General features: G+C 44.6%; 2 long non-coding RNA genes and 1 pseudogene across 2 annotated transcripts, besides 5 other annotated features; 1 reads left to right on the top strand and 2 right to left on the bottom strand.

The window, feature by feature from the left end:
* Positions 1 to 37,039: 37,039 nt before the first annotated feature.
* Positions 37,040 to 75,773, bottom strand: LOC101928782 (uncharacterized). The gene is made up of 6 exons (NR_110836.1): positions 75,422 to 75,773; positions 59,598 to 59,754; positions 57,387 to 57,588; positions 56,496 to 56,603; positions 53,684 to 53,870; positions 37,040 to 37,262 (listed from the first exon to the last, which is right to left on the bottom strand). It is a non-coding gene; the product is annotated as an uncharacterized LOC101928782 (long non-coding RNA).
* Positions 40,430 to 40,489: a silencer, noted in NCBI's record as "silent region_18667". NCBI's record gives its function as "represses an Ori minimal core promoter by ATAC-STARR-seq in GM12878 lymphoblastoid cells {active_cell/tissue: GM12878}" and the evidence as "EXISTENCE:reporter gene assay evidence [ECO:0000049][PMID:35858748]".
* Positions 65,527 to 65,576: an enhancer, noted in NCBI's record as "active region_26678". NCBI's record gives its function as "activates an Ori minimal core promoter by ATAC-STARR-seq in GM12878 lymphoblastoid cells {active_cell/tissue: GM12878}" and the evidence as "EXISTENCE:reporter gene assay evidence [ECO:0000049][PMID:35858748]".
* Positions 88,098 to 88,887: an enhancer, noted in NCBI's record as "NANOG-H3K27ac-H3K4me1 hESC enhancer chr7:131581865-131582654 (GRCh37/hg19 assembly coordinates)". NCBI's record gives its function as "activates a minimal SCP1, AML or CMV promoter by ChIP-STARR-seq in naive H9 embryonic stem cells {active_cell/tissue: H9 hESC(naive)}" and the evidence as "EXISTENCE:reporter gene assay evidence [ECO:0000049][PMID:30033119]".
* Positions 88,888 to 89,677: an enhancer, noted in NCBI's record as "OCT4-NANOG-H3K27ac-H3K4me1 hESC enhancer chr7:131581075-131581864 (GRCh37/hg19 assembly coordinates)". NCBI's record gives its function as "activates a minimal SCP1, AML or CMV promoter by ChIP-STARR-seq in naive H9 embryonic stem cells {active_cell/tissue: H9 hESC(naive)}" and the evidence as "EXISTENCE:reporter gene assay evidence [ECO:0000049][PMID:30033119]".
* Positions 89,678 to 90,467: an enhancer, noted in NCBI's record as "OCT4-NANOG-H3K27ac hESC enhancer chr7:131580285-131581074 (GRCh37/hg19 assembly coordinates)". NCBI's record gives its function as "activates a minimal SCP1, AML or CMV promoter by ChIP-STARR-seq in naive H9 embryonic stem cells {active_cell/tissue: H9 hESC(naive)}" and the evidence as "EXISTENCE:reporter gene assay evidence [ECO:0000049][PMID:30033119]".
* On the top strand, positions 92,483 to 93,581 carry CAPZA1P4 (CAPZA1 pseudogene 4; annotated as a pseudogene).
* A 9,479-nt stretch (positions 93,582 to 103,060) lies between these two features.
* LOC107986849 (uncharacterized) lies at positions 103,061 to 140,933 on the bottom strand. The gene is made up of 3 exons (XR_001745363.2): positions 140,715 to 140,933; positions 110,543 to 110,692; positions 103,061 to 107,835 (listed from the first exon to the last, which is right to left on the bottom strand). It is a non-coding gene; the product is annotated as an uncharacterized LOC107986849 (long non-coding RNA).
* Positions 140,934 to 144,179: the final 3,246 nt, after the last annotated feature.

Here is a 144,179-nt window from a genome sequence, read left to right as displayed (position 1 = left end):
GGGAGCTTGGATTGGAGGGGTAGCAGTGGAGACAGGAAGAAGTGGATAGATTGGGAAGATATTTAGAAATCAAATCAATATGAATTTCCGATGGATTAAATATACATAGGGAAGAAAAAGGAAGTTTCAAGGATAACTCTTAGACTTCTGATTTTAAAAACTGAATGGATTGCGGTGCCACTCACTGAAACAGGGCAAACTGAAAAAGAAAAACAAAAAATTAGACATGAACCAGGAAGAGGGTCCCAGGGGGGCATCATGCGTTTTGGTCTTATACATTCTGCGTTTGAGGTGACTTTGAGAAATCAAGTAGAAATATAGTAGGATTCAGAACAGCAGTGATATAGTGCACTGGGGTCAAGCACCTACAAGAGAGGTATAAGCTGAAGATATGATTTCAGGATCCATTGATATATATATCAGCATGTTTTTTTCTTTTTAATTTTTGCGGCAACTCATTGGTTTGTCATGAAACCCATTTTACACATCCTGACCAGCCTTTTCTAAAAAAGTAGAAGAAAAGAACAGATATGAGTATTACTTACTTTTGATTTGGTTTTCTATATATGTATGCATGTATTGGGTCCCCATGTAAAAATCTATTCTTACCATAGGTTCATATTGTTTAATAAAAACAACATGAATGCTACTGATGGAGTTGAAGACCAAAGCTGTGGGTGTGGATGGTTACCCGAGGTGAGTGGTTAGATTAAGATGAGAGGAGAACCCAGGACTAAACCCCAAGGAACCCCAAAAACTACTTACTGAACAAAGCAGGATGAGCCTGCAAGGGAGAGTGAAGAAGAGACTCTTCCTGAGGAAACCAGGAGCATGCCATGTCCCTGCACCAGGGGCAGAGACTGTTCTATAGGGCAGCAGTCCCCAAACTTTTTGGCACCAGGGACCAGTTTTGTGGAAGACAACATCAGGCATTAGATTCTCATAAGGAGCATGCAACCTAGATTTCTCTCATGTGCAGTTCACAATAGGGTTCTTGCTCCTATGAGAATCTAATGTCACTGCTGATCTGTCAGGAGGCAGAGCTCAGGAGGTAATGCTGGCTCCCTCCACCACTCACCTCCTGCTGTGCGGCCCTGTTCCTAACAGGCCACAGAGTGGTAACATTCCATGGCCCAGGGGTTGTGGACCACTGCTACAGGGAAGCAGTGATGATTAGCAACAGCAGCTACAAGGTCAAGTAAGATAAAAACTGAAAAATGCCTACTGGATCCTTAGATACCTTAGAAAAAGCCATTTTGGTGGAGTTGTGAGGATGGAAGCCATAATAGCATGGGCTGAGGGTTCGGAAGCAGGGAAACTGAAGCAAAGAGCACAGACAACCTCCTTATAGTAACCTGGTGGAAAAGGAGGAGAGAGAGAGCAGTATGGTGGTAGCCGTGATTGCTACCATCTTGGTGGGGCCAAGATTGCTGCCTGGTGTTTTATTTTGTTGTGTGTGTTCTACTAGCTTAAGCTGTAAACACTTGGCAATGTTTAATACTCATATGAGGGGTGGAGCCAAGATGGCCAAACAGGAACAGCTCCAGTCTACAGCTCCCAGCATGAGCGATGCAGAAGATGGGTGATTTCTGCATTTCCAACTGAGGTACCAGGTTCATCTCACTGGGGAGTGTCGGACAGTCGGTGCAGGACAGTGGGTGCAGTGCACCAAGCGTGAGCCGAAGCAGGGTGAGGCATCGCCTCACCCGGGAAGCACAAGGGGTCAGGGAATTCCCTTTCCTAGTCAAAGAAAGGGTGACAGACGGCACCTGGAAAATCGGGTCACTCCCACCCTAATACTGTGCTTTTCCAACAGTCTCAGCAAATGGCACACCAGGAGATTATAACCCGCACATGGCTCAGAGGGTCCTATGCCCACCAAGCCTTGCTCATTGCTAGCACAGCAGTCTGAGATCAAACTGCAAGGCAGCAGCGAGGCTGGGGGAGGTGTGCCCACCATTGCCAAGGCTTGACTAGGTAAACAAAGTGGCTGGGAAGCTTGAACTGACTGGAGCCCACCACAGCTCAAGGAGGCCTGCCTGCCTCTGTAGACTCCACCTCTACGGGCAGGACATAGCCAAACAGAAGGCAGCAGAAAACTCTGCAGACTTAAATGTCCCTGTCTGACAGCTTTGAAGAGAGTAGTGGTTCTCCCAGCATGTAGCTGGAGATCTGAGAATGGACAGACTGCCTCCCCAAGTGGATCCCTGACCCCCAAGTAGCCTAACTGGGAGGCACCCCCCCAGTAGAGGCAGACTGACACCTCACATGGCCGGGTACTCCTCTGAGACAAAACTTCCAGAGGAACGATCAGGCAGCAACATTTGCTGTTCACCAATATTGGCTCTTCTTCAGCCTCTGCTGCTGATACCCAGGCAAACAGGGTCTGGAGTGGACCTCCAGCAAACTCCAACAGACCTGCAGCTGAGGGTCCTGAATGTTAGAAGGAAAACTAACAAACAGAAAGGACATCCACACCAAAAACCCATCTGTTCGTCACCATCATCAAAGACCAAAGGTAGATAAAACCACAAAGATGGGGAAAAAAACAGAGCAGAAAACCTGGAAACTCTAAAAATCAGAGCACCTCTCCTCCTCCAAAGGAATGCAGCTCTTCACCAGCAACGGAACAAAGCTGGACGGAGAATGACTTTGGTGAGTTGAAAGAAGAACTCTGCAGATGATCAAACTATTCGAAGCTAAAGGAGGAAGTTCAAACCCATGGCAAAGAAGTTAAAAACCTCGAAAAAAATTAGACAAATGGCTAACTAGAACAACCAATGCAGAGAAGTCCTTAAAGGACCTGATGGAGCTGAAAACCACGGCACGAGAACTACGTGATGAATGCACAAGCCTCAGTAGTCAATTCGATCAACTGGAAGAAAGGGTATCAGTGATGGAAGATCAAATGAATGAAATGAAACGAGAAGTTTACAGAGAAAAGAATAAAAAGAAACAAACAAAGCCTCCAAGAAATATGGGACTATGTGAAAAGACCAAATCTATGTCTGATTGGTGTACCTGAAAGTGATGGGGAGAATGGAACCAAGTTGGAAAACACCCTGCAGGATATTATCCAGGAGAACTTCCCCAATCTAGCAAGGCAGGCCAACATTCAGATTCAGGAAATACAGAGAATGCCACAAAGATACTCCTCAAGAAGAGCAACTCCAAGACACATAAATGTCAGATTCACCAAAGTTGAAATGAAGGAAAAAATGTTGAGGGCAGCCAGAGAGAAAGGTCGGGTTACCCACAAAGGGAAGCCCATCAGACTAACAGCTGATCTCTTGGCAGAAACTCTACAAGCCAGAAGAGAGCGGGGGCCACTATTCAACATTCTTAAAGAAAAGAATTTTCAACCCAGAATTTCATATCCAGCCAAACTAAGCTTCATAAGTGAAGGAGAAATAAAATACTTTACAGACAAGCAAATGCTGAGAGATATTGCCACCACCAGGCCTGCCCTAAGAGAGCTCCTGAAGGAAGCACTAAACATGGAAAGGAACAACCAGTACCAGCCACTGCAAAAACATGCCAAATTGTAAAGACCATCAAGGCTAGGAAGAAACTGCATCAACTAATGAGCAAAATAACTAGCTAACATCATAATGACAGGATCAAATTTACACATAACAATATTAACCTTAAATGTAAATGGGCTAAATGCTCCCATTAAAAGACACAGACTGGCAAATTGGATAAAGAGTCAAGACCCATCAGTGTGCTGTATTCAGGAAACCCATCTCACGTGCAGAGACACACATAGGCTCAAAATTAAGGGATAGAGGAAGATCTACCAAGCAAATAGAAAACAATAAAAGGCAGGGGTTGCAATCCTAGTCTCTGATGAAACAGACTTTAAGCCAACAAAGATCAAAAGAGACAAAGAAAGCCATTACATAATGGTAAAGGGATCAATTCAACAAGAAGAGCTAACTATCCTAAATACATATGCATCCAATACAGGAGCACCCAGATTCATAAAGCAAGTCCTTAGAGATCTACAAAGAGACTTAGAATCCCACACAATAATAATGGGAGACTTTAATACCCCACTGTCAACATTAGACAGATCAACGAGACAGAAAGTTAACAAGGATATCCAGGAACTGAACTCAGCTCTGCACCAAGCAGACCTAATAGACATCTACAGAACTCTCCACCACAAATCAACAGAATATACATTCTTTTCAGCACCCCACCACACTTACTCCAAAATTGACCACACTGTTGGAAGTAAAGCACTCCTCAGCAAATGTAAAAGAACAGAAATTATAACAAACTTTCTCTCAGACCACAGTGCAATCAAACTAGAACTCAAGATAAAGAAACTCACTCAAAACCACTCAACTACATGGAAACTGAACAACCTGCTCCTGAATGACAACTGGGTACATAACAAAATGAAGGCAGGAATAAAGATGTTCTTTGAAACCAACAAGAACAAAGACACAACATACCAGAATCTCTGGGACACATTCAAAGCAGTGTGTAGAGGGAAATTTATAGCACTAAATGCCCACAAGAGAAAGCAGGAAAGATCTAAAATTGACACCCTAACATCACAATTAAAAGAACTAGAGAAGCAAGAGTAAACACATTCAAAAGCTAGCAGAAGGCAAGAAATAACTAAGATCAGAGCAGAACTGAAGGAAATAAAGACACAAAAAAACCCTTCAAAAAATCAATGAATCCAGGAGCTGGTTTTTTTGAAAAGATCAGCAAAATTGATAGACCACTAGCAAGACTAATAAAGAAGAAAAGAGAGAAGAATCAAATAGACACAATAAAAAATGATAAAGGGGATATCACCACCAATCCCACAGAAATACAAACTACTATCAGAGAATACTATAAACACCTCTACACAAATAAACTAGAAAATCTAGAAGAAATGGATAAATTCCTCAACACATACACCCTCCCAAGACTAAACCAGGAAGAAGCTGAATCTCTGAATAGACCAATAACAGGCTCTGAAATTGAGGCAATAATTAATAGCTTACCAACCAAAAAAAGTCCAGGACCAGATGGATTCACAGCCGAATTCTACCAGAGGTACAAGGAGGAGCTGGTACCATTCCTTCTGAAACTATTCCAATCAATAGAAAAAGAGGGAATCCTCCCTAACTCATTTTATGAGGCCAGCATTATCCTGATACCAAAGCCTGGCAGAGACACAACAAAAAAGATAATTTTAGACCAATATCCCTGATGAACTTCGATGCAAAAATCCTCAATAAAATACTGGCAAACTGAATCCAGCAGCACATCAAAAAGCTTATCCACCATGATCAAGTGGGCTTCATTCCTGGGATGTAAGGCTGGTTCAACATATATAAATCAATAAACATAATCCAGCATATAAACAGAACCAAAGACAAAAACAACATGGTTATCTCAATAGATGCAGAAAAGGCCTTTGACAAAATTCAACAGCGCTTCATGTTAAAAACTCTCAATAAATTAGGTATTGATGGGAAGTATCTCAAAATAATAAGAGCTATTTATGACAAACCCACAGCCAATATCCTACTGAATGGGCAAAAACTGGAAGCATTCCCTTTGAAAACTGGCACAAGACAGGGATGCCCTCTCTCACCACTCCTATTCAACAGTGTTGGAAGTTCTGGCCAGGGCAATCAGGCAGGAGAAGGAAATAAAGGGTATTCAATTAGGAAAAGAGGAAGTCAAACTGTCCCTGTTTGCAGATGACATGATTGTATATCTAGAAAACCGCATCGTCTCATCTCAAAATCTCCTTAAGCTGATAGGCAACTTCAACAAAGTCTCAGGATACAAAATCAATGTATAAAAATCACAAGCATTCTTATACACCAATAACAGACAGAGAGCCAAATCATGAGTGAATTCCCATTCACAATTGCTTCAAAGAGAATAAAATACCTAGGAATCCAACTTACAAGGGATGTGAAGGACCTCTTCAAGGAGAACTACAAACCACTGCTCAATGAAATAAAAGAGGACACAAACAAATGGAAGAACATTCCATGCTCATGGGTAGGAAGAATCAGTATCGTGAAAATGGCCACACTGCCCAAGGTAATTCATAGATTCAATGCCATCCCCATCAAGCTACCAATGACTTTCTTCACAGAATTGGAAAAAACTACTTTAAAGTTCATATGGAACCAAAAAAGAGCCTGCATCACCAAGTCAATCCTAAGCCAAAAGAACAAAGCTGGAGGCATCATGCTACCTGACTTCAAACTATACTATAAGGCTACAGTAACCAAAACAGTATGGTACTGGTACCAAAACAGACATATAGACCAATGGAACAGAACACAGCCCTCGGAAATAATGCTGCATATCTATAACTATCTGATCTTTGACAAACTTGACAAAAACAAGCAATGGGGAAAGGATTCCCTATTTAATAAATGGTGCTGGGAAAACTGGCTAGCCATATGTAGAAAGCTGAAACTGGATCCCTTCCTTACACCTCATACAAAAATTAATTCAAGATGGATTAAAGACTTACATGTTAGACCTAAAACCATAAAAACCCTAGAAGAAAACCTAGGCAATACCATTCAGGACATGGCATGGGCAAGGACTTCATGTCTAAAACACCAAAAACAATGGCAACAAAAGCCAAAATTGACAAATGGGATCTAATTAAACTAAAGAGCTTCTGCACAGCAAAAGAAACTACCATCAGAGTGAACAGGCTACCTACAGAATGGGAGAAAATTTTTGCAGTCTACTCATTTGACCAAGGGCTAATATCCAGAATGTACAATGAACTCAAATGTATAAGAAAAAAACAAACAACCCCATCAAAAAGTGGGAGAAGGATATGAACAGACATTTCTCAAAAGAAGACATTTATGCAGCCAAAAGACACATGAAAAAATTGCTCATCATCACTGGCTATCAGAGAAATGCAAATCAAAACCACAATGAGATACCATCTCACACCAGTTAGAATGGCAATCATTAAAAAGTCAGGAAACAACAGATGCTGGAGAGGATGTGGAGAAATAGGAACACTTTTACACTGTTGGTGGGACTGTAAACTAGTTCAACCATTGTAGAAGTCAGTGTGGCGATTCCTCAGGGATCTAGAACTAGAAATACCATGTGACCCAGCCATCCCATTACTGGGTATGTACCCAAAGGATTATAAGTCATGCTGCTATAGAGACACATGCACACGTATGTTTATTGTGGCACTATTCACAATAGCAAAGACTTGGAACCAACCTAAATGCCCAACAATGATAGACTGCATTAAGAAAATGTGGCACATATACACCATGGAATACTATGCAGCCATAAAAAATGAGGAGCTCATGTCCTTTTTAGGGACATGGATGAAGCTGGAAACCATCATTCTCAGTAAACTATCGCAAGAACAAAAAACCAAACACTGCATGTTCTCACTCATAGGTGGGACTTGAACACTGAGAACACATGGACACAGGAAGGGGAACGTCACACACTGGGGACTGTTGTGGGGGGGGGGGAAGGGGGAGGGATAACATTAGGAGATATACCTAATGTTAAATGACGAGTTAATGGGTGCAGCACACCAACATGGCACATATATACATATGTAACAAACCTGCACGTGGTGCACATGTACCCTAAAACTTAAAGTATAATATAAATAAATAAATAAATAAATAAATAAATAAATAAATAAATAATAAAAGCTAATTGCAGAAAGAAAAAAAAATACTCATATGAATGACCTGATTGAGACAAAATGTATTAAATGTGCAGGAAAAAGAAGGAATATTTCATAGTCACAGTTCCTGAGAAAAGAGGGGAAAATGGGCAGGCAGGTTTTGGAGCACAGATGGGCTGCATGACCTTAGCTGGGTCAGCATAGATATAAAGATAAGACATGGAGCAAGTTCCTTTTTGGTAGCTCCAGTTTTACATGTGAATGAAGATTCTAGACCAATGCCATCCGACAGAACCTTATGCAACGATGGTGATGTTCTCTATCTGTGCCATCCAATATAGTAGCCACTACCCACATGTGGCTATTGACACTTGAAATGTGGCTAATGGAATAAGAAACTGAATTTTTAATTTTCTCTAAATGACTATGAATATAAATAGGCACATGTGGCTGGGGGCTGCTACATTGGACAGCACAGGCTCAAGACCAAATGCAGAGGTAGTGGCAGGGCACAATTGGAGGAGAATAGAAAGAGCTTGAAGTGGTCATCCCAGAAAGTGAAGTGAGACACATGGGAGGACCTCAGGGGAAATTTGAGCCTCCTTTAAACATTGTTGATGAATTTATGGTGATGTCAATCCATGCTGTGGAGTAACTTTCTCCAGCAGCATTCATTTGCTGTGTTGCTAGTACAGAGAAAAGGACAAAAGAGTTCATGCAGGTTTTCCTTTTTCAATTGAGATAATGAAAGGACAGAAGGTCAAGGGAACTTAGGAAATGGGTTAGAAAGTTTCAGAAAGCATGGGCTTTGAACCAAAACCACATAAAGCAACAGTTGAAATAGAGGATGTTTGATTGGAAGAGTAAGCAGTCAAGGACCCAGATCAAGATGAAGGGTTACAGGAGAAGCAGTTTAGGAATAAGTAGAGGCCAGGCGCAGTGGCTCACATCTGTAATCCCAGCACTTTAGGAGGCTGAGGCAGGTGGATCACGAGGTCAAGAGTTCAAGACCAACCTGAACAACATGCTGAAACCCCGTCTGTACTAAAAATACAAAAATTAGCCAGCCATGGTGGTGCGTGCCTGTAATCCAAGCTATTCAGGAGGCTGAGGCAGGAGAATGGCTTGAACCTGGGAGGTGGAGGTTGCAGTGAGCTGAGATAGCACCATTGCACTCCAATCTGGGCAACAGAGCAAGACTCCATTTCAAAAAAAAAAAAAAAAAGCAGGAAAGGGAAGATGAGACATCATAGGGTGTTTATTCACTCATCAAATATTCACTGAGCACTGAACAAGTATCAGACTCTATTTTGAGTACTAGAAATGTAGCAGTGCACAAAGAGGTTAGAAATCTGTCTTCACAGAGCCTAAATTCTTGTTGGAGCAAGATGGACAAAATAAAATATACATTGCATCTGTGATTAGTGCTAAAGAGGAAAAATTCAAAAGGCAGGTGAGCTAGAAACTTTCAGTGGTTCAAATTTTTTGACTGGGTAGCTAGGGAATGCATCACTGAGATCTTTGAGTAAAGATCTAAAGGAAGTGTGCCAGTTATGATTTGATGGCCTCTTACCTGCCAATCCACTCCTTATTACCAGCTCTGCAACAGTGGGGATGAGCCCTTTTAGCACTGCTCCTTTGCAGTTAACACAATATTAAGCTTTGTCACTGGAATGGTGGGGGTGGACACAGTAGAAGGAAGGCACCTCTGTTCCTAGTTCTGGTGTGTTCATTTAGTCAACGTGTAGCGGGGGTGTTTTGTTTTTCTGTAGCTCCCTTGTGGCACCAGCATGTGCGCCTTCCCAAAGGTAGCTTCCTTTAACATCCATTCAGGTAACTTCACCATGGAAATATGATGGTGGGACACCTCCTGTGAATGGCTTTCTCAGGCCAGCCTCCCCCAGTTGGCTTTGCAGCAGAGTGCCAAAGGCTTGGTAATTCTTGCCTGGCTTCACAGTACCCCTGTGGACAGATTATCACTGAGTTCTGAGGGGAAGTACCTCTATGTGGATGGTTTTCCCTAGAGCTCCAGATGGTGATTTCAGTGATTCCTGCCAGCCTTTTACTTCAATCAGTTTATCTGACATGCAGCGAGCCATAGATACTCTGAGGTCTGATCTCAGTCCTAGCAGTGGTGGCTGCTCCCTATGTCTGCTATTCTTCTAGAGTTCTCTTTACCACTTAATTATTTACTTACTTTACCCATCTCTTCCTTACTGTAGCAATCCCTGATCACTCTAATCCCATTAATATTTACACTTAATTGTCTGTGTTTACATTATTATATGACCTGTCTCCTGATTGGACCCTGACCAATACAAGATGGAGGGGGTGGACCATGTGGTTATCTGAGGAAAGAGTGTTCCAGGCAGAGGGAACCGAAATGCAAAGCCTGTAAGACAGTAGAATTCATGGCCAAAGTGGATGGAGCAGAGTGAACAAGGGAGAGAATGAGAGCAGGTGAAGTCAAAGAAGTAAAAGAGAGCCATTGAAGTAAATCTGACTTTTTTGGAGGTAAAAAACTTCAGAAGTTTTGGAGCAGAGAAAAGGCTGACCTTACATTTTAGCAGGATCACTCTTGGTGCTGTGTTAAGAATATGCTGGTTGGGGGACAAATGTAGAAGCAGAGAGACTAGTCAGGAAGCTACTGCGAGAACTCAAGTGAAGCAGAACAGTGATTTGCTCTAGGATGGGAGCAGCAGTAGTGGTGAGAAGTAGCTGGATCCTAGCTCAACTTTGAAGGTAGAATCACTATAACTTTTTTGACAACTTGAATGCTTGGATATGCATTTTAAAAGGAATCAAGGTTAACTCTATGGTGTTGAGTCTGGGGAACTGAAAGAAAGGAGTTTACCTTTAGCTGAGATGGAAAATCTATGGGAGGAGTATGTTTGGGGGAAAATCCCTAGCTCTGTTCTGACTTGGTAGGTTGGAGGTACCTTTTAGAACCGTTAAAAGGCTGTAAGGTAAGGATTTCTAAAGACAGTCAGGGCTGAAGATAAAAAATGTTGAGCCATCAGCATATGTATGATGCCTTAGTCCTTTCCTGCTGGCATAAGAAAATATCACAGACTTGGTAATCTATAAAGAACATAAAAATACTTCTCACAGTTCTGGAGGATGGAAGGTCAAAAATCAAGGTGCTGACAGGTTTGGTGTCTGATGAGGGCCCAGTCTCTGCTCCCAAGATGGTGCCTTGAATGGTGTGTCTTCACACAGCAGAAGGTGGAAGGGCAATAGAGGGGCCTAGCTAGTTCCCTTGAGGTCTTTTATAAGAGTGGTAATCCCATTCATGAGGGCTCTGCCTCTTAATACTATCACATTGGGTCTTAGCTCCCAAAATATGAATTTTGGAGGGACACATACATTCCAACCATAGCAGATGGTGTTTAAAGCCAATAGGATTAAATGAGATTACCCTGAGAGTGAGTAAGGTCGTAAAGAGAAAAGCCCTGAGCATGAGGCCCTGGGACATTCCAAGGTTTAGAGGACAGGAAGATGGGAGAAGCCAGTAAAAGAGACTGACAGACCAGTGAGGAAGAAAGAGAACCAGAAGAAACACGTGTCCTAGAAGCCAAGATAAAACAAAATACTTCAGGGAGGGGGGAGTTAAGAACCAAATTAAATACATCTGGTAGGTCTGGTTAGAGGACAACTGAGGATAACCATTGGAAGGGTAACCTGGACATCATCAGTGACCTTGGAAATATTAGTTTCCACAGACTGGAAAAGGCTCGAGAGAGGGCTCGGGAGAGAATGGGAGGAGAAATACTGGGACCAGTGAGTATAGACAAGTTTTCTAGGAGTTTTGCTATAAAGAGAAGGAAATAAACAGAGTGGTAGCTGGAGAGGAGAATGGGGCCAAGAGTAGATTAGGGTTTTTTTTCAAATGGAAGAAATAGCAACATGTATGAATGCTGTCAGCATGGTAAGCATAATGCAGAAATAAAATTAATAGAGGAAATAAAAATCATTAATCCAGGAGACTGTGGTGAAAACCACTGTAACAGAACCCTTGAGTAGGAGAGAAGGGATGGGGTCAAGGCCTCCGTGGAAGGGTTGGTCTAAGGCTGAACCAGGACCTGCTCATCTGTAGTGGCCAGGAAGAAGACAGGGCTGTGGGTAGATTAGGTCAGGGTGCTGGTTGGAGCTTTTGAACATTCTTTGCAGACTGTGCTAATTTTCTCAATAAAACAAGAAGAAAACTCATCAGCAGAGAGTAGGGGTGGGATGTTGGAAGACTGAGAAGAGGGGAGGAAGCACAGAATGCATGTGAGAGGAGGGGAACAAGTGGGCCAGGGATGTGCAGGGAATTGCTGGGCAGTATTAGGGCTCCACAGAAGCTTGGCAATCAAATCTTTAAAATGACTTTGAACAATAGGGGTTTTGAAGGTGGGGCAGATTTAAGTGATGCTGATGTCCAGCCTATGTTTCTGGGAATGAGTAGTTGAAGTGGAATGAGGACAACATTTGACACTATGACTCCTTACTGGTTAATCTCCACGGCAGGGACCATGACTCTCTTTTACCATTGAGTACAGAGCCTGCCACAAAGTAGGTGCTAAATAAGCATTTGCTAAAATACAAATATTTCATAAATTACAGAGTATTTAATACACGACATTAAGCCCTCTCCCACTTCTCACATCTTCCTGTCATTGATCTTCTCCCCAACCCTTAAGGTTACTTGCGAGTTCAACTTCACACTGAAAATGCATCTGCATTTATGGATGATAACAGTAGTTTCTCAGCAAAGAAACCCAAAGACCTATATTATGTGTAAAGTTAGGAAAGGGGCTATTCATTCTGGTCCCATCTTTGACAATAATACAAAACTCTTTTCTATAGGTCTTTTATTTATCAAAGCATGTTCACAATGATTCTCTCCTCTCATCTTGAGAATCATCCTGAGAGACAGTATCATCCCTATCTCACAGACGAGGAAAGTGAATCCATGATGTTCCTGGGTCACGGGGCCAGTTAGGAATTCAAACAGTAATGCCTGACCCACACCCCAAGCTGCACAGGCCGTTGACCTTGGAAGGTCACATGATTTTGCTGCTTCTTATGACCTCATTGGCTTTTTAAATGTCTGCTCGCGCTCTCTCTCTCTGGTATTGACCCCCTACAATCCCTTTTATACTCCTTTCCAGCTTCCTTCCAGTGATACATCTCAGGCCTGGGTATAAGGTTTAAAAAATGTCCCTATCACTCCAGATCTCAGGAACGGAGTTGATGTGTACATGTAACAAGTCAGCAGCTCAAAACTCAGCCAGTCATGACTCAAAATTCTTCAAAAGAAGCCAAGCTTCTCAGAGTGCACGCCCTGGGGCACCTGGCCCCAACTCTCGCCTCCTATCCCAGCGTGTGGATATTTACCAACATCCATTCCTTCCCTGAGATCAGATCCTAAATATTTCTTACCATTTTCAGAGTGATCACTAAGATGTGGGGACACCACTGTAGGCACCACACATATTATTGCTTTTATTCTTTTACAGTGAAAACACTCTAAAAACAGTATTTTTACCCATATTTTACACAGGAGGAAATTGATGCCTGGGGAGGTTAGAACTTGCTCAAGGTTACTCAGCAAGTAACTGATGGGGCTGAGACTGGGACCCAGGTCTGAAGACAAAGTCTGTGCTTTAACTGCTATTATACCATCTCTCAATCCTTGCTGAAGAACACAACAGGAGTGACTTCTAGATCAAAACACTCAGATTTCAATGAGCATTTCCTGTCCTCAGTAAAATTACGGCAGTTATTCAGTTTCCTCTAAAGCCACATCTCAACCCAAACTTGACAGGGGAAAAGATCAACATAGGAAGGGCAGGTCACAGGGGCAGGGGATAAGCGATTGAAATGTTAATGTGCCTGCCACACAGGTGGGAGTGGAGAAGACAGGTGGAGGCAGGGAAAGCAGGAGCCAGGTACTGTGGTCCAGGACCACCATGAGGAAGGCAGAAAACAGGAGTTGGAATACCTGAAAGGGAAGGGACACTCCCAGTCTCTTCTTCCAATGAGCTCCCATCCACTTTCTTTCTCCAAATAGGCTGCATAGTATTTGCTACCCAGTGCAGTAATTTATCTACTGCCTACCGGCCCCGCTAGGCCCTAGCTCACAACCATTCCAATGAGGCATTCCACTTCCTCTAAGTGTTCTTGCTATGCCTAATGGCTACCTGGATCATTCTTCTCAGACTAGGCTACCATTTAAAATTGAACTGACAAAGAGCAGGACACCCATAGAATAGATGAAGGAGAGGGAAGTTTGCTTGGCAGGACTGTGAAGAACCCCAGTGGGGTACCATCCAGGTAATTTTAGGCTCTCTCAGGGACCCAGGCAAGGAAGAAAAGGACTATTAAAATCAAATTTCGCTTACTTTCCCCAATATACATTTCTATGAAAAGAAAAACAAACAAACTTGCACCATCTTTTAAGCAAACACATGCATTTAATTCCTTTTCCTTTAAACTTAAACCACATGACCTCAAATTACATTTTGTTTTCCACAACAGTTTTTATCTTTGAAAATTTCTACAATGTGCGTATTCCATTTACAATGTGGGGTGGGGGAGAATTCCATTTTCACTTGTTTTTAAGGGACAAGCTAGAAGTAAGATGGCCAAGAAGGTAATGAAATGGTCTGTAGGCAGTAAGAAAGACAACCTCCTGCAGAAATGCCTCCCCCAGGTTGGAATTCCACTCACTGGTGAGTCCAGAAGTCATAAGAGCAGATGCTGCAGTAGCAGTTTGGATCATTAGTGTGAATGTGCTGGGGGACTGTGCTATGCTCAGAGGTTCCAGGAAAGATATTGGGCTGGTTCTGGGAGCTGGGAAGAGCAATTTCACTCATCTCAAGCTACTTAGCAAGGAGAGAATTAACCCACACAGGGAGTCAGCATGTGATTGAGTGAATTAATCCTTCCCTGGCACTCAAAGCCTCTTTAAGAAGTTGCTTTTCCTTTGAAGAAGAGTGGTGGATTTCCAGACATCACAAGGGAAACTTGCTGTATTTAAAGAACATATATGTTCCTGAAAAGTTGTTTTTGTAAATTAAATTTTCATATACCAAATCCTACTTTTCCAGACTTTTTTATTATCAAATCAAGAAATCATCTTCAGAGAATACAGTCAATCCACTCTTGGGAATAGAGCACAAGTGACATGCAGCACACTTATTATAACATTATGCTTTATAAAAAAAAAAGATAAAACTCTCAAAATAAGTCACAAAATATAAGTAGCCAGAAATATCTGCTTCCTTGGCTAAACAGCTTTGTGGTCCAAAGGAAACCCAATGATACCTGAAAAAAGAGACTGAAACGTCCCTAGAAGAGTTGTCTAAAAACCCAGTGTGTTTGGATATTAAGATATTGTCTCTCAGCTTCACACCTACGCTTTTATTCTCTTCTCAGATCTCTGGAAACCAACTTTGTACTTTGCCAACTGGATCTCTGTTAGCCCAGGAATAGGAAGTGCTGGAGAGAGGCTGGGCGGCTAGAGGAGAAAGTATGACTTGATCCTTCCTGTGCACTTCCTGTTCCTGTCAGTGTCACCCCCAGCCAGGGTTCTCCATTCTGCAAGGGGCAGTTCGTTCTAGTTTCCACTTGTTTCCATGCTCATAGAACTCGCCTCATCATGACCCTTGCAATGGTAGATTACAGCAAGCATGTACCAGCTCAACAGAATTTCAGGAATTTTATGAGCTAATTTTAAGCACAGTTATAATTTATAATTAATTATATATACTTATTTTATTGTTCTGTTAGGGTTGCTGCAACAAAGTACCACAGATTAGGTGATTTAAACAACAGAAATGTATTGTCTCACAGTTCTAAAGGCTAGAAGTCTAAGATCAACTCCTCGGCAGGCTTGGTTACTCCTGAGGCTGTGAGACAGAATCTGTTCCATGACTCTCCCCTTGCTTCTGGTGGCTTCTTGGAAATCTTTGGCATTCCTTGGCTGTAGAAGCACCACCCTGAGCTATGCCTTGTGTCCCAATGACATTTTCCCTGTGTGCTTTAGTGTGTCTGTCTCCAAATTTCTCCTTTTCATAAAGACACCAGTTGTATTGCAGTAGGCTCCTAATGACCACATTGTAACTTGATCACCTTTATAGTGAAGACGCTGTCTCCAAATCAGCTCATATTCTGAGGTACTGGGGGTGAGGACTCCAACACACCTTTTGGGGGAACACAATTTAACCTATAACACTTACAATTAAACAAATTCTATTTAAAAAAAATTATAGAGGGGGGAACAGACAACGTTTGCTAGTGACTAGAGGAGTGGGAGGGTGTGGCTGTAAAGAAGCATGAGGAAGTTCCTTTGTGGTGATGGGACAGGTTTCCATCTATATAAGCATGAGGAAGGTCCTTTGTGGTGATGGGACAGGTTTCCATCTATATTGTTGTTGCGGTTCTACAAATGTGATGTCATAGAATTATACACGAAGACAGAAAGACATGAGTACATCCAAAAACTGGTCAATTCCAAGTCTGTAATCAAAGTATTTGGATTGTGCCAACCTATTTTCTAGTTTTGGTCTTGTACAGATGTCACTATTGGGGGAAGCTGGATGATGGGTACAGGGGTACTGTTTTTGTGACTCCTTCTAAGCTTATGATTATTTCAAAATACAAAATATTTTTAAAAACCAACAAAGATAGTAAATACCCAAAACTCATTACTTCATATTTTACATTTTACTATCAAATGTGCTCCTGTCAACCCGGCTGTGCAGGTCGCCTCTTCTGAGCTTCTACCTCTTTTCTCTGTTCCTCAGCCTTGGGAATGGCAGCTGTTTCCTGCAGTTATATCTCCATGCCACCTCAGTGTTTCCTCTTTGTTTCTTCAGTTCTCCTATACCAACTTAAATAAATCCTTATATTAAATTATTTGTGAACTATGTTTGCTTTCCTGACCAGTCCCTGACTAATAAGTCAACACAAATGTTCTCCAAATCATCCACATGGCTTACATATTTTTAAATGTTTCTTACAACTAGAAAAGGCCCAGACCTCCATGCCTCTTCTGATTATCACAGGATTTTATTTTGGAAAATTGATATTCCCCCAAGAAGGGATGTCAGGAAGCAAAGCTTCTGTTGGCCCTGAAGTAGCACAGGCAATAGCCAGCTATAGAGCCCAGATCTGTGATTGTGATTATAAAGCAATCTCAGCAACTTTTTTTTTTTTTTTGAGACAGGGTCTCATTATCACCTAGGCTGGAGTCAGTGGTGTGATCAGAGCTCACTGCAGCCTTGGCTTCCTGGGCCCAAGTGATCCTCTCACCTCAGCTTCCCTTGTAGCTGGACCATAGGGGCATACTACCACAGCCCAGCTATTTTAAAAATTTTTTTCTTTTTTTTTTTTTTTAAAAAGAGATGAGGTCTCCCTCTGTTGCCTAGGCTGGTCTTGAACTCCTGGGCTCAAACGATCCACCTTCAGCCTCCCAAAGTTCTGGGATTACAGGAGTGAGCCACCAATGTTTATTTATTTATTTATTTTTTTGAGACAGTCTCTTACTCTGTGGCCCAGGCTGGAGTGCAGTGGTGCAGTCTCAGTTCACTGTAACCTCTGTCTCCTAGGTTCAAGCAATTCCCATGCCTCAGCCTCCCAAAGTGCTGGGATTATAGGCATGAGCCACTGTGCTTGGCCCACTTTTTAAAAATGATTTCTCTGATTATAAAGGTAATCCATGCTCATATATTACAAAGAGTATAAATAAATGGACACATAATCCCAGCATCCAGAGAGATATTTCTGTTGATATTGATGTATTTTTCCCATAAGTCTTGTGATATAATTTATATTTGTCCATATGTGTATTCTTTTAAATACGTCAAATGAAAATGGATTGACAGATACTGCTACATTTTGAAGATATTTATCAATCACTGTTTTTCTCCCAGTTTGAATTGTTTGAATTCCCCGTTTGAACTATTTCAATCCACTGATTAATATAGACTTCAGATACTGATAGAAATATCAGCCTTAATGCTTGCAGGAAAAGCTTTGTGAACATGGCTGGGATCTGTGGCCAAATAAGCTTTCTCATTGTCATCCCATTTCTACTTCAGTCCTGAGAATGGGGTTCTGAAAGCAGACACTTTACCAGCCAGCTGCAAGTGAGATGATTGATGTATCCTTTCATTTCCCAGAGGAGAGGCAGAGCAGAAGGCAGGCCTGGATCCACCTGTGAGTTCAGGCATGGAGGCAGGAGCACAGCACTTCCCACCTGTGTCATAGACCTCTCTCCAGCAGACAGACCTGTTCACTGGGGACCAGCCAGTACACACTTAAACTCCCCCAAAAAGAGGGATGAGGAGCAGCAAGAGTCCAATCCCAATATCTCACCAGCCAAGAACATTATTCCCTCTCTTTTGCAGAGAAGTGGGTGAGACAAAATGAAAAGAAAAGCTGAATGGGTTTGTGTGCCAAAGTTCTCCTCTTAGAAACACAAGACCTAAGGAATAGGAAAGTCCCTCATAGATGCTGTTTGCATCTTGTTCTTTTTAAGTAATGCTGTATTGTAGCATCTATCAGTCATCAAAATATCCTTAAAACATGATTTTGTACTTTTCTTAAAACAATACACAGTCTTTGTAGAAATTTGAGAAAGAAGGCAAGCTACAAGAAAATGAGAAGCATAGTAATCCTGCCATCCAAAAATAACCAGTGCTACATTTTGGCATCAATCCTCTCTAATGTTTGTTCTATGTATATGTACACATTTGTCCCAACTGAATTACATAGCACATATTGTTTTGTAACATGTTTTTCATTTGATGTTTCTAAAACATCTTTATATATTTTTCCCACTTGTCTAGTGCTGTGTAACAAACTACATCAAAACTTCATGGTTTAAGACAATAATTTATTTTGTTTATGATTCTGTGGATTGGAGCCCAGCCACATTCAATGAGATGGAGAAATGGATTCCAGCCCTTGAAGGCAAGCAGCAGGGTCACGCTACAGAAGAGCATGTGGAATGGAAGAGATTTCACAGCCTTCTTTGGAGAATACAGTATGCTACTTACGTTATTAAAGAGTCTTCATAACTGCAGTGGCTGAATAGTATTCTAATTAAAAATGTGTCATCATTGATTTAATGAATTTCAGTTTGTGGAAACTTTAGAAACAATATTACAAACACCTTTATGATGAATATTCCTCTACAAAAAACTTTATCTGTACCTCTGAAAATTTTTATTAGGTTAATTATTAAAAGCAGAATTACTAGGTGATACAGTTAAAACTGCCTCATATAAATGGCCAAATTAATTTCCAGAGAAACCCTTATTTAGATCCAGTTCACTTAAAAGTGTTTTACTCTTTGAAAGAAAAATATTCCCATCAATACTCTTTAAAAATACTGTTGACAATTGTCATCCATTATTTTTACAGATAGTTTTTAAATGTGAATGAAATTTCCACTGAAATTTGTATTGGAGTTTAATTAAACCCATAAATGAGCCTGGGATGAAGTGGCCTGTCTAAACTATTTGGTCTTGTGGTCCAGATGTCTTCTACCCTGATCTTCTTTTATACTCATTGGGAGAAATTTATAATATTCATGATTGAATTATTTTTTAGCATTTTATACTTTGTAATTGCTTAAGGAGGAGCTCTTTCCCCTGCTATACGCTTGAACTGATTAACAATGTGTAATTGGGTAAGCAATTGTTTTATATATCTATACATGTTCGGCCAGCTTTCTAAATTCTTATTAATTCTAATAGTTTTGAATTGATTCTGTTAGGCTTTCTGGGTAGACAATCATATTAACAGCAAATAGTGAGACTTCTGACCTCCTTTCCAGTAGCCCTTATTTCTGTTCCCTATCTTTTTGCATTGGCTAGAATATTCAAGACAATATTAATAGTGAGAATAGGCATTTTATCTTATTCCTGATTTTAATGAAAATATATTTAAAGGTGTTTCCCCATTAAATAATGATATATTATTGTTTAAAATATTCTTTACCATTTAAAGAAATCCTCTAGTTTCAGTTTCATACATTTATTTAGAATTGGTACCTAATTTTTTCTGAAATGACTTTTAGCCATCCACCGAGATCATTTGGATTTTCACTTTAGATTTACCGATATATTTCATAATATTAAATGATTCTTACATCCCTGAAATAACCCAATAAAATCATCATGAATTGACCTTCTCATACACTGTTAAAATTTTTAGCATTTTATATAGAAATTTTGTGTTTTTATACATAGTGAGAATGGTTTGTAATTTTCTATTTTACGTCTTCTTCCTCAAGGTCTGTTACAGAATTTTTGGAGGTTCTTACCCCACCATTTCAGAAGAAGTTTCTTCATCTTTACCCCCAATTTGTTTGATTGAGACCTGTATCTTTATCTTAAAAAGCTGAAGAGATAATTTAAGGCTTCTCATAGCGCTGTCTTTTCAGAGAGTAATTTGCATTTGCCTCAGTCAGGAGGGAGAGAAACTGTCAATCCCAGATCACTATAATCCAATAGTGGTGAGGTGATTTAAAGCCAACGTGCAATCCTTTCAAGGGACAGGCTACCTGGTTCACCTTTACTCCAGTGATGTGTCCATTCACAGCCTTTACCCAAATCATGGAGTTTTATCAGGGGCCCCATCCCTGAGAGGCTCCTGGTCCCCCTAAGTCTGCTGAAAGTCCTGCTCAGCATCTTAGTACCTCTGCTGCATCTTCTGGCATTGGAAGGCGCTCTTAGGAGAAAACTGGCCAAAAGATCCAAGCTTTCCCCGATGGGTTTCCCTCTTCTCACGGAGCTTGGCCCAGTAATTCTTGATTGACTTCTATTTTCTCTAATACTTTCAAATATGCTTTTAAAATATATTATTTTGTCTCGCTTTTCTGTTCATCCTCAGCTGGAGAATGGGTTTGAACTGCCAAGCCAGTGACTACCGGAAAGAGCGCCAGGTCAGCCATCACATCTGCAGGAAGCAGGAAGCAAGAGATGATGGGAGGGGGATGTACCTCCCAGCTGAGTCGCACACATTTGCTGAACCTTCTTGGATGGTCCACACAACACTCCTGCTTGTACCTCATTGGCCAGAATTAGTCCCAGGGTCACTCCTGGCTTCGAGGAAGGCTAAAGACTTTTAGCACAACATATTGCCACCCTAAATAAAATCTGGATTTTATTACCAAGAAAAAAAAGAGAAGAGCAGCTATTGAGTAAGCAGCAGAGTATCTGCCACATTCCTCGTCCATAAAATAGAAATAATATTAATACCTAACTTATGGAATTGATGCGAGTATTCAAGGATATAATGCAGGTAAATGTCTTAGCACAGTGCCAGAGTGGACATTTGATCAATGTTAGCAATAACAATATTTATTGCTATATAGTAATTTGACTGTAATAGACTATTCTATGACAAACAGGAAAAAGAAACAATCTTTTTAACTTCCTTTCTCTAGTTTCACATAGTTACCTGAAGCCCCGTATAAATTCACTCAGATAAACTTAGGAATGAAATTTCTACTATTATTGTTTTGTTTCAAATGGAGTATTTGCTTAGTATAGAATAGCTGTTTATAAATCTAGCAATTAATAGGTATTAAAACCATGTAATTACACTCTGGATTTTCTTGCACTGTCCACATTTTTACACAGCTTCATTCACTTCAATCTAACAAATGTATAAATAAATGTGATTTACTTTTTATGTCTAAGATCCACATCCTATTAAACAATGCAACCCACACTTCAGCACAAATCCTCTTGTCAGATAAAGCTTGATTTTTAGTTGGAAATATATAGGTATTCGGCATTCTTATAATAGCTTCTGTATGATATTTGGAGATGTTCTGAGAGTTCTTTGCCCTTATTTTTACCTCTTACCACAACCACACCCACAGTGTTATACATATGGGTATGGATAAATTAGAAGGAGTCACAGAACTTTTCATTCAAGCAGCCACAACAAAACAATAAACACTATGGTATCCACCTTCCTCCAGGGATCGGATATGAGTGAGGTAGTAAGTGTACGTGTGTGTGCGTGTGAATGTGCATGTGCGCGCATGCATGGATGTATATTGGAACCCCAGCATGGCAATAATGTCACTGCTGGTGATTATCGGAAGAAAAATTACCAGAGTGACACAAATTACTAATTACTTTATTATGCAGTGAGAAGAATAAGAAGCTGAAAGTTGTTTCAGCAAATTCTATTTTTAAGCAAATAATTATTGGGTTTCCAATGCTCTAAATTAAGTAATTCTCCTCAAAACTTTCCTTAAGTCTCACTCTTTGAACTCCAGCGGCTGGCAAAGAATTGCAGCTGGCTTTGGGATGGGCTTTGGATTTCATTTGTAATTATTTCTTTCAACCATGCTATCCTCAAAATGAGATCTCTTCAGCAGTGTTTTTCTTCCCCCAGTAATTAGGATTTGTTATACTAAGTCATTCGCAGTTTTCCCCCCTCATTTTACAAAAGGTGGTATTGAGTAATATAAAGATTAAAAAAAAAAAAAGAACTTGGGGCTAGGCACAGTGACTCATGCCTGCAATCTCAGAACTTTGAGAGGCTGAGGCAGAAGGATCACTTGAAGTCAGGAGTTCAAGACCAGCCTGAGCAACACAGTGAGACCTTGTCTCTACCAAAGTAAAAATAGAAATAAATAAGCCTGGCATGGAGGTACACACCTACAGGAGGATCACTTGAGCCTCAGGAGGTCGAGGCTGCAGTGAGCTGTGATCATACCACTGAACCCTAGCCTGGGCAACAGAGCAGGCCCCTGTCAAAAAATAATAATAACTTGGAACCAAGTCTAAGACCAGGTTATGCCACCTCACTGGCTTTGTGACCTTGGATATTATATTAATCTGGGTTCTCCAAAGAATAGGATATAAATATATTCTACTTCTTTGGAGAACCCAGAATATATATGTAGTATAAGGAATGGACTCTGCAGTTATGGAGGCTGAGAAGTCCCAAGATCTACAGTTTGTAAGCTGAGACCCAGAAGAGCTAATGGTATAGTTCCAGTCTGAATTCAAAGGCCCAAGAACCAAGAAAGTCAATGGTCTTAAGTTCCAGTCCAAGTCCTAGTCCAAAGACAGGGAAGGACTGATGTCCCAGCTCAAATAAGTCAGGTAGAGAGTGAATTTTCTCTTAGCATTTTGTTCTACTGTGGCCTTCAAATATGTATATGAGGGCCACCCACATTGGGAAGGACAATCAGCTTTACTCAGTCTATAAACTTAAATGTTACTCTCATCTAGAAACATCCTTACAGACACACCCCAAGTAATGTTTAACCAAATATCTGGTCACTGTATAGCCCAATCAAGTTGACACCTAAAATTAACCATCATAGGTATCCCATAACCTTCACCTGTGCTGAAGAAGTGAGGTAAGTATACGTTAGCACCTTTGAAACTAAGAAGTACTGGACACACTTATTACGTATTGTTAAGATGGCCAAAAATGGCAACAAATAGCTAGCTACATAAGAATTATAATGGCTCCTATTTTTAGGACATTTTGAGGATTTATAATATGCTTGGTACTGACCTAAGGGCTTTATGTACATTAATTTATTCAACCCTCACAATAACCCTTTGAGGTAAGGATTAGAGTTTCTCTAATTTACCCATCAGCTACAGGAAGGTTAAATAACTTGACCAAGATCACAGAATTAGCAGGTGGCAGACCCCAGTTTCAAACCCAGATGTTTTGGATCTAGAGTCCATGCTCTAACAGCCACATACCATCACCTGCCTGAGGCTAGTGGGAATGACAACCAGCCCGAAGGTCTGAACACATCTGCTCACTTCTCTGGCCCTTTGCTTTTCAGCCATGGCGTCAGGTATCCCTTTAAAGCATCCTAAAGATGTCCTAATGCAGAGACGGTTAGAAACATGGCCAATTTTAACGAGAGGGTACTCAAGATGGAGAGAAAAGGCAGAGAGGTCTGGGTATGAAAAACCCATTGGGGTGTGGGTAGAAATGGTTAGAACTAGGCTAGTGAATCATTGCCCATCAATATCCACCATCAACCCATGCCCCCCAAGGTGGGGATATCACTCAGGGTAATTAACTTCTAATTCTTAGATTATTTTATCTGGTCACCAGCAGAACCTGAGAGGATGGAGATATAGGGTTGGTGAGATTACCTAAGGGGAAGTAGGGAGAGAGGGAGGTCTGAGTGGAGGGACGGATGCTCAGTGGCCCAGGCAGGGGTACCCTGAGGGCAGGTTTACTGGTCAGTGGGCAGCATGAGAGCTCTGGTCTGAAGGCCTATGTGAGATGAGCTCAGAGGTGGTGGTGGGCAGAGCAAGGGAACTCAAGACAGCCATTGTCCACTGCAAGATCTTGTCTCTGCCACATCCAATAAGCATGATGTTCATAATTCCATTAACAAAAGTTGTTAGATTGTGCAGAGGCTGGCTCCTGTGCATAGGAGGCGTTGTGGGAGGCTGAGGAGGGGACAAGGACAGAGCGCAGGCAGGGCCAGGGTCTATAAATGACCTTGGCAAATCAGGTGCCTCACTGAACTACCATTGACCCATCTATAAACTAGAGAGAATAATCCCAGCCTGGCTCATCTCACATGGTAGTCGCGAGAAACAACCGAGACAATGTACTTTGTAAATAGCATCTGGGAGAGCCAGTGAAGACACAGCTCCAGGTGCCTGGACTCCGGGGCATCGCATTTCTGGCTTGCCAAACCTCAACTATACTCACAACTTTTCAACTTGAAACCAGAATAGAGGGGCAACCAAGCAAGCAAAGCATGATGTGCATGCAAAATCGCCTTGTATGATCTCAAAGTCGTGGGAGCCAAAACCACGTAATGAAGCCTCTGCAAACTCTGGAAATTTGATCTCATTCAAGGACGGTGTTCAATAGAAGAGGTGTTCCTGGGCCCCAGGCAGTTCAAAACCTTGGCTCGATTGGCAAATATTTCAGCAGGAGGTTAGCAAAATTGATGCCAACTTAAATGAGCCTCCTCTGTGGCCCTGCAGACGTCCATGTTTGCACTGCAATATTTTCCGTTACTATGTAAAGAAGAGAGTGTCCCAGCACATCATCAGTGCAGGCTTTCATAGTAAGTGCCTGACAGGGGTGGGCAACACATAGAAAGCAGTGCTCAGAGGCAGTGGTAACACAGCCGAAGCTGGTAACACTGGGAGACTTGGGGAAGCATTTCCAGGCTAGAGACTGCATTTCTGCAGCCTCGTGAGGACCCTCAGCCAGCAAAGCAGCAACACTGCAAAGTGCATGAGCACAGGCAGACCTGGTTCAAATCCCACAGTGCCAGGATTTGTGTAAACTTGGGACAGTGAACTTGAGCCACTGTTGCCTCACTTACGTGAAATGAGTGAAATAAGCCTACTCCTAACCCTGATTCCCACTTTCCTCTGGGCTGGATAACGGACAGATATCTGAATGATGTGATGATCGAGCAGATGATGGGTGTATGCAGCCTAGTCTACAGGACATGTTCAGTCATTCCTGGTGCATTTGCCTGCCCCACTCAGACCACTGAATTATATTAGAAGTGATTTCTGACAAGTAACTGATGGTCTGATTTTTAACAAGGTAAAGACTGGGAGGCTTTAATGCTGGCTACTCTGGAGAGCCTCAACCACAGGGAAGAGCTGCTAAATGTGTGTGCTGGTAGCCAGTGACCGAGCCCAGGTGGTCCTGAGCATCTTACTCTGTGCCTTCGACTCTTTCCCTTGATCTGAGGAACAAGCCTGAAGGAGAAATAGAGGAGGACCAGGAGGTTAAGGAGTCAGTGGGCTCCAGCTCCCGAGGCCTGGAAACACTAGAGATTGGTGTTAAACATTAGGGGACAGAGGTCTCAAGAGAATCTTCAGCAATCTCTCTGCCCCCAGGGGCCCACAGTGTGCAGAAGGTGCCAAGTGGTGGGAGTGGACAAGCTCTGGCAGGCCAGGGGACATCAATAGAAGGAACTCCATCTCACAGCCCATCATAGACCACTCCCTGTGTCTCATAGCTCCTTTGCCTACCATGGCACAGTGCTTGATGTTTACGAGTGAGCCCCATGGAAAAAAGGGTAAATCAGTGGGAGTGAGAAGATGGGGGTGGAGGTGGGGGCAGAGGACTAGAGCTTATGCACATAACGAAATAATTCATTTAAATGGCATAGCATCGATGAAAGAAGTCATTAGGTAGCTGTGTGTATGTATATTGTGTCTGTCCTCAGTTGCAGAGGTCTTTGCGGGCAGGAGTCTTGCCTCATTCCTGTCTGCAGTCCCACAGGGACTGGAACATAATAAGTATCAAAATCAATATTTTGAAAGAATAAGTGAATGAACAAATGAAAGAAGTTCCTAGAGTCCACGTATGGGCTGTGTCCAAACGACTAGCCCCTTGAAAAAAGTCCGAGACAGAGCAAATGTGGAGAAAAGCAACAGGGAGGCCACTCCTTTGGCCTTCTGGTTATTCTGCCTGACTCCAGGCTCTCTCCTCCTGGTCTTTTCTGCCCACCACTTTCCAGGACTCATATGTCTGCAACACTGCTTGATCCTGAATCTCCCTGCCTGAGCACTTTCTATGGCTCCCTGTTGCTCTCAGCATCAAAATCCTCTCACGTCTTTTAAGCCTTTGCATTCTCCCCCAACAAGCCTCTCCTTGCTGTTCACCGGCCACTCATTCCAGCCAGCTACTCCCACTGGCCACCATCACTCCTGCTCCTCCCTCCTTGTTTCCTGACCAAACCCAAACAGTCTCCAGGGATCAAGATCCATCTAACAGCTGCAGCTGTTAAGGATCTGTTTTGAAACCTCCGGGCTTCCAGTTGGGGCCATGCCATTTAGCAGCCTCAGATTGCAGGTCCTTATTCCGTGGGTTAATCCTGTCTCACCAATGAGACTATTAATTCCAAGAGGAGAGGGAAGCATGTCTACTCTGACCCCACTACCCAGCTTGCAACTGGCTGATAAATCAATTATTACAATAAATTATTGTAATTATAATTGTATATTAATTGTATAATTGTACATTGTATTTATAGTACATTAATTGTATAATTGTATATATAATTGTAATAATTATAAATTGTATAATTGTAATAAATGATTATAATTGTAATAAATTATTGTAATATAATTTATTAAAGTCAATTTTAAAAGTCCTTCTGGGCTTCAGGCACAGGGATGGGGAAGGCTGGGTAACAAACAGATATCTGAATGATGTGATGATTGAGTGGGATGATGGGTGTGCCCTGTCCTGAGGAGGGAGACAAGGACCCCGTCAGCCAATAGTGATGCAGAGTGGTCAGTGCTCAGGTAGAGGTGGATGCCAGGGAGACACCCAGCTCACTCCACAAAGCTTGCAAAGCCTGGTCTTCCCAAGGAGGTGATGGCCGAGGGAACCCCTCTCTCCCTTTCTCTCTGACCCAAATCAAATCAAAACTCACCTTTCTCCATCCCACCGGGTTCATGATTCTCATCTCCCCTGATATATTTGGCCAGTTTACTTACATCTCTGGGCCTCTATAACCTCATTTGTAAAATAATTTTAACAAACCTAACCCTGATCCTAATCCAGTCTCTAACCCTAACCTTAATGGGATGATGAACTGCTAGCAGGACTATGGGATGATTAAGCTGGATAAAGCATGTCCTACATCCTGGACATAAGAAGTGTCCATCATTATTGGTTCCTTTGCCCTTCCCTGCTCTGACCACAGACCTTAAGTTTGGGGACCCAGGCTTATCTTGGAGCTCAGTGTTATTGTTAGTTGAATTTGTCCTGAGAGCAGTTAGCAGTTTCTCAGCTAAACAGATACTTAAATATATGGAGGTCTACGTCTAATTTACCTGATGAGAAAACTCTTCAGCGGACTATAATGCCTAAGAATCTCCAGAAAGGAAATAAAGTTTAATGTACACCTGCAGAAGTGTCAGGGACTTGATGTAAATATGTCTAATCCTCCTAAGAATCAAAGTGGTTATTGCCCCTATTTAACAGATAAGAAAACTGCAGTTTCTAGAGGTCAAGTGTCTCATTCAAGACCTCACAACAAGTCAGTGGAAGAGCTGGGGTTTCAATTTTTCTCCGACTGCAGGAAAACTCCAGTGGAGTCACTCTTCCAGCCAGGATCATTTAGGAGTAAGGGGAGGGCCGTGGACTGATGATGACCTTTTAGTGACTCTTAGGTCATATTCAGGGAGGCATCAATTCTGTCATTTCACTCTTTGCTTGTAAGACTTTAGGTAAATTACCTTTCTTCTCTGTGGACCTCAGGCTGGTCTGTTTTTTAAAGTCTTAAGTTTTTATGGCTAAGATAGACCTAGATGGGAAGGAGTTTGAGGCAAGGAGTGGCAATTTCAGATAAATGATCTCCCTATCAGCACCAAACTTATAGGATTCTCCATGGATTCCCCTAATTTGAATACAAATCACATTTCTCACTTCCAGAACCGGTTTCCCTAAAGCCATCATCCAAATCAAGCCCTGAGCCGTACTTCCTGCCTTTGCAATCCATGCCTTCATGAATCATCAGTGCTCCCTGAGTTCTTCTGCTCATTAACTGGTCAGGCCCCACTGCCTCCCCACCTCAAGGACCATCAACAACATTGGGAAGGAATCGAAAAAAAGAGCAGTGTGGCATGTTAGAGCTGGGAGGCACTCAGGGACCACCTACAGTCCCCTCCTTTTACAGGTGAGGAGACAGGCCTTGGAGGAGCTAACAGACTCCCCACAGCTCCACAAATACCAGCTGCGAAGCCGCCCACACACGTGCTCCTAGGCTCTTACTGTCTGACGGTGGATCACGACTCCATGGAAATTAGATGGATCAGCAGGCAGTGGCAATTGAATGTAGTGGGCTACAGGCGTGGGGGCTGTCAGGAAAAGCAGTGCTCAGAGTGATCGAAAAAGGCTTCCTGAAATAAATGTGTTGTGAAGCCCGCATTGAAGAATGTAAAGAACATGGAGAACTTTGAAGACTTTGAAGCAGAAATACGTCTCAGAAATTGTGGCACAGATCATTGTTTGTGGCTAGTTGTCTATGCCAATATATGATCTCCCTTTTTTCCTCAAAAATAGATTTCCTGATTTTTCCCCACTGGGTACATGAATACCCAGAGTAAGAACTATATTTCCCAGCCTCCTTTGCAGCCAAATATGGCTAAATGACTGAGTTTTGGCCAATGAGATTTAAGATGAAAGTGCTGTGTGCAACTCCCGGGAAGTTTCTGTAAAGAAATAAGCATGCCCTTCTCCCTTCCTTTCTTTTTTTCTGCTGGAATGCAGATGTGATGGCTGGACCCTGAGCAGACATCCTGGGCCATGAGGCAGCATGTTAAGGCTGGCAGAGCTGCAACATAGCATGTTCTTGTCAAAACAACACTAGTTTTGGATGGCCTACTACCAACTTCTTTACATTAGAGATATGAACTTCTGACTTGTTTAAGTCACTTATAGCTGTCTTTTTCCCCCAAACTGAACCTAATTCTAGCTAATTCAGAGGTAGAAAATAAATTCAGAACCCCTAAGAAAATCCAGAAACCTGAAAGAGAAGCTGGTCTTGCAGGGAGTTGAAGTGAATGGAGAAGAATCACTGATTTCTGGTGGATCTAGTGGATGTTTTAAGAGACTTAGTTGCATTAGTCTGTTTTCACACTGCTGATAAAGATATACCCATGACTGGTCAATTTACAAAAGAAAACGGTGTATTGGACTTACAGTTCCACATGGCTGGGGACGCCTCACAGTTATGGCAGAAGGCAAGGAAGAACAAGCCACCTCCTACGTGGATGGCAGCAGGCAAAAAGAGCCTGTGTAGAGACGCTCCCATTTTTAAACCCATCAGATCTCGTGAGACCCATTTACTATCACGAGAACAGCACTGAAAAGACCTGCCCCCATGATTCAATCGTCTCCCACCAGGTCCCTCCCACAACACGTGGGAGTTATAAGAGCTACAAGATGAGATTTGGGTGGGGAGACAAAGCCAAACCATATCACTAGTGGTTCTCAAATTTGAGTGTGCATCAGCATCACCTGGAGAGTCTTTTCAAACACAGACTGCTGGGCCCCAACCCCAGAGTTACTGATTCCATTAGCTTGGGGTGGGCCCTGAAAATGTGCATTTGTAATGAGTTAGTAGGATGCTGATGCTGCTGGTTCAGGGGACCAAACTTGGAGAACCATTGTTCTAGGCTATTCAAAGACACTTACCCCAACTCAGTTTTCTTGTGTGAGTCTCAGCTTTGTGGCTCTAACAAGGAGATATGATTTTCAGCTGCTTTCAAAGATCAGTGAATGTGGGGAGGCAGGAAGGGTCTGAACAACAGCTTGGGCAAGCTGAGCATCCAGCAAAGAGAAGATTTGTGATGCAAATGATTTACTGGTGTTCAGCTGGGAGCAGAAGGGATTTCAATATGGTGAGCCAAATCGAATTCATTACCTGACAATTAGCTCTAAATTAATGCAAGGCTGTGCCGTCTGAATGTGCTGTAAGGGAGAAGGTCCCTGACAGCTTGAGATGGGCAGGATCTGAGACATCAGTCTTGGCTGGATTCAGAGGGCTTTTTCCCAGCTTGCCTGTGTACTCTGAGCTCAGAGAATGGCCAACACTCCACTCAGATGCCCTTTCCAATTGCACTCCCTCTAGGTTTAATCCTCATTAACCCAGCCTTACCCCATCCAGGATGGACTTGGTCTCCTCTGCCCTGGCACCTCCAGGTTTGTTTCTCAAGAGACTGCCTTTGCTTGCACACGGGCTGGCTGCTAATTCTCTTACAGTGAGATGCTGTAGGATGAAACTCATTATGTTTTATAGGAGCAAACTGTTAGCATTGTGTGAGTATATCTGACCTCCTCAAGTGGAAGTTGTAAATCCCCGGAGGATAGAAATTATTTTCCTTCTTTGTTTAGTTAATTATCTCCCCTACTTTTTCCCTCCCCTCCCTTTCCCCTCCTTTCCTCTATCACTTTCCCACAGGGCTCCTGATGCAGTGCACACAGGAGTATGACTGTAATGAATGATGACCTGCAGCTTGAGCATCCTTGGGACTTCATTTATTTATTCATTAAACATTATGTGCCAGGATACAGGTCATGATGGCCTCTGACCACATAACATTCATAGGCTAGTCTAAGAGACAGGCAACTGAGGAGTTAAAAATCAGACCCTAGGGTCCTAGGGCATGTATATGGAGTAGGGGCACAGGGCACTTTGCAGAGAATCCTCTAAGCATTCTAGCTGGCCATGTGGACCCTCTTTCTCCTTCCCAGGACAAGCCTCAGCCCTACCAACTGCCTACAGCTCCCACCCTCTGCTGAGGGTGCAAAGATGTCGCTGTCGGGTTGGCTCTGAAACATCAAGATAAGGAAGGCAAAGAAATGATGGGGAACAGGAGGACCACAGGGGCTAGATCTGCCCCTTCTCTCTCAAACATCCCACAGCCCAAATACCTGTCAAAGCCCCTTCCAGTGGGAATCTTTCCTTCCCCAATACCACCTTCTAGCAAGTTCAATAACCTCATATTTACATCCTTGATAAAACTCTTTTAAAGTCTGTTGACAGTTTCCTTTGGTTCAGACAAATGGCCCCCAGTTTTTTCTCTTCTCATTTTACAGTGCTGAACTGTCACTCAGAGGGAAGATAGCCAAGTCCATTTCCACCTATTGGTCAGATTCTCTCTCAAAAATAATTAACTTAGATCATTTGTGGAATGAATCTGCATTTTAAAAAATTAAGAGATACCAAATGACATTTGCATAGTGCTTTACAAAATGCTGTAACTTTTATATTTTATTTGGTTTCCCTGATCATTCTTGGAATTCCCCCCAGTTCTACAGAAGAACAGTAAATGTCATGAATCAAGACCTGAGCTCTGGCCTTTGGCTCCCCAGTCCAGTGCTCTTCCCAGCAGACCCTCCCTCTTTACTACGTGCAGCAGATAATGTCCACATGACACAGGCTCAAAAAATGTATGTGTGTGCATGTGTGTTTGCATGTCAGCCTCAACCTTCCCCCCACCTCCACCACCAATGTCATCACACCTGCCATTCCTGGGTCAGAGTTGCTAAGGAGAATAAAAATGTTATGCTCAGGGGTTTGTCTGTATCAGCCAGGGTTCCCCAGAGAAACAGAACCAGCAGGAGTGTGTGTGTGTGTGTGTGTGTGTGTGTGTGTGTGTGTGTAAAAATATTTACTTTTCATTTGTTTTGAGAAATTGGTCTATGTGATTTTAGAGTTGGCAAGTATGAAATCTGCAGGGCAGGCTGGAAACTCAGGCAGGAATTCATGCTGCAGTCTTGAGGGAGAATTTCTTCTTTCCTGGAAAAACTTTAGTTTTTGCTCTTAAAGCCTTCAATCAATTGGATCAGGCCCCGCCACATGATAGAGGGCAATCTCCATCAGTTGAAGTGAGCTGACAGTAGATGCTAACCCCATCTATGAAACACCATGGTTAGTGTCTAACATTGCAGCCTTACCAAGCTGACACATACAAATGACCATCCCATCGTGTCCAGTTGCTGGCTAGAAGGCATGATGCAGAAGAGTTTGGGGGAGACAGAAGTATCCCTTCCAACCAGAAACCCAGAGATAGGATGCCAGGAAAGGGAGCATTCCCCACATGAGACTCTGGGGAAGGGTGACTACTTCGGTCCCATCCTGCCAGGAATTTGAGAGGTGCAATCCCACCAGAGAGGGAGTCTGAATAAAACTCCTCTCCCCAGAGCACAGGCCCTGCACCCTCCCACGGCTGCTTCTGTGGCGTGGGTTCCGACCAGCTCTGCTCAAAGACTCCTGTGCTAGGAAGAAGGTGGGGTCATATCATGGCATCAAGATTCAAACACTATCAGGAGCCAGGGATGGGATACGTGAAGGGCTGGGAGCTGTGGCCAGAGGCAAACTGGACAGGGACACTTTGTCCACAAGCACCTGACAGTCATCTTTGAAATCACAGCAGGAACAATGTGCCTGAGAGAGCTGGGGGTCACCAGTCTGCCACCTTACTCGGAGGTAATGAAGGCCACAGCCTGGGAGCCACAAGTGCTGAGTCACAGAGTCTGTGGAGAGATTCTGCAGATACAAAGAAAGTGGGAAAAATACCTGATATCAGCTAGGCTCAAATACCCCAACACCTGCTCCCCATCTGCAGCCCCTCTCAAATCCTGGAGCACCGATGAGCTCAGTCCTCACACTAATCCTCACCCTCCTGAAAATAGTCACCCCAGGATTGATTTTTCCTGATTAAACTATTTCCTACATTTGATAAATAACACCTGCCCTATTCTATCGCTTCCCTCTGACTCTGTTTATTAAACAACGCTCGAGATTTTTCTTCTTGCATGATAGGTACTAAAGGCACAAAATTCAAACTCATTATGTCGAGGGGAGGGCTCCAGCCATCCGTGGTTTTGCACCAGGCAGTGAGTGACGTTTTATTTGCCAAGGACTGAGCGAGGCCAGGAACTGAGGCAGCACAGCTTTAATGGAAAGAGGTTTGATTCTGGAGTCAGACCTGGGAGTCATCCTGGTGCAACCTCAGCCCCTGCGTGACCTTTGACAACGACTTAACCTTCATAAGCCTCAGCATGAAAATCATCTGAAAACAGGGTTTTCCCATCTGTAAAATGAGAATTGTTGAGGCATCCATAGTATGGAAAAGCATCTTTGAACGTGTAAAGTGCACATGAACACAGGAGTTAACCCACTTTCCAACCTGTTTATAAATCCCTCCTGAGCCCTGTCACCCACACCGCCTCAGGCAGTCCCTGCTTTGGGGCTAGCGTGGGTTGCTGTTGCTGTGTCACACACCACCACAAATGCATCAGCTTTTTTTTTCTTTTGGAGGTGGAGTCTCGGCTCTGTCGCCCAGGCTGGAGTGAAGTGTCATGATCTTGGCTCACCGCAACCTCCACCTCCTGTGTTCAAGCGATTCTCCTGCCTTGGCCTCCCAAGTAGCTGCGATTGCAGGTGCCTGCCACCTGGTTGATTTTTGTGTTTTTAGTAGAGATGGGGTTTCTCTATGTTGGTCAGGTGGTCTCGAAGTCCTGACCTCAGGTGATTTGCCCTCCTCGACCTCCCAAAGTGCTGGGATTACAGGCATGAGCCACCTTGCCTGGCCACGCATCAGCGTTTTAAACAACGCTTTTTTATGCTCAAGGATTCTGCTGGTCAAGAATTCAAACAAGGTGTATTAGTCTGTTTTCACACTGCTATAAAAAATATCCGAGACTGGGTAATCTATGAAGGAAAGAAGTTTAATCAACTCACAGTCCTGTATGGCTGGGAAGGCCTCAGTAAACTTACAATCACGGCAGAAGGTGAAGGAAAAGCAAGTACTTTCTTCACAAGGCAGCAAGAAAAGGAGAGAGTGGAGGAACAGCCTAACACTTATAAAACCATCAGATCTCGTGAGAACTCACTCACTATCATGAGAACAGCATGGGAGAAACCACCCCCATGATCCAATCACCTCCCACCAGGTCCCTCGTTTAACATGTGGGGATTACAATTAGAGATGCGATTTGAGTGGGGACACAGAGCCAAACCATATCACAGGACAAGGCAAGAATTTCTTCTCTCTGCTCCACAATGTCTGAGGGCTCAGCTGGAAAGAGTCAAAGGCTGAGATGACTCAGTGACTACGTACTGGAATCATCTAAAAACCTGTTCACTGACACACCTGGCTGTTGGCTGGGGCATCACCTGGGCCTGTTGGCCACAACACCTCCACATGGCCTCCCCATGTGACTGCTTGGGCTTCCTCACAACATGGTGGCTGGATTCCAAGAACAAGTGTCCCAACAGAGCCAAGTGGAAAATGTATTGCCATTTATTTATTTATTTATTTATTTATTTATTTATTGAGACAGAGTTTTGCTCTTGTTGCCCAGGCCGGAGTGCAATGGCGTGATCTCAGCTCACAGCAACTTCCGCCTCCCAGGTTCAAGTGATTCTCCTGTCTCAGTCTCCTGAGTGGCTGGGATTACAGGCATGTGCCACCATGCCCAGCTAATTCTGTATTTTTAGTAGAGACGGGGTTTCTCCAGGTTGGTCAGGCTGGTCTTGAACTCCCAACCTCAGGTGATCCACCCGCCTCAGCCTCCCGAAGCGTTGGGATTACAGGTGTGAGCCATCATGCTCGGCCTAATGTATTGCCTTTTATGACCTAGCCTCTGAAGTCCCATAGCATCACTTCAACTATAACTGCACATCCACTCAGATTCATGGGGAAGAAATACAGGTCCTACCTCTAGATGGAAAGTCCCACTGTAAGAATAACATGTGGGATGGAAGATATTGTTGCAGTCATTTTTGGAAAATTCAATCTGCCATCAGGTCTGAGTCATTAGATGAATGAACAAGCTGGCAAGTTAGAATTTTGAACCAGGAATGGAACTTGGCAGATGTTATCCCCCTCTATTCCTGGTCATCTCTGGCTCCAGATTCCCACTGAGATCAGCACAAGTTGTACCCATATCAGGAAATCTAACCAAGGCAATGTTCAAACCACGAAGTCTTCTAAGGAAAGAGAGACAGACTGCCCTTTCCTCCCACTCCTGATCTCCCTGCCTCCTTGGAGACCTAAGCTTGTCTGGGTATTTATGTCTCCCTATTTTCCAGAATGATTCCCGCCTCCTATTCTATGGGGACTGTTCCCCAGGGTCTGCAGCTTTGAGGTGTTTGTAGCACACCCTGCTACTTGGGAACTTACTGCAAATGCAGAATCTCCACCCCACCCTAGACCTGCAGAACTTGCATTTGAACAAGATCCCAAAGTACTTCTTATGCTTATTAAAGTTGCTGCAGCTCCAGAATAGGGGAAAGAACTTGATTTGAAAGCTGTCACTGGGCTTCAATTCTAATTCTAGCTTTGCCCACTTAATAGCTGGACAAAACCACGCAAGTTATTTAACCTCTCTGGGCCTCGGTTTCCATAATATGTAAATTAGGTATGATGATAGCTGTCTCAGTGTATGTGTATGTGTGTTTGAGAGAGAGACAGACAGAAATAGAGAGAGACAGAGAGAGAGAGAGTGATTGTTCCTCCCAAGGCAGAGAACCAATACATTTCAACTCTAAAGGCCAAGCACCACTGTCAGCCCCACCTTGAAGGGTGGAGACCTCTCCCACAGCCTCTTCCTGCTGTGGGGTCCATCAGGAGGCTGCGGCGGTCGGTGAAAATGGTGAGCAGCTAGCGCTGCAGTGAGACAGCAAGGCAAACCTTTCCTCTGGAGCGGCTGAAGCGGGAGGCTCAGGGAGTCCTCCTCCCAGGAGACAGCTGTCTCTCTGAAAGGCAAGGGGGTCTTAGGAAGCCTGCTCTCCTTTGGAGATGTTATTTATTTTTTCTAATAGAGACTGTTTATCACCCACTTACAGGAGTTTTGACTGGGGCTTTTTGTCACCCCTTAGACTCTGGAAATTAGGTCAATCCCCTCCAGAATTTACTTGAGCTGGGAAACTTTACTTGCAGTGGCAGCAAAGGGGCCCCGCCAGCGGGCTTAGGGAGGATTCACAGAACGACGGTCCTTGTGCCCAGGGCAGTCACAGTGGTCACCTCAGCTCTCCCCGCCATGACAACAGCCACTGATGCCAAGGCCCGCCAGGCTCCAGGTGTCTCTGTGGGGATGGGGGAGGGCTTTAAGTAAAAATCATACACCAGTATCATCCTGGAAAGCAGGAGGAGGACCGGGAGAAATGTTAACAGGATCGTTCAATATTCAGTCCCTCTAAGCCTTTATTCAAAATGTTCTCAAGAATGATCTCATCCTTCCCTGATGATGCAAGCTGTGAAGTAAGCTTGGGTCCTACTATATCAATACCAATAGCTGGAAGTCCTTCCTTATGTCTAACTTAAAGCCTTACTGCTCTAAGTATCTGCAACTAGCTTCTCCCAGCACCTTGAACATAATAAGTTTTCTGTAAATACATGGTGCATTGTTGCTCTGGAAGATTGTCCCCCGAGGAAGGCAGAGAAAAATCTCTTCACAGCTTTTCTGCTTTCCTGGCAGGTCTGGTTTCCTTAAGGCTAGACAGCCCAGGTGTGCTAAGGGTCTTACTAGGCCCACTGGCCTCCTCCCCACAAGAGTCCAGACAGACAATCAATGCTGAAATTTTCCTTCACAATTGGGCAAAAGCTGTGGGGACATTTGATTTTCTTTTCCCAAAGGAAACTGACATTGAGGTGCCTCGTTGAAGTAGAAATAAAAACTAGGGAAATACTGCATCACAGAGATCAGGGATTCTCTAGCAGGAAATTTGTTTCAGAAAAAGATCCGGCTGCTGATCCTCAGGGTGACCAAGCCTCGGTTTGTCTTCTGTACTGTGGCCTTTCTGCGAACGTATGTCTGTTTGTTTAGTTGCCCTGTAAAGTTCAGGCAAATCTAGGTAATTGTATAGATACTGTTCTCCAGTTATTTATTAACACATTTCAAAACATGTCTGCAGAATGTGCTGGTGCTATAGCAGGCATCTCCTCAGAGCCTAGCATCTGCAGGCAGGATTGAGTGTCCTGGGATGGGTCATCTCAGGGTCCTTGGAGCAGGGACACAGAGGTCCTCACCCAGCGTCTTCTGAATCACTGTGAGGCTGTGGGCCAAGTCTCTTTCCTAGCACAGCCACACCCTGCTGGAAATGAGAGGCAGCAGAGGAAGCTGATTAAGTGAAGTTAGGGAGCTTGGGAGCTTAGGAGCAAGGAGGAGGGGCCGACAGCAGATCAAACCTTGAAGGCAGATGCCCCAGGGAGGGAGCGGGGAAAGAGCAGGCCTCCTCCACACCACCTGGCTAATCCAGAGTCACCCAATCTGGGTAATATAGATGAGTTCTGATGATGAGATCCCCACATAACCAGATGGAGAAGCCCAGCCCCACAGCCTGGGGTTGCAACTTGCATGGCTACAAAGGCAAAAGGTTTCCCTGAAGATTTTCTCTCAGCCCGTACAGATCTGGGTCTGGCTTCAGAGTTGAAGGCAAAGATTGAGGGGTCTCTAATAGTGGGGTCCTGAGGTCCCCTGTCTCTGTGGGAAAAACATGGAGGACTTGCTAAACTTTGATCCCAGACTGTGGACTGATTATGGGCTACAATGGGAAAGGACCGAATTAACCAGCCGAAGGGGTCAGTATCTGACCTGTGGCTGACAAGGTCCCCAGATGCCTCACCAGGAACAGCCAGCCTTCACCTTCCTGGAAATTCTCCCATGCTTTCTAATCACAACTTAGCTGCTCAGTGTCTCAGTTCCTCCCGGGAGTATTATCTGTCATTTCAGCATGCCAGCACCCTGTCAAACCCATCTATTCATACAAATGTGCTAATAGGAGAGCCTTCTCTTTCTTCCAGAAGCTTCTGTCATGGGCAGAGGAGGACAGAAAAAAAGGACAGGAGGGGAAAATGGGAGAGGAGCATCCTGCAGCATTAGGGACCCACATTACAGTGATTGAGAGAACAGAGGGAATCATGGCAGACCCATGGGGGGTGGTGTTTACGACAGATGGGGTCTTGCAAGGGAACACTCTGCTCATCAATGCAGAGGCAGATAGCTAACATATCTGCAAGAGGACCAGCTCCTGGGAGCCATCCTGTGAGGTACTATGAAATCCCTGAATGTCATTTCACATGTCTGTATATTTGAGTCTGCATGTGGGGTGATGGAGGTGGAAAAAAGTTTACACTACCCACCACAAAGAATTCCTATCCAAGATGTGCCCATGGAAGTCACCAGAGACTCTCACCATCCCTCCTGGCCTGCCCCACCCTCTCCCTCCTGGGTGATTACCCCACTCTCCCTTCTCCCATTCCCCAGTCAAAATTCCAAGATCTAGGGCCTCCAACTCCATTTCCACCCATAGCTCTCCTTAGGGACTACCTTCCAGGGGCCCTGTTAGAGTGAGCTCATTTAAACAGTAAATGGAGTCACTCAGCAGCAGCTGGCAAGTGTTTTCAATGAGTTGGAAAATCAGGTTGAAGGTATCGTGAAATATGGTGCTTACAGAGAGGCCCAGACGCATGGGCTAAGTACTTTGTGATTAGGCCTGCCTTACCCATTCCTCCCTCCAGCCCCATCTCTTCACCCTCCTTCTTTCCTTCTCCAGAGTTTTTAAAGTTAAAATGTGCCTGCGTATTTTATTAATATCTTGTAAGAGAAGCTTCTTCAAGCAAACGGTTCTTTGCCTTAGGGGTCAATGTGATCTTTTTTGTACATGTGTATAGCAGGATATGTTGGGCTTGTAAATGTGTGTGAGTTTCTGAGTGTAGGTGCCGAATAAATGTTTATTGATGATGCCTACCTATGCAATCTGCATGGTGCTTGTATTTCTATTGCTTGTGCATTTGCACATCATAAACACAAACACACACACACACACACACACACACACACACACACACACAGGCTTGCTTCCAGAGCCATACATGCTCTATTTTCAGTTTCTGAGTGTCCTAAGAGGTTATATCCTGTCTAGATGGACGGACCGAGAGTACACTTGGATTTCTACCAAGATATATTCTCCTAATTCACCAGAACCCCCCGCTTCCTGCCCATCCCCTACACAGAGCATCTCACGCCATGCAGTGCAGGGAAGCACATTCCTCAAAGCTCAGCTGCCCACCTCTGAGCAGGTGCAAATCCACCCACTGCATCCTCCCATCCACCTTTCTCCCCTCTGACTTCTGCTCTCCTCCTAAATGGTCTCTTTTCCCCCTGCCTCCTCCTCCTCCGTTTCCCTTCTCCAGAGAGGCAGAGGTTAGGTGTGCTTGACCATGATTCACCAAGTGCAGACATCAAAACAGCAAAGGGATGTGGACACCATCTCCAGCCTCTCGTTTCATGGACTGGCTAAGGTTCAGGGATGCTGAAGGATTTCTCCCATGTGCCCAAGGTAGTTCACAGAAGAGCCTGCTCCAGAGCGTGTGTTTTCCCAGCCTTTCCCACAACCTGGCCCCCGGTGGAGGAAGCGGTTCCCCTCCACCGACCCCTGCCTCCCACATCAGAGGTACTGCACCCAATGAGTGCGGCCAACCAAGACCACCAGGGGATGAAATGAGTCACATCGACTGTCTCTAGGATGGAAACTTGGTAGGGATTCTGTTTCCTGTGAGCAGGAAGAACGCGAGATGAGACACAGGAGGACCGATCCTGCTGCTCTCAGGCCTCTCATATGACTTCACAGAGGACAACTTTGGCCCCTCCCCGCCCAGCTCTGGCAGGTGCATGTCAGTGGACTCTGTCCAACAGGCAGAGTCCACGGAAAGGAAGGACAAGATGATGTAAGCATGAGATCCCAGATGCTGGCCCTGGGAGGGGTTTTAGGGACCATCTCCTCATTCAGTGTCTTTGCATTACACAGAAACTGGGCACATAGAGGCTCCAGGACTGGCCAAGGCCACCGGGACCGGTCCCAGGCTTTGCACTCCCAGGGTGCTGTCCCATTTACAAACCCTCGCCGTCCATTCCTTTTTGGAGTGAGTCCTGGTGGCACTCCTATAGGAACAGCGTGTGGGGAGGCCTAGGTGTGGCCTGGCCTCAGATGAGGACACCATCCAAGTGACCCGGCCGCTGCATCCCTGCTCTTTGTGCCACACCCCAAGTCCCTTTGCTTCCCGGAGATGGAGCAGATGACAGAGGCGCACGGAGGAAGCGGGCCTGGGGACACACGGTGTGCCGAGCTCTTTCGTCCACCTGGGTCGACCTCCACAAATCTACTGCTCCGGGGTTCCCGCGCGGGTCCCCAGGCAGCCAGGAGGTGACGCGGTCGGCGAGGAAGGGGCTGCGGCCGCGCGGTTCCTTCTCCAATGACAGGCGCGCCCTCTGCTGCTAGAACTAGGAAGCGCGCGCCTGGCCCGGCTCAGAGCCCGAGCTTGGAACCCGCAGCCGCCCGCACCCTCCAGAGAAACCGGCTTAGAAAAGCCTGCCGCCGCGAAAGCAACCAGAGGCCCTCCCGCTTCCGGGGTGCTCTGAGGACTCAGACAGGAGGGAATAGAACCTGGGAGGAGAAGGAAGAGGAGCTACCTGAACTCTGTGAGGAAAGGGAGGGGATCCTTGCATTTGGGATTTAGGACAAAATCCTTGCATTTGGGATTTAGGCTCCTTCCCCATCCTTTGTCCTCTCCACGAAGCTCCTCTCACCCCAACCACCAAACTGTGCCCATGAAGTGAATGGCCCAATAAGGAGCCTGTGGGAGCCACAGTGTCTGGAGATTTTACTCGGCCATCTCTTGAGCCCTGGGAAAAGTTTTAAAATGTTCACTTTGGCAACTTCGAGCCTGGTTCAAAGCATGGTGTCTCCGCAGGAAGAGTACAGGACTGGGAATGAGGCCTCCTGGAATCTGGTTCCATTTCAACCACTCTTTTCCCCTGTGCTAAGTCCCGTGTCCTCTCTGTGGCTCAGTTTCCTGACCTATTTATTACATGGGCCTCTCATGTCCCGGAAAATTCACTGAGGTACCAGGTATGCTACAGCACTAGCAAGCCGTCGTGCCACTGCCCTGCTCTGGCTGGGTTGTCTTTTCCTGGAAATGGGCAGTGGTAAGAGGAGGGTGGAGACAGAGCCTCCGGCCATCTCCCCTGCTCCTCGCCCCTGCTGGGACTCCCACTGCGCAGTGTTTCCCTCTTACCTCTGGACAATCCCACAGACTCCTTCCTCCAGGCAAGGCATCCCCAAGGAAGTGCAAATAAAAATGCTGTTGGTGGTGGAGGCAACATATTCAGTGAAAATCCACCAAGGTTACTGGCTGAGGCTGGAGCAGGATGGGGGTGAGGGGAATACTGCTCGAGGAAGGCAGGAGGGACCAGGGAAGAGGTCCTTGGACAGCACCAGCCGGAGGGTCCTCGCATGGGGCCTTGGAGGCGGCAGGGAAAGGAAGCTTCTCTCTGATTTTAGAATGTCCGTGGAGACAGCCTTGAGTTGCTTTCCATGTCAGATCACAAGCATAGGCTTTGGGAAGAACTGGTGAACAACTATAAGGTGGCATTCTCCTTGTGCCTAGGACAGCTACTGACCCCCTCAGCCTCACTGACCTCATCCAGAAATTGCAGATGTAAAACCTACCCCAATGCAAGTAAATTCCTTCACCCAGTAAGCAGCATAGTAGTGCACAAAATTATTGTTGTTATTATTATCATGATCATCGTGGTCCTATCAGGCCTAACCCTCTCATTTTCTGCATGATGTTCCCTTACTTGAATTTCTGTTTCCTCATCAACAAAAGTCATGTTTGCCCCTCCTTAGTTCTGGGGGTTGTGGTGGGGAGGAGGAAAAAGGCATCCCAGGTGCATCAGCAGAGGAATGTCCCTGAAGGACCCGAAATGCTATTATTGAAGGCTAAATGTTCCGTGGCTAAAAGCTGCTATAGCGATCTTTGCATCCACTTGATTTGAATGGGCACATTACTGTAATGTCCCAGTGCTGCAGTCAACACGGGGAAGGTTGAGCTATTTGTAACAAGATGCATGAGCAGCATAAAGATCAAATGGTGGAAGAGAGCACGTCTGGCTCACTTGAGAAAACAGGGCTAGTGGCTTTGAATATGGCTGGAATCCATCCATGGCCGCCTGCCTCAGAAACCGCTGCCTGGGGCTTGCTGTAGGGAGGACTGGAAAGACAGGAGCAGGTGGAGAAAGAAGGCAAATATGAGGAGGAGAGAGACATAGACAAACCACTGGACACCGTGAGAGAGAATCCAGTCACAATTCCAGCTCCAGGGGCATTATGGATGCTGAGAGTCCCGTCCTCCACCTGCAGCTCTGAGAATACCACCTACCATCCAGCAAGCTTTCTCCAAACCCTCATATCTGGACTGAGCTCCTCATTCTTTGGTGTCAAGCTGTTCAGGTGAGCAGCTCTAGCCTATTTCTCCCCCTGTTCTCCTGTCCACAGGGACAGAGCATGCTACAGCCGCAGGTCTCCAAGGCTCCATTTGGAACAGAGGTGGGGGCGCGATTGATGCCCTGGAAGGACTAGGGAGGTGGCAGGAGAAGGCTGGACAAAAACACTTGCAGACCCTGATCAATACACCCTCCAGGCCAGCGCTGCCTTTTAAGTCATCTCCATTGCCCCCCATCAGCTCCTCCCCAGAACTTCATTTGAAACTAATATTGGGAAGGGCCTGGGAGGAATGTCATTTGGCTGAAATCAAACCCCCCATGGGATGACCAAACACTCATCCTCCTTTTTCTTTTCCTTCCAAACCCTGGGAAAAGCTCTGGGTCTTGGTTTTGTTATCTGCAGATTAAGAGTAGGAGTCCAGGCTCTCTAAGGACCCTACTCACTTCTACCTGGCAACCTGCATAACTCACGCCCTCTCCTGACATCACATGTGGCACGGACTCACACTCACGCTCAGCGTTCACTCCTATTTCTCAGCCTCATCTCCACACGTGGTGTCCCTTTGCCCTCCCCACTAGCAAGGCCGGTGCCTTTCAGCACTGACATTCTGATGGCTGCTTCCGCCCTCCCCACCCTCCCTCTTATCACAGGAGGCGTTCCTCCCAGCTCCCCCTCACCGCATTGGCTGCCTCATGCCACTCTTTTTTATTATTATGGCAAAATATTCATAACTTATTTTTTATCATTTTAACCATTTGTCAGCATACTATTTGGTGACATTAAGTGCATTCACAATATTGCGTAACCATCACCACTGTCTCATCATCCCCAGTGCAAACTCTGTACCCATCCCCAGATAACCTCTAATCTACTTTGTCTCTATGAATTTCACTAATTTAGGTTTCTCATATAAATTGAATATGCAGTATTTGTCCTTCTGTGTCTGGTGTATTTTGCCTAGTACAATGTTTTCAAAAAGTCTGTCCATGCTGTAGCATATATAAAAATTCCCTTTCTTTTGATGACTAAGTAATATTTCATTGTATGGATATACCACAGTTTACTTATCCATTCATCCATCAATGGATACATGGGTTGCTTCTACCTTTTTGCTATTGTGAATAATGCTGCTGTGAACATTGATGTGCAAACATCCCTGCCTTCAATTTTTTTTCAGGATCTACCTAGCAGTAGGATTGCCAGATCCTACGGTAATTTTGTGTTTATATATTTGAAGAGCTGCCAAACTATTCGCAGAGGTTGCACCATTTTGTATTCCCACCAGCATTGTATGGCGGTTCCAATTTCTCCACATCTTCACTAACACTTGTTATCTTCTGTTTCTTGATTATAGCCCCCCTAGTAAGTGTAAAATGGCTTCATTTCTTCTTAACTTCCCTCAGCACTCAAGATCTTTGTACTTGTGTCTGTCAGCCCTAATCTTACAGCACACTAGGCACAAATAACCCAGTTGAAGGCTGAAGGCTCCTTAAGGCCAGTTTCTACTGTCCACAGGCCACCAGGCAGGGCCCAAGGGCGGCGTGTCAGTGGGAATAGCCAGTGTCTCCATGAGCCAGTTTTGGTCACCGTTGTCTGCCTTAGACTGCAAGGTCCTGAGCCCAGCTGTCAGTCCATCTCCTTGGCAGAACCTGGAATGCCCAATAACTTAAGAGTGGTGTTTGAGGAATAGGGAGAAAATTAAATGTAAGACGATTTTTTTTAAGTTGGAGGACACTGAGACTAAAAGGACAGGACCCAAAGAGTGAAATGGGAGAGGAGAAAGATTGAAGGAGAGAACTAATCCCAGAATCCAATCTCCAGTGAGGCAGATTCTGCAAGCTCCTTGGCAGTGCCTGATTCTGATGCCTCATGGATCTGATCTGGGAAATTGAAGAGATGGTGTAGCCCAACTCCACACCTCCTTCACTACAAATCAGCTGCAGGGGGCTGAGGGGCACAGCTTCCCCTGGGGCTCTGCTGGGCTCCGAGGAGCCTGGGTGCCCCCAAGAATTGCAGCTGGGGCCCCAGCAGGCTGTCCAGCCATTGTCAAGACAGCTGTAGCTCTGGGCATTGCCAAGGGAGCTTCTCATTGCCAGGCCCTGGAGGGCTGCAGGCTGCCCCAGGAGAGGGGCCCTTGGGGACTTGGCCACAATGGAACCTGTGTGGTCCTGTTAACCAGTCAGTGGCTTTGTCCTTGCTTCTTCATGTCCAGACAGCCATGGGAAAAGCAAAAGAGATGCCCAGAAGCTCACTAACAAGGTGGGATAAGGGAGATGAATGGAGACAGCCAGAAAGTCCGGAGAGAAGATTGAGAGTAAGCACACACTGGGGCAAAGAGGGAATGGAGAACACTGATCAAAGGTAAAACCAGTGTGTAGGTCTAAATTGCAATGCTTTCCCCTCTCTGGCACCTTCTCACTCCCTCTTTTCTCATCTCTCTCCCAGTTACTATCAAAGGAAAATTTATGAAGGGCTCGAGGCATTGGATATTCCCTGTATTTCAATCTAAGTTTTTGCAATCTCCAGTGAACAGCTCGGCTGCCTCTGCCTGTCAGGGAATTTAAATTGCAGATGGGATGGTGAACCCATGCCCAGAGCAGGAGCAGCCCCTCTAGTGAGCACCAGCATTGCTTAGCAACTAGGTTGGGAAGAACTTTAGGAAGCAGCAGAAAGTTCCACTCTGGAAAGTGCCCTTGAGCCAGGGCATCTCCTGGGAACAGGGAAGGAGTGTCCCGGAAAGAAGCAGCAGCCAGGTTAGAGATCTGCTCAATCCAGGGTCAGGGGTATGGCCAGGGGGTACAGTCAGCACCACTCTGCTCAGTCACCATTGAGTGTGTCCTTCACCGAGGGACAAAATGTCTGCCAGCCTCCATGTAGTTTTTGACATTCATTGTTTTGTAGAGAGCTTTCAAATGCATGGTATCTTCCCTATGTACCCCCTCACACCTCACACACCAACAAGAAGTAGAAATGGAAATGAATAATACCAACACCCTAACATACACACAACATGCACACACACACTTATATGGTTTGGCTGTGTCCCCACCCAAATCTCATCTTGAATTATAACTCCCACAATTCCCATGTGTCATGAGAGGCACCCAGTAGGAGGTAATTGAATCATGGGGCTGGGTCTTTCCCGTGCTGTTCTTGTGACAGTGAATGAGTCTCACACTATCTGATGGTTTTATAAAGGGGAGTTCCTCTGCACAGTTTCTCTTCTCTTGTCTGCCACCACGTGAGAGGTGCCTTTCGCCTTCTGCCATGATTGCGAGGCCTCCCCAGCCATGTGGAACTGTGAGTCCATTAAACTTCTTTCTTTTGTTAATTTCCCAGTCTTGGGTATGTCCTTATCAGCAGCGTGAAAACGGACTAATACACAGACATAATCACAAGCTGAGATAGGTAAGCATTTATGCTACTAAAAACAAAATGCCAGCAAATACCCACAGCAGGTCAAAAGGAACAAACCCATTAAATCTGCTCCTTTTCCCAGCTCAGTTCTTGGGACAGTGTTTCTTTAATTATGGCCTTCCCTCAATAAAGTGTTTGCTACATTTAGCATCCTAGTCTGAAAGGCAAGAATGTCCCAACTATGCTTGAGGCCATCATCAAGGCATATGCTTTTACAGTGGAGCTTGATCAACACGGGTTTGAACTGCATAAGACCGCTTAGACATGAATTTTCTTTCAACTCTGCCACCCCAAGACAGCAAGACCAACCCCTCCCATTCCTCTACATAAAGATAACAAGGATAAAAATGTTATGATGACGAATAGTAAATACATTTTCTCTTCCTCAAGGTTTTCTTAATCACAATATCTTTCCTCTAGCTTACTTTATTGTAAAAATACAGTATAAAGTACCTATAACATACAAAATGTGTTAATCAACTGTTTATGTCATTTTCCACGGTAGACTTTTAATAGTTAAGGTTTTAGGGAATTGAAAGTTATTCTTGGATATTCAACTATGTGGGAGTGTTCAGCACCCCTAAACCCCATATTGTTCAAGGGCCAATTGTACTTAAATAATTGGCTTGAAAATAAAAACATAAATAGTAGTTCAATGTGAATGTTTGGCAAAGTCTGCAGATTCTGTGTTCCATCAACTTAGAACTATGACGTACCTTACACACACTGTCACAGAAAAACACCCCCATGTCAGACACACCCAACTACTCCTGGCCTGTGTCTACAAGAAAGCTAATATATTTTCTGGGTTCCTGTTTTGGTTTGAATCATGTTTTACCTAAAAAAGATACATTGAAGTCCCAATCCCCAGTACAACAAAATGTGAATTTATTTGGAAATAGGGTCATTGCAGATGTAACTAATTAAGATAGGTCATACTGGAGTGTGCTAATACAGTTCTATTAGTCCATTCTCATGCTGCTAATAAAGACATACCCAAGACTGGGTAATTTATAAAGGGAAGAGATGCAATTGACTCACAGTTCCGCATGGCTAGGGAGACCTCACAATAATGTTGGAAGGCAAGGAGGAGCAAAACGATGTCTTACACGGCAGCAGGCAAGAGGGCATATGCAGGGGAACTCCCCTTGATAAAACCACCAGATCTCATGAGACTTATTCACTATCATGAGAACAGCATGGGAAAACCCTGCCCCCATGATTCAATTACTTCTCACCAGGTCCCTCCCACAACACTTGGGGATTATGGAAGCTACAATTCAAAATGAGATTTGGGTGGGGACACAGCCAAACCATATCAACTGTCATGTGAAGATACAGGGACACAAGGAGAACTCCATGTGAAGATGAAGGCAATATTGGAGTCATGCAGCTGCTGAAACACCAAGGATTAGCAGCAACCCAGAGCCTGGCCCTGCCAACACCATGACTTCAGACTTCTGGCCTCCAGAATTGTGAGACAACACAATTCTGCTGTTTTAGGCCACCCAGTTTCACCCTAGGAAACACAGTCCCTTTTTGTTATTCTGTGGGAGTGTCCGGGAAAGTCCTGTTTACAGACGGTGACAACTTGCTGTGGGATAGAAATGAGTCTGCAGAGGAGAGAGCTGGCCTTGCAGGTCGAGCTTCTGGACACAGATGCTCAGATGGAGTTTGAAGGATTGAAAATCTTTGTGACTTGGGGCAGAGAAATTGATATTGACTTTTTGGTTAAACTGTTATTTTTCATTAAAAGTTTGCTCGATAGACAGTTCATGGCCCTTGAGTGGAACGTGGGGAAGCAGTGCTTTTCGGAGGGCTCAGGCTGATGCAGGGCCCAACACCTTTGCCCTCATCTCGCTCAGATGCTGCCTGGTGCAGCTGTTAGCTTGTCCTGCCTCTGCAGGGGAAGGAACATACTCCAGGGCTGGGACCCACCTATCTCCCTCTCTGTATCCCATAGAGTCCTATGCACTTAATAGGTGCTCAGCAAATGTGTGGCAAATCAGATGCATGGGGCATAAAGTATAAAAATCATGATCTGCTCAAACACTCCTAGTGAAGCACCTGTTGAATTAGCACTCAAATCCATTCATTTCTGATTTATTATTACTGCTGTATTACCAATTCCCCATTTGACCTGGGAATAATCCTGTTTTTCCTTTTGAGTCATTCAGAGTATTGTATTTGCATAAAGCTAAACTACCTGACTTTATCTTCCTGGAAATTCCACGAGGTAGTGTGGTGGGTTTGATTACCCCACTGCTGAGCGACTGAGCCAAGTGTGGGATCTGAGCACTGACTGGCAAGGAAAGCTGTAAGGGGCGTGGGCTGAGAGTTGGAAGAAGATGGTTCTAGACTTGCTCACTGGATGTGCAAGTGACTTCACCCCACGACAGGGTATCAGAGGCACCAACCTATTAAACGAAGGCATCAACAGCTTAACCATTCTGCATAGGACTCTTTGACCTGCTGTCTCCCCACTGTGGTAAACAGCAAAGTGCCACTGAGATTCCCCATTTCTGTGGTCAGTAGAGACCCTCCCCTCCCCACCCCACAACTGACAGCTCCTTCAAGGTCAGCTTCAACTGAGCCACATCAGGGGTCTGAGAGGCACAGGCATCAGAGGCCTGGTCATTTTGTCCTGATGGGCAATTCACACTCCAAAGCTTCCAAGGTTTTTGAGGGCCTGTGTGACAGACTCAATTCAGCTTCTGCCTCTTCTCAGTCCTACTTCCTCCCCTTCCTTTCAGAGGTATTGATCCCTAACAACATCTCACAGACCAAACTCCATCCTAGCATCTGCATCCAGAAGGCACAACTTGTGACACCAAGTGCATTAGTCTGTTCTCACACTGCTAATAAAGACATACCTGAGACTGGTAATTTATAAATGAAAGAGGTTTAATGGACCCACAGTTCCACATGGCTGGGGAGGCCTCACAATCATGGTGGAAGGCAAAGGAGAAGGAAAGGCACGTCTTACATGGAGGCAGGCAAGAGAGCATGTACAGGGGAACTGCCCTTTATAAAACCTTTGGATCTCGTAAGACTTATTCACTATCACAAGAACAGCATGGGAAAGGGAAAACCCACCCCCATGATTCAAATACCTCCCTCCAGGTCTTTCCCACAATGTGTGGGGACTAAGGGAGCTACAATTCAAGATGACATTTGGGTGGGGACACAGCCAAACTATATCACCAAGTCTCTCCTCTGCAGACTTTTTCAAAAGTTGTGATTAAATAGATATAGCATAAAATGTACCATTGTAACCATTTTTAAGTATACAATTCATTAAGTGCATTCCCATTGTTCTGCAACCATCACCACCACCAACTCCAGAACTTTTTCATCTTCCCAAATGGAAATGACACACTCAGTAAACAACAACTCTCCATTCTCCCCTCCCCTGGTCCCTGGTAACTTCTTTTCTACTTTCTGTCTTCATTATTTTTCCCATTCTAGACATCTCATATAAGTGGAATCATAAGAGTGTTTGCCCTTTTGTGACTAGTTTATTTTTTCTAGCATGTCTTCAAGGTTCATCCATGTTGCAGCATGTGTCACTGTTTCCTTCTTTGTAAGGTCTGGATAACAATTCCACATGTGTACTTACCACATTTTGTTTATTCATTCCCCCGTCAGTGTATCACTGGACACTTGGGTTGCTTCTGCTTTTCAGCTATTGTAAATAATGCTGTGCAGACTTATTTCATCTCACGCCAATTACCTACCCCCTTATACAGATGGGCCTTCCTAGCCTCCTTCAGGATAACCAAGAGGTAAGAGGAAAGGCAGGCATATTCAGAGTTTCCCAATCATGTGATCAAGAGGGGCAATTGTTCCAGCCCCTCACTGCCTCAAAGTGATTAGCTGGGCAGTGTCCTAAGACCAGATGTAGGCAAACAGACAAGGCAATATTTACTTTCCAAGGATAAAAAAAATGTGCACAATATGCACAGGCGAATGACAGAAAAGCCCTGGGCCAATCCAGGAAAGACTCATGCTCTTGCATCCTTTCTGGGGTCTCTTTCCCCACAACACTATCTGTGATATTCCTTGGAGGGGTAAACAGAAGGAGAGCATCCCGCTCTGGGCTTTGCCTTGTCCTGCATCCCACTCTACACTAGGCAGGGAGAGCCCAGGAAGGTTGATATGTTACAAATAATAATCCCTGACCTGAAAAATAATGATTGAATGCAGTCATGCAACAGCAGCTTTTTGGATGCCTAATGTGTGCTAGGCTCAGTGCTAGGCATATGCCACCTAGTCATCGAGATCACCCTTCCAAGAGCTGAGAAACCCCCAGTGTAGGTCTCCAAATGTAATGGGGCAGTCCCAACCAAGCACAAGACAAGTGCCCAAGGGCGCTGTCCTCTCTGGGATGTGAACTCTGCTCCTGCTCTGAAGACCTGCACTCCTTGACTTTCAGTGCAGTTCCCCATCCATCCATGCATCCATCCATTCATTCCACAGTTGTCTTCTTATCTGCCAGATGCTGTTCTGAGGAAGCAAATGCCTGCCCAAGAATGGTGAAGAATGCTGCCCTAGTGGATAAAAAAAATGCACACATGCACACACGTGCACACACACACACAGAATGAGAAATATTGCTCAGTGATGAAGATGTGCCCTCATCTCAAAACTATAAAATAGAGCCTCTGACCAACTCCAGTAGGAGGAGAAGCACACCTCATGCCCTGCCCACACAGAGTCAACAGTCAGCAGGTGTGGGAGTGCTATCTCTGGCTGCTCCCTCTGTAGGAGACCTTGGGTCGATCAGCCATGAGTCAGTCCCTACCTTCAGAGGGCCCCTCAACTGCATCTCTTAACACCAAGTGGCCCCTAATGAAGACTCGAGGCCACCCATCCAAACAGGATCTTAGCTGTCAGTTGTCACTCAGGAAGGAAAAATTCCAAACTGAAGGTATGTGTGCTCTCCGTCTATGCCAGACAGCTGGCTGCCTGTCACAAGCCAGATACTATGTATAGGAATAATAAGGCCCCTCGAATTACCCATTACGTGCTGTCAGCAAATCACATGATTTCTTTTTTAATATTGCAAATATCTGGCCCCTGGAAAATGATGATGATGCTATCTCCACTCGGCTAGATGATAAACAGAGTTCCTGTGCCAGGGAGCCACCGCCCCTCCTCCAGGGTTGTCTCAGAAAAGGCAAGGAAGGATGGGGAGAGGCTCCTGCAGTTTTGAGCTTCAAGTCCCATCTTCATCTGGCACAAACGCCCCTACATTGCACCTCCCTCCAGCCAATGTTCCCTGGCTTTCCTGACAGCATGGCTGAGGCATAAATGCCACTTCCTCTGAGTGGCCTTCCCTGACTGCCCTACCTAAACAAGCACCTTGCACTGTTGGCCCTCCAAGCACCTGCTTTTTCATTCCCAGCATTACACCCGTTTGCTTGTTTAATGCATCACTTATTAAACAATAAGCTCTGTGAGGGTTGTCTTGTTAATTATTCAACCCATAGTGCCTAGCATATTGTAGGGCACATAGTTTGACCCAAGTAACCATTTGTTAAGTAACTTAATACTCAGTAAACACTGCTTAACGGATCCACACTTCCTAGAACAGTCAGTGCTTCTCAAACTTCATCGTGCATCAGATCACCTAGAGGGTGTGTTAAGCCACAGATTACTAGACCCCACCCCCAGTTTCTGGTGCAGTAGGTCTGGGTGGGGCCTGTGGATTTACATCTCCAACAACATCCAAGGTGATGACAATGTTTCTGGTTTGGGGGCCCCACTTTGAGAATCACATCCCTGAGAACTGCTCATAAATGCAGACACTCACTTCCTGCTTTCCTGCCTTCTGGGCGTATTTATCAGAGCTGTCCATGTGACTATAAGTGAAAGATGCAAAACCGGGTTCTTCAGATCCAGTTTGTCCAAACTGAATAAAAGTATTCTTATCCCTAATAGTGGGAAGGTAACTTGAGGCCAGTAGATGCAAAGTGAGGTGAGTTGCTCAGCAAGTCCTGGCAGATACAGCACAGAACTCTACGTACCAGATACACAGTTTCCTGTTCCAATCACTGAGCTGCACTTTTCTGACACCAACTGTAGAAATGAGTTGGCTTCCAAGTGGCTTATTAGAGAACAAATTATTCCCTGTTTTTCTACTCTTTCCATGTGAGTTAATCTGCAAGTCTAAAGTCCAAGCAGGTGCCAGAGTTATTCCTGCAACTGGCACCAAATTGCATTCAGAAAGCACAATTAGCACTTCGTTAATGTGCCTCAGAATGGGATAATCTACATTTTACCCAAAGGCGGCCTCCATCCCCACTGCATTTTACCCTAATGTGCCAACATACAGGTTGCCTGGCTAACGGGGCCTTTGCACATCCCACCATTTGTCAGGCGACAGTCCTTACCTCTTCAGTGGAGCAGAGGAGGAAGGACCCACCCTCTGCAGTTCAGGATCCAAGAAGCACTCTCTATTCATATTTCTTCTTCTTCTTCTTCTTCTTCTTCTTCTTCTTCTTCTTCTTCTTCTTCTTCTTCTTCTTCTTTCTTCTTCTTCTTCTTCCTCTTCCTCTTCTTCTTCTTCTTCCTCTTCTTCTTCTTCTTCTTTCTTCTTCTTCCTCTTCTTTCTTCTTCTTCTTCTTCCTCTTCTTCTTCTTCCTCTGCTTCTTTTCCTCCTCCTCTTCCCCCTCCTCCTCCTTCTCCTCCTCCTCCTTCTTCTTCCTCTTTTTCCTCCTCCTCCTCTTTCTTCTCCTTTCTCTTCCTCTTCCCCTTCCTTCTTCCTTCCTTCTTTCCTTCCTTCCTTCCTTCCTATTCCTTCCCTGCTTAAACTATTCAATCCGCAAACCATTAGGGAGACCTAGAAGAGCAGGCACCTGTGCCAGAGCAGAGGGGACATGCAGTGGCCCACGGAGGTGTTGGAGACCAACAGTATATCGAGGCTGAGGCTGTGACAGAGGCATGAGAGGGTGGCCAGGGCTAAACCCGGCATGGTGTGTGGGGCTCCACGGAGATGAGGAGCTTGGGCAGCATGAGACAATGAGCATGGAGTGTGGAGACCTGAGGAGTGAGGAGGGCTTCTGCCTTAGGGCAGAGGACAGCCCAGCACAGGCTAGAGATAAAATTGCATGAGGAGGGCATCCATGCCAGGAAGGAGTGATGGCAGCAATGGAAGACTGGTTACCCATAGAGAGATTTATCAATTAAGGAAATATGTTCAAGATGACTAGAGCCAGGATTCCGGCTGGCAGAGAGGGGAGCCACAAATATAAAAAGGGAAAAAAAAAAAACCTAAAGTGAATCCTGAGGTGTTAGAATTTATAGTATATATGTGAACTTGGGATTTTTAATAAATAGATAAATAAATATGTAAATATGAATGCAACTTTATGTGTACACATAGCTATATGTAAACATACATGTATATATTTCTTCACTCTGTCCCCCAAGAGGGCCTGAGGGACACTCCAACACCAGTGAGCACACCTAACCTCCTGGATCTGGGTTTCTAAATAGCATTCTTCTCTGCAAGGAACGAGGACTCTCCAGGCTGGTGCAGGAAGTTATGAGATGAGCCTGGAAAGTCTCGTTGTGCCAGAAGTAAGGACGTGCTCAAAGTGTGAAGGGAAGATGAGAAAAGCACACAGAAGCCAGCCTGGAGGGACTCCTACTGGCCAACTCAGAGGTAAACAGAGCAAAAATAAATAAATAATGAAGATCATAGGTTGCAATTCATTGAACAAGATATAAAACCCTGAGCTCATACCGATAAAAATAGATAAGTGAACAAGGCTGGTCTCCAAATATCTCCACACATGATTACTTACAAAGAAGAAAAGAGTAGCTTGATGGTGGAGACGGCTGGCAGACACTACGGCAAGCAAGTGATCAAAGTCAGCATCCTTCATTCCAAGACAAAACAGAATCGTGTGCCGCCTGATAAGATGCGATGAGAAGTTTCTGTGAAACTCTTGCCAAAGATGTATGGTCTGAAATTAATCATGAGGAAATGTCCTACAAAGACAAAGTGAGGGGCATGCATCAAAACAGTTGGCCTGTAGTCTTCAAAAGCATCCAGATCCCAAGCATTAGGGAAAGACTGGGGAACTATTCCAGATGGAAGGACACCATAGAGACAAAACAAGTAAATACAGTGTGGGATCTTGGACTGGATCCTTTTGCTATAAAGATTATTCCTGGGGCAACTGGCACAACTTAAATGGGGGCTGGGGATTCAATCAGTTCCTTTCCTGCCTTTGATGGTTGTCCTCCGGTCACCTAAAAGCATGTCTTTGTTGATAGGATACATAAACTAAAGTATTCATGGGTGATCAACATCACTTCAGCAACATACTCTGAAATAGTTCTGGAAAAAGAACGATGTTTTGCTGTACTTACAGCTCGTCTTTATGAATGAGATTGTTTCAACAACACCATTTAAGAAGCTATCACTGTGATGACCAGCAAAAGGCTTCAGTCTCCTTCAGCCCACATTATCTGGCCATGCTTGCAATGAGCTCAGTCTGCTTAGAGATGCTGAGTGAGTCAGCCTCACACCTCGGTGCTGAGGTCATCACAATCGTGCCTGCCATCTAAAATATCCTGCATGGAAGAGGGAATTGAGGGGGAGACAGGTGGACTCCATGCCCTTCTGGAGCCCTGCATTGATTTCAGGAAGGATTCAGGCCACAAGAATTGGGAAGATAGATGTCTCCATCATGTGGGCATTGGGTCTGTGGTCACAAGAGCAATGTCCCGACTTCTGGTCTCATGTCTGTCCCTCGCAGGGGCTCTGCTCTCAGGAGTATACCCTGGGAAGCTTCTGCCTCCTCCTCTTCCATGTGAGGAAGGCTGGTAGAGCAGGGCTGTCTATCCTGGAGCATGGGTTGAAATAAAGGGCATGTTCCTCTCAGGGCTTGGAGCTCCTGCCTAGGACAAGAAGCCCTTCCAAGGACAAGAAGCCTCTTCCCGTGTAGTTCTGAGTCTACATCTGTCACCATAGTGCAAACACAGCAAAGAAAGACTCATGTGCACCCAGGAAAGTGTGGCAAGGGTAGTGAAGGATCTGAAAACCATGTCATGAGAAGTGAAATCAGGTGAGATGGAGCATCTGTCTTCACGTATGTGAGGGGGTGGCTCATGGGAGACACTAGACCTATGTTATATAGCTCCAGATTACAAACTAAAACCAACAGTGGGCAATGGAAGGAAGTGTAGTTCAGCCCCACATAAGGATGGAACTTTCCAACACTGGCTCTGTCCAAAACGTCCCAGGTAGCCCGCACAGCCTGAGACCCTAGAAGTGAGCAAGCAAACCCTGAAAGACCACCAGCAAGGGCTGCTGCAACAATGTTCAGACCAGACTATCCTGATGTAGGTCAACTTCAGCATCTAGGAAAAGGAGCCAGAAATTCAGTGAGCAGAGCAAAAATGGAGAATGGCTTTGCTTATGCCAACAGGATGGCCCAACAAACCAGCACAGCCTCTGTCTCCCCAGCAACACACCGTCTGCCCCTCAGCCCAACATTTCCAACATCCAATGTGAATAAGTGTCAAATGCCATGGTCAGGGTGTCTAAGAAATGCCCAGAACTTCATGGTACCTTGAATACCTTACATATGGGACTCAGTGGTCCCAGATTCCTGTGCCTCACCATCAGCACCACAGAGGTTGCTCCTAAGTCCAGCTTGACCACAGATCGACCTGTTTATAGCAAAAGGACCCAGTCCAAAATCCTCTGGCCTCTTGAAAAGGTGAGATGGGACATCTGCATGATGAACCCTTAGCCTCATCCTTCCATCATCAGTTTCCCTTACTTCTACCCTTGACCCTCCATCCCTTCCACATCATACAGGTGAGCAAGGAGCAGGCCTAAGTGGAACAGAAAAGCCGTTCTCTCCTTCTCTCCTTCCCACTTCACCAAGAGTTGGTGATGCAGACAAAATGTCATCTCAGCCCCTGGAGAGAAACAGTAAGGTGCTGAGTCTAGTTATCATCACGATTCACTTGGAGGCAAGGATAAAGCCAACACCGAATGCTTTAGATTTTTCCCTATGGAAAGTTGTAATCCACTGAAGGGTCTGTCATATACATATATACGGTATGGTTTCAAATTTGCATTCATTGTTCCCACTGAACTTAATAAAAGAAGGAGACATGGTGATTTTAAGACAGAGAAGGGGGCTTTCCTGTAGCACATGGAGAAGATGTTAGAGCTTATTGAGTCATCATATGGGATACATTATTCCCCAGGGGCCTGAATAAAGAATCAGAGCAGTGAGATCTTATTCAGCCTTTGATGTTTCAATTTCCCAAGGAACATTCTGCCTGTTGAATTTGCAGCTTGGATGCAATGTTAAGCAGACCCATTGGCCAACCCCTCCCATCTCCACACTCCCACTAAGAGTTTTAAGGAAGATCAGTTAAGATTTATTACACATTTTTATTATTCAACATATATCCCACTCAGATCCATTTGCACAAGTCACTTTTACAGAACTCATGTATTCACATCACATATTGTTAGCAACTTCATTTTAGTGTCTCAAAGTTTACCTAGTAGAAAAGTCCAAAGTTGAGAACAACTGACAACCAGATGTAGAAATATATATATTTTTTATTTCTGGAAACTCTGCTTACTTTTCTTAGCTGTTGTTTCTGCTGCACTGCATGTTGCATGGTACTGCTCACTGATAACCCCTCTCTGTGGCATCATCTGCCCATGGTGGAAAAGCCAGCAAACCTGACCTGGGTAAAAGCAGGCACAAGCAGACAGTGTGCTGGACTGGCCGTCCCAAGACCTGGCATCCAAGTTGGCTCTGCTGCTAACTCACTAGGAACCTTGGGAAAATCCACTTCAACCCCTCTGTCCCAGAAATCCGATCTGTTCTATTTATTTTCCAGAGTAATGGGGAAGAAATATCAAGGTGATGGATGTGAAAGTGCTCAGAAAAATAGGAAGTGCCTTCAACCTGTAAAGTTAAGCCTCTGTCATCAGGATCAGGTTTAGAAAACGAGGTCTGAACACAGGGCTGTAAAGCAGACAGGTTCTGAGACACGCCTAGCTCAAATCCTCATTTTACAGGTGAGAGCACCATGGGATACATGTCACAGCTACTCACAGGACAGCGGCAGGGCCAGTCAGGTTTGGATGGGACACTAGAAGCCCCAACACATATTCAGATGCCCACCCAGTGGCCATGTAGCTGCCACTTGATTATCTTTGCAGACGAGGAGCTCACCTCCTCAAAGGCAGCCCCTTTCACCTTTGAAAGGCTTAGGTGCTTAGGAGACTTTACCAAAACATGAGGAAGAGGAAGAAATTATGGTGGCCTTTTCTCTTCCAATCATTGGTGTCACTGATGCTAAAACAGCCCCACAGACTGCATCTACCTCCTTTCCTATGCAATGTGCATTGAGTCCACCTGTGTTCCCTATGACACTTTTCTTCTCCAGCCTGTGCATCCCTACTTTCTTGGTTCCCACCTCACTTCAGTCTGTGTCATCCTGGTTACCCTGCAATCAACATACTTGAATTTGTCCAGAACTGTCCCCCAGCTCCTCTTCCAGGTGGCCATCTTGTCTTTGGCTGTTGACAATCTGGATGTTCAGGAACTCACCTGTCACCTTCCTTTTGAGCAGCTACTGTCCACAGCTCTTTAATTCCACAGTAAGCCTGGGTGTCAGGCCTGGACAAGGAGAACTCCACCTGTTCCTCATACATGGTTGATACCTAGCAGAAGACAACGACCTTGGAACGACCCAGAAAGGTGGACCCAGAGTCTGAGGCTTGGCTGGGGTGCTGGTCATGGGCCCCCACTCCAGTAAGGAAGCCCCCTACACGTGTAGAAGGCATAAAGAGAGGCCTGTTGCCATGGTGACTGTCAGGCAGCCTACCCTGCCTGAAGCCTGTGAGGAAAAGGCTCTGGGAAGGATCGTAGTGAGATGCAGGAATTCACCCACAACCACTACCAACCTTCCAGGGGCATTTACTGAATCAAGCAGTGCCTGGGCTATTTCACTTGTGGTCCAGAGAGGATGATGGGGCAGGGCTGGCGTAATCCATTCCACAGGAGGGAAGGAGGCCTTCAAGGGCGTGTGTGTGTGTATGTGCACCTGTGCGTGTGTGTGTGCATGTTTGTGTGCATGTGTGTGTGCTTGTGTGTGCATGTGTGTGCACCTGTGCCTGTGTGTGTGTGTGCATATGTGTGTTGACACACTGGACTGACACAGCATTGTTTTCTCCTTGGGCAAAGCCTCTTTCTTCAGGCGCCACTGTGACGTGAAGCATCTTGGAGCAGCTGGGGGGATATGAGTGAGGCTGAGGGAGTCATTCCTCCTCCGTGCCCCCAGAGCGCTCTGCCCACGCCTCCATTAGCACTAATTACACTGTGCTCTAATTCTCTGTTTACACGTCTGGCTCTCCCACCAGAACAGCTCCAGTGCAGGGGCTGCATCTTGTTTTTATATCCCTGATTCCTAGGACCATTTTTGACATATAGTAGGTGTTCATTAAGGGTTGCCTGAATTAACAAATGAATCTCTGCTAAGGACAGAATCAGAGTGTTCTGACTTAAAATGGCAGCATGCAAGATTGAGGTTCAAATCTCACAACAGCTTCGTGCAGCTCCTGCCATGTATAGGATACTGTGCTGGGCATACGGCCTCATCTTTAGGGACATCACACTCAGTGACAGGGACAAGGCAGAGGGCCATCATATTTGTAGGCACAAATACCCAATTACCCAACATATTTGTAGGCTTATTACAAATTGTCTTTATTAACCAGTCATTCCTTCATAGGACTGTAGAAAGCCTTTCTTTGTTGACCTGTTTCCTGTCACTGTCAATACTTGAATGTAATGACAATGTATCTCTTTTAAAAGATTTCATAATTCAAAATTTTCACTAATTCAGACCAAGCTTCCACAAATTAGTCTGAATTAAAGAAGTTTGATTGTACTAGGTTGACCCATATGAAATTGGTGCTATTCGACCATTTCTGACCTAGAAAAATGACAGTTTTATATGGTTCAATCTAACACTTTTCTTTTCTGGTGCCCCTTTCCAAGGAACTAAAAGCATTCTTTATTTCCATGCTTTCCTCCTATGGTATTTTAAAGATAAAAGTAGAAGAGTGGGATTGACTGCCACAGCCCCCAACCACCTGCCCCTCAGTTCACAAGTACAGAAACTGCAGACCTGGTGGGCACGAACTTAGCAGCCAGAGATGGGTGATGAGTACCAGGCAATGACAGAGCTGTGAGAGGAACCCAGAAGACCTACCACCAGGGTGCCTGCTTGATAGGTTACCAAGGAAAGGCCTGGCCTTATTTCATGTTTATTTAGTTGTTTCTAATTTACATACAGTCCAACTACTCTTTTTGATGCATAGGTTTATGCATTTTGACAAACGCATATACTTGTGTAACTGCAATGAAGACAGAAAACAGTTCCATCATTGGTCAGTTTGTTGTTTGTTTGTTGTTTTAAATAATTGCTTTTATCTTATCCGGTTCCTTTTTTATTTCATATCCACGTTAGTGGAGACATGCAACTGAAAACTGAGTCCATTTCTTGTAATAGCCTCATCAGATTTATCCAGCCTTTAAGTCCTATTTGACATTTCAAAGCAAGAGAAGAAGGGACAGGAAGCAGTAGGATGAGATTTGGCACCAAGTTACATTGAGAGAAGAGCAGTGTTTTGCTCTAGATTCCCCATCTCTGATCAGAAGGACATACCAGCCAGGGAGGGAAGCCTGTGAGGATAAACTTTGCCATGCATCCCAGGTGCACTCCTGAAGAATTATGCCTAATTCCAATTCTATCAAAGAGTCTATCAATCTCTGTTTCTGCTGGTCACCAAACGTTGCCTCCTCTCCTCCCACTCATGCATTCCCTAGAGTTTCAAGTAAGCAGAAAATTGATCAAATCACTTGTAAATCAACTTAAATATAATGGACAAATTACTATTATTTAGGAACTTTTTAAAATGTTTTTATATGAATAAATATCTTTCCGAAAGAATGGTTTTAAACCATAATGGATGGAATTTGTACATTCACATCAGGGTTGCTCTTTGAAACATTTCTGTGGGATGTTGTTGGCTTATTCCAAGTTTGCTGCTATTACCCAAAACATTGTTTGAACTTTGCTTCTGAAACTGCCTCCACAATCAGTATACAAGACATACAAGAAAACCAGCCTCATTTTTCAAGTCACATATATTTCCATCAAGTATATTTTCCTCTTCCAGGATACTTGTGAGAGTTGCTCTCCACTGATTTTCATTAACCTAATGTCCAACCTTAAGGTCAGGAATAGAGTAGTCAAGCATCATTAATTTGGAATCCACTATTTTGGAATAAGAAATAGTTCAGACAAGTAAACTTCAACCATACAGTTGCTTTCTTTGAAAGAAGGATTTGTCAAGCAAACTAATCATATATGCAAATCAAAAGGCAACTATTTAAAGCTACTCAAAAGAATAAACTGATTAAGCATTCTCAAGTACATACACCCTATATTAAAGCATCTTTACCCAACATATTTGTAGGCTCATTACAAATTGTCTATTAACCAGTCGTTCCCTCATGGGACTGTAGAAAGCCTTTCTTTGTTGACCTGTTTCCTGTCACTGTCAATACTTGAATGCAATGACATTGTATCTCTTTTAAAAGATTTCATAATTCAAACTTTTCACTAATTCAGACCAAGCTTCCACAAATTAGTCTGAATTAAAGAAGTTTGGCTGTACTAGGTTGACCCATATGAAATTGGTGCTATGCAACCATTTTTTACCTAAAAAATGACAATTTTATATGGTTCAATCTAATACATTTCTTTTCTGGTGCCCCTTTCCAAGGAACTAAAAGCATTCTTTATTCCCATGCTTTCCTCCTATGGTATTTTAAAAATAAAAGCAGAAGAGTGGGATTGACTGCCACAGCCCCCAACCACCTGCCCCTCAGTTCACAAGTACAGAAACTGGGAGATTTAACAGAAAGAAGAAAATCATTCAAAACACAACTTCTGCTTTCTTTGCTGTACAGAGCTTTTACATTCGATGTGGTCCTACCTGCTTACTTTCGTTTTTGTTGCCTGAGCTTTTGGTGTCATTTCCATATTATCATTGCCAAGAACTATGTCACAAAGCTTTCCTGTATGTGTTCTAGGAGTTTTAGGGTTTCAGGTTTCATGTTTAAGTCTTTAATCCATTTTGAGTTGATATTTATGTATGGTGTAAGATAAGGGTCCAATTTCATTCCCTTGCGTATGGATATCCTGTTTTCCCAATACCATTTATTCAAGAGACTATCCTTTCCCCCTTGTGTGACCTTCGCACCCTTGTGGAAAATCACTTGACCATATATATGTGGATTTATTTCTGGGCTCTCTGTTCTGTTCCATTGGTCTAGATGTCTGTCTTTATGCAAGTACAATACTGTTTTTATTACGCAGCTTTGTAATATATTTTGAAATCAGGAAGTATGATGCCTTCAATTTTGTTCTCCTTTCTCAAGATTAGTTTGGCTATTCATGGTCTTTTGTGGTTTTACATGAATTGTAGAATTTTGCCTCCATTTCTGAAAAAAATTTATTGGAATTTTTTATAGGTATTTGCATTGAATATGTAGATTGATTTGTGCAGTAGAAACATTTTAACAATATTAAATCTTTCAATCCATGAACATAGGTCTTTCTTGGTTGTGTCTTCTTTACCCTCTTTGTCACTATTTTAGAGTTTTCAATAGACAAGCCTTTCATCTCTTTAATGAAATTTATACCTAAGGCCGGGTGTGGTGGCTCATGCCTATAATCCCAGCATTTTGGGAGGCCAAGGCGGGCAGATCACCTGAGGTCAGGTGTTTGAGACCAGCCTGGCTAACATGGTGAAACCCCGTCTCCACTAAAAATACAGAAAAGTAGCTGAGAGTGGTAGTGTGCACCTGTAATCCCAGCTACTCGGGGGAGGGGGGCGGGGGGCTGAGACAGAAGAATTGCTAGAACCCAGGAGGCAGAGGTTGTGGTGAGCCAAGATCTCACCACTGCACTCCAGCCTGCGTGACAGAGTGAGACTCTGTCGCAAAAAAAAAAAAAAAAAAAAAAAAAAAAAAAAAAAATATATATATATATATATATATATATATATATACCTAAGCATTTTATTCCTTTTGGAGCTATTGTAGGTAGAATTGTTTTCCTAATTTCCTTTTCAGATAGTTCATTGTTAATGTATAGAAATGCAACAATCAACACAGTAAAAAGGCAACCCACGAAATGGGAGAAAATATTTGCAAACCATATCTCTGATATAGGGTTAATCTCCAAAATATATTAGGAACTCCTACAATTCAATCACTCAAAAAAACTAACAATACAATTTTTAAAAGGCTAAGGACTTGGATAGACATTCCTCCAAAAAAAACATACAAATCGTCAACAGATACATGAAAAATACTCAACTTTACCAATGACCGGTGAAATGCAAATCAAAACTACAATGAGACATCTATCTCCTCATATTTATCAGAATGGCTATTGTCTGAAAATAAAGATAAAAAAATACACAGTGCTAGTGAAAATGTAAGAGAATGTGAAACCCTTGCACACTTATTGGTGGGAATGCAAAATGGTACAACCACTACGAAGAACAGTATGGGGGTTCCTCACGAAATCAAAAATAAACTACTATATGGCTTAGCAATCCCACTTCTGATTATCTATTGAAAAGAATTAAAATCAAAATCTCAGCCGGGTGGGGTGGCTCACGCCTGTAATCCCAGCACTTTGGGAGGCCGAGGTGCACCGATCACGAGGTCTTGAGTTCGTGACCAGCCTGACCAACATGGTGAAACGCCGTCTCTACTAAAAATATAAACATTAGCTGGACATGGTGGCACATGCCTGTAGTCCCAGGTACTTGGGAGGCTGAGGCAGGAGAATTGCTTGAACCCGGGAGGTGGAGGTTGCAATGAGGCAAGATTGCGTCATCGTACTCCAGCCTGGGTGGCAAAGCGAGACTCTGTCTCAAAAAAAAAAAAAATAAAATAAAATCTCAAAGAGGTATTAGCACTCTCATGCTCATTATAGCATTATTCTCAATAATCAAGTTGTGGAAACAGCCTAAATGTCCATCTACAGATAAATGGATAAAGAAACAAGAAAGAAATACTATTTAGCCTTTAAAAAGAAGGAAACTCTGCAATATGCAACTGCAGCATGCAATATGGGTGAACCTTAAGGACATTATGCTACATGAAATAAGCCAGTCGCAGAAAGTACACAAATGATGTGTCCCTCCACTTACATGAAGTATCTAAAATAGTCAAATTCACAGAATCAGAGAATGCAGTGATGGTTGCCAGGGGCTGGAGTTGGTGGGGGTGGGGAGGAAGAAATGGGGAGTTACTAATAAGAGGCATAACATTTCAATTGAGCAAAATGAATAAGCTGTAGAGATCTGCTGTACGACAATGCACCTATAGTCAACAACACTGTACTGTACACTTAAAAATGTGTGAAGAAGGTAGATCTCATGTTAAGTGTTCTTACCACAGTGAAACAAAATTTTAAAAAGCACACACACAACTGCTGCAAACTGGGCATAAAAGAGTAATATATCCAGAATAAACAGAACTTAAAGCTGCTTCCCCATCGTCCACATTTGCACCCTCTGCTTTAGACCTGTTTTCCCTAAGAAGTCGGCTGGGCAATCTAAAACTCGCTTCAGGGACAAAATACATCCTGCCTGTCCATAAGTGTAATCTACTGGAGCCCAAGAGATTCTGACTGTGTAAAGTAAAATTCCAACCTAAGACTTCCTAAAGGACTGGGGATGAGAGGAGAGGAAATTAAAGTTTAATAGAATGGAAACTCGGAAAACGGACAAATGCAAATTAGGAGAGAGAAGCAGAAATTCTTCTCATTTTTAAAAGGCTCTTCATTAATTTATTTGACAGCATTCTGAGAATTTGTTTAAGGAATGCAGGGATGTGTAGATTCGAGAGTGCAAGAATGACTCTTCTCTGCTTCTGGGCAAGGAAACGGATTTGCACTGTAGCAAGAAGTATTACTGATGAGTACGAAAAACTTCCTGGATTGTGAAGGGGGGGATAGCATCACACCATGAAATGTCTTTGTCTGGAGGTATTATAGTAGAGGAGCCCACTTGGAGAGATCGGGATTAATTTTGTCTTTATTCGACATTGTCCTTCTCTGCCAGAGTCCCCTGTGCCTGGATGGTAGACTAGTCTCCATGGCCACATTGGGCCTCTTTGAAGTAGCTATGGCCACTGGGAAGAATGAAGATGAGCATTAGACAGTAGATTCCTCTGCAGAGCTGGGGCACTCCATCCAGCCAAGAAAACCCTTCTCCCATAAAGACCCCTTTTACGGGAGCCATCTGGTGTTGTCGCTTGCAACCTCTTCCGACACATATACTTCCTGAAACAGAGAGGGAGGAAGAGCTACCTGAAAAGGTCTCCTCCGCAGTGTGACGTGGGGGAATGGAGGAGGAGTGATGTATGCTTAGCTTATTTTTAAGCAAGTGATATACAGACATGGAGAATGAAAATGCAAGATAGTTTTGAAGCTGCGACCTTTCTCGGGGGATCTGCTAGGAGATGGGCTCTCTGCGGGGCAGCTCCATTTCCCTATGTTTTGTGTTACTGGGCGGTTGAGGGGGAGCATTTCCCACTCCTGTAAAGCCAGACAAACCTGCCACTTGAATCCCCATCTCCTGGTGACTTGGGTGCACAGTGGCAGTATATGGCAATAGAATTAATGTGGCTCTAAAGTAATTTGAAAATGGCAAGAGTAGTGAATTATCACATGAAAATGCAAATTGTTCCTTATCTGGACTGTTCCACAGATGCTATGATTCATCACTGAGTGTTCAGCTGTATTTCCAAGTAAGATCTCTTCAGTGAGAAGGTAGAAAGGCAGGGCTGAGGCACGTTCTGCCTGGAGAGATTTATAGCTCCTTTTATCCAGATGTAAAGTACATGAAGTTGGGAGGGAATATTAAACCTATAAAATCTCAATCTATCATGGAGTCCTTATTTGAGGAGGGCCAAAGGACACACAAGCATACACTTAAATCCTCCAAAATTTCCTCTCCCCAGACATGCATATACCTTGTAGGCAATTCACCCTTCACTTTACCTTCTTACCTGAGTCAAGCCAAATTCTTCTATCCATCCATCCACCCACCCATCCACCCACCTACACATCCATCCATCCAGAGTTTCTTTCATATATTTATTCATTTTTAGTGGGTATATTGGCGAATCCATTAAGCCCTCACTTCTGGCCACAGTCACAGTTTCTGATTAAGAAAAGAGATCCAAATGAGCTTTTTTTTTTTTTTTTCTCTTTCACTAACATTTGTAGTGGATGCTTGTTAAAGAGGAGATGCTAAACTTGAGAACTGGATCAGAGCCCAGTGTGTGAATGAAAAGCAATTGTCTAAAAGCTGGAACCCAAAGGAAGACATCCCTTAGCCAGGTCGGGAGGTAATACTCACATAGTGCTTTCCGGGTGCCAGTGCAGTTCTAAGTGTTTTATGAATACTAATTTATTTACTGAGATCAGAAGATGAGTGTCACCCTGAGTGAAAGCCACTGGCGGATCACACTTCCACTTTTGGCAACTATTAATATCATGGAGAAAAGTCCCTTAAGCTCAGGATATGTCCCGAGGGGGCCAAATCTAGGGTCTTTTGCAGAGTCTCTGTACCTCCTAGTGTAGGTCAAAGTAGGCTCCAGGAGACTGCCACAGAATGGGTAGCTTCCCCAACCTCCCTGTGTTCCCAGATATCCTTGTATCTCTTCCTGGCAATCTGGGAAGCCTGACCAGTAAGCAACCATCCAAAAGGCTGTTCCACAAATGATTTCCTGAGCAACAGTGCTGCTGAAACAAAGAGCTCCTGCATGGGAAGGGTGGGCAGCAACCCTGCAAAGGGAGCCTGGGGCTACTGCCAACTGGAGGCTTTAGAGCAAAGTTCCCCCACCCCCAGGCTGCAGACGGGTAAGAACCGGGCTGTACAGCAGGAGGTGAGTGGAGGGCAGGTGAGCAAGCATTACCTCCCAAGCTCTGCCTCCTGTCAGATCAGCAGCAGCATTAGATTCTCATAGGAAGGTGAGCTCTTTTGTGAACTCGGCTTCTCAGATTCCAAGGAAGAGATACAAGGATATCTAGGAATATGGGGAGGTCAGGGAAGCCACCCATTCTGTGGCAGTCTCCTGAAGCCTACTTTGACCAACACTAGAGGTCAAAACACTATCTATTCCAGGCCCCTCTCCTAGCTTCTGGCAGATCATTGGCTTGTGGAAGCCGAGCTCCAATCTTCGTATGGTGTTCTCACCTGACTCTAGCATGACTTCATCTTAACGAACTCATCTGCAAGGACTCTATTTCCAAATAAGGTGTCAGTCTCAAGTGCTGGGGGTTAGGACTTCCACTTATCAATGGGGACACAATGCAATCCCGTAACACAAGCTACGGGATTTGGACTTTACAACAAACTGTCAAAGGACTGCAGCCTCCAATTACAGGCCCCTCCATATAAAATTTGGCCTTCAAAAGCCCCCTACCGCCGATGTCTAAAAACGATAACGAGAGGCCATGTCAGAGGCCTCCCAACCCTGCTTCCTGTGAACATTTCAGCAGGGAAGACACCATAGCTGGTATTCCCAAAGCTCAGATGCCACTGTCAGAGTTGCTTCCAGCATCCTTGTCATACTTCTCACCTCTTGGTCCCTTTGATATGTAGTTTCAGGAGAGACACAGAATTGCTCTTTTTCCTAAACACACTAGCTGTCCTCCCAGAAGAAGCTGCATAGAGGGGTTTTGAGTGTTTGACCATCCTTCTCATGCAGACAGACACAACCCTCCCAGACTTCTGCATGTTCCACTTCAGCCCTCCACCCGCAAGGACTGCCCTGCAGATATCAATAGTTTTCTACAACATGAGAAGTGGAGAGCTGGGAGCGACCATATGTAGAAGGCCACGTAAGACTTAACAGCATCTAAACCAAGCAGAGGAGGCGCCTGTTTCAGATGCTGTTACAGATAAATTACCTTTAGTGAGATGTAATTTACATACAATAAATTTCATCAAATTTTAGCATATAACTCAGTGCATTTTGACAGATATACATGGGTGTGTAAACACCACTACAGTCATGACACATAGTATTTCTATTCCTTGTGCTTCTTTTCAGACTATCTTCTCCTCCTCCCTCCATGGCAACCACTGTTATGCTTTCTGCTGCCGTAGTTTTGGCTTTTTCAGAAGGTCACATAAATGAAATGATTAGCTATGGAGACTTTTGTGCCTGGCTTCCTTCACTTAGCACCATGTTTTTGAGATTCTTCATGTTGCTTATGCCAGTAGCTCATTTCTTTTCACTGCTGAATAGTATTCCATTATGTTCATTTGCCACAATTTGCTTATCCATTTATTTGTCATTAGACATGAGGGTTATTTCCAACTTGGGTCCAATAAGAATACAATTGCTATGAGCATTTGAGTATGTCTTTGGGCTGACCTAAGGTTTTCATTCCTCTCAAGTGAATACTTAGGAGTGGGATTTCTGGGTGGAATAGCAAACCTGTATTTAACTTTTTAAAAACTGCCGCTGGGCTCGATGACTCACACCTGTTATCCCAGCACTTTGGGAGGCTGAGGCGAACAGACCACTTGAAGTCAGGAGTTTGAGACCAGCCTGGCCAACATGGCGAAACCCCGTCTCTACTAAAAATAAAAAAAGTTAGCCAGGCATGTACCCGTAATCCCAGCTACTCGGGAGGCTGAGGCAGAAGAATTGCTTGAACCCGGAGGCGGAGGTTGCAGTGAGCTGAGTTCGTGCCACTGCACTCCAGCCTGGGTGACAGAGCGAGACTCCGTCTCAAAAAATAAAAAGAAAGAAAGAGACTGCCAAACTGCTTCCCAAAGTGGCTGTGCTGAGTGCTTTGCTGCACTGTGCTGAGTGCTGCTGCATTCTCAGCAGCAAGGTATGACAGTTCACATTGCTGCACATCTTCATCAAAACTTAAAATCATCAGTTCTTTAAATGTTAGTGATAGTGGTAGCTCACTGCAGCATTAATTTGCATTTCCCCAATGAGTAATAATGTTGATCATCTTTTCAGGTGCCCATTTGCTATTTATATGTCTTCTTTGGTGACATGACTGTTTAAATCTTTGCCCATTTTTTATCATGGTATTTGTCTTATTAATCAGTTTTAAGGATTCTGATCCATGAACATAATACATATCTCCATTTATTTAAGTCTTTCTTAGTCTCTTTCAGCAATGTTTTATATTTTTCAGTGTGAAGGCCTTGCACATTATTTCTTGCACTTGAAAAGAATATGCAGTCTGCTCTTGTTGGATAAAATGTTTTATAAATATTAATGAGATCAAGTTTGCTAATAGTGCTTATGACCTCTAGATACTTGCAGATTTTTTTTGTAGAATTGTTCAATAAATTTTTCGAGAGAGGACTATTGAAGTCTCCAACTGTAATTGTGGGTTTTTCTATTTCTTCTTTCAGTTCTATCTGTTTTGCTTTGTTTATTCTGAACCTTTATGTTTAGGTATATATGCATTAAGAAATTTTATGTCCGCTTGGTGACTTGACCCCTTTTATCATTATATAATGCCCTTCTTTATCTATGGTAATTTTTCTTATCCTGAAGTCTGATTTGTCTTATATTAATAAAGCCACATAAGCTTTCTTTGTCTCAGCATTAGCATAGCATATTTTTTCCATACTTTTACTTTTAGCCTATCTTTGTCTTTGTATTTGAAGTGGGTTTCTTACAGGTAATATGTAGTGGGTTTTGCCTTTTTATATCCTATCTGACAATTCTTTTATTTTGAATGTTTAGACAATTTACATTTAATGTAATCATTTGTATGATTAAATTTAAATCTACCATCTTATTATTTGTTTTCTTTCTTTCTTTTTTTTTTTTTTTTGAGATGGCGTCTCGCACTGTCGCCCAGGCTAGAGTGCAGTGGTGCGATCTCGGCTCACTGCAAGCTCCGCCTCCCGGGTTCACGCTATTCTCCTGCCTCAGCCTCCCGAGTAGCTGGGACTACAGGCTCCCGCCACCATGCCCGGCTAATTTTTTGTATTTTTAGTAGAGACGCGGTTTCACCGTGTTAGCCAGGATGGTCTCGATCTCCTGACCTCGTGATCCATCCACCTTGGCCTCCCAAAGTGCTGGGATTACAGGCTTGAGCCACCACACCCAGCCTTATTTGTTTTCTATTTATCTCATATTTTCATTTTTCCTTGTTTTTCCATTTTTTCTTACTGTATTTTTAGGACACCATTTTATCTCCAATATTAGCTACACTCTGTTTCATTTTTTTAGTGATTACTTTGGGGTCTGTTAAGTTATCCCAATCTGCCTTCCAACAATATAATATCTTCTCACATATAGTGTAAGAATCTTACAGTAGTATATTTCTATTTCTTCCTAGTATCTTTTTTGCTGTTGTCATACATTTATTTCACCCAATAAACCGTAAGTTACATTGCTATTATTTTTATGTAAAACAATTAATTATTAAGTCATGCATTTAAAAATGAGAAAGAATTTGTTTTATATCCATCCATATATTTAGTACTTGGAGAACTCTTCATTCCTCTGCATAGATCTAAACTTTCATCTGTTCTCATATTTCTTCTACCTAAAGAACTTACTTTTTTTTTCCAGTTCTGGTCTGCTGTGATATATTCACTCACCTTTTGTTTGTCTCGAAAAGTTTTCATTTCATCTTCATTTTAAAAGATATTTCTAACACTAATGAGAATGAGACTCTGTTTCAAAAAAAAAAAGAACTAATGAGCAATATGAAGTCTTTTGCTCTTATCTGATGTATCTGGGGAAAACGAATACATAAATAAATAAAATATATTTTTTGCTAGGGATAGAATTCTAGATGGAGAATTGCCTTTTTTTTTTTTTCTATCATACCTTAAAATGTTGCTCCGTTATCTTCTGGTTTGCTTAGTTTATGACAAGAAGTCTGCTATAATTTTATCTTTGCCACTTTGTACAGAGCATGTTTTTGGCTACTTTCACAATTTCCTGATTATCTCTGGCTTTTAACAATTTGATTATATCCTTCGTCCACTTTTTGATGGGGTTGTTTGTTTTTTTCTTGTAAATTTGTTTGAGTTCATTGTAGATTCTGGATATTAGCCCTTTGTCAGATGAGTAGGTTGTGAAAATTTTCTCCCATTTTGTAGGTTGCCTGTTCACCCTAATGGTAGTTTCTTTTGCTGTGCAGAAGCTCTTTAGTTTAATTAGATCCCATTTGTCAATTCTGGCTTTTGTTGCCATTGCTTTTGGTGTTTTAGACATGAAGTCCTTGCCCATGCCTATGTCCTGAATGATAATGCCTAGGTTTTCTTCTAGGGTTTTTATGGTTTTAGGTCTAATATTTAAGTCTTTAATTCATCTTGAATTAATTTTTATATAAGGTATAAGGAAGGGATCCAGTTTCAGCTTTCTACATATGGCTAGCCAGTTTTCCCAGCACCATTTATTAAATAGGGAATCCTTTCCCCATTGCTTGTTTTTCTCAGGTTTGTCAAAGATCAGATAGTTACAGATATGCAGCATTATTTCTGAGGGCTCTGTTCTGTTCCATTGATCTATATCTCTGTTTTGGTACCAGTACCATGCTGCTTTGGTTACTGTAGCCTTGTAGTATAGTTTGAAGTCAGGTAGCATGATGCCTCCAGCTTTGTTCTTTTGGCTTAGGATTGACTTGGCAATGCGGGCTCTTTTTTGGTTCCATATGAACTTTAAAGTAGTTTTTTCCAATTCTGTGAAGAAAACATTTATGCAGCCAAAAAACACATGAAAAAATGCTCACCATCACTGGCCATCAGAGAAACGCAAATCAAAACCACAATGAGATACCATCTCATGCCAGTTAGAATGGCAATCATTAAAAAGTCAGGAAACAACGGTGCTGGAGAGGATGTGGAGAAATAGGAACACTTTTACACTGTTGGTGGGACTGTAAACTAGTTCTACCATTGTGGAAGTCAGTGTGGCGATTCCTCAGGGATCTAGAACTAGAAATACCATTTGACCCAGCCATCCCATTACTGGGTATATACCCAAAGGACTATAAATCATGCTGCTATAAAGACACATGCACACGTATATTTATTGCGGCACTATTCACAATAGCAAAGACTTGGAACCAACCCAAATGTCCAAAAATGATAGACTGGATTAAGAAAATGTGGCACATATACACCATGGAATACTATGCAGCCATAAAAAATGATGAGTTCATGTCCTTTGTAGGAACATGGATGAAATTGGAAATCATCATTCTCAGTAAACTATCGCAAGAACAAAAAACCAAACACCACATATTCTCACTCATAGGTGGGAAATGAACAACGAGAACACATGGACACAGGAAGGGGAACATCACACTCTGGGGACTGCTGTGGGGTGGGGGGAGGGGAGAGGGATAGCTTTTGGAGATATACCTAATGCTAAAAATGATGAGTTCATGGGTGCAGCACACCAGCATGGCACATGTATACATATGTAACTAACCTGCACATTGTGCACATGTACCCTAAAACTTAAAGTATAATAAGAATAAAATAAAACAAAATAAAATAAAATAAAAACAATTTGATTATCATGTGCCTTGATGTAATTTTCTTTATGCTTTTTCAACTTTGGTATTGTTGATATTGTTGGATCTATAGGTTCAGAATTTTCATCAAATTTAGAAAATTTTTGGCAGTTATTTCTGGAAATATTTTTCTGTCCTACCCTTTTCTCCTCTCCTTCTGTAATTACAATTACATGCAATAGGCCACTTACTATTATACCACTAGTCACGCACAATTCTGTTTCTTTTTTTAAGTCTTTTTCTCCTGTGCCTAATTTTGAATTATTTGTTTGTTTGTTTGTTTGTTTGTTTGTTTTGAGATGGAGTCTTGCTCTGTCGCCCAGGCTGGAGTTCAGTGGCATGATCTCGGCTTACTGCAACCTCTGCTTCCCAGGTTCCAGCGATTCTCCTGCTTCACCCTCCTGGGTAGCTGGGATTACAGGCGCATGCCACCACCATGGCTAATTTTTGTATTTTTGGAGAGACAGGGTTTCACCATGTTGGTCAGGCAGGTCTTAAACTCCTGACCTCAGGTGATCCGCCCACCTCGGCCTCCCAAAGTGTTGGGATTACAGGCCTGAGCCACCATGCCCAGCCTATGCTATTACTTTAAGTTCACTGATATTCACTTCTGTAGCATCTTATCCACTGTCAATTCCACCCAGTGTATTTTTTCACTTCAGTTGTTGTGTTTTTCATCTCTAAAAGTTTCACTTGACCTTTTTTTATATCTTCTACATCTCTCCTCCTATTCATATGTTCTTTCTTGGATATACAGATCATTTTTATAATTCTTTTGATATATTTGTCTGCTAATTCCATCATCTTTGTAATGTCGGAGTCTATTTCTACAAATTGATTTTTCCCTCAGTTGTTCATCTTATTTTCTTGCTTCTTCCAATGCCTTATAGTTATATATGTATTGCATGTGCTCTCATACACAGTTAAGTTACTCAAAGTCCGTTGAATATTTTTGAGGCTTGCTTTGAAACTTTGTTAGGGCAGGTCCAGAACAACTATCAGTCTAGGGTTGTTTTGGCTCTACTACTGAGGAATGCTCTTCTGAGGATTCCACCCCATGCCTTATTTATCAGGAGCTCTTTCCACTCTAGCTGGTGGGAATATGAATTATTCCCACCCTTCTGTGAGCTCTAGCAATTGTTTAGTCTACTGCTTTCTGCTGGGTTTTCACCCGCCGTGGTGAGTTTCCTTTCATGCATGTGCTTATCAGTACTTAGCCCAAGCTTCAAGAAGACATTGCTACAGATCGCTAGAGATCGCTCTCTGGGCAAGTCCATACTCTGCCCTGCAAATTCAAGTTACCTTGTTCTCCCCAAAGTCTGATACTGTCTTCTCAACTGAACAAGATTAACAAGCCACATTTTTCTCCCCTCACCCTCACCTCACACTGTGGCTTAGAAACTGCCTCCAGGATTAAGCTGGTACAATCCTAGGACTCGCCTCTTTTGTTTTCTTTTTCTTAGAGCTCATATTCCTGTGCTATCTGCTGTCTGTAAACTATTGTTTCATGCATTTTGTTTTGATGGTTTAGTTGTTTAAAGTGAGAGCATAAATTCGATCCCAGTTACTCTATTGTGGCTGTTGCTGGAAGTCAGTATCTATAAGGAATTTTAAAGGATAGATTTCCACATTTTCCACGCTGATCTATCCTGTTATCCCATTTAACCTCACTATTATCCCTTCTGAACAGCCATATTTTAGATCTACTGGAAGGGGTTTGGCACAAATACAGTCTTCAGGATACTGCTAGGGCTTTACCAGCCTCAAGCATGCACTCTCCAGGCAACAGAAGAATGTAAACTCAGCTGCTCTTAATACAATGGTGCCTTAATTTCTTATCACAGAGAAATGTTTATTTGGCCAAATGACCTGAGCCTAATCAGTGGGGATGCCGAACAGAGCCCTGTATTGGAAGGAACCTAGTTATCAAGGTAGGAACAGATGCAGTGGGGAAGGAGTGATGCCCGTGACATCTGGAGAGGGGAAACTAGAACTAAATTCTAGTTCCATTCTGCTGCTTAGTGGCAGTGTTCATTTTGGGCATGTCACTGAGTTCAGTTTTCTCATCTGGATGACTTCGAAGTCTCCTTCTAATTTTAACAGTTTATGCTCCTAGAACCCGATCATGGTCTCTTTCCATCAGCTTTTCCACATAGGTAAGTTATGCACGCATTCTTCTCTATTCCGTGATCCTGAATACTGCCACCCATCAGTTCTCATTATTGCTGCAGAGGGTCTTCTGGGTTGAGGGGGCCCCCATATGACCTCAATGCTGGGCCATTATCTTCCTGGGCTCACCTCTTACTTTATTTCTTCAAAAGGACATATATGTGTCATCTCATGTGCCAGATTCTTCTTTCCCATTTGCCATCATATATAAATGCATGTTCCAAATCCCTGGTAACTCCAATCGTGACAACTGCAGTCTTCCCTCCCCTCCCCAAATGCAACAGGCATCACTCCTTCCCCATTCCATCTCTTCCTACCTTTACAACTACCTGCTGGATGCTATGATAGTCACTGCACAACATCTCTGGGCCTGGCATCAGGAGAAGAGGAACAGAGTAGGGTCCAACAAGAGCTGATAAGATTGCTGTAAAATAGCAATCCCTATATCAATGTGTCCATGGTCCAGCAATCAAGCCCAGAGAACTCATTCCATTCCCTGTGGAAATTTAGTGAAAAAACCCTTAGGATTTCACTTAGGGTGAAATTGGTAGGATACAGACATTCATCTCTGACTCTGACCACTCTATCCCTGGATAACCTTCCTTCCGTGGACCTTGTTTCTCTCCTATCTAAAATGGGGTGCACCATTGCTGGGCCCTCCATGACTCAGCGTTGCTGATAGGACCAATAAGATCATAATGGTGAGGACAGAGTATGCTGGATGCAAGAAGGCAGCAACAGTACTGAGATAATTAGCTTTTCTGTACTGATGAGCTGCAAATGCACACACAGGAACTTTCTTTTCAGGCTTTCAGGCTGTTAAAAGATACTGTGATTTCCCAGTTCACCCCTAGAATTTCTTTGTGTTGTCCTGAAGAAAAAGAGAGGGAAACAGAGGGAAGGTTTACTCCACAGTTGCTATTTTAGTATCCAGAAGAGTCAGCCTTGTTGCTTGCAGAGAGATTGTTATCTCTTTCAGGGCTCAGTGAAGGTCACCTTCAAATCTTTTTTGCTAAGCCAGAGGCTCCTTTTTCCCTTGTGCTCAATTGATGCAAAACCTGGGACAGTGGAGTGAAGAGCGGGTGGAAGGTGCACTGTGCAGCAGAAGCCCTGAGAGCTAAGAGAAGAACTCGGTTCTCTTGGTAGGAAAGAGGGAGGAAAAGGAACAGGTAAGAGGGATGTTTAATGCCACTCCCCGCCACTCCCAGCAGTACACTATAATAGATGTCTGGGAGGAATCTGAGAAGTCACTTTTAATAATGCAGATAAGGACATAATTAATGCCCTTATCTGCACCAGATCTCCCCCAGGAAGACAACAGGATAACTGGGAGGGAAGGGTTGTAGATTTGGAGTCACAGCTCTTCTATGGATGCCTGTGATTAGGATGCAGCTGCTGCCTGGGGGGCCGGGGCTAAGGAGGGGAAGGGAGCCACCAGAAGGATTCTCAGAGATGTGACACCAATGGCAGGAGCTACAGCTATTAAAAGAGTTGATAGATGTAATTCACTTAGCATACAGTCTAGCACATTCTCAACACTGCAGGAGCAGAAGCGAAGGGGGTATTCAAACACTGACTCAGCCCTTCATAGGTGTAGCAAGAGGGGCAGGGAGTGTATCACACAAGAGATACACAGAGATGCCTGTGTCCAGAATTGGTGGGTTCTTGGTCTCACTGACTTCAAGAATGAAGCCACGGACCCTCACCGTGAGTGTTACAGTTCCTAAAGATGGTGTGTCTGGAGTTTGTTCCTTCTGACGTTCGGACGTATTCGAAGTTTCTTCTGGTGGGTTCGTGGTCTCACTGGCTTCAAGAGTGAAGCTGCAGATCTTCCCGGTGAGTGTTACAGCTTTTAAGGTGTGGGGAGTTGTTCGTTCCTCCCGTGGGGAGTTGTTCATTCCTCCCCGTGGGTTCGTGGTCTTGCTGGCCTCAGGAGTGAAGCTGCAGACCTTCGCAGTGAGTGTTACAGCTCATAAAGACACTGTGGACCCAAACAACGAGCAGCAGCAAGATTTACTACAAAGAGCTAAAAAACAAAGCTTCCACCGTGTGCAAGAGGCCCCAAGCAGGTTGCCATTGTGCGTTTATTCCCTTATCTGGCCCCACCCACATCCTGCTGATTGGTCCATTTTACAGAGAGCTGATTGGTCCGTTTTACAGAGAGCTGATTGGTCTGTTTTGACAGGATGCTGATTGGTGCATTTACAATCCCTGAGCTCGACACAGAGTGCTGATTGGTGCATTTACAACCCTCTAGCTAGAAGTAAAAGTTCTCCAAGTCCCCACTAGATTAACTAGACACAGCACTGATTGGTGTGTTTACAAACCTTGAGCTAGACACAGAGTGCTGATTGGTGTATTTACAATCCTTTAGCTAGACATAAAGGTTCTCCAAGTCCCCACCAGATTAGCTAGATACACAGTGCTGATTAGTGCATATACAATCCTCCAGCTAGACATAAAAGTTCTCCAAGTCCCCACCCAACTCAGGAGCCCAGCTGGCTTCGCCTGGTGGATCCCGCACCAGGGCCAGGGCGGAGCTGCCTGCCAGTCCCGAGCTGTGCACCTGCACTCCTCAGCCCTTGGGCGGTCGATGGGACCGGGCGCCGCGGAGCACGGGGCAGCGCTCGTCGGGAAGGCTCTGGCCGCGCAGGAGCCCAAGGCGCGGGGGGAGACTCGGACATGGCGGGCTGCAGATCCCGAGCCCTGCCCCGCGGGAGGCAGCTGAGGCCCGGCGAGAATTCGAGCGAGGCGCCGGCCGGCCGGCACTGCTGGGGGACCCGGCGCACCCTCCGCAGCTGCTGGCCTGGGTGCTAAGTCCCTCACTGCCCGGGGCCGGCAGCGCCGGCCGGCCCCTCCGAGTGCGGGGCCCGCCGAGCCCGCACCTACCCGGAACTCAAGCTGGCCCGCGAGCGCCGCGCGCAGCCCCGGTTGCCGCCCGCGCCTCTCCCTCCACACCTCCCCGCAAGCAGAGGGAGCCGGCTCCGGCCCAGCGAGAGGCTTCCACGGTGCAGTGGTGAGCTGAAGGGCTCCTCAAGCGCCGCCAGAGTGGACGCCGAGGCCGAGGAGGCGCCGAGAGCGAGGGCTGCTAGCACGCTTGTCACCTCTCACCCCCACAGAGGAAAAGCTTCCTGAGACAAGAATCATCATCAGCCACCCTAGAATCCAGACCCTCATTTGAACACCTGTGTGAAACAAGAGACCAGAGTGGTGCTATCTCCAAGGACAATCTAAGCCAGCCTGCTCCTTGTAATCTGGTCTCATCCCTGCCCTTTGCCCCCTCTCCACATATCTCTGTTCTTCCTTTCCCAGGTTCCCTGGGTGTCGCCCACACCCACGCCTGCACCAAGACAAATCGCACGGGGCTAGGCTCTCCCGAGAAGGCCTTTGCAGACCGCTGCTGGCCTCCCAGCAAGTGCTGCATCTCTGCGAGCCACTAAGCATGCAGGGAGTCCCTGAAGAGACAGCTTTGAAATGGGATCATTTTCTTCCTGGAAGCAAAAGGGTGTTTCCTCAAGACACTATTTCTCCATTAAAGTATGAGAAATTCCATCTCTGAAGCTCCCAGTGGGGCCAGACATCGGGTTGGGGTGGGGACGGGACGTTGATAAGAGTCAAATCTAGAACACTGTGCTCTTACCCCCTCATTTCACCTGGTGTCTCTGGGCCTGGCTTCTGGGAGCTATTTGTGATGTGTGGTATGAGTGCATGTGCTGGAAAGTATTCTTGTATGAGTTCAAATTTATGTGCTCACCTTGCCCCTTGGGGTATTACTGGCCTTCAAGTTTGATGCTTTTGGAAGCTGAGTTCTCTCCCGTCCTTTCAATCAAACTCAACCCTTGCTGCAGTAATCTGTCTTTAACAACTCCCACTGCAAGTCAATAAAATGTCAATTTAATTCTCCTTTTGTTAAATCTTAAATCTGTGTAACGCCTCTCCTTTCCTTTGCTTGTTAAGTGCAGCTCATGTTGACCTCCCCCAGCATCTCCCAGCCTCCTCAGCAGGGGCACCTGCCCTTGAGCACAGGCGCAGACATCCTCACTCAGATGGGAGTCAGTAGAGGGGCCTTGGAGATAGGGAGACCTGAAAAATGGAACCACCAGCTTTCTCTAGTTTTCTTCTATTATCGGAAACCCTGAGCAAACTAGCCTTCTTTAGGACCACTAAGGTCCTTGATTTTCCCAAGCTTGCTTTTCAAGTGGGCAGTAGTGAAGTGGACAGTATTGCACAGGCATTAGGAATGAGACTTTGACTCAAAACCCAGCACCGCCACTTACTAGCTCTATGACCTAGGATAATTATTTAACTTTTCTGGATCTCAGTTTCCTTATCTGTCTAATGGGGTAACAATATCCTCATTGCCTACATAGGCTGATTAAAGGAGTTAATAGATGTAATGCTCTTAGCTCAGAGACTGGCACATTCTCAACACTGTATACCTGTTTGCCATGATTTATTATTTTCTGGTTTCTTACCCTCTATTTTCTCTTCAGCAATTCAGTTTCCTCCACTGGAACTACGTCTTCTCCATTGGGTACAGCCTGGGGGATAAGTAACTAGAACCTCTCCCTTTTCCAGACAATGAAAGGTTGACTAATGCAAGCGATGCCATAGGATGCCCCTTTCTGGAATTTGAATCTTGAGCATAGGCACAGAGACTGAAAACAATCAGCTGCAGCTGCATCTTGACCAGGCTCATCCTAATTGGCCACCACTATGTGGTAGCTGCTTCTGGGCCCCTGGATGCAGCCTTGGTTCTTGCCTGTCCCCCATCCCATTTCTCCCTTCCATACTGGGAGCTTCCTTTAGGAGAATTAACCAGTTTGTTTCCTTTGCTTGCAATCAAAGAATCTTCATCCATATGGAAGTTCAGGGTTCATGTGTCTTCATGAACCAGGGCTTCTATCCTACCGTCTCCTCCCTCCTTCCCTTTGCCCTCTCACTCTACCTGCTTTCTGACCCCTTATGTTCTGCAAGGAAAACAGAAGCTAAAGGAGAAGAAGAGAGAGAGTCCCAGGAAGTCTGGGCAAAGAGGAAGAAACATCAAGAATATCAAGCAGTGATTCTTTCCTTGGGCTTGGTGTGCCAGCCCTCCACCCGGCTCCACCCCACCCTGGCTCCATTTCCACTTCAGCAGCCTCCCTCCTCTCAGTGAAGAACTCCTTTGTGTTAATGGCCACAAATGCAGCAGAAAGAGAAGTGGGAAAAGGACAAGACAGCTCTGGCATCAGCCACAAACTGCAGGGCTCAGCGTCCAGCAATATCATGCTGAAAGCAAGCTGCTGCCTGCTTCTGCCCTTCATGCCACCTGAGCTGAGCATCTCACTAAACCTGCATTCCAATCAGCCCAGTCCACCTAGAGGATTCCTCTGGGAGGAAGGCTCACTTGCCAAAAGTAACTTGGCCAAGGTTTGATTGATTGGAAGCCAAATCACCATTTGGCAAGATGAAATTGATGAATGTACTTTCTGTGAATTGAGTTTTGGTGAATTTTCCCAGAGCCCCTGTGTCCAGAACCACATTCAGAGAATCACCGCTTAAAAAAAAAAAATTCAGGGTGTCCCAACAGTCTATTCCAAGGGGAAGGCTGGAGAGGTGGATAGGGAGGTCACCTGACATTTGGGAATCACGTACTCTGCTCCAGGAGTCTAATGGACACGATCTCATTTCATCCTCCACACCCAGCCCATGAGCTAGGACCAATTCACTTTATATGTGGGAAACCTAAAGCTTGAGAAGTAAGTGACTTGCCCACAGTTTCTGCCTTCAGAGGTATAGACCTTTCTTTACGTCCTTCAGTCTCATTCTTAGCCACCTCTTTCCCCACTTCAGGCCAGGCCAGGGAAGAGTGGTCCAGCCAGAGAGAAACCACTCTAGAGGCCCACAGAGGCATGCAGAAGCCAGCATTTGGGTGGTAATCCTGCAGCTCACCCATATTCAGTCCAGGCCCCCATCTCTTCCATTTGGCAACCAAACAGTGAAGAAGAAAACTGATGTTCTGAGAGGGTGTGCTGTGTGACAGACATTGTCACACATACTTGTTTATATAGTCTCTTCTCTTTGAGGCCAGGGCTCCCAGCAGTGCATAGCTCACCCAGGGTCACATAACTCCCAAGTGGTGCTAACAAGTTGCCCCAGCAGTAATATAACTTGCTTTCCTGCCAATAGCATTTGTGCCTACATTTTAAGACTTGTTTCAAGTCTGCACCTGTATGTTACAGATAAGTAAATTAAGGCTCAAAGAGGGGCAGGCCATGATTGGCTTGGTGTCCCAACAAAGCAAGCCTTTGAGTTCCCTGATGGAGCATGGGACCTTTGAGCCTTTGGTCTTCCTGGCCTAAGATGTGGTCTTTATCCCTGAAGTTCTAAGAACTGTGGGCTTGCCTGTTGCCAAATTACCCTCTAGGACCATGGATCCTCCAAGCCCACTACAGAATCCAGCTGAAGCTTTCAATTATGTCAGCCTGTGGAAGTATCTAAGGTGAGTGATTGATGGGCTGCTGTCAGGGAAAGCAGAATGGATCAAGCTCAAAGATCTGAGAGGCAGCTGTAGCACACTTTCCTGAAATGCAAACCCCACCCCCACGCCACCAGCCTCCAGATTTCAGCAGCATTACTACCCATCAAGGGCTGCTTAATTTGCCTTCAACGTCCGAAGGCTGTCAGCAGGGAGGGCACTGCCAATTAGTCCATCAGTGAGTGAGATCAGATGTAAGGTTGTAATTGCCCTGGGACCTATATGAAAGTATCAACACTCTGTAGGAGGGTGAGAGACCCAAGAGTTTGGAGCAAAGAGAGATTCTGACTCTAAGAGAAATGGCAGTCACAAGCTGAGAAGAGTAAATACATAATTATTTTAGCTCTTGGATGTCCTAGTATTAAGGAAACTGAGTCCTATAAATTCCTTCTCTTCAATACCTCCCAAATTCCTTATTTCCTTCCCTTTCCCATGGCCACCCCTTAGCTCTTGTCTACCTGGTGGTAATGCAGAGCAGGTGAGCCCCTAATGGGGCTTAGACAGGGAGGGTTCTTGGTTTTGCCCAGGAAAGAATTAAAGGGCAAGCTGCAGTAGATGAAAACAGCTTTACTGAAGCAGTGTTACAGTTGTGGTAGTTTTATAGTTCCGTGACTGCTCCTGCACAGCAGGGTGACCCCATAGGCAGAGAGTAGCATCTCAGGGCAGTTTTGCAGTCATATTTATACCTATTTAATTACATGTAGATTAAGAGGCAGTTTATGCAGAAATTTCTAGGGAAGGGGTAGTAACATTTGGGTCATTGGGTCGTTGCCATGGAAAGGGGCAATAACTCCAGGTGTTGCCATGGCAATGGTAAACCTACATAGCACACTGGGGGTGTGTCTTATGGAAAGCTGCTTTTGCCTCAGCCCTGTTTTAGCTAATCCTCAGTTTGGTCTGCTGTCTGAGCCCCGCTTCCAGAGTTGAGTCCCACTTCCTGCCTCAGCAAGAGTATATCAACAGCCTCCTAAAGGCTCTTTCTGTCTTGTCTACTGCCCCTTCCAGTTCATCTTTCACATGCCAACAGGGTGATCTGTCTAAAACTAAGTCCACCTAAAATGTCCTTCACTTAGGGCACAGGTCTCTAAATTGGCATGCATATACTCAAGAATACACAAGATGCATTGGGGTGTAGGAGATAAAAAAGACAACATATATTTTCATTCATTTTTCTAAAAACTAATTAAAAGAAATTCAGTTTTCCTAATATTAATATATGTAATATGCATCTTGACATTGGCAACCCTGTTCAGCCCAGGAGGTGTCATGAGGGGAAACTGGGGGCCCCACAACAAGGGGGTTGACAGCAGTGTCCTCATTCAATCTTTCAGGGTCAGATTTTTCTTCTCAGTGGACCTCAGTGGCACTGAATCAGGTTATTCAGAATTCTTGATGCATAACATGGCTTCTCATGGGTCATTTATTCATTTATGTATGTATCTACTTTTCACTATCTGATAAGCACCTGTGAATCTACCATCCAACCTGAAGACTGGGACCTTGGCAAAAACTTTCATCTCGCTACATGGCCATTCTCCTGCCCAGCCTCCTGTTTCCCCCACCCAAGGCAGCCACCATCCTGAACCACAAGTCCATTGTTCCCTTACTTCCTTTGAATATAGTGTTCACTCATCTATATGTATTCCTTAAAAGTAAACATTTTTATTTTAGTTGTTTTTACCATTATAAAAAGGGCTTATGCTGCATGTAATATTCTGAATCTTTTCTTCCCCGACTTAATAAAATTTTGCTAAGATTCATTCACATTGCTACATTGCATAGTTTCATTCATTTTTACTGCTATGTAATATTCCTTTGTGTGACTTTACCACAATTTATTCATCCACTCTCCTGTTCATAAACATTTGGGTGGTTTTTATTAATAGATAAAAATAAAAATGTATTTTAAAATTTAAATGGAAATGCAAAGATCCAAAAACAGCCAAGACAATCTTAAAATATATGTATATTCTCCAAAAAGACTCATATGCATAATTTAAAAGGAACATCAAAATTCAATAAGGATAAGACAAATAATCCAATAGAAAATAAGAAAGACTCAAACTTCATGAAAAAAATCTAAGTGGCCAATAAATATACAAAAAATGCTCAACCTCATTAATCTTCAAAGAAACATAAAATAATACCATAGTAAGATATGACCTCACACCTAATTTTTACAATGGTAAAAATTAGAATGACTGATAATACTAAGTGTTGGTGAGGATGTGGAGAAACTGGAGCTCTCAAACTTGCTGGTGAGAGTATAAATTGGTAGGACCACTTTGGAAAACTGGCATTATCTATCAAAGTTGAACATACACATCGTAGTCCCCCCTTACCCAAGGGTTTGGCTTTCCACAGTTTCACTTTCCACAATTTTAGTTACCCATGGTCAGCCAAGGTCTGAAAACAGGTGAGTATGGCACAATACAATAAGATATTTTGAGAAAGAAAGACTACATTTAGATAATTTTTATTACAGTATAGTGTTATAATTGTTCTTTTTTTTCATTAATTGTAGTTAATCTCTTACTATGACTAATTTATAAATTAAACTATACCATGGGTATGTAGGTATAGGAAAAAATATAGTATATATAGGGCTGGCTTTATCCATGGTTTCAGGCATCCACTGGGGGTCTTGGAACATACCCTCCACAGATAAGGAGGGACTACTACTGTATACTCTGTGATCCAGCAATTTTACTACTAGATATATAGCCAAAGGAAATGTATACATACATAAACAAAGACATATGTAAGAATGTTTATAGAAGCACTATTTATCATAGTTCAGTGCCAGTTATAAATTCAGCTCCAAGGACATACATACTATATGTATATATACACATACACATTCTTCAGCATACCTACATCAGGACTGGAATTCACCTCTCCTCAGCAAAGTGTATGGCAAAAGTATTTCTAAGTACAGTGGGCTATAGAGAGGCATTCCTATCCCCCATAGAAAAAAAATGATTGTGTTTCTAGAACTTCTACTTGGGGATCCAGTGCTAAATATTCACTCATCACCAGAATTTTCTTTAAATGAAAAAATTTGTATTTTGGATTTTAGGTATTCAGCATTGGATTAATCATAATCCTAGTTATGACTCAATGCCAACATTGTTTCGCATATGGCCCACTTTTTTACTCATTCGTTCATTTATTCATGCATTCATTCATTTTTTTTCACCATCTGTTTTAGTCCATTTGTGTTGCTATAAAGGAATGTTTGAGACTGGATAGTTTACAAAGAAAAGAGGTTTATCTGTCTTGCAGTTCTGCAGGCTGTACAAGAAGCATGGAGCCAGCATCTGCTTCTGGTGAGGGCCTCAGGCTACTTCCACTCATAGTGGAAGGGGAAGGGAAAGGGAAGCTGGCTTGTGCAGGGATTACATGGCTAGAGAGGAAGCAAAAGAGAGAGAGAGGGCAGGTGCCAGGCTCTTTTTAACAACCAGCTGTCATGGGAACTAATAGAGCAAGAGCTCGCTCACCCCATCCCCAGGAGGAGATTAATCTACTCATGAGGGATCCACCCCTATAACAAAAACACCTCCCATTAGGCCCCACCTCCAACACTGGGATCAAATTTCAACATGAGGTTTGTTGGGATGAACATCCAAGCTATAGCACCATCCAACTCAAAATCTAGAACAATATGAACAGCATGTCTGCATGTTCCTGTGCTATCCTGGCCCTCTGCCTTGGCTCTCACCACCTCTGCCAAGGGTAATCATTACACTAAACCTTTTGCTTTTCTTTCCTTTGCTTTATTTTTCAGTTGTATCACCTAGATATGTATGCCTACGTCACCTATTTCTTAGTTTTAATTTTGAAGTTTGATGTCTGTAGCCTTCTAGAACTTGCATTTTCCTACTCACTATATTCTAAGATTCACCCATATTGCTACACGTAGTTTACTAATTTCCATTTCCTGTGCTGTAAAATATTCCATTTGGTGAAGATGTCATTATTTATTTATTTATTCTTCTCTCCATGGACTTTTGGGTTGTGCTATGGACAGTCTTGTTCAAGTCCTAACCCCTCTCCCTTCTCACGCTGATTGTTATGGCTACATTAGGTTTGGGGGCATGAATTTTTGGAAAGGTGGTAAAAATATCATCATCATCATGTGATGGTGATAGCTGATATTTGTCTGTGGTGTTACCTGTTACAAGGAACTTATATCACCATTATCCAGTTGGACAGACTCCAAGAATGGGCAGGCCTATCACAGGGTTAGGAAACAACCAAATCCATGTCCTTTAGATCTTGTTTCGTGAGTTATTCTGACCCACTCTGGAGCCTTGGGCTTGATTGGCATTTCTCTCACTGTAAAGCCTAGTTTCATTGCAATACATCATTTAAAATGGGTGGGACATCTGAGAAAACTGAGACATAGAAAAAGGCTATCAGAGGGCAGCCAGACCTAGTATCACCCAAAGTTTTTTTTCCTAGGCTCCAGCCAAAAACCAGAGCCTCCATGACATGTGGGAGGCCAGGGGCTGCCCAGGAGATAGAATTTTCCCCACTACCATACACCACTGGTCCTCTCAGGATGAGAGCCAGTCATCTTTGACTCTTCCAGGCTGTCTGCCTCTCCCAGTTCCCATGTTACCCCTGGTGAAGCCAGGCTCACTTGGTGACACAATGCCAACATTCTCCACTCCCCATCCCTATCACTGAATAATGAATACCAGCTAAGTGTTGAGCAAGTGCCAGCAAACTTCTAGCAAATATTCCCCCTGGGGCTTGGATCAATAACACTTAGCTGCTCCTTTTCAGCCGGGAAAGGGGACAGCAGGAAACCCAGCCTGAACCTTTCCCTCAGGGACATGCTGTCTGACAACCCAAGCCCACCCTCATGGGCTCTTGATTTCCCAGTGCAGAAGTGAAGACTTGTGTCCACAGGAGACTAATTACCCTCCTTCCTCAGCCCCTGTTCCCCAAACATTCCCTTGGAATGTGATTATTAAGCTCCATCTCCAAGAAAGGGCTCTTTCCCTGGGAGCTCTGGCTTGGGTAGCCTATGAGAGCTAAGGGGACACTGTGTTCTGGATTCAGGAGTGGTCACCAGCCATCTCATAACCTCGAGCTGCATAGTTTGGGATTAGAGAGGAAGAGAAGAAAAGGGAAGGTGTTTCACACATGTACATCAATTCAGTGGCCTTGGCCATGCTCCGTATCTAGTCTAGGCACTGTCAACTCCAGCCTGGTTCTGAGAATCACGTCTTTTTTGTTCTTAGAAGTCTTGCAGAGTTGAGAGAATAATGAACCAGTACTCACAAAGTACCTCTTTTGTGCCAGACTCTGTTCCAAGCCCTTGGCTCTAACTCATTGTATCCCATAGTAACCTATGAGGTACATGCTATCATCTCCACTTTAGAGACAAGGACCTTGAGACATGATGAGGTGGAGTGACTTGTCCAGAGTTACAAGGGTAGGAAGCATGGAGCCAGGGGCTGGTCCCAGGCTACCTAGATCTAGAATACATTTTCTGGACCACTCCACCAAGCCACTTCCATGACACTTCACCCCTGGGCTAGGACAGGAGCTCTGGACGCAGATGTTCCTGGCTCTGAATCCAGCTGTTACTTACAAATGATGTGATAGGTAAGTTTCTCAACCTTTCTACTTTTCTGAGTCTCCCTTTCCTTATGTAAAAAACTGAGATAATACTTAGCTCAAAGTGTTGTTGTAAAAATAAAAATTCAATAAACTACAGAGCTGATGTTCAATAGGTATTTATTTCTTCATTGAGGGGCTGAGGCCCCTTACTCTTCACTGTAGAGGCAAGCTTCCTGGCCTGGGCAGGAAAGCATTGGCCCACATTTGAGGTTCTGGCATTATCTCCCTGGCCTGGTATCAGGTTGCTCTTCCAAGGTTCCTCTTCCTGACACTTCCCCAATATCCCAGCTCCCTTCAAGAGTGAAGGGTTAAACCACTTCCTTCCCCTGGCCCTGCTGGCCTCTACCACTCCTGCCAATCTCCCAGGCCACAGCTGACGCCTGCCAAGGTAGACTTTTAAAGCCATTCCCCAAATACTAGCAGGGGCTATGTACTCCTCAAGGAAGGCTTGACCACATCATCTGGAAACACTGCTTTGCTGATGGCACAGCTTAGATCTGTGGCCATATAAGCTTGTCAAAATGGCATTCCCCCCTCCGCCTGAGTTAAATGTCTCACTCCATCACAGCGGACCTGGAACACTGGTTATATATGGCTGCATAACAAACCACCCCAAGCCTAATGACATCATAAACAGTAATCATGTATCATCTCATGGTTTAGGTGAGTCAGGAATTCAGACGGGCACAGGGAGGATGTCTTACCTCTGCTCCATGATGTCTGGGGCCTCAACTGGAGCACATGAGGGCTGAGGGACTGAAGTCATCTGAAGGCTTGACCAGGGCTGGAGGATATGCTCTTAAGTTGGTTCACTCATATGCCTCATGAGTTAGTGCTGGCAATTTTGTTCCTCTCCATGTGGGCCTCTACACAGGGCTACTGGAGTGGTGTATGAGTTTGCTAGAACTGCCATAACAAAGCACCGCAGACCAGGTGGCTTAAACAATGGAAATATATTTTCTCACAGTACTGGAAGCTAGAAGTCTAAGATCAAGGTATCAGCAGAGTGTTCCTTGGCTTGCAGAGCACCACCTTTTCCCTGTGTCTGCTCACAGTCTTCCTTCTGTGCATGTCTGTATCCTAATCTTCTCTTCTTATACGAATACCAGTCATATTGGACTAGGGCAAATGCTAAAGACCTCATTTTATCTTAATCACCTCTCTAAAGGTCCTATCTCCAAATACAGTCACATTCTGAAAAACTGGGAATTAGGATTTCAACATATCAATTGGGGAGATACCATTTACCCCATAACAAGTATTCTCATGAAATGGTGGCTGGCTTCCCCCAGAATGAATGTTCCAAGAACATTGGGTGGCTGCTGTCATGTCTTCTATGAGTAGGTTCAGAAGCCACACAACACCAATTCTGTGCTATCCTATTGGCTTCACAGATCAACCCTCTTCAGTGTGGCAGGATGCCACAAGACAACGTTTGTTCTGGGAAGTGAGGATCTGGGAGGGCAGCCTAGAAATGAGCTACTACCACACGTGGGCACACAAATGCCTCCCACATTTACCACACACAGGAAGAGCAACCCGCCCTGAAAGAGAAAGCCCAGAAGGCACAAAGCCTCTTCTTGTGCTCAGCAGCAAGGCAGGTGGCTCCAGAGGCATATGGAGAAAGAAGGTGGCCACATACTTCTCAATCTACCATCTCTGGGGAAAAGAAGTTTTACTCCCTCCATGGAAACCTGGGGCTAGCATCCCAGATGTAAAGAGAGGTTCCAGTCTACTCCTGGGTTTGCTCCGCCTACCCTCTTGTACAACTGCACGGTGCCCCTACAGTGGACACCGCCGAGGGAACACAGATGGAAAAGATGAGTAAGATACCTGCCGTGCACAAGTAGCTTACAGTGCACATGGCACAGAACAAGTGCACAAAATAGTAACTCACAAGTTAGACTGTGATTGTTAATTCCTAGAGCATGTGAGACTATATTCGTAGCAGAGGAGGGGAAGGTTTCACTCCTTTGTTCTGAGTAGATGTGACTTAAAAGCAGAACCCTGGTATTCCTTCTCCCTTATCTGATTAATCTGCAGAAACAGAGAATCACAGTCAAGCCAGCATCTGCTACTGGTGATCATAGGGTCAAAGGTCTGTGTCTGGGACCCCAGATGATTTGCAGTTCATTTACTGAGTCCCCGCTGGGAGTGTGTCCATGAAGACATGGATCAGCTGGAGACTATGTGCCTGGTGACTGCCGGCCTTCTCAAAGCAGATGTGGCCTTCTGATAGGCCTAGTGCTGGGGTCCTAAAATACAGCTCTGGGTCCTGCCTTGGAGTCCTGAGCAGGGCTGCCTCTCCTCCCCTTATCATGTACTCCCCAGGTTACACACCAGAATAGCCAGTTCTCCTCATCCAGATTCCCCATCACCTTCCTCCTAAGCAAAAACTCACCTGGCCCAAGTTTTGGGGACAAAAGGGGAGAAGAGCTCATCCTGCAATGTTGTCTTCTCTTCCTCAGAATCTTTGGGACTGACTGAAAGTTCCTGCGTCCCCGCCCTACTAGACAGTGGGGGGATTCCTCCAGTCCCAGCTGGCCCCACCTCCCAGTCACCTCATCCATCATCCTGACAAGTGGGTCCTGGAGAGAAGCTATAAGCAGGACAGGGGTAATTAGGATCCATTAAGGAGATGAGGCTGAGCTGCAGGGGGGACCATTCATTCCACAGCGCCCTCTTCTAAATGGGGCTGTCAGCCATGCAGAGCTTGCTCCCACGAGTTCCTGGGGAGGCTGTGGCAACTGGGTAAACAAGCATCTTGAAGACATGGGGGCCTGGAGATGAGGCAGGGGCCATCAGCCAGCATTCCTGCAGAGAAGGCAGGGGGCAGAGAAGGGGATAACAGGACCCACCCCCGACCCCCACCAGCAGGGTCTCATGTAGGGCTTGTTTGTGAGCCAAGTCCTCAGCTTATGACTCAGCTTATGACTGTAGTCCAGGCTGCTTTCCATGGCCTCCCCACACAGCCCAGCCCAGGGCAAGACAACATCTTAAAAAAAAAAAAAAAAAAAAAAAGCTTTGCACCTAAGATAGGAACACTCCTCCCCTTGCTCTCTTGCTTTTGGGAACGCCCTGCCCTGCCCATGGAGTAGCCATTCCTTTGTTTCTTTACTTCTCCAATAAACTCGCTTTCACTTTATTCTGTGGACTCACCCCAAAATCTTTCTTGCATGAGATCCAAGAATCATCTCTTGGGGACTTTCCAGTAACATTTTGTGTATAATTTAGTGTACTTAATGTAGGCACAAATGTGATCTGAAATACATTGGTTGGGTCTTTAGTAGGATTTTTTTTTTGAAAGGGCTGGGGATACCCAGTTCCATTATGTCTGACCAGGTCATTTCTGAAAGGAACTAGAAAATTTCGTGGTTCACAACCCCACAGACAGCAGCCTAGGACCCTTGGGGAAGGCACCTATCTGCCTCCTCTTTTCCGGGACCCCTGCAGAGCAGAACCTTCTGTCTGGCCGGCCTACTGCAGGGTCTGCGCTTGCTTTGCCTTCATTGCTATTGTTTTCAGTCAAGGCAGCAGTTAAGCCCACGTTAAGACCAGATGAGAGAGGCCAATTGCTAATGTGCTGAGGGGAAGAAAAAAAAAAAAAGCAACATAAATAATTGTACTGAAGCTTGATGTTAAATATAAGGAGGACTAATAATTCAAACAGGCAGAAACTCCTGAATCTACCACAAAACTCCCCAAGGCAGAATGGCAGCGAATGGCCACACATTTGCATAATAGCTTTCTTGTTGTTCTCTTTGTTCTTTTTGTTGCTTCAACTAATTGCGTTTAAGCACCCTGTTATTTACCTCATTCCTCTGAAAGGAGCCAGCCCCAGTGATCCATAAAATGGTAACTTTCACCAGCATAATACTGTTGTTATACACTTATAAATTGAGAGATCTGAAAAGAAACAAAGCACTATAGCCAAATAGCCCCAGGAACCTCTCCTTCTTTGATTCAATTGGTTGTGGATGCTTTTCTCCAGGGCTGGATTCACAGGTGGGCCACCTGCACCCCTACGCAGCTGTCCCATGCTAGCTGGTGCCCTGTGGTTAGAAAGGCCCCGCTTGGTTTAATGCTGTCCCTGTCTAGAATTGCTCAATACTTTTTAACAAGGGGCCCCATGTTTTCATTTAGCACTGGCCTTGTAAATTATCTATGCTTCTCACTCTGAGTCAGGTCTGGCTGGGATAGTGCCTAACTCCAATGGCAAAGTAGACATCATGTGGTGAAGTCTCCCAAGAGTCATCACATTTCTGCCTCCTCTAGTATTCATTTATATAAGCCACCCAGCAATTCATGGCAATGACTCATGGAAAAAGGGTGAAGTCTCCCAAGAGCCATCACATTTCTGCCTCCTCTAGTATTCATTTATATAAGCCACCCAGCAATTGATGGCAATGACTCATGGAAAAAGGGAAAATTCATTTCCCCAGGATACAATCTGACACCAAACTTCCTGAGCTCAGCTTGAAATTTAGCTGGAACAAAGAAAAGCACAAAGATCTCTGTCTGGATGGGACTTTTAATTGTTGAAGTCACTTCCTTTGTGGAGAAGCCTGGATGAGTTGAAGAGGTGTTCCCCTGGTCCCAGGGATTCTAATGGTTCCACTAAAAGAAGCATGGGAATGCCCTACACCTGCTGTTATTCCTGCTTCCTTCCCACTTTTTCATCTTTCAAGGTAATCGTTAATCTAATCCCACAACAAACATCACCATATTACTCCAGGTTGTTCTGGGCATCAGGGATCCAAGTGTAAATGAGAGAGACTCAGTCTCTGCCATCATGGATCTCATGGTCACATCTCAAATGAGACCAAAATGCCATCCCCATGTCCACAGGCATGGGAGGACTAACTCTCGCACTCTAGCCTTGGAGCCTATTGCTATTCCACTAGGAATAGCTGCTCCTTCTTCCTACCAACCCATGTCTGGCTCACGTGATCGCCAGAGTCCAGCTTGAAGTAGATTTCTACCAGAGGTCCTTCCCTGATCACTGCCCTAGGCCACTCCACTTAGCTGCCTCTATGCTGCACCCACTGGGGATTCAAGTGTTTCCGGGACACACTGGGTCCTTCAGTTGCTATAATGATTGTAGGTTTCTTAGCTTGATAGGAGGTTCTAACAGACCTGAAATCTGTTTTGCTCCCTACCTTTATGACTGTGCCTGATGTAACAAGTACTGTTTGTTTGTTGCCCACACGAATCTATTGCCCTCTTCCTGGCCAGTAGAAACCAATTTTGTTTCCATATTGACACTTTCCTCTGAGGCCTTCTGCTGAGGACGGGTGACTTTATCTCTAGCCACTTCCCAGGAGGGTGAGGCATGGATATTGATTGGTCTATGGTGGTCCCATTCTCTTTCCTACCATTGCTTTAAGAACAGTCATGAGACCTCATCTTGATCAATGATATGTAAGAGAAATGATGGGATGGTTTCTACAGAAAAGATTTCCAATCGATAGAAAGAAACTCAGGGGAGGAAATGGTTCCTTCGCTTCAGTTGGATTAGTGTCATGTCCGCATGGGACACCTAGAACTATGGCAGCCACCTTGTGACCGCAAGAGACAACACCAACAGGTTGAAGCTGACAGTGAACAATGATGGTGTTCTTGATGAGGTGATTAGATAGACATTAACCAACCTGGTCCCACCCTACCTACTTCCAGGATTCTGGCCATGTAACTTTAATATTTTTATCACTTAATGTACATTTATTTCAGTTTTCTGCTCTTTGTAGCTGAAAGCTTTCTAAATGATAGAGTTTTGCCTGTAATAGGTGTGCTTTGTGGATTTTGTCAATTAAATGTTGGGAACAGGGTGTGCAGGGTCTGCCCTTGGAACAGGCTAACTAGACTGCCTGTAAGCAATGCGAGTGGTCTAACAGAAAAAGAACATAGGCATCCCAATGTTTCTGAGGTCCAGTTCTGATTTTATGCCTGACTATGACTTTGATAGTTGGGAATGTGAGAAATTAAGACATTAAAGAGTAAAGTCTTGACTTTGGTTGCATCACAAACTAAAGAAACTCAATCTAGAACACTGACTTGGTGTAGAAGTAAAATTCCAAGTAGACCTCCACCTACTTCCTCTGGCTGGGGGGCACTTGCTTCTTTCTGTAAGTGATCAAATTTAAATAAAATGTTGTTTCTTGGGTCTAAAAATCTGCTATTAGCCAGGTTACTGTGTTCTGTAATTAAGACCTGATCTTTTCCCCTGGGGAGTGCATGAGTGATGAATTCAGCAACTATGCATACCTTCTCCTCACCCAGCACCCAGTCCTCAAATTCAGCCAGCTTGGGCTGCTCTCTACCCAGTGAAATTTTAGGAATATCTGTGTAATCTAAAATTATACCATCTCAGGCTGATAAAATCTGGAATTCCATTATGAGAGATTCATTCTTTTGGCTATATGTCTATAAAAGTCACTGCAATTCAACCATCCCTATTTAGGAGTAGCCCCTTTTCTTGAGCACAAAATAGGATATAGAAAATGGGGCAGGGGACAATTTCCTGGGATGAGCTTATTGCTGAAGAGTTGAACAGATTTATACAGAAGAACCTTGGTGCACTAAAGACAAACTTTTCTTATGTCTCAATTTTACTGGAAATAATGACAATCTTCAGGGAAGGAGCAGCACATGCATTTGCCCACTGTAACATGAATCCATTCACGCCTGTGAAGATAGAAGGATATGAAGATCAGAAAGAATCAAGTGGCCCCCAGGCAGAGAAAGTAGATGGAGGTCTGAAGTCCAGGAGAGAATTCTGTGACAGTGCTTTAAGAGCCTATGCAGGCCAGACACATTGGCTCATGCCTATAATCCCAGCACTTTGGGAGGCTAAGGCGGGAGGGTCGCTTGAGCCCAGGAGTTCAAGACCAGCCTGGACAACATGGCAAAACCTCGCCCCTACTTTAAAAAATACAAAAATTAGCCAGGTGTGGTGGTGCACGCCTATGGTCCCAGCTACCCACAAGGTTGATGCTGCGGTAAGCCACTGCACTCCACCCTGGGCTACAGGAGTGAGACCCTGCTTCAAAAAAAAAAAAAAAAAACCTATGTGAAAGATCATTATTCCAATGGCCAAGGCTTCTGTATTGTTTATGCTAAAACAGACTGTTATTGCATGTATTGAAAGCCACCAGTTCCAGCCTAAAAACTTCTGGAATGATTGGAGATAACAGCAGAAGTCCACCATCAAACAACCTACAGCCCAGGTAGCTGAAGTGCTTAAAATTCAAGTTCATTATTATGAAGAGGGCAATGCGCCATTGGTCAGTCCTAAAGTTGTACAGGATTCACTAACTGGTTTGAATGAATTCCAAACTGTAAAGGAGTTTATTAAAATCAGAGAATGCAGGAAAGGAGTATCAAACAGCAATTAGTAAAAACTATCAAACAATGTCAGATGCCACATTCAAGGCCTTGCACCGGCAACTACCAGTTACCTGCACCAAAATTGATGGGAACAAGATACTCAGCTACAAGACTGGCAAAGAAATGCAGAAGACTTAAAGGCTGAATGTAGGATTCTTGTGTATGTGGAAAGACAAAGATTTGACGTGTGGTCGTGTGATAAATAAGTGATTTATAAACAAGAGTGATATTTTGCTAGGGCTTTCAAAGTTAATGGATTTTCTAGCCTCGTGGAATACTGTTGAACCTCTAGCATTGTCTTGATTCTTTTCTCTGCCTTGTAATTTTCTGTTATCCCTATATCCATGTGTGGATCTTTTGTTGTTGTTGTTAATTCTGCTACATTTAATGTTGGAAAGAGACATCTAATCTAGAGTCATTTATTGTTTAAAAAATTTTCCTAGCCGTGAAGCCCTGTTACTGATTTAGACAAGGTGTGATGTTCATTACTTTTCTACTGCTATTCTTCCAAGAACTTCTGGGACTTCAGAGGTTTCCACTGCTCCACCAACAGCTAAAGAAGTATTGCTACAAGCTGTAGCTAAATGGAAGACACATTCATCCTTCTCCTTCTGCTTTCATCTTCATTTATAGCATCTCATAACTGTTGTTTCCCAAAGTTTGGATTGGGGCTTTTCAGGTCCTTTTTGGAGGGCAAAGGAAGTTTTCTGGAAAATCTATTATAGCCAGCTTCTCTGGGAAACTTGTTTTTAAATCCAAAGACTTGAACCACCTTCCCTGCAAACAGAAATGTCTGCTTTCTTCCCCTCTGCTTTCTTTCCTTCCCATCTAGTACCATTGTAGTTATAGACGTCTGCACTCTTAGAAGAGTTTTATTCACTTATTATTTTTTTAAAGCTCAAGAACTGCTGACATACTGTGGATGTAGAAGTATAAAACTTGAAAAATCCAGATGTTGAAGGGAAAATGGATATCTTCTGCTTTAATGCTTTGTGGCAGGATTGTACCATAAGCAAAATAATCAAACAACTATGTAAATCATGAACAAAAAATAAAAATTAACCAAAGTGAAAAGGGTAGCTTCCAGGTAGTATCTTCCTATTGTAACCTGTTGTTTAAGGGAATACTAGTGATTTCTTTCAAATAGGATGTAAAACGTTCTAAATTACTCTTCCTCAGTCCTGCCTGCCAAGAACTCAAATGTAACTGTGATACAGCAACCCTTCCCAGGTATTTTGGCAGGTACATGTATGATCTCAGAATACACAAGTAACATAGATATGATATAACAATTGGCAATGGTGAATTCATTTACATTGTTTACACCTCTATGACCAAGCCTTAAGGGAAAGTCAGTTTAAGAAAAAAAAAAAACAAGTAGTGTCTTCCTACCTATCTCCAAATGCATGTCAAAAAAGAAGGGTATTTTTGTTTCAACTTCACTTTTGCTCAGTAATACAGTCAAGCCAGAGTTTGTTTCCAAGTAACCCATCGAGCTGTGTAAGCATTTTTGTTTATTTCAAATACAATATGTTTACATTATTTGTCATTCACACTATCCATCCATACTACACTATCTTCTGTATCAGGTAGTCCAATAGAAACATATGTGTTTTGTTCTAAAGAAAAGAAATTTTCACTGTCAGTAGCTGCCAATTTCTCCTGCTTGAAGGCCTCACTCTTGCCTTACTCTGCCATGAATATTCTGCCTTTCTCAGTTGTCATGAACATTGGCCTGTTCTCTGCCTTACTGACTCTACTGTCCAGTGTACATTTTTTTTGCCCAATTAAAAGGTTCTGAGTTGGTGAAGGTGAAAGAGAGGGCATAAGGAGGCCTGCAAGTATGGGCCTGGCAGTGAATAAGACCCATTTCTTGCCAGGCACCATGGCTCATGCCTATAATCCCAGCACTTTGGGAGGCCAAGGCGGGCAGATCACTTGAGGGCAGGAGTTTGGGACTAGCCTGGCCAACATGGCAAAACCCCGTCTCTACAAAAAAAAAAAAAAAAAAAAAAAAAAAAAAAAATTAGCTGGGTGTGGTGGCGGGTGCCTGTAATCCCAGCTACACAGGAGGCTGAGGTGTGAGAATTAGCTTGAACCAGGGAGGCAGAGGTTGCAGTGAGCCAAGATCATACCACTACACTCCAGCCTGGGTGACAAAGCAAGACTCCGTTAAAAAAAAAAAAAAAAAAAATTCTTCTCTTCTCTCAGAAAGAGGAAGAACACCACCACCAACAAAATCACATTGACTAACGCAATGGAGTGCCCAAAATACTGTGGGCTGCCCAGAAGGAAGGAGAAGTTCACAAATGTAGCAGCCTTCTTCAGCATCCCTCTAGCTGCAGAAAAACAAGGAGGCCTTTGGCTGTGGGTTGTATTTCTTCCGCATTTCCACGTCTCACTCATGGCTTTCTGCCAAGAAAGTCTAGCCACAAAAGACCTGGGAGAGGGGCTCACTGAAGGGGCATGACTGTTGCCAAGGAGACCGAAGGACAGTGAGGGGAGACACAGGCTCCTCTGTCCACCGTTAAACCTTCATAGGAGAAGGAAAGATGGAGAGAAAGTGCAGGCAGTGGACCACTCCACCCTCCATCCAGGGAGGCCACAGACAGGTCCCTTCATGGAGACTTTCCCATACCAAATTGCCACCCAATTCACCTCAGTGGCCTGTCCCCAAAGTGGTATTCATGCTGTATCTAGACTCAATTCAGCTTGTGGAATGTATTTTAAAGGTAGAGAAACCAAAGCCTGGCAGTGATTTGACCGTAGTGAGTCAGTGACTGCTGTGCTTCTCTCAATGGCGGCTTTTCAGAGACCACAGAGCAGGGGGGAAGGGCTTGGCAAGCAGGTGCCCCTATGCTAGGAGACCAGCCTCAATAGTGAGCCAGAGGTCTGGCTAGGCCACCTGTACATTCCCAAACTCTGGCGGCACTTTCTGTGTTGGAGAAAGCTGCTGGAACCCACGCTGCAGGGAGCTACCTCAGGGGGTCACTTTTCCTATTTTAGCTCCATGAGACTGAGTGCCCCTGGCTCCTTGCCCAGTCCCTATATAGCACCCATGAGGTCCCTGGGGGTTGTGGCCTTCCTGCCCTCTTCCTAACCTAAGGTCTCTGGTGGATTTCCAGCCTCTAAGAAGCACAACTTGAGAGTAGAAGGATCCTGGGTCCTATAGCTTTCAAGTAATATCTGGGGGTGTTGTGATAAAACAGTGCTGTCCAGTAGAACTCTCTGTGATGACAGAAATATTCCCTGTCTACGCTGTCCAATACATAGCCACTAGCCACATGTGGCCATGGAACACTTACAATGTGGCTAGTGCCACTGAGAAACTGAATTTTTAACTTTATTGAATTTTAGTTAATTAAAATGTAAACTCGAGAGCTGCATGTGGCCAATGGCTAAGGCACTGGACAGAGCAGGGAAGGATAAGGCCTCCCACAGGTGGTATGCATGGATACCAAGCAATAGCGGATAATGTGATCTCCCTTCCCCACAAGCCCCTCCTTGAGAGGAAAACACTGAGGGAAGATGGCACTTCTTGGGGGAAATCAGAATTTCCTCTCCACTACGCGTCCTTTTCCTGCTAAAAGTTCCACGCATCAGTGAGCTATACAAACCCAGAAATGTGTAGAGAAAGCAATGCCTATGCACCTGTGTCAGCACAACAGACAGGAAGGGGGCCACAGGGCTGGGGGAACACTCTCCGCAGGTCTAGAGAACTGAGAGCCTGGAACCCCACCATTTTCCAGTAAAGTCTTGCAGAGATTTGATGTTGTAGGAGAGATGGAGGTAATAATTAAGCTCCCGTGTATACATACTTTGGGGTGTATATGACCTGAAACTGTGCTCACTCTCTGTTTTGGGGAGCCCTGCTGTGGGGCCGTCTTCCAGGTTGAAGCTTGTGGTAATAAGTTTCTTCTGTTTTTTTCTAAGTGCCTGGGCTGGGGTCCAAGTCTGACTTTCCTTCTGTCGCACCACGTCAAGGTAGAGAGAGGATCCAGCATATTTGTGTCTAGGCAGTTCTGTAATCTTCAGAGCAGAGTGATCAGCTTCTTATTTTCACCGAGCTCAGGTCATCATCTTTATGATTTTAGGAGATTGTTTCAGGAAGAAGCCGGGGTATTTGGCAGACAATAAATGTGAGGCACACATTCCAGGCAAACAGAGCTGCTAGGATGCACCATGATTGCTGAGGGAGCCAGGCAGCATGACTGGACTCATCACTTCTCTACCCTAAACCTGTTCCTTGTTTGTACTCCCCCATCTCTAGAAGATAACCTACTATCCACTCACTATAGAGAGAAACCTGGGAGGGATCACCACAGATACCCTTTTCCCTTATCCCACATCAAATTAGTCACCAAGACCTGTTGATTCTAAGCTAGAAATGTCTCCAAGTTCCCCTCATCCTGGCGTTCACTGTCACCATGGGGGCCCTTGCTGCTTCTCACCTGGGGCCCCATCTGTGTCAGATCCCCATATCTCCCCACTCAGAATGTCCTCCGTCACTGGCCAGAAGCACCAAGCTAAAAATCAAGCTATATGGTGCCTATCACTCCTCTGCTAAATCTGGGTTCCATTTAGCCTAAAGGATAATGTCAGCACTACTCTGTGTGACAGGAAAGGACTCTAAGGAGCTGTCTCCAGGGTCTCTGTCCATTCTTACCTCAAGCAGGTCTGCCTGCATGGATTCACACTGCAGTGGACTCTGCCTGCTCAAGCCTGGTCTTGGCACATGCCATCCCCTCTGTTCAGGGGCTCTTTTCCCAACAAACTCCCATTCAATCTTCAATAAGTAGCTCTAGCACCCTCTCCATCATGAACTGTTTTGGGGATGCAAGTGGAATTGGATGCTCCCTCCTCTCTGCTCCACAAACCTCCAGTGTAGATTGTGCTTTGCTTTTTTGTTCCAAAGTCTGTCTCCCTTGTAGACTGTGAGCTCCAAGCTCCACAATGCCTATGACTATGGCATCTAAGTCATTTCTATCCCCCTGTTGCTCTGCACGTGCCTAGGATATAAAGGGACTAGATGGATGGATGGATGAGTGGATGCGTAGGGAGTTGGAGGGGTGGATGGGTGGATGGATGGATGGACAAACAAATGAACAAAAAATAGGTTCCACAGACTAAAACCAGGCAGGAGACTCTAAAGGTTAACTTGTGTTAGGAGCAGGGTGAGGGAAAGCCAGATGGTCAGGAAGCTGAGCCAGATTCCTGGAGTCCCAGGTGACTAACGGAGAGCCCACAGGGAGATACAAGCCTTCAGCCTGACTCAGGCAAAGAGAAGACATGGCATGAGGAGGAATCCCCCTAAGAGGATGGAAATGAAGGGGATGGGAAGAAAATGGCAGCCAAACAATAAACTGTGATGCTGAAGAGTCAGCTATGGGGTCTGTTAACGCAAGAGGGGCTGTATGCCAAGAAGTTGAAGAACTGTGTAGATTGGAGACAACCAGGACCACTGCCCACCCCCCAGAGGAGCTGAAACCAAGTCCTAGAGTGTTGAAGCCCTGTGTGTACCCCAAAACCATTCAGAGGAGAGAGTTTTGCCAGATTCCCCAGGAAAGAAAAGTGCTGAGGAGAGAGGGTGGCGACTGAGTGAAGGAACACCTGAGGGAAAATATCTGAGGGTGGAAGTTGTTGAATAGCAAGACACTTACATGGTTTCGATGTATCTCCCCAACAGGTTACTTGTCAATTACAAAAGAAAAGAAAACCATAACAGCAGAGTAATCTGGCAGATGCCAATTTAACCAAGGGATTGAAGCTGATGTCTTCAACAATGAGACTAACCCCCATCTTTGCTTCCTGATGTGAGACTTCCCCATGGCGCAACAGTCCTAACCCAGCAGAAACCTCAGACAAGTCCAAACCCAGGGACATTATGCAAATTGACTGGCCTGTACTCTTCAAAAATGTCAAGGTCATGAAAAACAAGAAAAGGCTGAGGAACTATTTTAAATTAAAGGATAATAAAGAAACACCATAACAACAGCAATGTGTGATCCTGGATTGGATTCTGAACAACCCCCAAAATTGCTATAATGGACATTATTGGGACCACTGGTGAAGCTGGACTGTGGACTGTAGATTAACTGACAATAATCAAATCAGTGTGAAATGCCTTGATTTCAATACTTGTAACAAGGTTTTGGAAGAGAATGTCCTTGCTCTTAGGAAATACATACTAAATTATTAAAGGGTAAAGGGACTTTATGTGGGGAAGTTACTCTCAAGGGGTTCAGAAAACCAATGATATCTTTAGAGAGAGAATAATACAGCAAATGAGGTGAAATACTAACAATAAGTGAATCTAGACAGGTAGCATAAGGGCATTCTTTGTACTTTTCTTTTAAAAATCTTTAAGTTTGAAATTCTTTCAAAATAAAAAGTGAAAATGAAAAAGGATCTGAAGGAAGAGCATTTGACCTCAAGGGAGAATTGTAAAGGACCAACCCAAATTCCTCTTGCAGTAACTGGGATCAAGACTTCAGTTTAGGCCCTCAACAAGGGATGACAAAAGAACAAAGCTGTTTTTCCTAAACTGCACTTCCTCCAGAATCTGAAAAACACTTGTTTTTATCTCTTTGCCTGCTGCCTCCCCATATTTCAGAATCTCCTGCAGAGCCAGTTTCCATTTAGACAGGAAGCCAGTATTGAAATCTGTCTCCCTACAAGTCACTCCATGAGGCTCTGGGATGTAAAGATGAAAAAGAAACTGACTGTTCTGCAGGATTCAGATGTCTGATGGGAGAGAAGGAAATGTGAGTAGCTAGTCTCATAAAATGCTGAGACAGCTGCACACGGTACCATGGGGAAACAGAGGCACAAACTCTGGAAAGTTGACTCCAGGAAGAGGTATGAGGGGTGACACTACAGCTAGGTATGAAAGTGGGAGGAGTTTGCCAGTTAGGTGGGAGAGAAAGGAGGCTAAGGGGCAGCAGCATTTTCTAAAGGTTCAAAATGAGAAAAACCTCAGGATTCCAGGGCCAGGCTTGTTCTGGGAATACCCAGTATCTAGTGGAAATGGAGGGTATAAGTAGCAGGAATAGTAAAACCATAGGTAGGGGCCAGACCACAGAGGTTTTATCTACATGCCAGTGCCTGGGCAAAGGACAGCCCACGATGCAAGAGAGTAATGTGATCAGATGTGATTTGCTCTAGAAAATTCTTGTTGCCATATGAAAAATGTATTGGTTGGAGGCAAGACAGGAGACAGGGAGCATAGTTAGGAGGCAGTGACAGTGATGAGGCCTGCAAGGAGGAGGCAGGCCAGGACTTACACAATCCCTGGGTGTGAGTGTCTCCATAAATTTTACACCCTGGGCATCTCATTTACCTCATCCCAGTCTAGCCCTGGGGAGCAGAAGAGCCATTTATGCAAGTGGTAGAATCCTCAGGATGCAATGATTGTGGGTATGGGGATGACGTGGAGGGAGAGAGGGGATAGTTTAGGGAGACTTCTTGGTCCTGGAGACAAGGGTTTGCACAGTGTGAAGTACAAAGGAGATATAATAATGTTCAATTAATGGCAGAGTGGGAGAAGATATCACCTTCCTCTGGGCAAAGGCCAGGGCTAGCACTCCTGAGCTGACTGGATTCCCCTACTAATGAGGATGCTAACCAGGGCACCTCTCCCTCCCTGTAGGGGTCAGTCTAGTTGGCCTGCCTAGTGCAGTGTTTGCCAGTTGGCCAATTATTGTTGAACAAAGAGGAACTTCCAGGGGTCTGATTTTCTGGCACCCCTGCCCTTGTAGGACAGCAGTCAAGAAGTGCTCCCAGGCCCCCTGGGAGGTTGGCCCTAATCCTGGTCCAATGACCAGCCCCAAGCACAGCCCTTAGCTTTTGGTGTAAGCACAACTGTTGTGAAAGGCCCAAATCTCCCTTCCCCCAAGGGATAGAGAGGTGGAGATAATGCTTTTTATTCCACAGATGGGACACCTGAAAATAAAGGGATGTCTTAGTCTGTTCTGGCTGCTATAACAAAATATTGTAAACTGGGAGGATTATTAACAACAGAACTATTGTTCACAGTTCCGGAGGCTGAGAAGTCCAAGATCAAAGAAGATTCAGCATCTGGTGAGGGCTCATTTTCTGGTTCATAGAAGGCACCTTTTTGTGGGGTCCTACATGACAGAAGGAGTGAATGAGCTCTCTGGGGCTTCTTTTATATGAGCACTAATCCCATTCATGAGGTTTCTACCCTAAAGGCCTAATCACTTCACAAAGGCTCCACCTCCTAGTACCATCGCCTTGGGGGTTAGGATTTCAACAAATCCATTCTAGGGGTGGGGTACATAAACATCCAGCCCATTGCAAGAACTTACTCAGAGTCCTACAGGACATTTTCCTTCTAGTTTTTTGTTTCCGGTACTTAAGCTTTGACCATAGAGTGGCTTGTTACATTAGTTAATATTTTTTAGCTATCTTATGTCTTATAATCGTGTGTATATTGTTTCTCTGATCAGGACACCTGTCCTTCAAAATTAGGGACACTGTTGTCATTATTTATCCTTAACTCTATATCACAGGGGAGAGAGGAAGAGCTTCTAGAAGCTCTGATTGAATGCAAATTACTAATGAAAGAAAGCTTGAAATGTTTTTTCTGACATATTATTTTACATAAGACTAGTGCTTGTAACATTGAAGAGGACATTCAGGCCCCTAAATGTTGCATGGATTACCCAAGTTCACATAATTGACAAGTTCAGGACCTGGGTCTGCTGATTTCTACTCAAGGGCTCTTCCCATCACAGCAGGGGCCGTGGGGAGGCACACAGAGCCCTTGGGAAGTGCAGGGACTCTGGCTTCAAGCCACCTGTTTCGCTTGCCCAGCTTTGTGACCTTGGGCAGGTAGCTGAAGCTCTCTGTGCCTCAGTTTCCAACATCTCAACCAAAGCAGGGAAGGTGATGACATTTGCCTCAGAAAGCTATTTTGAGAATCAGAGGAGCTAATATAGAACTCAGTAACATTTGTGTTCATATTTCCTGGGCACACAGCTGAACTGGCGCTTCTCAAACTTTTTTTTTTTTTTTTTTTTTTGAGATGGAGTCTCACTCTGTTGCCCAGGCTGGAGTGCAGTGGTGCAATCTCAGCTCACTGCAACTTCTGCCTCCTGGGTTCAAATGATTCTCCCACCTCAGCCTCCCGAGTAGCAGGGATTACAGGCGCACGCCACCACACCCGGCCACTTTTTGTATTTTTAGTAGATATGGGGTTTTGCCATGTTGGCCAGGCTGGTCCCGAACTCCTGACGTCAGGTGATCCACCCACCTCAGCCTCCCAAAGTGCTGGGATTATAGGCATGAGCCACCACGCCCAGCCTCTCAGCCCCTCATGTACATGAGTCACCTGGGAATCTTGTTAAAATGCACATTCCCTCTCAGCAGATTGGGGTGGGGGCCTGAGATTTTGCATTTCTATCAAGCTCACAGATTATGTTGATGCTGCTGGTTGGGGGACCACGCTTTGAGTGCAAGGAGGAAAAATAACAGAAAAACTTGCCCATCCTTCAGCCATATAACAGAACACTTTTCTGGGGCTTAAATGATGCTCCATTTGTTGATGTGGAAGTATGCTAACTGAGCAGATGTAGAAAAGATGTAGAATAGAATTTCATATTGTTTAAATATAGCTAGATAAACAGAATAATAGGATTTATCAGATAGGAGAAAGAGAAAGGGAGGGAGAATGAGATGGGGAAAGGCGAGGGAGAGGGAAGGAGAGGGAGGAAGGAGAGGAGAATGAAAAAGTTGCATAAAAAGTCTTGACAATGGTTATCTCTGGGGGATGGAATTGCAGCTCTTATTTTTTTTTTCCTTATAAGTATTTGAATTTTCCCATTTTCTACTATAGCCATGCATTTTTTTAATAATGTGAAAAAAGTTATTTTCCTCTTTAAATGAACTCTAAATATGCGTTCATTTATCTGCCTAAAATGCATTCATTTATAGCACTCCCTATAAACAAGGTGGTAGCTCCAGTTGGGTGGTCCTTGGGTGCCCCATAGGGAGTTAGTCATTGGCCCTTTGGAAAGGGATGTGATGAGGGTCAGGCAACAGCTGAGAAAAGCCTCAGCCCAGGCTCCTCAGAAAGATGCTCTGAGTATCCAGGGTCACTTGAGCTGTCCATCCTAGCCACTGGCCATGCACCTTGTGGGCCACAGGCAACAGGACAAGAGGTAACCCTGAGCCCTGGGATGGGGCCAAACACTGTAGCTGAGATAACCATGTGACTTGGGGGAGGGAGCAGCACCTGCTGACATCCCTGACTGACAGTCCCCTTCAATCTGATCAGTGTTCCTGCCATGTCCCCTGGCTTCTCCCCAGGGCTCTTTCTCTTTGTACCACATTGTTTCACTCTCTCTCCTCTAAATAAAATTTAAGTCCTTAAGACACTGTCCTTAATAAGTCCTCCCTTCTTATCCCACAGGGATACACAGCACCCTGATTATTTTAGCTTTTCAAATGGGAAAACAAGTAGGGTAGAATAGGGACCCACAGTGGGCCCCACAGCAGACAGCATCAGAGTCAGACTAACAGCCTGGGGATCTGGTTTCTGGGAAGGAATTCCCTAACCTTATTTCTCTTATGCCTTTGAGAAACAGAACCCAGCCCCTGCTGCAAGGGTCTTGTAGGCAGAGGTCTAAAGGAGTGAAACATGCATCCAAGAGCATATGGGCTCTCTGCCCAATCCCGCACCACAGCTCCATGAACTCACAGCCTTCCACTGTGAGTCCAGGGTGACCAACCAGGCCCATGGCCACATGGGGAGTATCACTTGGGGGAGGCAGAGCTGTAAGAACAGACACAAGGCATTCAGTGGCCTGAAGAATAAGAAGTCTATTTCCCTTTTATGTGATAGTCTAGATGGGTTTCCAGGTTGAAAGCACAGCTCTGCTCCATGTAGTTATTCAGAGCTCAAGCCACCAGCTGCTCTGCCATCTTCAGTGTGTGAATTCTAAGGCTTCCCTGGGAATGGGCATTTCAACCAGCCAGAGGGAAAAAGGACATAGAGAAGACAGGGAGAGGTTTTGACAGGCCAGGTGTGGAGGGGGCATTTATCATTTCTGTTCATGTTCTATGATTAGATCTCAGACCCATGGCCTGATCTAACATCAGAGGAGGGAAATTATTCTAGTTGTATGCCCTGGAAGAAGAGGACATGAGTTTTGATGGACAGGCAGCAGTCTCCACCAAATTTTATTACCTTGAGTCAGACTCCAAATTTCAGTGTCATAAACAATTATTGAGCACCTACTGTGTGCCAGGCACCATACAAGGCACTAGAGACCCAATGATGAATAAAGCACAGTCCCTGCCCTTGAGAGGTTCATATGCAGGAGAGGTCCTCACTGTGGGCAGTGACTGAAACCTACATCACAGGATTTGGGAATGAGAAAATATAGCCAACCCAGGCCCCTCCTACGCTCTGCATTTGCAACAAAGAAAATAATAAGGGAATTGTGCTCCATGGGCATGCAAATGAGGACTAATGAAGGTCGCAGGTGATAAATTGGTGCATAGATGTGCAGGTAGGGTGCCCCAGACCAGGTATGCATGTGTTTGAATGTGTGCATGTGTGTGTGAGCACATAGGCATGTGCTGGAGTATATGGGTGTGTGTGAAAGAAAGAGAGGATTAAATCTTGTTTAGGACTAGCCAGCATCTTCAACTAACATGATCATTTCCTCTCTATTCTGAATTCGAAAGGACTGCATTATCCTGGTCTAGAAGTTTAAGTACAGTAGCTGCAAATGAACTTTATTCCTCCTTTTATAATAATATTCTTTCTTATTCTTAGATTTTCCCTCAGGATGATTTAATTCCATTCCACAAAGTTTAATAAAAATGTATCCCATCACCTTCTAACCCAAGGTCTCAGCCTCTCCTTTTCCCTCAATTCTTCAACGCAGTGGTCTAAGTGGAGCACAGTGACCAGTCATCCAGGTACAAGAAGAACATCCTGGCCTCCAAGGGAGCTGAAAGGAGAGCCCTCTGACCTAGTGTATTCTCAAAGACCAGACACACAGCCCTCCCTGGCAAAGAGTTCCCAGCCCAGTTCCCAGCAGAACTGGCTGGGATAGAACCATTTCCATGGAGCAGGCAAGCAGACAGCAGTTGGTGGTTTTCTGTCCAGAAACAGAAGATGCTAAGGTGTAGGAAGATAGGAAGGAAAGGCCCAAGTAAATGGAGAATATTGCACACCTTAGCAAAATCAGGAAAGTTGGACATCCTGAGATGAGGAGGGGGCAGCAGACCTGGTCTGGAGAAGCCTGCAGAGGGACAACCAAAGGGGTAGTTAGAAGCTGATGGGTCCATGAGCTTCCAGCATTTTAGGCAGACAGCAAGATCTGAGGCATTTGGTTCCAAAGCTGGAGTGGAGCCCAGGAGGAGCACTTCGCAACTACAGGCCCCCCAGGGAGATGCTGTGTTCACCATCTCCTACAGTCACCTCCAGGTAGCTCCATTCTGTCCCTGGGAGAAGAGGAGTACTGCGTAGGCTCCAGCCTGCACAATCTGGAGTGGCCACCACTTACCCCTTCTGCAAGGAAGAACCTTGCTGGTCAGCATCACACCAGCCTGCAGCCCTCCTCCTGCTCCCAGGCTGAGGATCAGAGAAGTGATGGGACAAGGGCACAGCCACCCTTCAGGGATCAACCAGGTGGTGCCAAACTTGCCCTGAGTCTTGCTGCAGTGGGAGAAAGAGAGAAATCCATAGTCATAGTAAGGACAATATACAAGCAATCATGATGATTCTTCCACCTGCACAGAGCTTTATATTTAGCAAGGTCCCTTCCTTTCTGTTGTCCCCATCCATGGCCCGGGGTGGAGACATTAGGAAGGCAGGAAGAACCCCCTGCTCCATCCTTCATCTGGGGGATCACCCCCTCTGGCAGAAGGAAATAGGCAGCACAGAGCCTGGCCCCGGTTTCCACAACTTGCACTGGTGGATGATGTGCAGCTGCGTCCTTACAATTTGCTGGCGTGAGCACTATCCATGATGGCCCCTGCCTTGGGAGGAGACACTGTCAAGGCCCCCTGGTGCCAGAGGCATCCTCAGAGGACATTCAGCCACTGCCTCTGCCTCTGGGAAAGACAGGCAGCCCCTGAGTCATTGCGGGCAGATGGGAGCCTGTCCTATTTTTTCAAAATATCCACAAGACATGGCACCATCTGCTTAGGTAGTCAAATGTGTATGATGATCTGACAAGGCCAAATAGGAAACTGTTATAGTACCATTTATGGCTGGGATCAGCAATCTGTGAGAATGAAAGAATCCCTTTTATCTGAACAGCACTTTTTAGTTTACAAGGTACTTTCTGAGGAGCTTTCTAGTTTTCTAAAGACTTACCTGTGACACTTCATAAAGGAGCACTACTTTTTAAATATGGACCTTATCGCTAAGAATGAATGAGTAGTCTTGGATGTGACCTGGGTGTTTGTAGTTTTAAAAAGGCCCACAGATGATTCTGATGCACAGCCAGAAGGTGTGGCATCATCTCCTTACTCCTCATGGCTGCCCTGAAAGATAGGACATCCCCTGGTAGGCCTGATTTGCAGATGAGAAAACTGAGGCTCAGGACACTGAAGATGCTTGTCCAGGGAAACATCATTAGCTAAGACCCCAGTCCAGGTCTTCTGAGCACTGGTCAGTGCTCCTTCATCTCCTCTTACTGTCCATCATCAGCAGGCTGGAAGGAAGCTCCTCTGTTCAAAAACATACCTCCAAGGAGGGTGGGACCTCTGAGTCATCCACGTGCTAATTAATTTAACATGTTTTGTCATGTCAGCCATCAAGCTTTACATCATTGTGAGGGAAAGAAAGGAGGTAACCCTCTTAAACCATGAGCAATGTCAACTGAAGACCAGCCCCATCCAAGTGGTACGTGCATGTTGAAACTGTTTAAGGTAGTTTCCAGACTTTCTTGGTAATAAAAACCACCTGAGACACTCAAACTGCAAATTTTTTTTCTTAAAAATATTTTTAGAAATTTTTTTTAAAAGACTGGATCAGGATCTCCAGCAGAAGGGATGAAGAAAACTACAGCTCTAATGGGTGACTTGATGATTCCTGTCCTCACAGAAGTTTGGGGGAAATTGCTCCAGGACAGTGGTTCTCAACAGGGGAAGGTGGTTGCTGAAGCATGGCAGGGCTCCAACTCAGCACTCTCTTCTTAAAAGTTGTCCTTGAGTCCTTTCTGGGTGGCAAGAAGATCCATCTAAAGTAGGGTTTCTCAATCTCAGCACTACTGACATTTAGGCAGGTGAATTCCTTGTCATGGGGTACTGTCCTGTGCGTTGGAGGGTGTGCAGCTGCAGCCCTGGCCTCTCTCACCAGATGCCAGCAGCACCGCCTATTCAGTTGTGACAACCAAAAATATTTTCAGATGTTGCCACATGGCCTGGTGGGCAAAGTCGTCCCCTGTGGAAAACAGATGGAGTCTAGTAGAAAGGATGGTCTAGTGGAAAGGATGGGGGCTCAGGTGTAGAGACCCCTGGTGGTCTCAGGTCAGTTCTGCTATGACCCTCCTTGTGTGATGAGGCTGTACACACGACTCCCTAAGGCCTCAATTCCTTCATCTGCAAAAAAAGGGACAAAGTCTGTCTTGCAGCAGTGTTGTAAAGATAGATTCTGAAGCAGAATGCAAGAGTTCTAACTTCCTTAGTAAAAGGCACCTAAAGGTGGGGAGAATTAGTCACAGTTCCGCTAAAGCTTCTGGGATTAATCCAACAATTAACCCCGTAGAGGCTGCTTCCTCGACTCTGCCACCAAAGCAGATGCCCACCTGAGCAACCATTCTGGAATCAGCTTATGGCATTGACTTTCTCTGCCACTCTGTGGGTCATCTCTACTGGCCCTAATTTCCCTCTACTCTTCCCTGCAAAGAGGGAGAGGGGGAGAGCAAGAAAGAACCACACAGCCCTTCATAAACAAGTCATTGGAGGTTAGGGCATCCTCCACGACCAGAGTGGTATGCGCATGTTGAAGTGATCTGTGCGTGTTGAAGTGGAATGTGCATGTTGAAGTGGTCCGTGCATGATGAAGTGGTCTGTGCATGTTTAATTGGTCTGTGCATGTTGAAGTGGTCCGTGCATGTTGAGGTGGTCCATGCATGTTAAAGTGGTATGCGCATGTTGAAATGGTATAAGCATGTTGAAATAGTATGAGCATGCTGAAGTGGTCCATGCATGCTGAAGTGATACGTGCATGTTGAAATGGTATGAGCATGTTGAAGTGGTCCATGCGTGTTGAAGTGGTATGCACATGTTGAAATGGTATGAGCATGTTGAAGTGGTCCATGCATGTTGAAGTGTCTGTGCATGTTGACGTGGCATGTGCATTTGAAGTGGTACGTGCATGTTGACTTGGTCCATGCATGTTGAAGTGCTCTGTGAATGTTGGAGTGGTATGCACACGTTGACATGGTCCATGCATGTTGAAGTGGTAGGTGCACGTTGAAGTGGTATGTGCATGTTGACATGATAGGTGCATGTTGAAATGGCCGTGTATGTTGAAGTGGAATGTGCATGTTGAAGTGGCCTGTGCATGTTGAAGTGGTCGTGCATGTTGAAGTGATATGCAAATGTTGAAGTGGTCCATGCATGTTGAAGTGGTCCATCCGTGTTGAAGTGGTCTGTGCATGTTGAAGTGCTATGCACATGTTGAAGTGGTATGCACGTGTTGAAGTGGTAGGTGCAAGTTGAAATGGTCGCACATGTTGAAGTGGTATGTGCATGTTGAAGTGATATGCACATGTTGAAGTGGGCCACGCATGTTGAAGTGGTATGCACATGTTGAAGTGTTCCACGCAGGTTAAAGTGGTCTGTGCATGTTGAAGTGATATGCACATGTTGAAGTGATATGCGCATGTTAAAGTGGTCCATGCATGTTGAAGTAGTCTGTGCATGTTGAAGTGGTATGCACATGTTGATGTGGCCCATGCATGTTGAAGTGGTCTATGAACGTTGAAGTGGTTTGTGCATGTTGAAGTGGGCCATGCATGTTGATGTGGTCCATGAATGTTGAAGTGGTCTGTGCATGTTGAAGTGGTATGCACAAGTTGACATGGTCAGTGCATGTTGAAGTGGTAGGTGCATGTTGAAGTGGTCTATGCATGTTGAAGTGATATGCACATGTTGACATGGCCTGTGCATGTTGAAGTGGTAGGTGCATGTTGAAGTGATATGCGCATGTTGACATGGTAGGTGCATGTTGAAATGGCCATGCATTTTGAAGTGGAATGCACATGTTGAAGTGGTCCATGCATGTTGAAGTGGTATGAGCATGTTGAAGTGATACGTGCATGTTGAAATGGTCCATGCATGTTGAAGTGGAATGCACATGTTGAAGTAGTCTGTGCATGTTGAAGTGGCATATGTATGTTGAAGTGCTATGCACATGTTGAAGTGGTCCATACATGTTGAAGTGATATGTGCATGTTGATGTGGTAGGTGCATGTTCAAATGGCCATGCATGTTGAAGTGGAATGCGCATGTTGAAGTGGTCCATGCACGTTGAAGTGGAATGTGCATGTTGAAGTGGTCCATGCATGTTGAAGTGGTATAAGCATGTTGAAGTGCTATGTGCATGTTGAAGTGGTCCACGCATGTTGAAGTGTTCTGTGCATGTTGAAGTGATATGCCCATGTTGACATAATCCATGCATGTTGAAGTGGTATGTGCATGCTGACATGGTCCATGCATGTTGAAGTGATAGGTGCATGTTGAAGTGGTATGTGCATGTTGACGTGGTAGGTGCATGTTGAAATGGCCATGCATGTTGAAGTGGAATGCACATGTTGAAGTTGTCAGTGCATGATGAAGTGGTCTGTGCATGTTGAAGTGGTATGGGCATGTTGAAGTGGTATGCGCATGTTGAAGTGGTCTGTGCATTCTCACTTTCATCTCCAAAGCCCTTTCATAGAGCTTAACAACAGCACACAGGGTAAACCTCCAATAAAAATTCTTTGTAAACATATGTTTTCAGCTCCAGGTAATAATACCTTCCATGCTTGTACTAGAGTGATAAAAAGGCATCTAGACAGAGGTGTACTTTCCTGGCGTTAAATAATCAGCATTTCAGTAGAGCCTGGTTAGAGGTTTGATGCTTTTCTGGAGACAGTACCTGGGGACCAGGCTTTCCTTAATAGGTTAAGAGCTACATAGTACACAAGTGACCCTCAATTGATACAGGGTGTATAAAGACAGAGCTTGTCCTAATAACAGTCTTAACTTACATCAATCATGCCATGGACCAGACTCAAGTATGAGTGCTTCACCCACTTACTTCTCACAACGATGCTATAAAATTGGTACTGTTGTTATCACCGTTGTAGATGAGGAAACTGAGGCACAGAGAGGTTAAGCATAAGGAGGAAGGATATGTCCATAGCCAGTGAGTGGCTAAAAAGCAGTCAAAGCCAAGGAGTCCAGGCATCTGAAGGAGAAGAACAGAGTCATGTTAATTTGAGTTTCAGCCCCTCCCCACTCCTACTAAACTGAACATACAGAATGTACCCACTCATGTTAATCAAGCATTCCAAAAATGAGAAGTTCTGTGGACGAGTGGAAAGAACATGAGTTTGGAAGTCAAGTTAATTCCTCCATCTGTATGACCCTGCATAAGTTACTTAACTTCTTTATTAAGCCCTAGTTTATTCAACTGTAAAAATGTGAACACACCTCACACAATTATTTTAAGGGAAATAAAATGAGGTAGTGTTCATCATACAACACCTGGCACAGAGCTGGCCACTTGGCAGTTCCTTGGTAAAAGTTTCTTCTCTTCCCTCTTCCTCACTTCTTGTTGAAGACCTTGTCATTGACTCCTGGACAGTGAGATAAATCCTTCTCTCATGTCAGAAATCATCCCCCAATCCAGGGGTTTAGTGGAAGACAAACTGGTATCTACACTTGCTCAAACTCAGGTTGACTGACACACACAACAAGGGGCTTATTATCCTCTGTGTTAAATTTGGCCCCACATCCTTCTTTTAACCTATATTTGAGGATCTACCATACGCCAGAATGTTCTAAGCCATGGGATACATCAGTGAACAAAACAAAAATGGGTCACCTTGCAGGGCATCCTTTCTAAACATGGCCACTGGTTACTGTCTACAGGGTCAGATTTACATGTGTTCTATTCCAAGGACTATTCAGGTCATATGGTGTGACTGGAGGGGACTTGATAACCACCCTCCAAAGCCTGATTACCACCCTAGGAGTAATTCTCTTGGTTTGGGGATGGCATTCTATGGCATTGCCTCAAGTTAAGCCATCATCAGTCATTAACCTGTGGGAGTGAATTTATCCAAAGGATCCAGGTTCACACTGTATCTCCCCATGCTCATCCTTTCAGTTTCTAGATCTAGTGATTCTCTGAGCTCTGCGGTGTAGCTCCTGCACAGCAAAGTGCCTATTTCACCATTTTCTATCATATGAGGTGGGGAGGAGATCAGAAGAGGGGACAGAATGCAGAAATTTCTGCATTCCTACTTTGAAACAGGTCTGTGATTTGTCACTCCTCTGCCTCAGTCTCATTCCTATTCCTGAAACTGTGCAAGAGCTTGGGCAGAGGAGTCGTCCTATTGCTGTGAAACAGATATTAAGTTTTAGAAACCAGTCTTCTTTGGAAAACTCCATGCCTCGCTCTGCTGTCTCCGGATGTCATGGATACAGAGAAGAGTCATTCTTTGCCTTGGGGAGAGAGAGAAATTGAATCTAGAAACATCACATGGATCATCTTAGCAGCATCTACTGTATTAAAAAAGAAAGAAAAAAACACCCCACCAAAGAGGCACAGCCAAATTAATTGTTTTCCTGATTAACAAAACACAATTAAGCCCCAAATGCTGCCGCTTGGGGGAAGGTCATTTGCAGTTTTTTTCCAGGGACCGTTCTGGCCACAGAGCAATGACAACTTCATTCTGATCCCTGCAAGAGGGGCCGAGAGAGAAATAATGCCACAAACTCATTATGACCGTGCTGTCTAATTCCTCTCCAGGGAAGCCAGACCCCACATCAGCTCGAATGTGGGATACAAAGGCAGACAGGAATGTTGTCACTAAACAGCAGTGACAGTAGCTTCAAAGGACCGTGTGCAAACTAGGGTGATGAGGGGAGAGGGTGAGGGTAGCAGAAGCCATGGGTAAGACTGTTGGTTCCTGCAGGGCAGGGGTCCTAATAGTCCAATGGCCTAGAACTGCTCCTTGTGGAATCAAGCTAGCCTCTCAATGCACAGTTATGGAATTGGGAAGGAAAGAAAGGAGGAGGGATGGAGGCAAGCAGAGAGGAAGGAAGGAAGTTTATAATTGAGGTGACTTTATGAAACTGCATACTGGAGAACTGAAGCATAATTCCCAGTTTGTTTGTTTGTTTGTTTGTTTGTTTTTGAGACAGGGGTCTCACTCCCATCACCCAGGCTGAAGTGCAGTGGTATGATCAGAGCTCACTGCAGCCTCAACCTACCAGGCTCAGGTGATCCTCCCACCTCAGCCTCTCCAGTAGTTGGGACCAGTAGTTGGTGCAGATGCATGCACCACCACATCGGGCTAAGTTTTTGTATTCTTAGTAGAGATGGGGTTTTGCCATGTTGGCCAGGTTGGTCTTGAATTCCTGGGCTCAGGGGCATCCATCCACCTCGGCCTCCCAAAGTGCTGGGTTTACAGACATGAACAACCATGCCCAGCCCATAATTCCAGTTTTTTGTTTTGGGGGGTTTTTTTGTTTGTTTTTTGTTTTTTTGAGACAAGAGTCTTCCTCTGTCACCCAGGCTGGAGTGCAGTGGCAAATCTCAGCTCATTGCAGTCTCTGCCTCCCAGGTTCAAATGATGCTTGTGCCTCAGCCTCCCCAGTAGCTGAGACTACAGGTGTGCACCACCACACTCGGCTAACTTTTGTATTTTTTAGTAGAGACGGGGTTCCACTGTGTTGGTCAGGCTGATCTCAAACTTCTGGCCTCAAGTCATCTGCCTGCCTTGGCCTCCCAAAGTGCTGGGATTACAGGTGTGAGCCCCCGCACCAGGCATAATTCCCAGTTTTGAAGGTACAGTAATAAGAGTAAGAATGCCTCCCATGGTCACATGCCTCCAGTATTCCAGACCCCCTGCTGAATGCTTGCCATCCATAGCCTCGTTTCACCTTCCCAACAATCCTGCCCATTTTACATATAAGCAAATTCATGAAAGTTGAGTAACTTGTCCTAGGTCACAGCCAATAAGTAGAGTTGCACCCACATCTCTCCAACTCATATTGTCCGCCGCAGAGTCTTAGAGGCAATTTTCTCTGAAGCCACTCACCTGGGGTAGCACTAACAGTCACTGAGGCAGGGCTGAAGGCAGTGTGGCCCACCACTCCCTTCTGCATCACCAGCCCCTCTCTGCCAGTCAAGAGCTTCTGCATCACCACCCCCTCTCTGCCAGTCAAGGGCTTCCAGGGAGACACATCAAAGCAATGGTGGAACCCCTGACCTTAGGATAAAATGTCCTGTAGAGTCACCTCGCTGTCCACTCTCATGTCTCTAATGCTGAAGGTGCCTGTCTACCCATACCATGAAGCTGTGGGGTACAAGGCAGGGGAGATGGGGGAGGGATGAGGGTGGCAGATGGAGCTCAGGTCTTCAATCAGAGACAACCAGGCAGTACCCTAGTTCCACAAGCCTAGACAAGTCCTGACCTTTCTACCACCGTTCTTCATTGGTAAACCTCTCTAAGTCATTGCAAAGATTAGAGGTAAGTTATATAAAGCACTTGGCACATACAGGCTCTCAATAAGGAAGGGCTAGGATGGTGATTAGATGAAGATGTAACCAAAAGTTCAAGACATGTCCGGAACAATTTGTCTTCATCCAGAAGGAATGGGTGGAGGCAAAGCTCAAGCTACACAAACAGCAGGAACCTGCTTCCCTCTGGTGTCTTCCCTCTCCCACCACCTCCTCCACAGACAGCTGCCATTCAAGGGAACTCCCAGAAAGGCCAAAGGGTCTTGCCAAGGGGTCTTGTTAGAAGCCACCCTCCCATAGACTCTATGGCCTGGGGATCATTTTGTGTAGTGTCACTGACATGGTTTGGCTGTGTCCCCACCCAAATCTCATCTTGAATTGTACACCCCATAATTCCCACATGTTGTGGGAGGGACTCAGTAGGAGTTAATTGAATTAGGGGGGTGGTTTCCCCATACTGTTCTCATGGTAGTTATAGGTTTCCCCTTTCTCTTGGCTCTCATTCTCTCTTGCCTGCCACCATGTAAGACATGCCTTTTGCCTTCTACCATGATTGTGAGGCCTCCCCAGCAACGTGGAACTGTGAGTCCATTAAACCTCTTTTTCTTTATCAATTGCCCAGTCTCAGGTATGTCTTTATCAGCAGCATGAAAACGGGCTAATATAGTGACCAGTCTATTTCTTTGCCACATATGGAGGAGTCTAGGCATTGTTTAGTTGAGATCCCAGGAAACACTGTGCTGGATGAACGTCTTGACATTTTCTTACTTGATGCCTCAGTCTCCCCTCATGAAAAGTGAAGATCATTATCTCCATCAATTTCTCTCCATTCATTGATATTGTGAATATACAGGAGAAGACTCTGGAAATATTCCAAGAACCATTAGAAAGCTGGTAGGCCCGTAGGAAGTCTTGGAGAAAGACTTCCCTCCTTGGAGGAGGAGAATGTCTCTGTTCTGAGGGCTCAGTGGGGGAGATCCCAGCCTCGAGTTCCCTCTGTACCATTGCATCAATGCACTGCATAGCCCCAATTTTCCCCCCAAATCTCAAACAGCCTGTCTACTGAATAAACCAGGTGAGTGAGTACAAACACGCTCTAGAAACAGGCTGCCAGCTGGTATATCATTGCCACTGTCAGTTCCAACCAGGACCCCGAGCAGAGGGGAAGGAGCATCACAATGGGATGTGCAGGCATTTCCTGCCACACAGGAACACAGGCCACTGCGGCCTCCTACCATCGGCCACACTCTGCCTTTATTACTGTCTGGTGCCTTGTGTCTTGGACCAGTACTTCCTGCAAGCAGGAGCCCAACATGGGCTGTATCTAGGAGCCACAGACTCAGGAAGTCCAGGTCAAGGAAGGACCCAACGAAGGGAGGTGAATGGCCCCAAACCATGCGTCAGCCTTGCAGTGGTGAAATGATATGAGACAAGGGGACCACCTGTCCAGTGGTATCCCGGGAGCCACAAGATGGGAGAACCTGGTCTCACCTCCATTAGTGTCTTAGGAGCCTGGGCAGCAGGGTTTTTTCTGCCAGGCCCTTCTTTCTCAGAAGCCAGGCTGGGGGCTGCTCAGCTGAGATTCCAGATCCTTCAAGAGTCAAGGCCGCCTTGCTTGGATTCTTTATTGAACTCACTCACTTCTCCCTGAGGCTCAGTGTGGACCAGACATCATGTCCCGCCCCCTCACTGTGCCCCCTCTGCTCACCCTGCCTGACTGTAAAGAGAGACTCTCCTCCTGGTGACCTCTAACCTCCTCCCAGGGAGCATGCCCACTCTTTGTGCTCTGAGATGAGGGGCCACAGTTACTCCTCAGGGGAGGAGACACAAGTTACACTCCAGAAATAATAGGTCTTCTTGTCCATGGAGGTTTATGTACTTTACAGAGTACATTTCACATCCACTCTCTCATTTAATTTGTGCATTCAATTAGCAGATATTTATTGAGGGCATATGACATGCTGAGTGCTGCCCTAAGCAATGAGCATGCAGTGGAGAACATGATAGATGAAGACCCCATTCTCACAGGGCTTAGGCTGAGAGACAGGCAACAAACAAGGAAAGGAACAAGATACTTTTAGGTAACGATAAGAGAGCCCAAGAAGCCAGTTATGGTAAAGGCAAATTTTGTGATTCTATTGTTTTTTTGTGATTCTATTTTTTATGTGTGTGATTTTATTTTTTGTGTGTGTGATTCTATTGTTGGAGGGGGGCAGGTGGTGCCTCTATAGATAGGGTGGTCAAGACCTGTCTAAGCAGGCGACATTCATGAGCAGAGCCCTAAATGATGAAAGGAGCCAACTCTGATCTCTGGGAAACTACGCAGATGGGAAACAGCAAGCATTAAGATTCTGGGGCAGAAATGAACTTGGAATGTTTTCAGGACAATGACAGGCTGCTGTGGGTGACAGTGGAGGAGGGGAAGGGAGGGGAGGGGGGAGTTCAGTGGTGTCCAGAGCCCATGGATCTGGGAAGCAGACAGAGCAGACCCGACCCCCTGTGGTTGTGTCTGTTTATCAGGTGAGAAATGTGAAGGGGGTCCAGTCACTTGGCTGTATTAATTTGACATTGGAGCTTCCACTTGCACACAGTTCTCCAGACTCTGGGTCTTGTGCACTCTCCTGAACCAGCTGCCTCCATGGAGCATGGCTGTCAGGGAGGAGCTCATCTGTCTCCACCCTTTTGAGGCAGAAGCCACTCCCTCCATGTTCACACCACTGGGTACTATCTGTCCCTCTGACCTCTGAGGATTTGCATTCATTCATTCACTCAATAAATATTTGTTGAAGACACACTATGTGTCAGGGCTCTTTCTAGCAGCTGGAGATACAGCAGTGAATAAAACAGACAAAATCTCTCCCCCCACAATGGAGCTAACATTTAAGTAAGGGGAGATAGAAACCAAGTACATAGATATTTGTAAAATATGTTAAATGGTGAAAAGTGCTATGGAGAAAAATAAGAAGGAAAAAGAAGAAAGAAAACACAGGGTGTTGGGGTTCAACTTAATAGGAGAAGACCTCATGGAGGTGATGTCTGCACGAAGAGCTAAAGAAAGAGAGAAAGGAGCCACACAGCTCCCTAGGGGAAGAGCATTCCTGGCAGAGGAAACAGCAAATGCAATGCCCTGAGTAGGGAGACTGTTGAGGAGTTTGAGGAACTCTGATGGTATGAGATAGATAGATAGAGAAAGAAAGAAAGAAAGAAAGAAAGAAAGAAAGAAAGAAAGAAAGAAAGAAAGAAAGAAAGAAAGAAAGAAAGAGAAAGAAAGAAAGAAAGAAAGAAAGAAAGAAAGAAAGAAAATAGATAGATGATAGATAGATAGATAGATAGATAGATAGATAGATAGATAGATAGATAATAGAGATAGATTAGATAGAAAGATGATTAGATAGATAGATAAACAATGTTTGGATAGGTAGACAGGCAGACAGACAGACAGATGGATGGGCGGATTGACGGATGGATAGATAGATAGATAGATAGATAGATAGATAGATAGACAGACAGACAGATAGATAGATGATAGATAGATAGATAGATAGACAGATGAGTTTTCATCCATGGTTCCTGGCTCAACTCTCATAGCCCTTGTTGTAATGTTGGGCACTTTAAGCCAGCTTTAGAAAACAATCACAAATACATACACACACACACACACACACACACACACACACACACACACACACCCCTTCTCCTGTCCCCTTTCACCTGCTCCTTCTTCTCCCCAGGGCTGGAATTTTCCCCTACCTTTCTGTCTTGGAGCTGGCAATAAAAAATTCTCTGACCTACCTTGTCTGATTGCAGACCTTCATTTCAGAAGGGGTCCTGCCCCACATCCTGAAGCTAAGAGGAATCTGGACAGGCCTCACTGGGTTTCCCCACTCAGTCTATTCGTATTAGATCACACCCTTTTTCTACAATCATATTTCTACATGGTTGTGAATCATGCCTATCCAATGAAGTCTATATAAAAGGCCTAAGAGAACAGGGTTGGGGAGGCTTCCTGATAGCTGAACACATGGAGGTTCTTGGAGGCTGGCACTCCCAGACAGGGCGTGGAAGCTCTATGCCCCTTCCCCCACACCTCTCCCTGTGCATCTCTTCATCTGTATCCTTTGCAATATCCTTTATAATAAACCAGTAAATGTAAGTGTTTCCCTGAGTTCTGTGAGCTGCTCTAGAAATTAGCCCCCAAGGTGGAGGATCCCTGATTTATAGTCAGTCGGTCAGAAGCACAGGTAAAACAACCTGTGCAATTCACACTGAAAGTTGTTGGGGGAGCAGTCTTGGGGACTGAGCTCTCACGCATGGGATCTGACGCTATCTCTAGGTAGATAGCATCAGAATGGTGTTGGATTGGAGGACACCCCGCTGGTGCCACTGCAGGATTGCTTGCTTGCTTGTTGGTGGGAAGAAATCCCCATCCACTTGGTCACAGAAGGCTTCTGTTCATTGTTGTTGAGTGAAAGAATGCAAAAAAAAGACCTTGGAGTGTGCTTTTTCCACTCAAAGAAACACAGCAAGGAGGCAGTGTAGCTGGGGAGGAATAAGCAAGGGAAGAGACACTGGGGACCTGGAGCGTGCCGCACCACATCCCCTCCAGCCCAGGCTCCAGTCCCATGGAGGAAGGACCCTGCAGATAACACTGACTCCACATGCTCCTCACCGATCCAGGGCTCACTATCCAAAGACCTCGGCTGCACAGAGAACGTCTGAGAGCTAGATTTGGAGTAGGCAAAGTTCCCAGGGAAGAAAACATGGAGGTTTTAACAGGAAATGACATAAAGCGAAGAACTCCAGACTCTCAGCTAGAGCTACGTTGCAAGAGTGAAAAAGCATCACAGGCCTCTCAGCTTCATTTTAGCTCTCCACATATTTTACGCGTTAAATAACAGCCAGAACTTAATGAAAGCTAGTTACATAAATTTGGAGAAAACAGCAACAAAGCACTTCTCATAACACAAGACATCAGCTCTTTTATTGTTTCATTGCTCTTGGCATGAAAGTGAGTTACTGAGAGCAGGTACTTCAGAAGGATACATAATTTTTGTATTTTTCACCTTACCATCAAGAGTACTGACTCAATAGATCATTTGCTGTTAACAAAAAAATGACCCATGTCGAATCTCCTTTTTTCCCTGTTGCCTTTTTTTTTAACTAATTCAACACTCATCAAGTGACAGAGTGATGCTCACCTTTATTCACAGCTGTTGAAAACAGACTGCTGCTAGATTCTAGACTCTTAAAGGTACCACCTAGAAAGTTATACAAGGCTTTGTGCAGTGTAGAAGAAGGTCAAAGTCCATTGTAATGAACTCCAAGGAGATGTAGCCATATGTGGTGAGGCCACAGTGGAGCAGTACAGCCTTGTTGCTAAAATCTATGGTCTGGACCTGGTGCGGTGGCTCACGCCTGTAATCCCAGCACTTTGGGTGGCCGAGGCGGGCGGATCACCTGAGGTTGGGAGTTCAAAACCAGCCTGATCAACAAGGAGAAACCCCACCTCTACTAAAAAATACAAAAAATTAGCCGGACGTGATGGTGCCTGCCTATAATCCCAGCTACTTGGGAGGCTGAGGAAGGAGAGTCAATTGAACCTGGGAAGTGGAAATTTTGGTGAGCCAAGATCACGCCATTGCACTCCAGCCTGGGCAACAAGAGAAAAACTCTGTCTCAAAAAAAAAAAAAAAGAAAGAAAGAAAGTTAAAAGAAAAGAAAAGAAAAAGAAACCTATGGTCTGGAGTTGGACATCTTGGGCTCAAATCCCAGTTCTACTACTTACAGTTTGAGTTTCAACCATGCAAAAGCATCTTATGCAAAGTGACTTCATTCTAGCTCTTCAGAGATTTTATGCATCAAACTACAGCCAGATCGTAATGAAAGTTGTCAACCTAGGACAAGCATCTTAACGCAAGCCTCAGTTTTCTCATCCACAAAATGGGTATAGCAATGTTATCTACCTCAGAGAAGGGTTGAGATGTTAAACAAAAGAACCATTGAAAAAAATTTGCATGGAAACTGCTGTATGAAAGTAAGTTACCACCATTAGATTTTTATTAAAATACTGGAAATGGGTGGGCTAATCAGCTAGAATTGGGCATGTTTGTGGTTATAATGAAATCCAGGGACATGGTCAGTGAACTAAGCATCATCACAAAATGTTATAAAATTGGCTTCTGCACCTAGGCCTCCTATAGCATCACTTACCAAGAGCTGCCTCAGTCATTATCTTGCCCTGAGCCCCCTCCCAATCCCTCCTCTGTGAAACAGGTTAGACTCCATGCCCTACGAGGTCCCTTCTGGCTCTGTTGCGTGTCTCTAAACAGAGCTGGAACCACATGCGGGGAAGGATGACTACAGGAGGGCCTACACTGTCTGCCCTTTCCTGGAAGAGAAAACAACGCCCTCTTGCAGTTGATCACCTTACCCTTGGCTGGCCAATGTTCCTCAGATTCACATTCTTCCCTTCTGTGTGAGGCTGCCCCAGTTTTCCTTCGTAGGAAGTGAGGAGCTAGGATTATGAGATGAGGACCTCGCACATGTACACACACATATACATTCATGGGCACATGTGCTCACACACACACCCCCCTCTTGTGCCTGATGCCTCAGTTGCATAGAACAGGATGATTTAAGTCCTCTCTGGTGGCAGCATCTGCACCAGCTGCTGTATCCAGTGGAAGATGCTGTTAAATCTACCACAAATTGTCTAGAGATGGAGAACATCTGGATTCCTGGCAGGAAGATGAGAGAGAAAGCAGTTCTACTCCACATCCTACCCCTTGCTTGAAGTGATTCTCTTGCTCAGTGTTCTCCAATCCAGACACTTTGGCCAAATAGGCTGGTGCATGGGCCCAGCTGCAATGAGGCCTGGGAGTGTGAGGCCCGGGCCCGTGAGTAGCAGAAAATCTGGGATGAACTGCTCACTCAGCAAGGTAGAATCCAGAGGCTGTGCTTGCTGGCGGAGTCCTGGACTCCATCTCACTGTCATTTCTACCAACCTCCCCATGCCTCAGTTTCCCTAGTTGGGTTTCACACCAGCTGCTCAAGCAGTACGATGTGAAGTATGAAGATGATTCAGAGAACCAATTCCAAACCTCCAGAGGAGATCAGAACCTGCCATTTGAGTGCCTTGGTACCCAAGCTAATCTACCACATTTGGCTCCAGGCTTCAAATACAAACAGCTCCCCAGGGCGCTCTGCTCATCACTCCTCCAGGGCACCCTTGGATGGAACTTCAGACCTTTTCTGAAAAGTATGCCTGGCAGCTTCTTCCATGATGACCTTCCCAGTCCAGAACCTGCGGGATCCCCTGCTTGGAAGAGACCCACTTCCACTCCCCATTTCCCAGGCATGCCAGGGACCAGAGGGGGCTCTACCATATAAGCTGATGAATCTCCTAGTTCTGCTCCCTTGCTTAATAAACAAACATTTCTTCCTTGTTTCTCCATGTCCACTGCAGCCTCCGGGAGCCCAGGGCCTTCAGAAACTTCCATCCAGCAAGCAGGGAGAGTCTGGGAGCCCAGGAGGCTGCCTCCAGGACCACCACATCATCTGGGGCAAATCAACCCAATTCCTCTCTGCTTCAGTTTCCACGTCTGTAAAATATAGACAACAATCTCCCTCCTGCCTGATGCCCAAGGGATGTTTTGGAAAGCAAAATGAAGGCACTTTGGGTAGAAAATATTTAAATGTAAGTTGTTTGTAAAGTTTGGGGTTTGTCTGTTTGTTGCACTCAATTTAAGAACTCTTTTATTTTGTATTAACTCCCGTGAGATTATTTTGGATGAGAACAAGGCCTCTTTCTTGGGATCACTATCCTATTGGAGGAGATTAAAGAACCAGAGTAAAGTAGTAGTAGGACTAGGGAAAATAACAAAACAACACAAGCCAAAACAAACAACAAAAAGCCCCTCTGGAATCCAGAGACACTGAGTCTTCCAAACATCCCTGACAAAGCTCTTCCTCTCTCTGTTACCTTCATCATGGGAGAGGTGACAGATTGCAGGTATAAACTCCCTGCCCAAATGGCCCCTATAGTACTTGGCCCTTTTCCCTATCACTCTGCTTATAGTTCCAGAACTTGAATAAAAAGCTAAGAAAATAAGAATGTATAAAATAGAGTCAAATCTGTCTCTCCAGCTCATGAGTGTCAGCTAAGAGAGCACAGTTCAGGTACTACTGAAATCCTACAGGCTTCTGGATTGTGAGTGATACATCTCTCAAGCTAAAAGGTAGTTTCAGAGAAGAAATGATGGCCAGGCATTGTGGCTCACCCCTGTAATCCCAGCACTTTGGGAGGCCGAGGCAGGCACCTCACCTCAGGTCAGGAGTTCAAGACGACACTGGCCAACATGGTGAAACCCATCTCTACTAAAAATACACAAATTAACCTAGCATGGTGGTACTCGCCTGTAATCCCAGCTACTTGGGAGGCTGAGGCAGGAGAATCGCTTGAACCCAGGGGGCAGAGGTTGCAGTGAGCCGAGATTGCGCCACTGCACTCCAGCCTTGGCAACAGAGTAAAACTGTGTCTCAAAAAAAAGAAAAGAAAGAAAGAAAAAGAAAGAAAGAAGGAAGGAAGGAAGGAAGGAAGGAAGGAAGGAAGGAAAGAAAGAAAGAAAGAGAGAGAGAGAGAGAGAGAGAGAGAGAGAAAGAAAGAAGAAAGAAAGAAAGAAAGAAAGAAAGAAAGAAAGAAAGAAAGAAAGAAAGAAAGAAAGAAAGAAAAAAGAAGGAAGAAAAAAAGAAGGAAAAAAAGAAAGGAAGGAAGGAAGGGGATGATGATGATGATGAGAAGCCACTGTCACTACTATAGTTTATTGAGCATCTCATGTGTGCTATGAACTTTCCATGTTTTAATTCTAAGCCTAACATCAGCCTTGTAAGGCTGATGGTATTATTAGTTTCAGCAGCACTTCTCAAACTTCAGCATCTACCAGAATCACCTGGAGGACTTTGAAAACCCAGATTGCTGAGCCTCACTCAAGAGTTGACCATTCAGTAGGTCGGGGGTACAGCCCAAGAATTTGTATTTCTAACAAATTACTGAATGATGCTGATATTGCTGCTTGAGACACTGCGCTTGGAGAGCCACTGAGTTAGGTGTTCAAAGGAGGCATCATAAAAATTAAGTCATCTACCTATAGTCAAACCATTTAAAAACATCTGAGCTGAGATTCAGACCTAAGTCTGCTGATGCCAAGCCTTGCACCTGTATCTTGGAGTCTCATTGTCTCCTGAAGCTGAACCCCCTGCAGTTACCTAGAATCTGAAGCTTTTTGAAGAAGGTTTGAGGATAGAGCAAAGGAAAACAGGGCCAGATGTGTGAGACTTGGTGGAGGCCTGGGACTGCTTCAGAGGAATTCTGCAGACACGAAAGTTAACAGAAGTCATCCTGGATGCTTTGTTTATATGCCCAATTCCACCTCTAACCGGATGTGGTCCTCACGTGGTCCTCACGGACCATTTCAGGTCTGAAATTCCAAGAGGTCAATCCAAAAACTTGCCACAAGGTGACCTCTGAAACCTACTCCAATACTGTGAGGCTGAATCTAAGCCTTAATGAAGTCACTCGAACTGGTTGCTGTGACTCAGTTTCCTTGTTTATTGAAAAGGAGAGTTATTTCTATCACCTCAACGTCCCAGCTTGACTGTGTAAACAAGTGGTGCTTACAAATAAATGCCCAGTGCTCACAGCCCTTTCACAATGGGTGTCCTATAAACACCAGCCACCATCACCATTATTGGTGAGGTGCTGCGCTCTGCAAACTGGGAGGTTTGCAAAGCAATTTCCAAACATACTTCTCATTGTTGATCTTGGCAAGAGCTTTAAAACATTCCTGGATGCAAGCATTTCCTGCAGATTTTAACTCTGTTCTCTCTCCTGAAAGTTTGATTTGAAGAAAAAAAAAATGAGAAGAACCATTTTACTTAGTGGTTCTCTCATTTCAATAGCTCCATCTCCTGGTCCCTCTATCTCTGTCCCTGCCCCACCAAACACCATGTCAACAAACATTAATTCAAAGTAAATTAGGTTTTTTAAAATAGCAAGACATCTGCATATAATGTTGTTTTATCATTACAATCAGGCAAATTGTTTTAAAGCAAATGCAAAATTATTTCAGGAGGACTTTATGCCACATAAGACAAACAGGGCTGGGCAGGCCCCAGGCAGGCTGGCTGCACCCTGCACCTCGTCCATCCAGCAGGGCTACTAGAAGCAGGAAGGGACTCTGGAAGCTGCACCGTTGCTTGGTGTTCATTGAGTTCATAGCCCTGTGACCCTGACTCTGTGTGAGGTAATTCCCAGCTCTTAGAATCCAGCCTGTAGCTGGTAGAATCCATCTATGCCCTTCTCGAGACACAAATCTCCACCCAAGAGGAAGGTATTTACCCATGGGAGGCACTGGCCTGCTCCTGAATCCTGGGGAGCAGGTATCTCTCTTCATTCTGCCCCAGATTACGCTTTTGAAAATCCAAAGGCAGTTCTCAGAGTCAATCACATAGACAGAAGGGGAAAGGCCATGCCTTCACCTGTAAGTGCCACCTGATAAATGTCTTCTTCATTGTAGCCCCCCAGGAAAAAAGAGTTACTATTCCCTCACAAAGAGGCATCTTTCTTAAATCATATAATGAGATTTATGCAATCCATTTGATTCCCCTTTTTTGCCTTAGGTGCCAGACACCTCAACACTCAAGTATTCCATTGCAGTCACTAACGGAGCTCAGATTTTTAGTGTTATTATCTCTGCTCATTCTTCTATAGGGTTCTGAGCTTTTGTTTTGCCTTATTGAATGCATGCCATTTAAAGGATATCAGGCTCAGAGTTAACATTAACTGTGCATTTCAGCAGGAATGGAAAGGACCTTATAATGTTTTAAGGAGCTGGAACTGGCCCAAATTCATTAATGAACTGAACCATAGACCAATATTCCTAACAGGGGGTCTCATGGTGGTAGAACCATTCCAAAAGGGAGGTGAGAGGAGAACTCTAATACTATTTATTGAGTGCCTACTCTGCCTCATTCTCCTTAAATATCTTATTTCATGTAATTTTCACAAAAACCCTGTGAGATTGGTTGAATCCTTCCCTACAACCCTCAGTTGCCTCATTTGTAATCTGGAAACAGGTTTCCTATTCAAGTTCTCATAATTAGTTAGTGGGGCTGAGATTAGACACAAGATATGCCTGACTTCAGAGCATATGTCGGGCCACTGCTAGCTTATATAGCACTTTAGTGTAAACCCAAGAAAGGTGCCCCTGAGGGAGGACACAGTCTTACAGTGATGGGGACACTGCCTTCACATAAATAGTACCTACGCTATAGAGAGGGCATTCTTCTTCATTCTCAGAAACAGCCCTTAGAGAGGCAGAAACTGCTAATTATCATCAAGACTTTTGTTCTCTTTTTCTTTCTGGGCCACAACCCTGGGCCATATTTTCCAGTCCCTGAGCTTCTAGGTGGGACCATGTGACCACTCCTGTTGAATGGAAAGAGGGCAAGCATTATATATGTCACTCCCAGGCTGCGCACAGTGGCTCACGTCTGTAATCCTAGAACTTTGGGAGGCAAGGTGGGTGGGTCACCTGAGGTGAGGGGTTCAAGAACAGCCTGGCCAACATGGTGAAACCCCATCTCCACTAAAGTTACAAAAAATTAGTGTGGTGGTAGGCGCCTGTAATCCCAGCTACTCAGGAGGCTGAGGCAGGAGAATCACTTGAGCCTGGGAGACAGAGGTTGTAGTGAGCTGAGATCACACCACTGTGCTCCAGCCTGGGCAACAGAGTGAGACTCCAACTCAAAAAATAATAATAATAATTTTTAAAAATATGTCACTCCCAGCTTGGCCTGTGAACTCCTAGGCAATTCTCCACTCTCTCTCTTTCCCCATCCACTGGCTGAGCAGAAAACTTTGAGGACTGGAAGAGGATGGAATCATGAATTGGAAGGTCTCTTGAGTTACTGAATGACCTTGTGGAGCAGAGCCCATTCCACCTGTTTCAAACTGGACTATGATATAAGTGAGAAATATAATTGTATTGCGTTTCAGCCTCTGATTTTTCAGGGTTTTATGGTGCTTGATTTGCCCTAATGCAAGCCCAAACCATCTTGCTTCCTTTTAACAAGCTTGCCTAAAAAGATTCAAGTGACCGCTGGCTAAAAGCAATTGAAAAGGTTCTCACCCAAGAGAACAGAGACAGTGGGGAGACTGTTTCATTTCCTTATTCCTCTAAATAAAATTCTCCATAAATCAGCTCCATATAAACTTGTATTGTTTATATCTGTTACTCCAAGCCCAACTTTCCAGAACATTTCAAGTTAACTCATCTTTCATTGAGAGTTTCAGTCATACGTATGAGTCACAGAACTGTGGAGTATTAAAGCTGAAAGGCACCTCTGTGATAATTCTTGCAAATTTTGAAGATAAGAAAAATAAGGCCAAGATGTATGGCTTCCCTGGGGTCCCAGAGTCAAGGCTGGCATCCAAGGCTCATGACTCTAGGTCCAGGGTTCTTTGCTCTCCCCGAATGGATGGAAGCCATGCTCAAGCAGCTGAACACTGTGAACGGACACAGCTCTGCCTGTAAACGCTTCCTCAGAAAGAAGTGAGGGTGTTCACATTGAGGCTGTTCTATGGGTGGAGGCTGCTGGCACCCTCTACTGGACGGACTGGGTATGTCCTCTGCTGTCCAGTCAGGTCCAAATTGCTCAACTCTAAGTCAAAGTGATGAAGCTATGGCAACCCTCTCTCCAGGTGTCCATGGCCACCATCAGTGCCTGTGTTAAAGCCTCTCTGAGATTGTGAGCTAGTCCCAGGCACATCCCCGTGTTTTCCAGCTGATGGATCATGCTTCCTGAACAAATGTAATGTCACTTCAGTCAGGGACTCTGGAGTCTACTTTCTCACACTAAGAGCGGGGAGCACAGCTTCCCAAATCACAGCAGCCCCTCTTCCTTCCTCTGGTTCACTGATGCTTTGAAAATAAAGAATGTTCCCTCTGAGGTCCCATCTCCTTTTTAAAAAGAAATTCAGTTTCCAGTTCTAGATGAAATTAGCATTTGTCCTCTCTAATTGTGTTTGCAGCTGCATCCCAATAGGAAAGAAAGGAAACCAAGAGAAAAAGGGATAATAAAAGCCTCCTTCTAAATGAGGCTGGAGTGGAAAATGAGGAGCAGGACCAAGAGGCCAGTGGGCTTGTTCCAGCCTCTCTGCATGCTGCTTTGAACAAAAGCTTGCCAGGGAGGGAGTATGGTCTGGCAGTGGCCAGCTCACTGAACAGGGAAGCAGAGAGCAATTGTAATTCCACTCTCTATTCAAAAGGCAATTTTCTCCAACACGTCCTGACACTGAGCCTCTATTTCCCCAGCTCTATAAAGCAAACGACAGAAAAACCATGGAATAAATGTCAGAAGTTACATTTCATCTCACCAGTTCACTTTCCAGAGGAGCAAACCCAGGCCCAGAGAGGGACAGGATTTGCCTAAAGTCACCCAGCTAATATGTGGCAGACGCCATCTGGTCTTCATTGCTCAGCCCCAAGCTCAACCCTGCCTCCTTTCCTTGCACAAGAAATGCCAAGAGGCAATGATCCCAGAAAGGGCTCGGAGTGAGGTTGTGAGTATTTCTTCCCCAGACACCTTTAAACAAAATAGCCCTCTACCAGCCTGGGTGCAGTCCTGTCTGTAAACAGAGGAACAGAATAAGAAACAAGGTTTTAGGAATCAGGGGTTTCGGTGTGCACCGAACATGGGCTAAGGAGCTGATGCTGGATGTTTTGGAAGAGCCTGGGGCTATGCATCAGGAGACGCTGTATTCTCAACTCAACTCTGCCATGGATAATGATCCTGACCTACCTGCTTCAGAAGATTATCATGATTTTCATAAAATAATATAATCCAAATTTTATTTTACTTCATTTTATTTGTAGAGAGGGAATCCTTGAGTGAATCTCATCCAGTTTCTTTGCTAGATTTTGGAACCACTTTAGAAGGCCAGAACTCAGAGACGTTAAATGGCATGAACTTCAGAACTCTACTCCTTAAGCCAATGCAACCTTTGCATTGCTTTCTCCAGATACTGGGGCCCACGTAAGAAGCTGAAGCTCCACAAGCTCTCCAAGGGTTTCTCAACGCATAAAGGAGTCTCAGTGCTAGGCCAAAGAATTGGGGTCTGGGATGCTGCAGGGAACCAGTTATCCTTCCTTGCAGCTCTGTGATGTATTTGACCCAAAGCCTCCTCCCATGCTGATTTCAAATCTAAATAGCAGGCATTTAGTAAAAGTCCAAGCGGTCTCTCTAAAATCTACCATCAAGAATTATTCACAGACTTCTTGCTTTGAAACCACCGTGGGAATGTTTTGCAGATTCCAAGGCTTTACACCACACTCACTGAATCAAATCTTCAGATGTGAGCTCCAGGAAATAGATCCACATTTATCCATCCTGAACTAATAGCTCCTTATGCATTTAAAATTAAATAAAACAAAATCTAAACACCTGAGCACCACCTGCAGGGCCCCATGGGAGCTCCTACCCTCAGCTCTTACCACTGCAGACACACTGGCCTGCTTGTGTTCCTCATGACAAGCTCATTCCTGCCTTGGGGCCTTTGCACTTATTTTCTCATCTTCCTGAAGCAATTCTCTTCCTGATATTTCCATAACTGGTTCCTCTTCATTATTTATAGAAGTGTTTGTTCAAGTGCCATCCTCTTAATTACTTAGGTCCCATGCAGTGCCTTTGAAATGTCTGCCTTGACCATCCTATCTAATACTACACCTCATCCGCCAAGTCTTTTTCTACCCGAAGAGCATCTTTGAAGATAGGACCTTTGTTTTGTTCTCTTCCACATGCCCAGAAACTATAGTAATATCTAATAAGACATAGGTACTGAATAAATATTTGCCGAATGACTAAATCAACGACATTGCCCTGTTTTGATCTAAGATTCTCTTCTTTATCTGTTTACTGTTAACTTGCATATTACCTAAGTCTCCCATAAGAATGACAGTTCCCTGAGAGCAGAGTCCTCCTCTATCATGTACCCACCATATCCTCAGTGCCTCCAATAGTATCTGACCCATAATATGTGTTCAATAAATAGTTGTTGAATGAATGGTTGGATGAACTAATGCATGAGAATCCTTGAGCTGGGACCTCCATTTGGGCTGGGGACAAGGTGACTGTCTCAATTAACAAACATATTTCTAGTCAGTGTTCAAGAAGTAGAGATAATTTTTTAAAGTCTTAAAACATGTACCTTTCCCCCAAATTGCCCACAAATCCATGAGGGGAAACAGAGGTATGAACGAAACCATTGCAAGTGCCTCAATATGGTATGTATTAGTCCGTTTTCACACTGCTGTAAAGAATGCAACCTAAGACTGGGGTAATTTACAAAGAAGGGTTTAATTGACTCACAGTTCCACATGACTGGGGAAGCCTCAGGAAACTTACAATCATGGCAGAAAGTGCAGGGAAAGCAAGGCACATCTTACATGGTGGCAGACAAGAGAGAGTGCAGGAAAAACTGCCACTTTTAAACCATCAGATCTCATGAGAACTCCATCACTATCACAAGCACAGTATGGGGGAAACCACCATCAGGCTGCAAATTTTCCAAACTTTTATGCTCTGCTTCCCCTTTAAATATAAGTTCCAATCTCAAACCATTTCTTGGTGAGCACTATAATTGAATGCCTTCAGAATCAACCAGGTCACCTCTTGAATGCCTTGCTGCTTAGAAATTTCTTCTGCCAGATACCCTAAATCATCTCTCTCAGGTTCAAAGTCCAACAGACTTCCAGGGTAGGGGCAAAATGATGCCAGCCGGTTTGCTAAAGCATAGCAATAGTGACCTTTGCTCCAGTTTCCAATAAGTACCTCATCTCCATCTGAGACCACCTCAACCTGGACTTCATTATCCTATCACTGTCAGCATTTTGGTCAAAACCATTCAACAAGTCTCTAGAAAGTTCCAAACTTTTCCACATCTTCCTGTCTTCTTCTGAGCCCTCCAAAGTGTTCCAACCTCTGCCCATTACCCAGTTCCAAAGTCACTTCCACATTTTCAGGTTATCCTTATAGCACTACCCCACTGTTCCTGTACCAATTCTCTGTATAAGTCCATTTTCAGACTGCTATTAAAAAATACCACCTGAGCCTGGGTAATTTGTAAAGAAAGGAGATTTAATTGACTCACAGTTCCACATGGCTGGGGAGGTCTCAGGAAACTTACAGTTGTGGCAGAAGATGAAGGGGAAGCAAGGCACATCTTACATGGCAGCAGGCAAGAGAGGGCACAGGAAAAACTGCCACTTTTAAAACCATCAGATCTCATGAGAACTCCCTCACTATTACCAGAACAGCATGGGGGAACCCGACCCCATGATCCAATAACCTCCCACCAGGTCCCTCCTTCAGTATGTGGGGATTACAATTCGACATGAGATTTGGGTAGGGACACAGAGCCAAACCATATCATGGTGTAAACAAGATGTTTTAGAGCACAAAGCAAGAGGCCACCTCTAATCCAGACAACCAGGAAGTCTTCAGGGAAGATGTGATGTTTGAATCAAGCCTTAAAGAAGGAAGTAAAATGGGAGAGTGGAGAAGTGGAAAAAGATGTTCAAAGAAGAAACAGCTTGAAGGCTGATGGCATGTTGAGGAAAGAGCTGGTGGTGGGGAGTGTGGGGACCAGGTAACACTGAGAAGCTAAATTTCAATCAATAGGCCAATGGTTCCCCAACTGTTCAAGTGGGAATAATCTCTCCCCCTTTTAAAGGCTCTTTATAAATAAGTTGTATGAAAATCAAATACTCATTCACACAGAATGAATAAACCTTTGAAGTCAAAAAAATATAAAGCCCATACTTTTACCCCAGAAACATGAAACAAAGGTCAGCAGCCACAATTTTAAAAGGAAATAATTTCTCTATGTTTCAGTGGCCATCATTTGATCATAAGTATATTTTAATTTGATTGATTAGAAAGCATATGTAAAAAGTATAAGTATACTGAGAACAGCAGGAGGCAGCCAAACTCCTAAGTAGATAGGGGCCTAGGTGAAACCCCACCTTCAAGCCAAAAAAACAGCATGAAGTCTGAAAGACTGGACTGCTGGTCCCAGATGAAACCCAAGACTCAGAGTGAGAACTTCTGTTCCATTTGCCTGCCCCTCCCCTATTCTGAGCCCATAAAATCCCCAGTCTCAGTCACACGGGGGGGACTTTCCCACCTTCAGGTAGGGGGACCACCCCTGTGTCCCCTCTCTGCTAAAAGCTGTTTCATCACTCAACAAAACTTTGCACATTGCTCACTGTTTGACTGTCAGTGCATCCTCATTCTTCTTGAGTGTGGGACAAGAACTTGGGAACCAATGCACAAGCCAGACTCGGCCGTAGTGGACGGGCTATCTCCTGCAACAGGTAGCCTGGTTGAGCAAGACCTGGATGGGGCGTCGCTGGCTGGAGGTCCTTGGCTTGCAAAGTGACCAAGAAAATCCTGTGTCAATACTATATACAAAAGGCTTTCTAAAAAATTAATAGGCTATTTCTGAGGGAAGCAGTTTTAGGTTTACAGAAAAAAAATAAGTGGAAAGTACAGAGAGTTTCCATAGATCCCTCCCACCTGCCTTCCTTGGGTTCCCTATTTTTAACATCTTGCATTAGTGCGGTACATTTATACAATAGATGAGCCAATACTGATAAATTATTATAAACCAAAGTCTGTGGTTTACATTAGGGTTCACTCTTTGTGTTGTATAGTCTATGGGTTTTGAAATGTACATTGAATGCATCTACCATTACAGTATCATGCAGAATAATTGTTTTACTGCCCTAAAGATCCTCTGTGTTATTTCTATTCATTCTTCCCTTCCTCCCCCTACCACAAAAAAAAGCTTTTTAAACCATTATTTTGTATTCTATTGATGACAACAGCATTTACCTACATTGAAAAACAACGTGCATAATTTGCTGATCATGTGTGTGAGACTGTATGTGAGACATGGGTTCCTGAGCCCCAGTTCTGGGGAGTCCTCTACAGATTGGGAGCCACTGCTAAAGGTAATAAGGAGCCATAGAAGAATGTTGGGTAGAAGCTTACTAGGATGGGATTGGGGTCTGGGAAGTTAAACAGCAGCCTTGCAGACAGGAAAGATGAGATAGAGGGATCCATGAGGAGGCCATGTCACTTCTGGGTTCTCCAAGATGTGTCGTCACCTCTGCACATGTAAGAGACATGATTTTATGAACAGAGGCACTAGTTTTGTCCCCTTTGTCTCTTCACACCCACCCCAGTGCTGAAAAACAACAAACAAACAATGATGCCCCATAGATAAAGTGGAACCAAACCACAATTTCATGCTGATTTTCAACCATGGCGTCCTGACCATCAGAACAGGAGAAACTCTGAAATGAATTGCATGCAGTGCTGCAGGCAGGGCTCTATGCTTTTCCAAACAACTAACATATTGGTGAACGTCCTAGACTTTTTCCTATGTGTATTCAGATCACACTGCCATGTATCACTTTTTTCACTCTCTATATTATTAACATTACTATGTCATAAAATATTTTTCTAAAAACATGATTTTTAGCTGTCACATAATATTCCACTTGAGGAATGTCCCATCATTTACCATCCTCCCACTGATGGACACTTGGAGAGTCTCCAATATTTCACTGTTATAAATAGCACTGGGATGCACATCCTTGTACATAAATCTCTGCACATCTCTGATGATTTCTTTGGGACAGATTCTTAGAAGTGTGATTGCTAGAATGTTTGCCATTTTGATGGATTTTCCATCTCAGAGTTCCATCCTCCCTGGTGTCCTGATGGCAAAAGATAAATATTTATGAAGGAAGGCATGTGAAAAAAAAAAAAGGAGCATTACCTGAGCGCTGGCAAACAAATCACAATGGAATAGAGACACAATTCCCAAGGGTTAATCTGGGTGATGGGCAATGCTATTTATTTATTTACAGCACTTACCTGACTCCCTCTATCTAAAAGGGACTGACCAAGAACAAAAAGAACTAAAAGTATCACATGAAAAATGTCAGCGGGGGTAAGGAAGGAGAGGTTGCCAATAGTACAGTGACTTGGCTGTCTCAGACCCAAGAAGAATGAAAACAGGAAGAGCAAGGGAACTTTGCAGTGTCAGTTTCCCCTTCTTCTAGGGTTGCCAGAAAGTATACAAGTTGCCCAGTTCAATTTGAACTTCCCCCCCAAAAAAAAAAAAGAATAATTTTTTAGTATAATTATGTCCTATGCAATATTTGGGACATGCTTATCCTAAAAAATACATTGCTAATTTGAAATTCTAAACTAGCGGGTATGCTGGATTTTTATTTGCAACCCTACTTGCTGCACAATTATACACACCCCTAATTGCTGCGTAATTATCACTGCACAATTTAATTGGCAACCCCACTTGCTGCACAATTATTGTAGACTAGCTATTATGAGAAGGTCAGCAGCCACAAAGGTGGGGGAGGGTGTGAATGAGAATTGAGGTGGCACATAACTTGGTACCCTGCAAACTGAGAGCAATAGTTAAAGGAGCAGGGGCTGCAGCTTCTTACCAATGAGGGGGTTTATTTGGGGGAATCTCAGTCCAAGGATTCCCACCCAGGAGAAAGCAACAGAGCTATCCGGAGATACGGAGGTGGCTCTGACTGCAGTCTGCATGGGGCCTGGGGTTCTGGGTGTGTGCCAGGATCACTGGGCCAGGAGCCAGAGAGGACATGCACAACTCCAGTAAGGGAAGGCTGTTTCCACTGCAATCTTTCCAGGTGGAATGTGAGCAGGCAGCTGAAGACAGGCTGGTGCCGCAGACCTGGAAAATGGTTCTCTCCCTGACCTCACTTTTGTCAACAAACTGCTTTGCTTTATGTAAAGGAGGGAGAAAAAAAGAAGGCTCGCTCTCATTACACACACACACACACACACACACACACACACACACACAGAGCACCTTCCACAGGTCGTGCCTCAGCAGTCCCTCGAACAATATGTCCTAAATTAATAGCATCAGGAGATAATGGTTTATAAAACAGGAGTTTGTATGCAACCAGGGGAAATGTTCGGCTCCTTATTATATAGCTATATATTTTTTGCAACCAGATTATGAGCAAACAAGGTTAAATGCAAATGCACACGCACACACACACACACGCAGATAAATAAGCTTCCATTTTCTGCTCCCTCAGATGCCCTCCTTTCGTTTTGTTTGGGCTATCACACATGCTTCCACTTTTCTGCTTGTCTGATGTTCCTGCTCTCTGTATTTCTCCCCTCATTATTTTCTTTTCCTTTATTTCTTTCTATTTCTCTGCTTTCTTGGTTTTCTTATTATTCATTCTTTGTCTTTCTCTTTGAGGCAGAAAAAGTAAATTTCAAACCATAAAATGTTAGGACTGGAAGTTATCTCAGATATCTAGATGGATGTCCTCATTTTGCAGACAAACCGAGGCCCATGAAAGTAAAGAGACAGGCTGGGCACAGTGGCTCATGCCTGTAATCCCAGCATTTTGGGAAGCCAGGTTGGCAGGTCAACTTGAGGTCAGGAGTTCGAGACCAGCCTGGCCAACATGATGAAGCCCCACCTGTATTAAAAATATAAAAATTAGCCAGATGTGATGGTGGGCTCCTGTAATCCCAGCTACTCAGGAGGCTGAAGCAAGAGAATTACTTGAACCCAGGAGGTAGAGATTTCAGTGAGCCGAGATCAGACTACTGAACTCCAGCCTGGGTGACAGAGCAAAACTCTGTCTCAAAAAAAAAAAAAGAAAGAACGTAAAGAGACTTTGCCAGGGTAACACCACAGTTTCTAGCACTTAGGTCTTGGGGACGATCTCCTCTCTCCAAGTTCAGTTCACTTTACACTGTCTCAAGCTTCTCGTAGGGTGTGATGCCCTTAGATTGGTGGAGTAACCTTCTGATGTGGGGTGAATTAAGTCCCCCAAAGAGATATGCCAACATCCTAGCCACTACCACCTCCATACCTGTGAAGGTGGCCTTATTTAGAAATACGATTTTAGCAGATGTAATCAAGTCAGGTCATACTAGAGTAGGGTGGGCCCTAAGATGAGGTCATACTGGAGTGGTGTGGGCCCTTACATCCAATGACTGGTGTCTTTATAAGAAGGCCCCGTGGGCCGGGCATGGTGGCTTATGCCTGTAATTCCTGCACTTTGGGAGGGCAAGGCGGGTGGATCACCTGAGGTTAGGAGTTCAAGACCAGCCTAGCCAGCATGGTGAGACCCCGTCTCTACTAAAAATACAAAAATTAGCCAGGCATGCTGACGGGCACCTGTAATCCCAGCTACTCAGGAGGCTGAGGCAGGAGAATCGCTTGAATCCGTGAGATAGAAGTTGCAGTGAGCTGAGATCTTGCCATTGTACTCCAGCCTGGACAACAAGAATGAAACTTCGTCTCAAAAAAAAAAAAGGCCCCATGAAGATACAGGGACACAGAGACGTGGAAGAAGAATACCATGTGACAAGGGAGGCAGAGATTGGACTGACACAGCTACAAGCCAAAGGACACCAAGGAGTGCCAGCAGCCACCAGAAGCCAGCAGCCACCAGAAGCCAGAAGGGGGACAAGGAATAGATTCTGCCCCAGGGCATCCTGCAGGAACCGAACTTTCTGAAACCTTGATGCTGGATGTCTGCCCTCCAGAACTACAACAGAATAAATTTCTGCTGTTTTAAGCACCCAGGTTGTGGTACATTATGAAGGCAGCCACAAGAAACCAGTAGGCCTTCTCAGGCTGGCACAACTACAGGCACTGACACGGATACTACAGTGCAGGCGTGCAGACGGAGGGCCCAAGCTCTCTCCTCTCCTCCACGCTGCCTTGATCCCCTGGAGAAAGGTACCTAATGAACATCTCGCATGGCCAAGAGCTTGGGCCTGGTGTTGCTGGGATACGAAGCAGTGCAAGACACAGTCCCTGCCTTCAAGATATTTCTGTAAGACTAAAACAAGGAAGGCCATCCTAAGAGATGGCTGCAGGTGTTCCAAGAAGGGGCCAGGCTGCCACTGCCCAAAATCACATGATTCCTCAAACTGAAGCTCTATCCAGAGTAAACAGGGCAACCCCGTACTTGCTGAATGGGGATCCCCCTGAGACCCAGCTTTGAGGGGAAGCGGACTCTCCAGGGATGCAGGCTCTGTTCCTGGTAGCCACCTCTTGGACATTCCTGAGAGCCAGCAGTTGCCCGAGCACTGGAAACCGGGTGTGTTCAAAGGCCTGTGGCCTGTCCTGCCATACACCCGTGCTTGAGGAACCTGAACACTTGTCCCAGAGCTGGCCTTTGTCTGACACAGTCCCTCTGGCACTTGACCCTGAGCAAGTGAAGAAGGGTGTGGAGGGACTTGGGGAGCAGTGAGGGCAATCTCCACCTTTCCCCTTGTCCCTGAGCTGGCTGAGTGCCCCTCCTTGAGCCTGAACACCCCAGCTCTGCACTTCCGCCCAGCCTCTGAGCTCTGCAGAACTATCGACTCCCACTCGGAGCTACAGCATGGAGCCTGCCAGGCCAGGCCAGAACCAGTGGCTCCCGAAGACCCAGAGAGAGCTTTCCTTCCTATAAGGTGTGAGAGGATCTACTCTGTTCCAGAACACAGTGGAAGACAGGGGGCAGGCCAGGAGCACTGGGGCCGTCTTCCATTTGGACTCCTAGTAAGTTGCCTGTTCTTGGACCCCAGAAAATTAAAATGTCCTTTATATTGATAACAGGGGCAATAATCTGCCTTAGGTCTTGAATCTAAGGCAAAATCGAGTCAGTGCAGCTCTCCCGGCAGATGCTGGTCTGTCTTGCTGATAATGAAGGAAGCAGAAGGGGATCAGAGGGGAAAACCAGGTTGGTCTGTGTAGTCAGAGGATTTACAAGGGAAGCGGGGCTGGAATTAAAATTAAATATTAGAAAGTGGAGAAATCACATGTGAAAAGACTGGCCTGAAAGCAATTCAGGAATTGATGAAGCTAGAGAGAGAGAGAGAGGGAGAGCGCGCACGAGAGAGAATGACAGCTGGGTGGGCTGCTGAGTACATTATTAGTCTGAAATCAGATTATAGCTTTCCCTCCTGAATTAATTCTGGGGACAGTACATGGGGAGGGGGTAGGGGCTGCTGATAGCAGTGGGTTTTCCTTGAGCATTTATTTTTTATTCTACTTTCTTTTAGTTTAGTTCTTGAGTTGGGGCTTTTCTGGATAGGGAGGGACGTTGGTGAGTGATTAAGAGTTAAAGGGAAATAGCAGGAGGAAGGATGAATAAAAGGAATCCTCTGTGTGCAACTCAAGAGAAAGTCCAGGATCAGATTAGGTTGTTTTTGCCCCATTTCTTGAATTAAAAGATCAAAAACAGGAATGTCTTTTTCTTTTTATCCAGAAAATGGGGTATGCAAAAGAATGGTCTCTTCCCACAGTTTTAGTTTACACAGGGCGTGTCCCTCCCAACCAGTCCCATGGGTGTCTCTCGGTTCCTTAGTTTGGGAGTAGGATCTCCTTGAGATCCTCAAAGTGAGGTTTGAATATACCACATCATTGCTATTTTAAGGCAGACCATCCCAACCATGTCCCCCAATTCGGTGAAAATTCATCTACCTGTTTTCACATGATGTAGAGGAAAAAAAAAAACAGAAGTAATTGTATTTATATGTGTAAAACTTGTCCCATAGCCAAGCAATTCTGTCAGAAACCCATCCCTTTCGCACACTGAGCTTCCCAGTGACCTCATCGCTTTCACCCCTGGAGGTCTGCTCCCTTCTGGTTGGCGGCTACTCCCGCAGAACATGGGGGCTCTCTTGCCCAGTGTGTTTCTCTGTGTTCAGTCAGGCTGGATCCTTGACTCTTCCTCATACAGCGTTTTCCAAATCTGTGCCATCCTGGTCAGCTACAGTTTGCCTATTTCCCCTTTAAAATACGGTCCCTATAACATAACCAGAAACTGATTTTCCTCCCTTCATCTTTCTTTCCTCCAATCCATTCTCTACACTGCCACCAGAGCAATTATTACAAAATACACACCCCACCCAGTTACCCACTGCTGGGCAAAATGCTTCAGCAGCTCCCACTGCCTACAAGAAAAATACTCCCGCTTCCTAGCATCTTCCAGAGCCCCCTCTTTCCTCTGACTACTCCAATAGCCTAACCAGGGTCCTGGATCCATTATTACCCAGCCACTCCATAATCCATTCTCTACAGCAGGATTTATCATCTTCTCAAATTGTATCCCTAAGGCCCAGCATTTTGAGAGGCTGAGGTAAGAGAATCACTTGAGCCCAGGAGTTTAAGACCAGCCTGGGCAACACAGCAAGACTCCATTTCTACAAAAAAAAAAAAAAAATTAAAAGTTAGCCAGGCATGGAGGAATGCACTTGTAGTCCTAGCTACTTGGGAGGCTGAAGTGGGAAGATTGCTTGAGCCAGGGAACTCAAGGCTGCAATGAGCTTTGATCTCACCACTGTACTCCAGCCGGGTTGATGGAGTGAGGCCCTGTCTCTAAAAAAAATAAAAATAAAAACAAAAACAAAGTATTGGCCAGGTGCAGTGGCTCATGCCTGTAATCCCAGCATTTTGGGAGGCCGAGGCAGGCAGATCACAAGATCAAGAGATCGAGACCATCCAGTCCAACATGGTGAAATCCCCACTAAAAATACAAAAAATAGCCAGATGCGGTGGTGCGCGCCTGTAATCCCAGCTACTTGGGAGGCTGAGACAGGAGAATCGCTTGAACCCAGGAGGCAAAGGTTGCAGTGAGCCAAGAACACACCAATGCACTCCAGCGTGGTGACAGAGTGAGACTGTGTCTCAAAACAAAACAAAACAAACAAAAAACACAAAGTATTACCCCTATTTACACCTCATTAATGAATCTCCATTGCGCTTGGACTAAAACCCAAATTCCTCCCTAAACCCAAAGAGGTCCTGCATGATGTGGCCTGTACCTGCCTCTCCAACATCTCCAACACGCCTCCCCACCCACACCCCAATTTCAGCCCTTATTTCAGTTCACCTTCTTTCCTGCGGCACACTCTTCTCTCATGCTGTTCCCTCTGCCTGGAATGCGCTTCCCTCCATCCTTACATGGCCAGTTCCTTCTCATTACTCCTGTGTCAACTGGATGTCACCTCCTCAGAGACGCCTTCCTTGACAACCATATGAAAATAGCATCCTCCCTCACCACACATACGTAATTTTAAATTACAGCACTGGATCAAATTTGTAACTTGAGGGTTGGCTTCTTTCTTGTCTATTTATCGTCTGACCCTCTTATTGGAATGTGACCTCCACAAACCAGAAACCATGAGAGTTTGTTCATCAGTTTATACCCAGTATCTCGTCTCATAATCTGTGCATAGAAAATGCTCAAGAAAATATTTGTTGAATGAATGAAGGTCTCAAATATCAAATACCCTCATGTCCCATCTTCCTGCTGTTCCTACTCACTCCCTAAAATCCAGGTCAAGAATCCAATACAAAGTCATCTCTGACCTGAAGAAACAGAGGTCGCCATTCCTTCCATGCAAGCAGGAAAGTATAACTGGATGCCTACTTGGTGCCACGCATGACAATAGGCACTGAGAACCTGGGAATAAATCAACACGCATCCCTGGACCTCAAGGATCCTGCAGCCTAGTGGATGTACCATGGGAATAAACTCCCTAGGATTTACCCTCTGCCTTAGGCTGCCTCGGGCCCTGCTGCTCTGTGATGTTTGCATTCACACAAAAGACCCCTCTCACTCAAAAAAAAAAAAAAAAAAACAAGCCCTCCCTGGAGAAAGCCCAGCTATTTATTGAGTGCCACCTGCCACATGGGTTAGTCCAGCCCCAGATTTTTCCTTTATGGCCAACCCCATTTCAACCACAGCTGATATCCCATCTGACCCTTCAGAACTGTTGAGAAATGAGGGGCAATAAATCTCCGTCCACTGGCCCAGCCTGGCTCCCTGCCACCGCCACTGCCTCTGCCTCCACACTTCAGAAGAAAGACTTTACAGGAGCCGCAGATGATGCTGAACTTCAATTAGGCCCTGCTGGCAAATTAGTCACGCAGGGTGACATTTTCCAATCATAGAACATTAGCATCCCCCCTAATTATGAAATTGTGGAGCTAACATGTTTGGGAGAAAATAAGACCAGTGTTCTCAGCATCACAAGTGTGTGTTTGCACACACACATGCACACACACACATGCACACACATGCGTGCACACACATGCACACACACATATGCACACACACATATGCACACGCATGCACACGGGGCCATGGGACACTGCCATTTACCTGTCCCCTAATACTGTTTAAAGTTAACTTTGCCTTTGCTTAGAAGGAGAGATGAAAACCACATGAAGGAAATCCTTAAATCTCAGAGACTATTTCTAAGAATTTCACAAAGAGAATTGCAGAAAACAATGGCTGAAATACTGAGGGCATTAAACCACACTGAGATTAAACTGTCTGCTCTTTAGATTCAGGCCTGGAAGCTAAAAGTGCTTACATGGGGAAGGAATGTAAGTTTGCCACGCTCTTACTCTGTGACTTTGTGGAACTCATGGAAACTGAGCTCTCCTCCCTCACCTAGAACTCATTCATTCAACAAAGACTTATTGAGTGTCTACTAGGTGCCAGGCACTGATGGAAGCACTCAGGATACATGGTGAACAAGGAACTCTAATGCATATGTGCACACGTGAACAATGGTCAATGCTTACATAGCTTGGAGAACATGAGGGTGTCAGGCAGCACAGCAGTGACGTTCATTACTCTGATGTTCACCAGGCAGGACTGCTTGATGCAGCTGCCTCTGGAGCTGTTCCTGCTTCAAAAGGCAGCTATTCCCAGGTCAAGGTCTACCTTTAGCCACTCTCGCTCAGTGGGATCTCCCATAGCTGAGTATCCAATACATTTTGGTCACTAGAAAGGAATGAAGGTTTAGAGAGTATAAACATTGTCTTAAGTATATAAATAAACAGATATAGGCATGTGTTTCCATATTAAAGGCAAGAGAAATAGAGGATAAGTGATTTAAACAAAGCTTATAGCAAAGTTATTATATATATTTGCATACATATACACATATATACACACACCTACAAATATGGATATATATGGGTGTCTTTTATTTATATATGTGGTATATTTATACATGTGTGTATGTGTGTGTGTATGTTTATATATCCACTTCCATATTCTGTTTATCTCAGGGGTTTCTTGAAGGAATAAATAAGTATGTAAATTCCCTACCAAAGGGTCTAGCACATAGTAGGCATCCAGAAAGCGTTAGCTATAATTGCTGTCTTTGCTTTATGACCGTCTGAATGTGATGACAAGCCAGGCTCCTCCACTCTGCACCATCTGGTACTGCATTTCTGAAGGCTACATCTGCACTTGCAGCTCTACTAACATTAAGCCTGCAGCTTCATCATAACACGGCTGCCTGATCCAGCCTGGAGATGCCACCTGCCTCCTTTACAGTAGGAGCCACCCTATCCTATCCTAGGGGTGCCTTAGCAGGGCAGGGACAGCCACCATCATCATGCCTGCAAGCCCAGCACTGTCCTCTGTCAAGCATGTAAAATACAGTTACTCATTTGTATTCCCTTTCTGCCATGTCCTCCTTCCTCCCATCTGATGTCACCTGTCTATGCACACTCAATCAGGGGACAGACGATGATCGAAGCTGGAGACCACCCAGGAGCTCAGCATGCCGGGAGGCTGGCTGGAGCTACGTGCAATCAATCTCTTGTCTGTCCACTCTCTATTGCTCCAAGCACACAGGCTCTGGTTAAGAGCCAGCAATAGGACTTCTAGTCCAGTGTTCTTTGACTTATCACTCTCTCCCCTTCTGAGCTATATCCCAGACAGAGCCCAGTCTCCTCCCCATGGCATGCTGCCAATCATGAAGACGTCACTGGAATGTCTCGTCTTTTTTTTTTTAATGCTGCTCCTTGTCGCCACAGATTGATCTGCCAGTTAAATATTTAGACATGCTCATCCGCCTTAGTTGTAAAACACTGCTTGACTTTGAGCAATGAGCAAGGAGGTACCGAGGCTGCAGCTATTCCCTGCCTGGGACACGGGGAGAGATGGAGGCAATGACAAGAAGAGCACTTCGCCCCCTGGGTCTGCGCATCTCTGCCAAAATCCAAGCAACTGAACTTGAGCAAGTTCAACACCTCACCTCCAGAGCTTGAGGGGGCTAATGGGGCAGCCAGTTCCTATCTTAAGTGGCCAAGGTCATCAGTTCTGCTCAATCACACCCACTGGCCTGGCTCAGTCAGTCCCATTCTGCCCCAGCCTTCCCAATTAGCAAATGGCCTTCCTGTCAGCTGGCTCATTTAATCCTCGCAGTATCCGTAGGAAAGCTAAAAGTGCTGGCAACATGGCATGACACCCATTATCTCACTTAATTGTCACAACAATCTCCCATGAAATGGGAATTCTTGTCCCAATTTACAAGTGAGAAGGCTGACAGTCACAGAGGTTAAGTGAATGGTCAGCCCAAGGTCACTCGGGAGGGAGTGACGGGTCTACTCCTAGAACTAGCTCGCCACCCATGTGAACTCAATGTGTTCTTCCCACCACACAGCCATAGGCAGTCACCAAATCGCCGTAGAAGGTCACCACCAAAGTAGACCCTCTGAATTCATTTGTTATCGCCTTGGCCAAAAATCCCCTTTATTCCTCTGTGAGTTCTGCAAAAGGTCAAGGTCCTTCCTGGGAAATATTGCTTGCTGCCTAATCATAGGAAGAGATATAAGGCCAAAGGAATGGAACACCTGAGCTCCCTGCCTGAACATCTGAACATCTAAACTATAAGGCATTTTCGGAGCCATGGCCATCAAAGCCTGGGGGCCCTGCTCCAGGCTGTCTGCAATAACATGAACTTCAGAATGTGGACCATAATTAGTAACTCTTCAAAGGCAGCCTAGAAGGGCCCTGGGTGACATAAGGGCAAGGTGGGCAAAGTGGGCCACAGAGAACAGTGTGATATGGAGGCTACCGGACACTCCCGAGCCCACAATGCCTCTAGCCCAGTGTTTGCTCTGACACTGAAAAAGGTTTGCAAAGAAACCCTCCTTTTCATTCTCTTGTTTCAAAAATAAGCAAGTTCTCAGTCATCTAAGCAGTTGGCAAGTGGGGAAGGGGTGGGAGGCTGGGGGGCTGGGGGGCAGGGTGTAGAGGCAGGGGCTGGAAGGTTAGAACTGTCCAACAGTCCGAGAAGCACAAGGCAAGTTCTGCTTGAGACCAAAGACTCCAGCAAGAGAAGCAACCACTACAGTGCCCAGCTTCTGCAGGGAACAGTCAGAGGAAAGCTAATGGTTATGGAATCTTACTCTCTCACTCTCCACTTGGAGAAATAGAGGCTTTGAGAGAATTTTAAATGCCTTCCAGAGGGTCACTCGGATTTCCTAAGTCCCAGCCAGCACTCACATTTTTCTCCGGAAAACCACCCCAGTGATTACCATCTTGGAGACACTCCAAAACTCCCCAAAGATACTAATATGAGTTCAAGAGTGAAGGTCACAGTCTTCAGTTATAGGAGTATTTGATCAAGGAAGAAAGTAAAGAAAAGGAGAATGGAAAATGCTAAGAAAAATAAAAATAAAAGATACTGGATGGGTCTAAAAGGATCTACTCTGTCATCTTACATGTTTCCGATATGTGCAGTGGTCTATATTCAGGCATTAGAATCTGCAATATTTGTCTCTAATGGCCATCCAGATTACATGTTTGTCGAAAATTATACATCCTTAAACTGAGTTTTTATTAAAATGGTGAAGCAATAAAGCCATAATATTTTATGATGACATCAGAGTGATACACCCAAAAGCAGCATTTTTTCTTCCTACATTAATGTCTCTCCCACCAACTTCTTCCTAAACCAGTCCCAAAGGAGCAGAATTGTACTTCCTCAGGATTCCCTCTTACTCATAGGTAAAGCCCCTCAAACTCTCCCCTCCTTATTGATCTTTGTCTGCTGAGAGAAAAAAGGAACTCTCTACTACCTCTCAGAAGTGGTGACCAGCTTTCACCAGTTTCAAAAATATACTCAGAATAACACTTACATGATCCACCAGATTGGGCCTGGATATTTAAGCCTCACCCTTCCAGAACAACTCAGTCACAGGGAGCTCACAAGAAATAGCAGCAAATTCCTTTCTCGTTGCATTCAT

Source organism: Homo sapiens, chromosome 7 (assembly GCF_000001405.40).
Source record: "Homo sapiens chromosome 7, GRCh38.p14 Primary Assembly".
Classification (NCBI taxonomy): Eukaryota; Metazoa; Chordata; class Mammalia; order Primates; family Hominidae; genus Homo; species Homo sapiens.
This window is presented reverse-complemented; position numbering and strand designations above follow the sequence as displayed.